Source organism: Phaethon aethereus (genome assembly GCF_964289735.1).
Source record: "Phaethon aethereus genome assembly, chromosome: 3".
In the NCBI taxonomy this organism is placed as follows: Eukaryota; Metazoa; Chordata; class Aves; order Phaethontiformes; family Phaethontidae; genus Phaethon; species Phaethon aethereus.
In genome coordinates this window covers 105,274,211-105,418,389 of record NC_138576.1, presented here as the reverse complement: position 1 = coordinate 105,418,389, position 144,179 = coordinate 105,274,211, and the positions used below count along the sequence as shown (strand labels likewise).

The 144,179-nt window shown below is 41.4% G+C and overlaps 2 protein-coding genes across 2 annotated transcripts; one reads left to right on the top strand and one right to left on the bottom strand.

Moving 5' to 3' along the window:
• Nucleotides 1-24,517: 24,517 nt before the first annotated feature.
• PTPN14 (protein tyrosine phosphatase non-receptor type 14) lies at nucleotides 24,518-95,579 on the top strand (the record flags this gene model as incomplete). Its single annotated transcript, XM_081998232.1, has 18 exons — nucleotides 24,518-24,691; nucleotides 32,357-32,526; nucleotides 57,800-57,897; nucleotides 60,126-60,193; nucleotides 63,045-63,115; nucleotides 64,862-64,949; nucleotides 67,448-67,536; nucleotides 69,199-69,286; nucleotides 69,979-70,061; nucleotides 72,362-72,419; nucleotides 75,790-75,868; nucleotides 77,505-78,994; nucleotides 81,711-81,854; nucleotides 82,893-83,111; nucleotides 87,051-87,179; nucleotides 88,124-88,358; nucleotides 90,539-90,702; nucleotides 95,451-95,579. The coding sequence occupies 18 exons, from the start codon at nucleotides 24,518-24,520 to the stop codon at nucleotides 95,577-95,579; spliced, it is 3,576 nt and encodes a 1,191-aa protein (XP_081854358.1).
• Nucleotides 95,580-102,961: 7,382 nt separating this feature from the next.
• On the bottom strand, nucleotides 102,962-134,271 carry SMYD2 (SET and MYND domain containing 2; the record flags this gene model as incomplete). The annotated part of the gene is given in 13 exon segments (XM_081998164.1): nucleotides 102,962-103,919; nucleotides 105,960-106,068; nucleotides 107,514-107,681; nucleotides 108,539-108,546; nucleotides 108,549-108,668; nucleotides 110,516-110,626; nucleotides 113,434-113,536; nucleotides 115,550-115,617; nucleotides 119,133-119,257; nucleotides 121,781-121,841; nucleotides 123,467-123,577; nucleotides 130,925-130,988; nucleotides 134,090-134,271. Coding segments are annotated over 13 exon segments (1,311 nt in total). The 3' UTR covers nucleotides 102,962-103,838.
• Between the last annotated feature and the right edge of the window lie 9,908 nt (nucleotides 134,272-144,179).

The window sequence follows — 144,179 nt, the reverse complement described above, 5'->3', positions numbered from 1 at the left end:
CTTGGCCTGCCTAGTATTTTAAAGGTTGGAGACAACAGGCGCTACTGAAATGGAAGAAACTTGCTTGATTTTTCCGTTATTTTTCTATTGTGCATTGATTGTCACTGTTGCTGTGCCTTCTGTATTTAAATTCTGCAACAGAGAGATCTTCTGGGTGCTATTTTTGTGGCTTTTGAGGTTGGCTTGAGTTGGTGAGACAGGGAGAGGACTACTAGGCACATGAGGCATTGCACAAGGTGCTTTAGTAACTGGAATTGTCTTCAGTATTTACTTTTAGAGAATTGCTTTTCTTGCCTCCTTTTTTTGCTGTTAAGTGTTATCAGTGTGTTGATTTTTCTATGCAAGTTCTGACATTCTGCCAGCCATAGGATCAGGCTCTCTGGTCCAAGCCAACCATATAGGCTGCTTGTTGCAATTTTTGGATCATCACTCAGACAGTTCTGAGGAAATCCGTTGTCTGGTGCTACCAGCCCAGCAGCTGCACAGGACTTCAAAGCTCTAGTCTGACACACTGGAGAAATAGTTTTCATTTACAAAAACTCTCCTGACAGTGCTTATTAGAGAATTTGGATGTTACGAACTTCTTTAGATAGATGATCTCCAGTAGTGATGGCTTCCTTTGAAGAGCCTCTTTGCTTGCCCCTCTGGTACAACAGTGGCAGCTATCTCAAAAGGAGGAGTCGGACAACTCTGTGATACCATCTGGACCAACTTGGGAATCAAAACTATTCTCTTTTAGAGAAGCACTGAAAAGAATTCCAAAACTTGAAGGCTGCCACATCTTGCTAACCAGATGCTCTACGAGTGCTGAATACATTGACACCTGCCAGTAATGGGGAAAACAATGAGATGTATGACTTGCTACTTTTTTTGAAATGTACTAAATTATAATGTCAGATCTACATCAAGTAGGTAGCACCACTGAATTTATGTTTTATATAGAAAAGTAGAATAATGACAATGCCTGCATTGTACTGGCTGAAGAAGAGAGCAGTAGAACATTAGTAGGAAAAAAGGATTCCCAAATCATCTTGGAAATTCCATTCCCTTAATTATTTTCTTTACAGACACAACTTGCAGCTTAGCTCATGATTGTTACAAGATTGAGAGTGCTTATGGCATCGCAGATCTCTCCTAATGATATTAATCCTAACCATGATAACTAATGATATTAATCCTCTGATGCAGATTTTCCACTACTATGATCATTTGTGCACAGTGCTTTGGAGACAGGGGAGAAAAAAATGTCAGCAGCAAGATGGTTACTTGAGGAAGATGCAAGTTAAACACCTGACATCTGATGAGTCACCCTCCAAGTATGTGTGATTGAATGATGGTTAACTGATTGCTGCAGTTGATTAAGACCAAATGTGTCTGAAATGTGAAACGCTTTATTTTTGAAATAAGAAGCGCCCTGCAAACACCCATAGTTTACAGACCTTACTGCAATATAACTGTCTGCAAAAAGCCCCACAGTTGTCCTCAGGAATAGGTTTGTGCATTAAGTAAGTGTTTGTTGTTGCCAAGCTAGTATTTCTAATGCTCTTAATGCACTTTTTAAACATGGCTGTTAATTGCTTTCTAATGATAATGAGCCTCGATGAGAATTGCTACACCTGGTTGTTTTCCGGTTGATCCGTTTTTAATGAAGCGACTTGCCCATTTAGAAGTTTCCACGCTGTCTTGACTTAAAACTGTATCCGGGCCCTGACTGTAAGAGCAAGATGGAAATGTACCAACTTTTTTTTTTTTTACAGTCCACATATTCAGCAAGGCAAAGAAAAGTTCAGTCTTCTGGCACAGACACTAAGCAGGTTAGACATTAGCATAATCCGTGGTGAGATACGTTCTGTAATGTACGTGTGTTGGGAAGACACAGGGTAGGGATTGAAGAAGCTTTGACCTATCTGATGCAATAGCTGAAAGCAGAGGTTGTTGTTCATCACGAAGTTTCATCTAGCTATATCAGCTTTTAAGAGAGAACAGAATGTCATCTAGTAAGCCTCAAACAACTGTTGTAAATAAGGAATCATTTCAAAATGTGATTATGGTTGTAATCCTGCAGGATGCAGGTTGGGCCTGGGCATTGACAAACAGGCCTGCTGAAGAGGCAGAAGGCCACTTTGCCTCCTGCAGCTGTGTTGTCACTGACCATTGGTTGGACAAGCAGCTGGTTATTCAAGTGCTTAAATATAGATTGAGGAGCTTAAGAGTAAATAGCTATTTAAACGATAGGTGTTTCTAGTACAATACTTAAGCCAAGATTTACTGTTGCAAAAGATATCTGAGCAAACAGTAATGATACTGTGGATTAAAAAAAAAAAAATGAAAATACAAATAGTGAAATTTTGTGCTGGATTCACTACAGTAACTCGTTGCTGGAATGTGAAACAGTAGTCCAAAATTAGTTAAAGTGTTTATAGACGGATTATTGAAATGATGAAGTTGTTTGGAATGTGGGGTTTTGAAACAACTAATCTAGGGCAGTGCTTATGTTTTGGTAGTTTTGTAGTTGCTTTTGTATCTTTTGAAGGAGTTATGACCATTGTTTCTGGTATTGTACAGACTTAGTGCACAAGCTTTTAGTACGTTACCATTGTTAGACTCGCATCTTGTTAAACAAACATAGATTGAAACAAATTCCATGCTGTAAAAACAACCGCATGCAAGCCAACTTCTTTGTGCATGTGGGTTATGTATCATTTCCCCTCAGGAGTTAACAACATACCTTGAACTCCACTTTTTAATTTGATTGAAAGAGAGAGCCTTGCACACAGAAGAATAAAAACTCTTGGACTCTAATCTCTTAATCTCCATAAAGTGCTTGAATGTTTAGCTTTGATAATATATGAAACAAATCTGGTGGTCCGTAACATTTCTGATGTGCATTCCCTTTTTTTTTTTTCAGCAAAAAGAAATCAAAGCAGACATAAAACAATGTATGACAGATGGGCTGGTGTTGGTAAGAGTTAGCCCTCAAGCGTGAAGAAATTCCATAGCTCTATCTCTGGCTTCTAATATGCTAGTGGAAAGTCATTTTGGTGGCCTGGTGATGATTCCTTTGCCGATGTAGCAGTTTTCCGGCCAGCGGGATCACCATGCACTTTGCAGGCTTCTGTGCTAGGCCTTTCGTTGCTAGAGGAGAGACTATCCAGGAGTAATGTCAAGAAATGGAACTTTTTGGCTAACAAGCTTTTGCGCTTGGAGGCGGATCATGTGGTGTCTTTCTCATGCTTGGGAACTGGTTGAGATTCAAAATTGGGCAACTGAAATGAGAAGATGCACACAGCGGTCCCAGCTCGTGCATTGCTCTTACAGTCAAAGAAACAGCTTTACAAAAATAATCTATGCAAGGGAGAGGAAGATCTTTCAACTGTTTCCTATATATATTTCCAAAGGGAGATAGTTCTTGGGGTCCTGCAGGATCCAAAATGGAAGTTACTTCCCTCCCACCTTCTTCCAGGTAAGCAGGAGAGAAGTGAGCCCTGTTTTTGGCACACACTCATAGGTGAGGTGATCTCCGAACATGTTGTAACTACTCTGCTATAATTAGTCCTAGTGCAAGGAGGTTCAGCTTCTGGTTTTTAAGTCTCTAGGGCTGGAAGAGTGGGGGTTTTTTGTTGTTGGTTGTTTTTTTAGTAGGTGCAGTGGTTTGATCTTTCCATTGTAAATATCTCATACAACTGGCATGTCCTGGTTGTCTAAATGTAGGCAAAATATACATGTTTTAGAAGCGCTTTTAGGTCTTAAGGTAGTTATTAGGGACAAGTGGTTCAATACAAAGATATTTTTCCAAGCTTTGCAATCTTACACTGGTATTTTAAAAAAAGAAAAAAGGGCTTCAGAGGATGATTGCCTGCCTGAAAAGTCTGCTCCAGAAATGCTTGTAGGACCTAATCGGAATAAGAAACAAAGAAAATACTGGCGTTATATGGTGTGTGTATTAGATTAACAGGAAACTGGACCATGGTTACCTTCACTTGTGTGTACTGAAAACAAACCAAACCCCACACCCACACTGTTGGTCTTAGTCTTTAAAGTTTTGTTGGCAAAGCTCTGCCTTTTAGGAGTGGGAAAACAAGTCATACCCACAATAGGCACAGTTACACTGGCAAAAAGCTCAGTGTAGTCTCTGCCAGTTGAATGAAATCCTTTGGCATAGGTATTTTATTCCATTCAAGGAAGAGGCGTGGATACCCCTTCCCTGCACCGCATCCCCTTTTCTCCAGCCCAGCGAAGCTGCGACTCCACTAGTGGGATTTACAGAGATAACACTCCCTTTTAAGGTGCAGTCCCTTTTAAGCATTGGTAAGCCATTAGAAGAAGCTGCCATCGTCTCAGATGTTAATTTGTTTCAGTAGATAAAGAGAAAAATGCTATCAGAGGAGATAGAGAGATCACTTGGGTGTAGAAATTGCATGAAAGGAGTAACCCACGTCCTGTCAGAAGTGCCAAAGCCTCTGATGAGATTCCTTGGGACTTGTCAGTCTTACTGCACTGACTTAACTTTCTCAGTGACAGGGTTTTGCCTGGAGGCAGCAGTAAACCATCAAAACATAACAAGATAACCTGGCATGACAGGGAGACGATCACAGGGATCTAGGTCTCCCAAGGCTGTGACTGGCTGATGTTAGCTATTACCAAGTGGAAGCTCCAGTTCTGGAGTGATTTTTAATTGTTTGGGTTTTTTCTCATTTAGAAAGAAAAAGTTGCATGGTTCTTGCACACCAACAACTGCTCACAGAAGATAAGAAATTGCAGCAGCCAAAGCTTTAGATTTATTGCTGTGGTCAACTTCCTGTTATTTTTAATAGGATACAGCCCCTCCACTTCTAAACCAGAGAGCTGTATCAAAGAGACTGTATCATGTTTCAAACCACTCTGGCTGTTGGGTCTTGAATACATGCTCGTGACCAGGGTTTGGGCTTCCTAAGTAATGTTTTATATCTGGTTTAACGTTTTTGTGTGTGTTCATGAACATGTTTCAGCTCCCTGTTACAGGGATTTTTAGGAGCCTTTGTTTGGTTTGTTTTAAAAGTTGTACTGTTTGAAAAGAAGAACTTGGGTCGAGGTTTGCTCAATGCAGACAGTTGGGGGGAAAAAAGGGCTACCTGACTGTCAGGGCACCTCTGGCCCGGTGCTCCAGCCTGGGTCACTGCGTGGGTCAGAAATTAGGGAATTCTTGGCTGACTGCTGGGAGAAAGGTTCAGCCATTTTGCACTGCTTGAGTGGCTGGAACAGGGGGAGGAAATCTGGCTGGTAAACTTTTAGCAGATAAAATTTGGGTTAAAAAGCAAGGTTTTAACAGAGGGAAATGAGTGTCATGTATCATTGTTTTCCCTTGATTAATTTTATTTGGATTCTTTTGGCTATTTTCATTAAAAAATATTTTGAACAGTATAAGTAGTCAAAATACCCCAATGTTCTCATGTGTGATAAAAATAAGGAAACAGAAAATTAAGCTGGGCTCTACAAAGAACCACACAGAGAGTTAGAGGAGAGAGGTCAGCTGGTCTGTATTTTATAAGGTCTTGGTAGGACTTTGACGTGGGTGTGTTAGTGCCTTGCATGGGATCCAGCATAAGTCGCTGAAATTGTGCAATGCAGTTTTAATTTGGCAAGCTAAATTCATAATTGTAATTGTTCTGTGGCTATTTCTAGACTTTATAGTAAATTTCAAAACTGCCCTTTGAAAAATGCTTTCTTGTTCTGTTTCCACTTGGACTTTCTACAGACCTTTTGTTTTTTCGTGGGCGTGGGTGGTTACTTTGTCCTCAGACCATCTACTTAAATGAAATTTATTGTAATGGCATATACTTTGATGTTTTTATTAATCAAGATAATTAAACTGCAAATCACATTGAACAATAGGTGCATCTCTGACTAATACTTTACCAAACTTCAGGACAGGGTATATATCTCCTGGGATTTAATGTTAGCAGCTTCTCAGGTTGGACAATAACTTTTCAGTATCCATCCTTAAAAAGCCATGAGCTTCATGATATCTTTGATATCATCATAATCAAATTATTTTTCTTCTCTCTGTCTTTCTGGATAAGATGTTTTTGCCTTCTATTAATAATATTGTCAACAAATAAACACAAGCATTTAAGATCATGCCAAGGTTACTGATTTGATTTCTTGTGATAGGTATTTGTGATTGGTACAAACCTGTGGGGAGTTCCTATGTACAGGAGTTGAGGAAGGAAAATAAACATAGTTTTGAAGCCCAAGTGACTTGGAAAGTTTAAATAGGATTCAGCACGCCTTGACGACTGGTAAATTTTTGTCTGCTGATTCTGGACAAGAGACAGAAACGCAAGTTCCGAAGGTGAGTTAGCAATTCTTCTTTTCATGGATCTAGTTAATAGTATATTTAAAGAATGAAAATGTTTCATAAATTGTGTAATACTACCTGAAGGTACATCCGGATTATAAAGCTTGTTCATAGTTGAAACTAGCTAACTCAGTTGCTAATTAGTTCGTAATTCTGAGGGACTGTATTCTGTTGACAGGAATAAATTTTGCTGGTAGTAGAGACTAGTGACTTTTACGGAGGAGAGCACTACTACCTTTAACAGCTTCTTCAGATAAATAGAAGAGCCTTTTCCTACCTTAGTTGTGGCACCAGTTTTCCAGCACTGATACTGCATTTGTAAGGACAGTCTGGCCTCCTGCTCCAGAACCCATAACATTACCGGGTTTTATCCACTTTCTCTTCTTAGATTTGTCGTTTCCTGGGATCTCTTCATACAGAAACAATGTGTCCTATAGTGAGCATAAATATTTTCCTTTAAAGGTTTCAATATGTTTATTTTGTTGCCTAAAACTAAAGTAGAAAATAAACTTTAAAATTCAAGCATGCATGATTTAGTTTTACAGTTAGGATAGGAAAGCATTTATACTTAGGATCCAAGATACTTTGAAACAGTGCATCTCCAATGATTTTCTGTAGCTTTGTGTCAACAGAAAATCATTCTCCACAGAAGCTTTTGTGTTGCCAATTATTTTTTAAAAATAGAGAGAATGCTGCTTTTGTATTTCAGAAAACTCTTTACTAGTAGTGTCCTATGTTTCCTGGCTAGTTTGCTTGCTCAAGCAGATCTGTTGGCTGCCTCTGGTGTTCTGGACCATCTACATTTATGTCCAGGTATTTGTTTTGAGAAATGTGACTTCCTTTTTTCTTAGAAAAGAAAAAATTTCAACTCTCTTGTTTGGTTTTTCAGTCTGTATTCCCTTTGGGGTGTTCGTAGTACATATCAGATGCTGGGTTTTACTCCTTTTTGGTTGCAAGAACTATAATATATAATGGTGTGTTTGCATGCAATAAAACTATCTGGATGCTTTCTGCTTCAGATTCTAGATATGAAAATCTCTCAGCTAAGTTTCTGAAGACTTCTGGCCAAATTCTGTAAGCTGAAGCCACAATGACTTTGGGAAAAAATGTGTATAAATCACATGCAGACGTTACTGTTCCTTTCATGGAGTCAAAATAATGTCAATCTCGGTGCTTACTAACATGACATAGCGCTTGAAAATGGCTGCAAAGACTCTGAAGGCATTATCCTTCTCAAAGTGTTTCCATTTTCGAAAAATTAGTTTATCAAGCTGGCAATAAGATGTGATGGCTTTGACTGTAGTCAGTCCATCTCAAATGCAGAGCCCACAGAAGCCTTGTTTTCCTCATGGGCACTTGCCCAACTCAGTCCTTACTATCTTCTGCTCATGTCATATACTGTCATAGTTCCTTTCCATATGACTTGTAATAACTATTTGTGTCTTACCATCTTTTTCCCTCCTGCTGGAGCAGGAGAATTGTTTGTCTTTCTAAAATTAGATATCCATGGATACATATAATATTTTTCTCTGTTTAAACTTGGCAGTTTAAATTGCGTATGGAAAAGAGAAGTGTGTTCCACTACAGGAAGACTGCATTCTGTATTCTTCATTTACAGGAGAATAAAATGTTAATGGAATATTTCACTCTTTGTTCTGTAGAAGGAAAACAGTACTTATAAAAGCAGGTTTATACTAATGTCTGTAGCCAGACTTTCCCTCTGTTTTCATTGTGCAGTATTCAGGGTATCACCCTATGATGGGGAGCTAACTATATATGGGATACTGCTAAGGCACATAATTTTAATATCACTTGAGAGTTTTTATGTCGTTCCTGTCTTGTTTCTCCAGCTGAAAGAGGGTGTGGCCTCACCCTCACAGTTAAGGCTACTCAACTGTGTAGACCATTCTTTAATGTAGGTCTTCTTGCCTGAACATCTCCCTTCAATTCTCGAGTTCCCAGACAATCTTGTCTTGTTTGTAATTTCTGAAGACTCCACAGGTAGCTGCAGTAGTGATATGAAATTATGTAGTACATTATTACTTTTATTGGCTATAAAAGTAGTCAGTTTTGTTTTCTAGAACCCCTTAAGATGCATAAAGACTGTTCCAAGGAAAAGCAAACTGAGAAATTGTGAGGCTATTTGATGTCTACAGTGGCAGGCAGTCTTGATTCCAGAATGGACTACTTCACCTTGTTAACTTTTTGAAACTACTTTAATATTTTTCTCATCTGTACACAAATATATCATTCTTACTTCTGTGAAGTACTAGGTGATTGCACTATGCTAATGCGAGCTTATTTTCATAGAGTGGTAGAATTGCTCTCTTCTGCTCTCTGAATAATAACCCACATAAATGAATTAGCCTGACTCTTGAAAATGGGGAATGAGTAGTTATGTTGGACCTCTGTACTGAAGGAGCTAAAAGATAAATTAGGTTTGAGGTGGTTTCTAGCTTTGTTTTTGATCAGTGGTATGAGTCCCAGATTTTTGTGCATTTTTTTTGTTTAGAACACAAGTTAGATGAGTTAAGGTTGCTTTTTACTAGTTCTTTACAAAAAAAGTAGATGGGCTTCGGCTGCAATGAAAAAAAAGTGCAGCCTGAATAGGCCAAGGAGTTTAGGAGAAGAGTCTCATCTTCTAAATTATGTATGTTACATGGAATTTATGCCACCCGCTGTGTTACTTCTTCAGAACACTTTTGAAACTTGTACAAATTGACCAACAGCTGGCAAGTTTTTTGCCCTTTCCTATCTGCACTGAAAAAATGTTTTCTCTATATTCTTTGCTTATCTTTGCCAACCTCTTTTCTTTTTCTCTCCATTCTTTCTCCACTTTATGCCAAAGTGATGATTTTTTTCCCCCTCTGCAAACAATACTTGCTCTAACTTTAAAATTTTATTTTTTCTCTCCTGTAAAGCTGAATACTTTCATACGTCAGGGTAAGGAGAGGGTGCTATATGAGTCTTACTAGCAGGCAAAACATCATTTAGCCCAGTGACCTGAAGAAGAATCCTGCAACGTGCACTTGGTCTTGTGGCTCTCCTAATTTATTTATTTTCATTGTGAAAACATGGTAGAAGATTTTGTACTGCCCTCATCACTGTCAGGAGCTATGTATCTGCCAGTGCATCCATCCTACCACCAGTTAAAGTGATTGGTTTACTTGAGTGTTTAGAGATAGTAATGAAGGATTTTGAAATTTGTGTGTCACGAATAGCTGGTGTCAGGATGCTACGTCTCCCAAGCTGGCACACGCTTGCTCCAGTAAGAACTGAAGATACCTGTCACTTTTGAGAGTTTAATTCACTGCAGGTTATTTATGATGCAGATGGGTTACTGCTTTCGATAGCCGTGAACAGCTAACGCTGTGTCCTGCTGGAGCTGATTTGTTCAGGTGGGATAACGTGGCTAGAAAGAGGATCAAATCCTTTCATAGCATGGTGTTTAATGGTCCCCTGTGACACTTTATTTGCAAATTAATGATGATTGGTTTCCTCTACCAGAACACCTGATGGAGTAGGAGGACTGCAACAAGAAACAGGGTTCTTGGACTGTCTTTTAGGTTTTCTGTCTGTGACCTTTTGGGATTCCCTGTCAGTCCTCTGTCTGGTTGGGTTGGGTGGTGGTTGGTGTTTTGGTTTTTGTTGTTGTTGGTTTGTGGGTTGTTTGTTTTTTTTTTTTTTTGTAATGTTTATGCTTGGATGGTTTGCAGTATTCTTTTTCCAGTTGAATTCTAGGCTTTGTGATTCTAATAGTTTCATATTATTTTTGGCATAAACTGTAGCATTAAGGGCCAGCTATATTTTACTCTGACAAGTTTATATATTGAAGTTTAGAAGGAAGACTGAAAAAATGTAGTAACTTGATTTTGGGGCATGTAATCAATGGTTGCAAATGAAAACTGATGTTATGAAATCCCATAAGGATATGACTGTGTTCCATCAAATCTTCTTGGCTCATGACTGAAGAGAAACACAAAGGTATACGAGTAGTCATTTAAATAGCCGGGTACAATAACAATAAATTCATTATTCATACAAGGATATCCTGAATTTGACATGCCAGTATATGACTTTGAACTTTAGTCTTACTTAGAAATGGAGGTTGTTTTGATGATAGCCCTTAAGAAGGATTCTCCTATTTATGCTATGTGAATGCCTGCGTTATATTTAGGCACTGAAAATACTTTTGGACTGAGTGTCCTGTATTCTGCAGTGAGGGGGAGTGGCTGGGGAAGATATGAGCTGTGCTTTCTTTCATGAGGATACTTAAAACTCTTTTCCAGTGATCCTGTTCCCTCTTAGAGAGTCAAGGCCGAACTCTGCTGCCTTCAGTCTCCCTCCCACAAGAGCAGGTTATAAACCCTCCTTAGACCGAGGTGCAGGACAGTGGTTTGTTCCGCAAATGTGGCCTTTATTTAGCTGAAAGGGAATACTTTAACTCTGTCATAACTGCGCTGAATATAGTTCCAAACCAAAGCAAGGGGACGTCACTTCTTCGTGATGTCTACCATGTGGTGCACTTGATTTTGTATTTTCTTCTTAAGTAGTTCCATTGTGAACTTGGAAGAGGAGATCTGAAGGTTGTTAGTCAAATTTTGTGTTGTCATCATAGTCTGTCGGTATCGAGAAGGGAAGAGCAGAGCTGGCGCTATCTGTGAGCTGATGCGCACTTCACGGGGATTGTCAACAAATTGTGGGAGTTTCTCATTCCTTACTCTTCGTGGTCTTTGTAATGGCTTTATCTGTCATTTCGTCCTGGCATCAGTTCTGTAAATAATTACACCGAGACCCTTTGGTCCTTAGTAACTCTTTCAAAAGCACAGCTAATCATTTTATAAAAAAGGCGGACTGGTTAATTCTTGGCAAGTTTGTCTCGGGGCCTTGTCTCTACAAATGGAAATGATGAACTTTAGCAGTAATAAACAGCTCGGATGGAATTGCAGCGCCGCAGTCGCTTGGCAGGGAGTGCTCCTCTTTCCCTTCCACTGACAGTGTTGCCTTGTATGCGGTAGGTGTTGCTGTAAGACAGCATCATGCGTGGTTTTGTCTGCTGCTTTTTTTTCATCACATACAGTAACTTACTATGCCATGATAATAGGAATTTGTATTACCACAGACTTGTCTCTATGGCAAATTGTTGAATAAAATGCACACCGGTATCCCATCGTGGTCTGCAGTTTGGTTTCTGTTCATCCTGTTGCCGTTCAGCGTTGGTTCTAGCAGGGCTGCGGTTGGAGGCGTGTCTCACTCCCACACCGCGCAGGTACAGGTTCATGGATTTCACAGGAGTAGTGGCCATACTTGACAGCCCTTTGGTAGGCATGAGTGTCTCCACAACTGTGGAGGACAGATTTTGCTTTTTTTTTTGTTTGTTTTTTGTTTAATGCAACCAGTACATCTATATGGCATTGCCTATTTCTGCAGTAGAACCAAGGATTATGAAATTTAATTTCCTTTTTCTTCAAAGTGGACATAAACGTAAGGTTTCTTGCTGTCCATCTCGTTGCTTGTGTGTTTGCTGTGCTGAATCATTTGGCTCCTTTAAGACATGAGCGTGATCTGTTGTCCATGTCCACATTAAGCTGCAGAGGAATGTGAATATCAAGCTTCAAGTTAAAGAAATGAGATGCTTCCAACTTGCTAACCAGAGACAGAATTACAGGAAGGGCTGTACCATGCGGGCTTTCTCCACTCATTTTATTTTTGTTCCTTGTTTCTTCTCTTGCTTCTCCCTGCGTTCCAGTTAATGCTGAGTGTAAAGGTTAGAAATAACTCATCTCCTTAAACTTCTGCAAGTCCAAGTATATGATACCAAACAAGAGAACATGGTATGTACAGGGAGATAGTTTCATCATTTATTATTTTACTCTTACCTTCTTCTGTTCTGGTGTTCAAGTTTTGTACTTAGAGATAAGAAAATAAACTTACACAATCTATATATAATATTTTTCTTCGCTTGCATTCAGTAACACTTCAATGGCCACTACAATGGATCAAAGGTCTATTTGTGCCACTTTGATATGCACATACAATAAATACACCTACCCGTGGTCATACAGAAGGTGTTTTGATTTTGTGCAAGCTGTGTTTAAATCTAGGTTTCTTTCATAAATTGTACAACTTAAATTTGGAATAACCTTACTGTTTTTCACATGAGAACTAAAAGTCGGGCTAACTTCTCTGTTTTAAATCTGAATTGCTTGTAAAGAACAGCAAAATAAGAAAATGTTCATGTTAGATGTTAATGTTTGTCTCCATTTTAATATACAAAGTCTATTTTGTGAGCTAGGGAGGGTCACAAGCTTACAAGTCAGTTTTGGCCTTTGTCGCTCCACTTGTATGCTAGAACGTTAACGTAAAAGTAGATTAATCTGAGCACGGAATAAAGCTGGTTTATTTTAAAGAAGAATCTCTTTTCAGCTTATGACCAAGTAAAAGTTTCTGCAATGCATTTTTTTCCCTCTGAAGTGTTACAAAGCAACTACCTTCTCTCATAGGGTCAGTTAATAAGAATTAGGCTTTAACCTTATTAAAAGCTGATAACCTCAAGTATGGTTCCAAATAAAGCTATCGTTGTATGTAAAGGGTGCGTATTTTGCCCAGCCTTATGGGGAAGGGCAGTAAAGCATTTATTGGAGCACTATTATGAAAGCTGAGTGAAGAATTTTAGAATTCAGTTCATTTAGAATTCAGAAACAGTTTTCAGAATTTTTTACAGTGGTTTTGTGTATAAAGATGTAACTTATATTTTACACTCCAAAGCTTATACAGTTTTACTAGCTTTCAGTGCAAAGCTGTTCTCTTGAGTAGAATTAATTACAAATAATATGTTAGAGGAAATAAGCAGCCAATCTAAACTTATCTATTATAGTACTGTTATAACTAAAAAAGAAAAATTACATTTTTGTATCAAGAAACAATATGGGATTACAGTTTGTACAATTCCTTCGTCTGTCAATGCAATTAGCAGCACTTACTGCAGTGCTGTGGAAGTGAATTCATAATTTTTTTCCTAAGCTCCTTAGAAAGTTTTTGAAAAACATACTAGTGCTGAAGGATTCATATAGATGGCTTGAGTAGTACTTGAGGTGTAAGGGTTAAAAATTACTAGTAAAATGCATGACATCTGTTGTTAATAATATCTCAGTTCCTATGTGCTATCCAGCTCCATGATAACCAGGTAATTGTTTTCAAATCATGTTTATCAATACGACCTGCAGCAGAGATGAAGAGCAACGCAGAGGGCTGCTCACGGAGAGGGGTCCCTTTGTAGCCTTGTAATTCTGAGACACTGGTCAAAGAAGTCAGTCGCTTCAAAGAGGGTCCCCCTGCCCCCCCCCCTTTAGCCATAAATCTTACTTCTAAGTATTTTGACTGTTTCAGGCTAGTGTTTAAGCCCACACAGTGGGCACTGGAAAATAATCCTTTAATACAGAAAGAAAAGTACCATGAGCTCATTTCCGGCAGCTATTCTGTATTTCAGATGAGGTGTTTTGCTGTCGAAACAAATGCAGTTATTCATAGACTGTGGCTGCATGACTTACATCAAGGCCTATATTCGGTAAAGATAACAGATTTACTTTCTTCATGCATGTGCCCACAATATAATCCTCCTTTGATAGAACTTGAAGGAATTTTTTCAGCATTTTGTGGCATCGATGTTTTAATGCATTGAGTAGTGGAGAGGCTTTTTTCCATGCAAGTTCAAAAGTTCATGTTATGATCTTGCATGAAATATCTACTTATGTAACTGTTGTGGGTTAGGATGTACAATGTACATGCTTTTTAAATTTTTTTTCCTCTCTGTCCCTCCTTCTCCCCTTCTCCTCCACCCCATCACACCTGGCTCTCATTGCTTATCTGCAAGCCACACTTGCTCCATTGCATTATCCCAGTTCATTATCTAATACCTGAATGGGATTAATTGAGCCTCTCTTGGGAAATGGACTGCTGCTCCAAATGCCAAGAAACTGGACAAAATTTTATTCTTACTGTAAGGCTGCAGGTGTGGGTCTTGCTTCACTTGGTGCCAGTCTGGTTACTGACATCAGTGGGGGCAGCACTGGATCTCATTCCCGTAAGGAAAAAGGCAGATTTGCAGTTTGGAGGGGCCACCACAGTGTTTGCATTTGATTTGTTGCAAGTTGAATGCTTCTTGCTGATCTTTTCCCTCTCCCCCAGTTGTACCTGTGATTCTTTGGGTTTTACAAGACAGATTTTTTTAAGAAAACATTTTCTTTCCTGGTGGGCCAAGGAATCCCAGTATGTTGGGACCTCCTTATGTTAAGTAGGTACCTTTTTGACTTTTGCAATCTTTAGGGTTAGAGGTAGTGTGATGCATTCTGGAAATCTGTAGTTATAACCCAAGTTTTCCCAGTTTCTGCTCGTTTGAAAGACTTTATGATCTTCAAAAAATATATATATTAAAGGAAGCGAAGGAGAATGGAAGATACACAAGCATGACCACTGCTTGAGTAGAAATTGTAGCAACTCGGTTGTATAAGCTGTATTGAAATCCGAAGAAAGGCAGGAGCAGAAATATCACACCTTTATTAAGTGCATAGGACCATGTTTGCCAGACCCACCTTCCCGGCGGGGTCTCGGCTGAAAGCAGAGAACACAGCTAGGCAGCTTCCTGTCTTCCTCAGGCACCGGAGCGCTGGCACCTGTGTAATGAGCTGCAGGCAGATCTTGCAGTCTCACAAGCGTTGTGCCTAATTTGCTGCTTAATCTCTGAGTGCTCTCTTGTCACCGTCCTGTTGCAAAATCCCAATACAGAAGTGAAGCTGCAGCCAGCTCTTGAAAAAAGCTATTTTTTTCATTAAAGCAGGAGAGGTGATGTTTGAACTTTTTTGTCTTTACTTTTAACAAACTTTTTATTCATCATTTGAAATTGTAGAACAACTGGCACCAGCTTGTGCTAGTGTCTGTTTAACTAGTGTGAATGTGCTGGGGTGTGTAATTTTGCTCCATATCTGGTTCAGTGATTTGCCTCTATTAGAGTTATTGCTTCTGCTCTTCATGTTATCCTGTGTTTAGAACTTTTATTTGCAGGTTTACTCATGTCTTTGTAACGTGAGAAAATAATGACAACCCACTGTAAGATTTTTTTCTGTGGTTTTTACTAAGCATATCCTTCACTGTTTTTATAATGGTTTTGTATGCCTATCAATAACTTAGCAGGAAATGTAATCTCCTCTAGTCACTACAGCTCCAGCAAGCCTCAAGGAGTTGAAAACGTTTGACAATGGTGACCAACTGAAAGAAAAAGTAAATGGTGCTGATACTATGTTGCTGCTGATTGTAGCCAGTGGGGTAAAATAGGAACAAAAAGTGAAGAATCCTGCCAAATCTTCTGAGAGGTTTTAAGGCACTTGGATATAATTGATTTTAAATAGCTGACCCTTACAATAACGGTTTTATTGATCTTTGATTGCTACAAAGTGTTCAGTAAAAATTTGGGATGCAGGACCTTGTGCTTTTGGTGCCTTTCCTGAAGAGTAGTACTTGGACCACAGGTGTAGTACCAGGTCTGAAAGAAGGATATGCTGAAATACCGAAACACTGGTCTCACTGTTCTTTTGAATGGTTTGTCCATGTAGAAAACATAAACCATTTAGATTTTTTTAAATATTAACCCCTCTTATGGACATACAATTACAGAATAAATTGCTTTCTTTTTTTGGGGAAAAAAAAAAGCCCATTGTGAATCAACTGGCTATTTTGGAGAAAGTCACTTTTTTTATAACATTTGCCATATTTACCATACAGGACGAATGGGAGTGTGTGCTGGGGAGTTCCCTTGCCTGCTGAGACCAGGAGCCTTTCTTGGGCTGTGATTTCACAAACTGCTTAGCTGACCTGACTGACTGCTGTCAATTAAGGCAGAATTGTTCCTCTTCTTCCTTCTCTGTGTGATTCTGGTCCCTTCCCTGCACCAGGTGAGCTACTAGTGCTGGGCTCCACTGTGAGCTATTTAAACTCACTAACCAAGCTGAAAAGGATCCTATTCTGTTCCTGAGCTGGGGAGGTGAAGTGGCTTAACCAGGAGAACGTCCCAGCAGATTTCCAGAGCTGGCATACGACAAGCTGCGGTGATGCACTCTGGAATTAAAGGGGCAAGGAGGGGAGGGAAAAAAAAAAAAGGGGGGGGGGGTGGGAAAAAAAGAAAAAAGCAGAGGACCTCCCTCCCATTCCTGGCAGTAGTGAGCTCTTAGGTGAGACTGCCTCATGTATGAAACTGCAGCCTTGGACAGGTGCCATCCAGGCACTGATCACTCTTGGCTGTGTCTAATTTGAGGTCTTGCAATAACATAGCCAAGGTGTGAGAAGGTTGTAAATGGTTAACTGCTATACCCTGTGGAGCTAAACTCTGCCATGGCAGAGAGGTGGAGCTGCTGCAGACAGCTGGCATGGACAGACAGGCAGTATTTTATACTCGGAAGGGAAAACTACTGGGGTCTGGCATTTTGTTTTGGTGTTTTTTGTGGGTTTTTTTAACTTTAGAGCACAAGTTCTACACGGTATACAGGAAAGTGGTAAAAACTCCAGCTTCGTTACTGATATTCTTGCGGATTAAAACTGACCGCAATGGCAACCCAAGTGTCATTTAGTTATGTTACTTTATGCAGATGTCACTCCTAACTTGAATGCATATGCTAACTCAGAATCCTTCATCAATAGTTGCATTATAGAGACCTGTTGGATTGTTGAGGGTATTCTGGAGCGATGAGAAAGGCAGTAGTGGATAAGGTGCTACTTTGCAGTTTGGGAAGTTCAGGTCATTTCTGCGATACAGACTGTCGGACACTGACTTGGTGAGATCCACAAAAATACTTGGTACTTGTGCACCTTGATGCAGAAGAGTAATTAGGTGTCTGCCTGATAGATTTGTAGCCATAAAATGCCATAGAACTGTTCTGTGGATGCATAAGAAAGGTGTTTTTACACAGGAAGAGTAATGCGTTAGCAGGGGAGGAGGGGATAACAAAGGGTGCGCCTGCTAACATTTATGCACTTCAGAGGCAGTGAGTACATACTCTTGCAGGTGTTGCAACAAAAGAGAAGAAGGAAAGGGTAGAATTTTAACTGGTCCAAACTGCAGTGATTCTTTTGACTTTATTTAAACCTCTCTAGACATTTTTTTTGGTCTACTTGAAAGCAGAACCCGACCCAAGTGAGCTACAGTGAAAACACATGACAAATTAGGTACAAAAAAAAATCTGTTACAGCAAAGGTGAATCTGACTGAAAATGGAAACTTTCCTGGGAAGGGGAAGCTGTGATGGAATTGGGAAAGTAGAAGTACTAACTTGATCATTGACCACTGTATATAGGTGTCTGGTGATGCACTGTAGTAGTAACAGTTGTCTGCTGCTTTGAACGTCCTAGAGAGTCCTTGGCATCTGTTCATGCACACAGGTATGGGATCTTTAGATGCTTACAGACTTAAAAGTTCTGCATAGGGTATTGTAATAGTTATAAAAATGAAAAAGTATAGTTTGACTCTTTTTCCAGAATGTAGAGGTGAGAATCTTACTGGTTTTATTACTATTTGGATTAGTGTAATAGTTAAATCTCCCCAAGAATTTTTAAAGGTTTAAATGCTTGGGGATGAGGTCGGTGTCTTGCCAGAGACTGTATAAACAAGTAGGTGACAACAGTGGCCTTGCAGGAGAAGGCTTGTATTATGTAAGAGTTAAAAACCCCTTTCATCTGTCCAGAGATGAATTTGTCTCCTGAGAGTTTATCAGGCTTTATGGGAATTCCACCCATAACTGGGTGGAATACAGATACCTTGTCAGGTACAGAAATACTCCTTGCCATGCTCTACCTGCATGAAACTCTCACATGAGAGCAATCAAGGGAGAGAAAGCTGCTCCACAGCAAGAGGTTTAGTCCTCTAGACAGAACTCAACTAGATGGAGATGGCTTGTGCCAGACGTCCTGTCTCCTGTACACTGTTATTTTTATTCTTCCCTAAAACTGTAGGCTCGCACACCACTTGCAGCTTACATCAAATGCTGCGGTCTCGCGCCCAGCCCAGGGTTACATACTTCTGTTAGGTGTGCTGCTGCTCCTGCAGTGCTAGGAATGCTGGAGGGGTGCCACGCGCTGTTGGTAAATACAGGCTGCAGTTTGACAGTAATTGCTCTCTTCCTGGAGTTTCAGAAATTATGTACAAAAGCAAATGAAGTTGAGAGAAAACATTCTACTTTAAGTGCATTTCGTATCAGATGCTTTTTTTTTTTTTTTACACCCCTTTGAATGTGGTACAGTTAAATATATGAAGTCTGTAATAGAGGAGCAAGTCACATACTTGGAAATGTCGTGAGACTTACCTTGGCCTTAATTATTTATAAGCCTTTCTTCTCTCCTGGCCTTTAAATAAATTTGAGGAAGCAGGAGAATGCCCTGTGCCTGGAGCAGCTCCCTTCACCACACAAAGCAGCTTCTGCCACACGGCCTCTTCCTCATGAAACAGCAGCTTCCCTTGCTCCCTTCAGTCTGTCATTTAAAGCTACTAACAGAAAAATCTGGCCCAACTGACTTTGGGAGACCAAAGGAAGAATTTTTCCTACTTCTGGCTTCTTTTGGTTTTAGCTTTGGAAAAGGAGAAAAATATTCATTTATTTGCTTTTTGTGTACTAGTGGTTTGACCTGGTTTCACTGTGATGTCTCGTAAAGAAAAAAAAAAATACCATTTTGGAAAGGCATAAATATCTGCATCAGCTAATTTAAACCCCTTAGGAGTTTTTTATATTTATACAGAAACTAACCACGTTTTCTTAAAAACCAGAAGCAATTCTGAATTAGATACCACAGTGTGAATCTGACCTAGTTCTTCATGCAGGACAGGCCAGTGAAGAAGGCTGGTTGCTAGTAGATAGTGTTACTGCTCCAGGTCATGATAAGCCTTTTTCTCCCTAAACCAATACAGCTGTGCCGTCTACGGCTTGAAGGTGTTTCAGTTTGGTGGCCAGCATTGTGCTTGGAAGAGGTTCTTGGTTTTATAAGAGACATGTTTTTTACTACCTCTGTGTATGTGAATAACAGTATTCTGTTGGTGAACGATGGGGGAGAGGTATCCCTTGAAACCTGTTTTGTACAGGGAAGAGGGTAATGGTTTTAAACTAAAAGAGGGTAGATTTATACTAGATACAAGAAAGAAATGTTTTGCAATGAGGGTGGTGAAACCCTGGCCCAGGTTGCCCAGAGAGGTGGTAGATGCCCCATTGCTGGAAACATTCCAGGTCAGGTTGGATGGGGCTCTGAGCAACCTGATCTAGTTGAAAATGTCCCTGCTCACTGCAGGGGGCTGGACTAGGTGACCTTAAAAGGTCCCTTCCAGCCCAAACTATTCTGTGATTCTATGATTTCTTGCAAGAATGCTCAATGATTTCTCCTCTCCCCACCCTTGCAAGTTGCTGTGGTGGTGGTGGGGAATCAAATACCCAAATACAGTTGGAGAGATTATACATCCATACCTGCTGCCTTTGCACAGGCAATGTGCTGGTAAGGCTTCCACGTGTAGTATTGAGTGGGATAAGTAAGCATGTCTTGAGCTGGGACATAGATGGTTTATATCAGGCTCCATCTTTAAGCTGCTTTCTAGTGAAAGCTGTTAAGAGAACTTACCTTGTGCTTGGAATGAGATCACGGGTTAAAGGTTGGTTTTTTTTTTATTCTGTGTCAAATCTGTTTTTATTCTTAATCCTCTTTTGCCACTTTCAGTCTTCCCTATGTTCCCAATAGCCACTGACTTTATCCATATGGATTTTTCAAGTAAGAAATAGAATTCCAATGTCTATGATAGCAAAGGAATTGGCTTGTTGTGCATTTTTTCTCTTGGTTACTAAAACCAGAGAATATTAAACTTTACTGCTGTTGTCAGTCCCTGTCAGAGCTCTGTGGTTGGTGGTCTCCAGCCCTGTCTCCTGCTGCCCCAGACTGGGCTCCCTGGGGGACCCTTGGACCTGGTTCAACCCTGGCCGAGCCTGGGGCTGTCAATGGACCCATTTCCAGCACCCAGCTCCACTGGTCCAGCACATCTACTGAAGGACAGTGCTCCAGTGCCCTGCTGGGGTCACCCTCGGCTCCCAGCTCGGCCCCCCTCATGGGGCAGCCCTGCTCCTGCTGCTCCCTGGCAATGCCTGTGCTGTTGTACTGCACTGTCCTCAGTGCACACCTGTCCTTAGCCAAAAGTCTTAGTCTCTCAGACTGCTACTTTCTGAGGTACTTGAGAATTTTAGTGCCAGGCTTTTGATTTTTAGACGGACCTTACTTCAGCTTCTGATTTTGAGGTTTTACTTTTGAATTGTTATTCATCACAGATATTACTGATGGCTCACTTAAAGATGAGTGGTTAGATGGACAGGTAAGTTGTTTGTGCTTCTGCAAAGCTTTTTTTTTTTTTTGTAGTTGTGGTTTCTGGGACATCGTTGGGGGACATTATTTTTTTTCTTTTATATGCCTACAAACTATGCACTTTAAACAAAGGGAATTTCCATTTAGCAGAACATTTAAATTCCCAAGTTTATGCTCCTACTAAAAACCTTGTTTATTTCGGCACGCTTGTTAGAGTAAGCTTCACTCGCGGAGAGCAATCGATACATAAATTTGAAGTATGACAGTGGGAAGGGGAAGAAAGAATCCAAAATAATCAAAACCTAGAACAACAAGAAAAGAGGAGAAATACCCAAGGGCTGTAAAGAGCTCAGTCTAGTTTCTTTCCAGAAAAATAAATCCTTAAATAGATGATGTCAGTTCAAAAGATGTCATGTCTGTCTCTTTCACACCTGAAACATTATTAAAAGAAACCCTTTTTTAAAAGCAGAATGAGTTCATGGTTATCTGATGAGCTTTTTAGAGGCTTGCTTTAGGTTTTTTATATTTTATTTTAATTGCAGTGAAAGTGTGATTTTGAGTTTGAGGAGAGTATGGTGAACACCTGCATAGTTTGATTAATTTGGTTAGGGATGTTACTGCTCCTTGGCAACCCTTTAACCAGGAAAGGAGATCCTGTAATGAAATAATCCTTCACTTGGAAGACCAAAACCTTTCTAACTCCAGTCTTCTCCTTTTTTTTTTAGTTAACTACAAGATAACTGTGAATAAAACTGGATGTTCCTGATGCTTTTAAGATTATACAAAGATAAAGATGCTAAATACACTGTTTCCTTTAGGAACCTGTAAGTGACCAGGGCCTTTGAGATCTTTGTCAGAGAGCTTACCAGAAGCTTTCTGAGTGTCAACTTAACAGAAAACCCAAGTGGAAGGTTGGTCAAACATCCAGTAGATGCGTAAACAGAAAAGTTAGCCATATGCATTGAATTGAGAATTAATAGATGTTACAGGTTGGACCAGTTGGAGCTGGTTTAAGCTGTCCCAGCTTCTCTATCCCAATTCATTCTTTAATTGGGAACTAATTTAAGTGTGACATTTTGTGTGAAAGAGCTGTCATTAGGCATTCATGTATATATAAGTGAAATGAAAAAGTAACCCAAACCCTGTTACACAAAGTGCATGTGTTAACCCATTTGTATGTCTGCGTCTTTAGAAAATTGTGCTGGCTGATTGCCCTTGGCAGAATTGAGGAAAAACTCCTTTTACTTTACTACTTCTTGAAGCATGGAGGAAATATTGGCCTTGTATACCTGAGCATATGACACAACGTAGAGCAATTCATTTGCAATCTGTGTGGACATTTCTGTTATATGGGAATTGGTGGGTTTATTCCAGAGTAGCGTGTTTGCACACAAGTCTTCTGGGATGCCTTATTCTGTGATACCTGTACTGTTCAATGTGCCTGGTGAGCAAGGGCAATCACTTTTTTTTTTCTTCCACTAACATAGATTTCATGTTTAGGCTACTATTAATTATGCAATAACTGTACAGAAGATGGCTTATGTTCTGCAGGGAAATGTGTGCAACTAACAGTAATGCAAGATAAGATTTTTTTTTTTTTTTTTTAAATTTAATTGGCTAGATAAAACTTCCCATGTGTCTGACTTGGAATAATCTGCAAAGCCAGAGACTGAACAAAAACGCTGTTCTTGATAAGACGTAGTCCTCCACACCCTTCCTTCTTTGCAATTTCCTTCCATTCTTCCTAGGTCTCAACTTCGTGCTGTAGTTTTGGATAGGTTGGTAGGCAAGGTAATTGCCAGATAGTTGGCTAAGGGTTAAAGCACTAGCCTGGTCCGTGTGTCTTAGTACATAGATCTGCTGCCATTCTCCTGAGTGGTGTTGGACAAGCTACCTAATGCTTGTTTCAGTTCCTCTTCTGTGAGTCATGGGTAACACTTCCCTGCCTCGTCAGGTTGTTGTGAGGGTGTATTCACGTGTCTTTGAAGGCTTCTGATGTTACAGTGATGCAAGGTGTAACAGCTCTCCTGCAATCATGTGAAAATAATACATTATGCCTGTACCCACAAAAGTTAGAAATGGGCAATTAAATTATGGCAGCTAATTTGCTAAGTTTGTTTGCACTTTAGTCAAATAGCACGTGCCCCTTCTCAAAGTCTCTAGGCCTTTCTCTGGTAAAGCTAGTTAGACTATAAGGGTAGTTGCACACCTAACCAGTGGGAGGTTTGCTTGTGGTTTTCTGTTTGTGTGGGGTTTTTTGTTTTGTTTTGTGTTGCTTTAAGCCCCAAATAAATGCCAAGATATACTGGCTTTGGAAAATACACTTTATCAAATATGTGATAGTTATGTTTCTAGTGTAATGATAATCATTGTGGTCAATCATTCTGCTTCTAATAATCTCCATAGCAACTATATTCAGTAAAAGTGAAAATGACTGATTCATGCAGATCTTTGCCAAATGAATACATGTGAGCAATGTACTGTCTGGTTGAAATGTCACATCCAGCTAAATGATTCATACTCTGCCGGCCATGCTTTCTGTTGCTTCTCTTAAGAAGCAAGGAAATGGGAGATAGTTTTTGTCTGCAGTACTATTTGCTAAGAGAAAGGGACTTTTAAATGCCAGCATTAGTGTCCCTCCATCTCTTTCTCGAGACTATTCAAACAAAACCAGGAAGGCTTTGTAGCAAGTAATTTGCTTTTTATTTCATTCTTCTCTGCATGTGGAAAGTGACATGTTAAAGTTGGTTAAGCCAGTGCGAATAGTTTGTTTTGGTTTCACTTGAACCTGCTCCTAACTAAACTTTTTTTTTTTAAAAAAAAGGTGGCTCTCGCAGATGAGGATCATAGCTTCTTAAATATCATTATTTCTGTATCTCTAGTTCTTCTGTCTATTTTGTATTTTGGCTTAACAGTTGCATGTGTCCCTGATAAATTTTGGGAGTAGTAATTAGAAACAACATCTAGAATATGTGTTCTTTTCCTCCCACTCGGTTTTATCCTGGTCTCTGACAGCTGCTCCTTGCAGTTACTCATTCCACCTGAAAGGGTGAAATGCAGAATTGCTTTGGAGCTGAAAGTGAGCAAAACGTCAGAGATGGCCTCAGAGGAGCCTTCTCTGAAATGGCTCGGATGCTTCTTGCCTTTCACATGCATACTTTAGGTTTGATTTTTCAGAGGTGCTGAGCGCCTGCATTTCCTGCTGACTGCAGCCAGGCTTTCTTCTTTCAAAATCACACCTCTTTTAAATGCCTCTATTCCTTAGCTTTTTAAGCTAGCTTTCAAAGCCGGCCTGAGGGCACCAAAACTTAACTTGAAGATTATGTTATAGACCCCTGTGGTGGGGGTAATGGTGGGAGAATTAGCACCTCTGGATGTGTGCCCTGTAGAGTTACTGTTTGTACTGAGCTTCTCAAAGAAAGGCTTTGCAATTAAATCTGTGCTTTAAATACAGCGCCAAAATAGAATTTTGAAAGATTTTTTGTGTAAGGTGTTCTTTTGGGAGATGTAGTAAGTGCCTGGCAATCCTGTGTGTGGAGGTGTTTATTTTATGGTTTTAAATGTGACTCTCTTCCTTTAAGCTTTTTTCTTTTCAGCTGATCTTTAGGAACATCTTATTTCACACTTAACTCTACTTACTGGTATGTATTTTCCAGGGATCCCTTGAAGCTTGCCCTGGGAATGGACAGCTACCTCCATTTCTGGAGGAGAGTAGTGCCAACTGAAGAAGCCTTCAAGGCAAGTCGACAAGTGTGCTGATAACTCTCAGAAGAGTACAGGGAAGGGGCGACCTTCCCAGCCAACAGCCATGCCTTTCGGGCTGAAACTGCGACGGACCAGGCGCTACAACGTCTTGAGCAAGAACTGCTTTGTGACACGGATCCGTCTGCTGGACAGCAATGTGATCGAGTGTACCCTCTCCGTGGAGAGCACGGGGCAGGAGTGCTTGGAAGCTGTCGCTCAGAGGCTGGAATTACGTGAGGTAAGAGTAACCCGGGAAAGACCATCTGTCACTGTATAATTTGACACATTTTTAGCTCAGGCAGTCTGTTCGTTTGAATCATGTTATTCTCAGAGCTGGCCAGATATGATCAGCAGCTGGAGCTTGGACAAACATATTCTGGTTGCATGAAAACTGAAGGCAGAACGGCACTCAGGGTTTTGTGCTGTTGCTCACTCATCATAGCTTTGAGAGCTCTTTGTAACACAGAGATGAAGTTTCTTCTTTTCTTAGAAAGCGATGGGTGTTACTTTCTGAACTGGGATACCAAAGGCCAAATTACAGTAACTTTTATCTGAACGTAACCCTGGTTTCATGAACACCGCTGGTTGAGTTGTGCCAGTGGGAAGGAGACTACTGGCTTTTAAATATCCACCTTCATAGAAATATATTCTTGTTACTTATATACTGAAAGAGGCAACAACTCTGTAACTAGCAGGAGCAACTAGTAACACAGTTTGAGGATGGTGGTTTTTTCCTTCCTTTTGTTTAACTGAAATACTTCACTTCTGAAACTCTTGAAAGGCTTCTTTTACATTCCCAGTCCTTCTGACAAGGCTGAAGAAACCCAGTCTTACTTTATTGAAGACTGAAATCCTTTATTTTCTACCTCTTACCTTAGAGTTCAGTGTTTATTTTAATAGTGTTGAGGCCTTTTTTAGAAATATCTCTCCAACGTACATGCCACAAATAAACTGTCTTTCTGTAGACTCCTTACACGTATACTGCATGCTTCTAGGCTTTTGCAAATCACAAGTTGAAAACCATTGCCTGGAAATTAAATTGCTGTGTTATCATCCGACTGTCCTGGCTGATGCTTTCTGTAAACACAGCTGGGAAATCTAATAATCTTGCAGTGTGTTCCATTTGTTGGTCCAGAGCCCTTTGTAATGGTGGCAGTAGGAAGGTAGCATACAAATAACTGGTGCAGATGAAAACTAAACAAATACTTCTTTTTCTACATCAGTAATGATAAAGAATGAGAGAAGAATCTTGCTCTGTGTGTGTGTGTGTCTGTAGAATAGGCAGCAAAATGTGCAGGCAGGAATAGGGCACAGATTCAGAATACATACAGCTACTTTTCATACTTGGGGTTTTTTTTCTGATGGATTTGAGTAGAATCATCTTCCCCCTTCCTTTCTAGAGATGAAGATTTCACAGTAATTACTTTTTTGTGTGTTTTTTTTCCTTTTTTTTTTTTTTCTTCTTTTTCTTTCTGTTGATGATGCCTTTGGGTGTCCTTACAGAGGGGTTAGGTCCTTCCCTTTTCTTCCAGTGCAGAAAGGAGTGAAATGAATGAAGTGATGCTCCTCGTATTCCTTGTGGGCTTATCTAGTTGGCGCAGCAGAAGTCTGGGGCCTAATGATTCTGTCTGGAGGTCCACCTGTGTTTGTGAACAATAGCTCCGTCAGTGGGTTAGCATTCTTTTCCACAAAGCATTTTCTGATTTCAGAACGTGTTTTGTTCCATTTTGGAACAAAGCCTGAAGTTTCAAAATTTTCCAGAGAAAAGAGATTGGACAGTAGAGTAGCATAGGAAGTTGTTTTGGTTAGTGTTCAGTTTCATAGGGGTTTTCTATTGCTTTTGGTTTTTTTTTCATTTTCAAAATTATTTGTGTCATGCAAAAAGAAATATGTCAGCACAAAAAGTTTGTGTTTCAAGATAAAAAATATTTTAACAACACAGAAGAGAATGCTTTGATGTTGTTGGAACACTTTTCCTTTCTTTCATCACCCTCCCCGCTTTTTTTTCCAAACAAAGTTTTGGCAACGTTGAACCGATTTTGTAAAGTTCACATTTCATCAGTACAGCATTTTTTGACAGAAGTTGTTTGGGTTTTTTTAATCTCTTTTTCTGATTGATTCTGGTACCATCCATTGCTGCTTTAAATGTTTAGGGGAGAAGAGAATTACTGACCTCTTTCAACTCTGAGAGGGTCTCCCTGTAACCTCTTTGTTCCTTTCATGAGGAATAACTGGAGCTATCAAGCTTGGAGGTGCCTGATGCTGGGTGCTGTCCTTTCCCTCAGACCCAAAATTCAATTCTTCTTCTACCCCTCTAGTCTTCTTGCCATGGTTTGTAGGGAAACAAGGCTGATGCAGTCATTTGGTGACTGTCCCCTTCCCTCTCTAGGCTTACCATCATTTTTTAACTCAGTGGCCAATCGAATTCTACAGAAGGGTCAAAAATACTTCGACAAAGCTCACATTTCTACAAGATTTGTGCAACTCAATAGCTGAGTAGAAGAGAGAAGCCCATTAAGTGTACTGAAGAGAAAATCCTTGCAGATGTCCATATTGGAGAGAGACTTTCTAAATTCCCCAAACGCAGCAAAAACATCAGTGGGAATATATCTTTTCTTAGAAATCCCAATCAGCAAACTATGAGGTACAAGTAAGGAGGAAACTAAGCTTCATTAAAAACCATGCTTACGAAACAGCACTAAAATCCTGTTTGTCTTCGCCATGCAGTCTCAGGTAAAAATATGTGCTCTTTTAAAAGTAAAGATCAACTTTTGTTTCACATTTTAGTTTGATCTTAAGTTTAAATAAATCCCAGGTGTACCCCAACTTTTACCCTTTGTGTTAGGAATATATCCATGTTTCACTCAAGTCAGTTTCTTAGAAATAGACAAAAAACTGTCCAAACGCACCCTGCTAAAAAGCAAAACTGTTTGAGATTATTGTATGTATTGTGAAGGACTGTCAATCATTATACCACACATGACTGAATGTGGATCATGCGTATTTCTGTTTGATCTCTGGGGAATGCAACTCCCTCCCTGACTGAGTCAGGGTTCAGGAACAGGTCAGTAGAAAGTGTAGCCATGTAACTACTGTAAAATCTGGTTTTATCCTTTTCAGCAAAGCTCTTGACAAAGCATCAGGTTGTCTTGTTGAACAGTTACCGGTTCCGATAAAATGAATTCTTATGCCAACATTTTCTAAAAAGTAAAGATGAGAAGAGGGGAGGAAGGGAAAAAGAGGAAAGACAAGGTCAGAAACGTAATTTTTTAATCTTGTATGTGCACAGATTGTAAAAAGGATTTTTTTCCACAATATAGTGGCATCTTTCTCTTCAAGTGAAACGAAATGAACCTGCTTGAAACAGCAGAGTAACGTGTACAAATCTGTTGTGAGACTTTATGTCTCTTTCTCCTTTTTGTTCTCCTTAATTCATTTTGTAAAGTAAGTTTAAAGGTGGAAAGTTCTGATGTATTGTAAGGTTGAGGGGTGTGGCGAGAAGGTTCTTTCCAACCAAAATTATTCTTCTGAGCTGAATTTCACGGTGGTACCTCCAGCACTACGGCGCTGCAAAACCCAAACCCAGGCAGGAGGATCATGGGCTGAGCACCGCAGGCGGACGCTGACCGCTGCGCAGGGGTGGCAGTTTGCTGCCATTCTGACCTTTTTTTTGTGCCTTAGGTGTTTCCTCCTTGTACAGCATGACTGAAAACCTGTGTTCAGCAGCCAGGTTGCCTTGAAGTTTGGCTTGGTTGCCAGTGAAGCTGGACGTTCAGGCAGTGCTTGGACAAGAGACCTTCTAGGAACAAATGGTGCCGTCCCCTCTGTGCGAGTGCCCCGGGATAGCAGCGCTTAATGGTTTTTGCCTGGAGGAGCTGGAACTCTGCCTCTTTCTCAAGGATAAATATTTAGTTGGCCGCTTAACGAGATGCTTTAATAAACACTGAGCCTGTATCATTGGATCCTTCCGAATGAGATTTGCTGGTTTAGCAAGTGTCTGTCATCTCCTGTTGTTGACAATTCTACTCTATTTGCCCGACATGAAGGCAGGGGTATCATGTCATCTTTTTTAAGATTTCTCAGTATAGGTTTTGTGTATCCAGTTTTACGACTCGCCGTATTTCAGGGATCGCCTTTTCACGTATTGTCATTGGGGCATACAGGTGTTCTGGTTCTTGTCTGCTGCTTTAGCAGAGGACTGCGATTCCTGGGGGAGTGTAAGCCGGTTTCCTTGTACCATGTATGAAGTCATGTGTGGTAGGTAAGGCAAATTTTAAAAACTTAAAGGAAGTTCATGTAAACTCTTTTCTAACAGCGCTTTTCATGTATTTGCAGTTTAGGCAGATAAAAAGCACTAGCAACTGAAGCTCTTTACAGAATGGACGTGTGTGCATACATTTAGCATTATGAGAAGCTTTCCTTCAGTGTGTATCACCAGTTTGTCAACTGTGGCTGGAAGAAGGATTTTTTTTTTTTTTTTAAGTGAAAGCATCATCCACTTTCTTTGCCACTTTGACTGCTAATGTACCTGCTAGAGCAGCCCTGTGTTACTTCAGAGCTTGCCGGGTGTAGGTGTAGGTATTTATTCCATGAAAACTGGGGCGAATGTGAGTGGTTCACTCTGTACAGATGGGCAAACAGACCAGCTTTTGGAATCAGCCTAGTTTTCAATCAGCTGCTTATAGAGAAAAAGATTCCATTTTTATATCCCCTCATCTAATTTGTGGGGTGTCTGTACTGTAAAAATATTTTATGAACTGGAGTGTCCATGTGCAATGACTCAGATTCTGTAAGGCCTTCTGGACAGTCATATGCCTGGTCATAGCATCCTGAACTTGCCAGTCCAGCCATTTCCAGTTCCATGTTCCTCCATTCCTGTTTGGGAATTGCTTATGTTCCTAGGAGAGAGAGTATCTTCAGGCATTCACAGTAGAGGCTGCAGAAGTCCTTCCCCACTGTTAAAAAAAGCTAGTATTTTCAAGAAGTAAGGTTCCTGGTGACAGGGAGCTTGATGTTCAGGTAACTGTGTCGGTTGTCTCTCCAAAGTGCATGCATTTGTGACTGGAGCTCTGCTCTACAGTCCCCGTACTTCATCTGCAATTGCTCAATCCTCTCCAGGTTGCTTTCCAGGAAAACAGTCATCTTTTAGTTGTGTGAAATGTACGCTGCCGTGGTCGGTCCACTGTATCTGCTGTAGTCTAGAAGCTTAAATACTGCATTCCCTTCACTTGTATTCCTTGGAAATGATTCAAGATTCTGGATTTCATACTTAAAGAGCCTTTCTACTGTAGCAAATCTAAATTTTAGTTGTCCCCCTGCCCCCACTCAAAGGGGAGGGGCTGTGCTCATTGGAGCTCTTTAATTGTAATACCCCTAATCCCTTGAATAACTCTTTTAGACTTCAGACTCCAAATCATCTTAGTTGCTAGACGTTTTACAAGTACTTGACATGGCAAATTTGGGTCCTAGGCAATGTGAATGTTTACTTTTTAAAGTAATATGGAAGATCTGTTTTCACAGCTCTGCACTGTTTCTTGTTGAGGTTGAGCTGCCCTGCAGTGATTTTTCAAGAGTTTGTGCGTTTAAGGATTTCCCTTATGAGGTAATAAAATCACTGTGCTTTTTTCTGCCTTCACATGAGTTCCTTTGCTGTCTCCACTGTCCCTCCTACCTTCATTTTAATCTAATTATTATCATGGTGAGCTAGTGAGAACTCTTTATCCAGTGATGACTACAGAAGGAGAGCAGACACGTATCAGTGAATTGGTTAGTGGTGTTTTAAGTTTATCTTATGGGAGATGCTGACTTCTTGATTTATTTGTGTCCTGGATTGATTGGTGTATTGAAGATGCCTTTAAAGTCTAGAAGGAAATACTACATTGATTCTCTTCAAAAAAAGAACTAGCTTGCTTCACTCTGTCAAACTGAGCTTAAAGAGAAAGGACTGAGCAGCGTTCAAGCTATACTGCAGGTTCATCAGGCTTAACTGAGGAATCAAGTTGAATTAGTTATCGCCTTAGTTAAATGCTAGTCTGGATGTTCTCCAAAGTTGAAAATATGTACGTAATGAGACCCTAAAGTAAATACACCTGCACTCCAATTCAGAGTTTTTGCATATGATTCTCTCTGGCATGCCCTCAGCTATAAAATAGTTGGAGCAGTGTTGCTCCTGCTGGCTTGTTGTCATTTCTAAGCATTTTAATTTTTCAGTATTGCATTAGTTGCCCTTGTGTTGTATGCTAAGTCATGGTATGTGCAATGGTTTTTAGAGAAGTATCCTTACCAAAGTGAAACAGGCCGTTGCTGGTGGCTTTTGCAAAGTGTGATAGTTGCAATTGGTCTGCTACTTTTGAAGAATTTTTTTTTAAAACCGTGAACGTCTGGGAAACAGAGTTGGTGAAATCTTGACGGTTGATTTATAGGCCAAACTTTTTGAATGTATTAAAAGTAATTGCAAATGAAAAATTTATAAAACAGCAAATAGGGGTTTTTCTATTCTTTGGCTCAAGTATCTTTATTTAAAATGTGGTGCTATTTATAAAGGATTGTAACTGCCTGTGGAAGGGGTGTTGCCCAGGTAAGTGAAGCTATAACAACAAAATAAGTATTTTATTTGTTTTAGGGTTAATCTAATCCAATGGAAACTACTGCAAAGTTTTCATTGAATAGGGAGTCAGTTGGATTAAACACCAAGAATGTTTACTGAAACAAAATGAGAAATACGCAGAAATAGTAACAATCCCACTTTCAGATACTAAATCTGCTTGGTGTCCACAAAAGTACCTCTCTCAGTTTTTTTTTTTTTTCATTCATTCCAGTGTAGTACAGAGTGGTATTTTATATTGAAGGCACTGCTGGAAATCTCCAGATATTCTCAGCTGAAATGCTGAAGAAAAAGTTTTTGATACAAATTTCACAATTAGGGCTACAGTCAGATTTCCAAGCAGCTGATGGATTAGCTCCTTTGCTAAATGTGATCGCTTTTTTTCGCCTTTTCTTCAGGTCTGTAGTTGTAGTACTTGCTGTTAATTATAGTATGCATTTGTCTGCAGTAGTAGATCAGTGTGTTCAATACAGTGATTTAAGGGCTTTTTGACAGAATCCTTCATGATGGATTACCTATTCCTTCAGCTGCTTATTACCAATTTGTAGTATTTGAAGCTCTGGTTCTGAACGTTGTTCCTTGTTAATTACTTTCACCAGCCACAGTCCCATGTGGCTTATACAGGAGGTACTACAGCCACTGAGATTTACACGGGATAGGAAATAGCTGAGGTTTTCAACCTCGTATTTATGTAAGAGCCTAGAGCAAGCAACTTGTGTGTGAGATGCACATTTTAAGTGTAATACTTGTCAATTAAAAACCTTGTGTGCATTTAAAAAAAAAAGTAAACCTGTTCCATATTGGGTAAACGGTTCTGGTATCGGTAGATACATTTTGGCATATGTGTGTGGGTTTCCATTCTTTTTTTATAGTTGGAGTCTTTGTCCTTTGCCTGCAGTGGGCCTGGTCCAAAGTCTCACGAAGCCTTTGTGCTTTGGTTCAGACTTCTTGTTTGCTGGCTGTTCACAAGGCACAGGTGTAAAAGAAAATGAAGACTCAGACACTTTCTGCAAATCATTTATGTCACCTGCGCCGTAATGTCAGATAGAGCTCTTCAATATGCATTTGGGAGAGATGGTAAGGGGCAGATAGCACTCCATGAAGTATATTATATTGCAGTATTAATTTGTCATTGTCTGCAAGAGTATCCTAAAAATAAAAAAAAAAAACAGAAAAAACCAAATTACTTTTGATTTTGCATATGGAAAAATATACACAATTCCATCTGTTCGTATTCTCATCTGTGCGTGTGATCTAGCTGGGAAAGGTAAACTGACACCATTTTGTTTCTTTATCTAGACACACTACTTCGGCCTTTGGTTTCTCAGCAAGAGCCAGCAAGCCCGCTGGGTTGAACTGGAAAAGCCTCTGAAGAAGCAGCTGGACAAATTTGCCAATGAGCCTTTGCTTTTCTTTGGGGTAATGTTCTATGTGCCCAGTGTTTCCCGACTGCAGCAGGAGGTAACAAGGTATGTGGTTTCCCTCTGTTCACACTGTTGTGATATAGCTGGGAGGGAACGGACAGTTGCTCTGTTTCTGGGAATCAATACTTGCTCAGGTATCATCTGGTTCTTTCCCTTCCTGATGATTGCCCAGATGGGAAAAAGTGAGAGAAGTCACCACTTGATTATATCTGTTTGAGAGGGGTGGGGGAAAGCAGTACTGGTGAATGATTAGACATGACCAATTGCAGGAACAAAAAGGGAATGGTAGATATATGTTTAAAAAACTGACATAAATTTTAAAAGGGACCATGGTGGCCATACTGTTTTTCTGCAACCTCCTACTGATTAAATGGTAGCCATAGGCAAGGGACCTCTATATACAGCTGTAGTTTATTGTTCTTACGTTTACCTGTGCTTTGCTGAAAGTGAACTTTGGCATCTTTTCTGGGTTTTTGCCCATCCCACTCCTGATTTTTCCCCTTATGCTTCACAAAAGGACTAAAATTGTTAAAGGGTATTAGTCCTTTAATTATGATCAGAGTGCACCTTTGCAAACAACTTCAGTGGGAATTACTCTTTTATTCAGAGCCCCGTGCTGCACTTGTAACAATGCAACTGTTTTCGGGGGCTATTCTTGTAAACCACATCACTGTGTGGTTTTTGCACATCTGTGCTGTATTTAAATAAAAAAAGAGAGGAAAAAAAAAAGCACCCACCTCACCCCAAAAGGGGTGGGCTTGTTTTCTTTTTAACCAAAATTATTTCATTTATCTAGTCTAGGGTAAAGTTGCATCAGCACAACTGGGGGTAAAGCCTGGAATAAGTGGGTGAGGGCTACAGGGTGGCAGAAGCCTCCCCACTGAAAAAAGTGTTCTGTTGCTGCAAACCTGAAATGCACCACGTGGTCGTCATGTCTAAAAATGTATAATTAGTGGAGAAAGAGTGGCTTTAATTCTAGAAGGTGTGCAAGATATGAAGCATTTTTTTATGTTGCAGGCTGTGTATTTTAAAGGATTTTTTTTAATGTTGGAGAATTGACTTTGGTAGGATGCAACAGATTTGATTCTTAAAATGACAGCTGTCAAGCAGTCCCTTGACTACAGTATATGCAGAATTCTTGCCAAACAGTGGGCTGAAAACATCACAAAACTTAAATTTCCCTGGGAATAGACTGAACAGCAGTGCTTGTCTCTGTGTGTTTCTGCTTTGTACACGTCGGGAGAGGGAAGGCTCATACCTTTTCCTTCAGAATTACTTAACATGCATTCAGAATGTCTGAAATGTTCTGTTGCTCACTTGTCAGCCCGATGCCGGCCTGGTTGTGCCTAGTTGTGTGCACGGAAGCGTCATAACTACTTGGATGCTATGATCTCTTCAAGCTGCAGCCTGCAGTGCTGATTGCTCATTCGTAGCTCACCTGCAGAGGTGTATTTACTCATTCTGCCCAGGTTGGTAATCACAAAACATTTCAGTGACAATTGAACTTCACAGCACTCTCAATTGGAGTGGCTGCTGAATTGTTTTTCTTTCTGAAGTGAGTGATAACATAAGCTGCAGTCTTATAAGTGCCTCTTACATTTCTTTAAATGGCTGGAGCAAAACCAGCAGCTTACTAATGGATCTCACATACAGAATAGCCTGTTAGGATATTTTTTTTTTTCTCGCTGTGGAGTTGCTTCACTGTAGATGATGTGATGGCAGCAAAGCTTCAACTGTGCTAGGTAGATGCAGTAAATCTCATGTTTGAAGCAATGAGTGGTGGGGACATTGGAAACAAATTTGTTCTGAAATAGTGGAGAAAGGCTTAGTCTGAAGTGTGATTAGGTGGGAAGATGGAGGGTTGTAAGGTTTTTTTGTTTGGGGTTTTTTTTTTTTCTTTGTTTGCTCTTGGTAAACTGCTTAAACATTTGTCTTGAATATGAGACTGGCTGCCTTGAGGATTAGGCTTGGTCATGATACGATTACCTGTGATGGTGAGGTAGGCACTAGGCTTGCCCACCCAGTGCCTATGTATTTGACCTATATTTACAAACAAATGATAAATCTGTCGTAAATACAAAACTTGTGATCAGACACTTCATCTGCTTCTGGGAAGCTGCAGAACCACCACAAACAAACCAACCCCAAAACAAAACCATCACCGAAGGCTGAAGCTGCAAACCTAGTGACAGCACTGCTTGCAGTGAACCTATTACCTTTGTAACGTTCTCTTGGTGGAAACATCTCCAGCCCTGAGCTTGCCTGGCCATCTTTAGAGCTTGAGGTGAAACCCATCTCTCAGTTTAGGCTTTTAGTTAATTGTAGACTTCAGAATTTCCAGGGTTGATTTTTTATCGTTTTCAAGGAATATTAGTCTTCTGAGAATACTTCAGCAAACACTTACATAATCCACAAGTATTCAAAAAACAAGGAATTGGTTTACTGAGATGGTTAACTCCGCCTTTGATCTGTAGGATTATAGACTTTGGCTTGATAGCTGGTTTTGAGAGATTTGTCCCAAATCAAATGTTCCTACCTGCTTTCAGTGACTGCAGCCCCCCGCCTCTCATGTGCTGTCATCGTGAAGAGGGAAAGTGATCCAAGGCTTTTAGGTTTTGTTGGCTGAGAGGAGCATTACTTCTGGGTCGGTCAGTGTCTCTAAGACAGTGTTCCTTAATAATTTTTATTTGAAAGACCAGCTGACTCTTCAAAACAATCTGTGGACCATTTTGTGTTCTGCTGTTGTTTGGTCATTGGGACCAACAGGAGGAATCCTTGTACAAATAAGACAATTTGTATTTAGGTGAAGCCATAATAATTTATCTCTAAAATTATAACTTCTTTACATTTTATCATTACTGTTGGAAGTCTAAAATGCTAATTATGCCTGCAGGCTCCTGGATTTTAGCTGCCTGCAGGTGTTGGTAGTGGTCAGGAGCTCTTCATGGTTTTGCTGGTAACTTCCTGTATTGTGCAAGCCAAATGTGAATGCAGAAATAAGGGTGAGTAACACTGCTCCAAGCGCAGTGGTGAATAGACTCTGTGGAAACCTGTGACATGCTGGGAGAGGAGTGAAATAGTAATCTAGTAAGAAGTCAGTGCTGTCCTTCAGAGGTACGATGTGGGAGTGTCAGTTGACTTGCTGAAGCTAAACACAAGTAGCAGTGCTAACCACAGAGTTGCAGAATGGTCAAGTTTGGAAGGTACTTCTGGAGATATCTGCTCAGAGCAGGGTCAACTAGACAAGATTGCTCTAGGACTTTGTCCCACTGGGTTTTGAATATCTCCATGTATGGAGAGACTCCACACCTTCTGGGAAAGCTGTTCCTGTGTTCAATCACCCTTGCAGTAAAGAAGGAGGTTCTATATTTAGAAAGAATGTCTTGTATTTCAGTTTGTGCCCAAATGACCTCATAATTTCAAAGGTGTGGATGCGTGTTGAGTGACTGGGTGGGGTGAATGGGTTACTTGGGTTGGCCATGTAACTGGTTACTGAGGACCTGTAGAGCTGCAGGCACCTGTCTTACAAACACAAGCACATCCATGACTTAATGTGAGATGCCTGTAGTCAATTTGTAAGAGGTATTTCTGATAGTATGAGAAAGAAGAGCCTGTGGGATCCTTGGGAAAGAAAATGAAAAGACAAATTTGTCAGAGCAGTTTGTTCAGCTAACAGCTCTTTGAAGTCAACCTCTGAGGCCTGCAAGAAAAGACAAAGCAAAGAGTACTCTGGGGGACACACTAATCATTTTAGTAGGTCAGATCTGACTCTGTGGCTTGTATGTGACTTTTTTATTTTTTATAAAATTGGTGGTTGCTTAAAGATGCAAACATCAGTGGTGTGGGGTTTTTTTCCTCCTCAAAGTTAAGTGGAGCATTGGGACATGGTAAGAAGTGCCAGCAGGACATCGTCAGTCTTGTTTGGTTAGTGATTTTGAGCACAAGTGGCAAGGCTTCTCAGGACAGCCATGTTTCTTGACCTGTGACAGAAGCTTCCTGTGGATGTCCTAGGGAAATGTACAGAAAGCCGACGACAGTTGTAGAGTACCTGTCTTCTCTTTCTGGTGATGGCAATGAAATCAACGGTACTGCTCTGCCTTCCTTTCAGTGTAACGGTGTTGTACTCTTGGCACTGGGCCTTCTCCTAGGAGAGCTATTTCCTATCCTCTAGTCCTCTTCTTTCCCTACTCTATCTACTGTTTCTTTTGTCTTGGGTTGAGGCTCCCATCTGTACATATCCCCTGAATTTAATCCCGTCTCCTCCAAGATCTCAGTGACTCCAGCATCTCCCTGCACCTCTAGTCCTGGCATTCTACCTGCACCCAGTCCCACAGACATTTTCCAGGGGGAATTATGAATTAAAGCCCCATGATAATTTCTTAAGGTGTCAGTAGGAGCTTCACTGTGTTGTAATTGCTGTGATTTAAAAATTTGTAGAAGAATTTGTGATAAACCAAAATAAAAATAAAATAACCAACCAAACAAAAAAAACCCTCTCCTGATGGCAGCTACAGCAGGAGCCATTTGGGTAGGAGTATGGGGGTTGGCACACCAGCAAAAGGCATTTTTCATGGAAGGCTACTTAGACAACCTCTTTTTAGTCATCCAGCTGTTCTCAGAGTGAGCAGCCATCACAGGTGGAGATACTGTGCATGCTTTTGGCGTATTTGAAACACCTGGGATCTGCATACTGTCTGATATAAAGCAGTCTTTGTGATGCTCTGTAGAGTAGATATTTGCATAGATTAGAAATATAAATCTGCCTTTCATTTTCTGGTAACTTGTCAGAGGGGAGGCATCCTTTCAACCATTTATTTAAAAAAAAAAAAAAGTCTTTGTACAGTGTCTAAAGTAAACAAGCTTGCTTTCACTGTGCTCTTGTTCCAAAAACAGAGAACCCACACACTCTTGTGGGTTTTCATTTCTGAAAATGTGGGTGCGATGCTGTTTTCTGCACAAGTATCAGACAATCCATGGCCCCTTTTTTTTTTTTTTTTTTTTTTTACAGTTCTAGGGGAAAAGTGAAGTGACAGTTGCTCCCCCACAGTATCTCTGTCTTCACACATGACACTGCTGTGCCTCCTGTGAGGAATGAAGGTGTGCTTTGGTCTGGTTTTCTCTTGTTCTTTCTGGAAGATGTGCTCTGTACCCAGTAATATCTGGTGGTGCTTGTGCTGTTGTAGATTGGGGCGTAATCCTGTGAAGCCAGAGCAGTTCCTAGCCCGGGTGCCACCAGTGGGACTGGGTCCCCGTGGTGCTCTGTACGGTAGGTCTGGTATGCACGACTGTGTAGGGAGGGACACGTTCCAGCATCTGCACTGTGCTGCATTGGGCTTTTGCCCCAAGTTTAGCTGTCAGCTCTGTATTTTCCCTCAAGAATGTGCGGTACAGCTTTCCTGTGAAAGAAAACACAAGAGTGTTTGGAATGGGATTGCTGCACCTGCAGAGTGTGGGAATGAATGTGTTTGCAGGTGGAAAATGAGAGCCTGTGGCTGCCAGGCCTCTTTTCTGGAGGGCCTGTGAAAAATCAGCCTCAAACTTCTCCTCCTTTAAGTGAACATTTATTTTCTCTGCTGTTTTGCAGCCTTACCCTTTTCTTCATCGTTTCTTGCAGCTGGTTTTTTTCCTGTTTGTCTTCTAAGGAAATACTTCTTCACAATTCCCCACCTTTCTCGTTCTTTATTTTTCTTCAAGTGTTAGTTGAAGAATTTTTAAACAGGCATTCTTCAAAAACATACAGACCTACAGACTCTTAGGACTATATGATTATTTTAAAACACATGAGGATAAAGTAGAGGAGAAATAATTAGTGTTTGACTGCTTCATATTTACGGGGAAAAATGTTCTACTTTTCTACCTTTTTTTTTTTTAATAAACTCTGGACCTTTTTTCCTTCCCCATTCTTAAATGTCTTGCCTACTTGAGCTTAGCTTTGCTTTTAGTCTGCTTTGCTTTACTTTGAACAAGCTCGAGTATCACATGCTCCGATGTTGCTAGCTTTTAATACAAGTACAATCGGCTGGAGTTTTGTACCAGTCACTGTGGTCTTCAGACGGTGCTTTTAATTGCTGTGTTAAGGCTGGATATAACATATCCTTCTGCACCAGGGTGGTTTTGTGGCAAGCTCGGTGATGTGGAACTCTTTTGGTTATTAAGGTTGTCAGATACATGAGGCTGCTTTGCTTTTCATGCTTGGTCACACCTGCAGCTTGTGGCTGCCTGAAAAGTCTCTGTGTGTACCTTTGAGTTCATGGTAGTTGATTTGAGCACTGTGATGATCTCATTGCCCAAAATGATTATTTTCCATATGACAGTGTGTCAGGAAAAAAACAGCGCGATGTGTACCATCTGATTTGCTCAGGACGACAGCCTTGACTGTGCTTGCCTCAAGTGATGGGCTGTGACAGGCTGTGTGGCCTTTCTTGTTAATATGCCTCTGGTAGACCTGTAGGATTTTTTTTTAATGCTGATGGTTCTTAAAAATTCAGCAACACTTGATTTTTTTTTTTTTTTTTAATGAAAGTACAGAGAAATATCATGCAGGATGGGAGAAGAAGAGAGATGTGTGATTAAGTTAGATGGGGCAACAAATGAGTGAGAACTGAGTGGTACATGGCAAGTGGGAAGGTGGAGTATTTAAAAAAACAAAAGGGCCAGAGTTTGGTGTCTCGCACCTGGACATTTAAGTCAGGTTTTAACTATTCAGTATTACTGGTGTAACTGAGTGGAAAAAAGTTTGGTTTTCAGGCAATGGAAGCCTTACTGCCTTGTCCAAATTTGTCTCTTCCCAATAACCTTCGTTATTTCATGTTTATGGTGTACTTTTTCCCAGCGCATGTTTTAAGAGCATGCCTGCTCTCTTGGAAAGATGGTACCCAGGAGCAGGCTGCGTAGCTTCCAGTTAAATAAATGCACCAGTTTCTCATTGCCCTCTTTTCTGGGAAATGTCATAACTGCTGTGTGTGTGCCAGTCAGCACCATGCTTACGGAGCAGCTCTGATCACACCGTGCGGGAAAGGCCATGACGTGTAGCCCTCTCTTGGCACTAGAAAGAGCTATGTGGCTTGCCCAGCTGGAAGGATGATGCATCTCTTCACTAAGAAGTGAGACCGTTCTCTTCAAACAAATATGGTATTAATGATCAGAACAGTCCCATGTTTTTAACTATTTCCTGTTAAAAAGCCTGTGTTGGTTCTCTCTGTTTCTTCTATTGGGCTGGATCCTTGCATAGCATAAACCACTATAGCTCCTTTCTTCTAACAGTAATTATATATATATATATTTTATATCATATTTCTGTTTTATGGAGAGCTATAGGTCAACACACTGTAATTTTAAATGATTCACATGAATTAAGACAATGATTTCTATACATGGAAGTCATATCAAATGAACAGAAAAGCACGGGATGTTCTGTCAGAACAGCAGGCCTTAGAAATGGAAGATAATTTCATTCCATGATTCCTGTCAAACCTTTTCTTCTCAGCTAAATGTTTTGGAGAGTCAAATTACTGGATAGTTTTTACAGGGGAATGGTGAGGAGCAACTGTGAAGTGGCATGGGGTGCCAACTGACCTATATGTGGCAGTACTAATTCTTTTTTAATTGAAGAACTAATATACAGTGCTGTAGGTAGGTGCTGTGTCATGAAACACAATAAAAGAAGAGTTAGGACAAGTACCAATGTAAATGTTTTATTAATGAGCATATTCATGAGACATTGTGGTGGGGTCCCCCAGAGGAAGCAGCAGGAACTCTGGAGCTGAAATTTTATAAATTGACAGAAGGCAAAGAAATTTCTGTTGTAACAGAATCCTATTTTGTTTTAGAATGCAGTTGCCAGCCCGCCTAACCTTACAGGTCCCAGGCCTGACCATGGTCCTGGTGCTGATCGTCTCTCATGAGTGCAACATGGTGGAAAATGATTCCACTATGTCTCCCAAGGCTGGGAGAAAGGCAAGCTCTGGGATTCCTTGCTAGTTTGAGGCAGTTGTGAACCCCCAGGCACCCCAACTCTCTTCTGTTGGACAAGACTGTGGATGGGTCCTGATGCAACTTGGTAGTGTCAACCTTTTCTATTTTTTCTTCCAGCTGCAGGAATTTGGGACTAAAGAGCAAGGCTTTCACCCTCCACAGCTACTGTCTAGGAGCTCACGTAGCCCAGGCAGGGGAGCAACTCTGGAACTGCTTACAAGCTGGATGAGTTTTAAGAGTCCTGGGTGGCCACCCAGGTTTAGACAGTCTGGCTTATTTGCATTTTGGTGCTCCTTTGATGGTTTTATTGTTTTGTTTTAATTATTAGACTTTTTTTAATATTAGTGGCTACTGCAGCATAAAAAAACACACATTAGGCTTGTAGCCTGTCTTGTTGTAAACAAGCTGATACCTAATTAGCTTTAATGTTGTTTTTAGAGGACAGCAACAACAAATAATGTGCAGTATTTGCTTGGGTCTTCTTGTGTTCATATTATTGCAGCATACATGTTGTTTTGCTTTTCAGTAATATTCTTGAGTTGGTTCTTTTTGGGTATGTATTTTAGTGGATGTTTAAACTTTGACTTAAAAATAAGAACTCCTTCAAGTCAGACCTAAGATTCAACATTAATTCCCTGTTTATAAAATAATTTGCTGAGGAGGGCAAACCCTTCTCCCAGCTGACTTTCTTCAGTGAATGGGGAGCTTGTTCTCTGTGTGTTGGTTATTGAAAGCTGAGCTCTTTGTGCCAGATATTTTAAGAAACTGTTGACGCCTAGATCTAATCTATTACATTATACTGTGCTTTTAGACCAGAAAGTGAATGTGTTTTCATGTGTGTGGTTGGGCAGTACATATGTAGCAATTCTAAAAAATAGTGTTGCATAACTATAAATACAGTGTGGGATACTTCAGCCTGCATTCTTGCTTTAGTGTGTTTTGAAGGCAGTGGCTGTGATGGTTAGAAATGTTGTAACAGAAATGTCTTGGCATTAGGCAGTATCACGTTTACATCTGATCATGAGGAAATAATACTTATTTCATGTTCTGGGGATTAGTCACGTGTTCTTACATATCGTTCTCTGATGGGAACTATTTGCATGTTCAATTTTAGTAGAACAGATATTTTTGCAGTACTCTAGACTTTCTACCGGGCCCTTTTAAATGTCAGCAAAAGTTACATTTTGAGCTTCTGCTCTTGTATGGTAAAGATCCACCTCCATGCTGGTGGAGACATTTGCACTTGGGGAAAAAGCACTTTGTACCTTCCTCTCCTGTCCACCTGGGCACATGTGCTATTGGAGACACTTGCTGAACCTGTACGTTGGTTGGGTTGCCTGAGCTTGCATTGGACACTGAGCAGCTCTTGCTAACTCCTGCTGGGGGGTGAGGAATGTGGATGGCTTTTACCATAGTTGGGGAACGAGAAATTATTCAAATTCTTTTGAAAAAATTCTGCACATGGGTAGAATGATGTAACAATTTTATTGTCCATGCTTGTGATTTTTATAGAGTATGTTAGGGTTTTCCTTAAACTTTGCAGCTTTTGAAATGAGGTAATGATATGAATTTCAGTCTGGGACTTGTTTGAGTTTTGTTTTGAACATCTAAAACTACATTGGTAACACAGCAAGGACATAAAGGCATGAGAGGTATGACTCCAAGTACTCTGTAACTTTCAAAAAACAGAAGGAAAAAGAGCACCTAGCTTTACCAAATAAAGAAGTATCATTCTAGCATGGCTTTGATGGGGATTGATTCATGGCCTGTGAAACATCGGAGATGACAATACATTAATCATCCATCCATTTCAGAAGTGCAGACAGAGTCAGATAGATAGAAAATGTAGGTATGTGCAGCAGGACAGAGGAGGAATCATATCTCGTGTTGGAAGGGACCCATAAGGATCATTGAGTCCAATCCCCTGCTCTGTGCAGGGCTACCTAAAACTAAGTGATATGACTAAGAGCGTTGTACAGATGCTCCTTGAACTCTTGACAGGCTTGGTGCCATGATCACTTCCCTGGGGACCCTGTTCCAGAGACCAACCACCCTCTCGGTAAAGAACCTTTCCCTGATGTCCAGCCTGAACTTCCCCTGACACAGCTTCATTCCATTTCCTCGTGTCCTGTTCCTGGTCACCAGAAGAAGCCACTGTTGATGATTAGGACACGGCTGCAAACCACCATGTTAAGGATGTGTCTTAAACTGCATAGGACAGTCATGATTGAACCTTAATTCTAGAAAGAAGAGCTGAAGTCCATGGAACTGTTTGAACCTGGTACTTAGGACATATTATGATCCTTAAAGAGAAGGAAATAAATGAAGCATTTTGAAACCTGCATTGGAGGTCGAACCAACTTCTCATGCAGGAGAGAGAGTCTTCCGTGTTACTGCAAGGAAACACAAACCTTTTGAGTGACTTGTATGTTTATTCTGTGATATCTGACAGTTGAAATGGTGCTGAGGCTAGAAATCTGGCCTTCTGTTTTCATCAGTGAAGAGCTGCGTGTTTGATGAGTCACATCTACCGCTTTTTGTTTGTCAGCCTGGGAGGAAGCTGTCCCCACTGCTCTTGGCGATAAACACTTGTGTTATTTGGACCACGGGGATAACCTGGAGCATCAGTTCTCTTCTGTTTAAATCCTGTCCTTCTTGGTCCTTGGCTTTCCTCTGTTAGATTTCCCAGTGCCACACACACACATATGGTTGTATATTCTTAGCTGTATTGTTAACAGTACCCATTTTGTGTGTGTTTATGGAAAACAGTCTGCTTGTATGATCTGAATGTGTCCCTGTCCTTGTTTTGTGTTTGTAGCAGGTTATCTTAAATAGTGCTGAAAAGTGATTTTTAAATCCTGCTGTAATTGGTAGTAGAACAGCCTCATGAAAAATGCACCTTACTTTCTGGAATGAAGTGGAAAGTTGAGTCCTGCTTGCTTTGAACTGCAGACTGTCTTAAGGTGAAAGAATGAGCATATGGATAGTAAGCTTCTGCTTACATAGCTGGAGGATTTGTCAGAAGAAGTTGTATTTAACAACATGGCCCAGCTAGATCTACGCACACTTGAAGACTCTGCACAAAACCTTCAGCTAAGGTACTTACTCTCAAGGACTGTCAGGCTTAAGATAGGATGTAGAGATAGAAAATGACAAACAAAAAATGGACTTTGTTTTATTAAAGTTTCATTTTTAAACAGAAATAATACTCTGTAGACTTGACAAGTTTAATGTTTCCTGATGGATGGGAGCATGCTGCCGTCACCACGATGGACAGGGGTCACCTTCTCTCTGCAGCAAAGACTGAGCTTTGGTCGGGAGGTTTCTGTAAACTTAGTGGAGAAGCTTCTGCTGTAGTGGCAGTTGTAATGACTCTCAACAGGATCAGCTTTGATGGGTTTTGTTCCCTGAAGGTTGTTGGTGTATTGTCATCTTCTTAAACCAGACACAGCTGAAAGCAAGGAGAGGGATTTTTTTCTTTCCTGTAAAACAGAATTGTTCCTTTCATTTAGACTTCATGGTGTTCTGCATTGAGTGAAGACTAAAGATAATTTAAACTAAATTAACTGTCACTAAACTTGGGCATGAAGTAGCTCTGTATTTCTTGGCGCACATAGGCCAAGAGTAAACTTCTTTAAAGCTAAGATAGCTTTTTAGAAATGTCTTCTCTCTTTGTTCCATTTACTGCTAGCATCAGGAAGAGCACTGAGAAAAGAGATTACAGTAGTTGGTGGGGTTTTCCTGTACCTTAAAGTCAAACAGCAGCAGAGACAGGAGGAACATAAAAAATTTGTAAGGATAATATTGTTTTCAGATGGGAATGCTACTATGTCCTGGAAAACTGGCAGTGTTTCAGGGCATCTGTTACATTGTCTTTTTGGTGTTTCCAGTGGTCTCAAACTGCATGGAAGGGCTTGATTCTGAGCTGCTAGGTGGTGGTAGCCACGTCTCCCATTGGGATTGGCCTCAGGTAAGAATATTTAGGGTCTGGAAGCACTCAGTGAGTGTGATAGTGGATGCAGTTCAGTTTTGCGGCTGTGTTGTTACATTACATCAGTATAAATGTTATATATACAGGCATCCCTCTGAACTGGTAGATTGCACAGAGCAGAGCACTTGGTTTGTAGCAGCATGGAAGAGACGTGAGAAGTAATTTGCTAGCCTAAAAATAGCCCATATTTTAAAACACTTTTATGAAAATAAACAAGCCTATGGAGTTCTAGTATCAAACAAGTGACATGCTGGTACTAGAGCTGTTTCCTTTTGCTTCCTTAATTGAGGAGAAGAAAGAGAAAAAGAAAATAAACTCTTGTTGCCCATAAACTAGAAAGAATACTTGCATAAAGTAGACGGTTTCAAAATAAAGGCCAAATGATGCTTGGTTACTTGTGAAAGAGGAACAGCTTACCATCCACTTCCTTGCCATTGCCCTACCAAGGCCCTGGCCAATTTTTCAGAGCTTGGTTCTGACCTCTTACATTAGGGTCTTATTAAGCAAAGCTTTTTTGGGAGAAGGCATTGTGCAGGCTCATGAATCTATTTGTCAAATTTTCAGGCAGAAGAAAGGAGAGAGTTATTTCAGCAAATACCTATTTCTAATTTCGCACTTGTGGCTAACAGTGAGGAATATGAAAGTTATTCTGAAAATTACTGAATACATAATGTCTGTTCTCTTCTTCTATGAAATTTTAGTATCATAGCTGTAGAGATAGTTGCTCTCATGGAGAGCTCTCCAGCTCTCCCTGGAAAAAAAAGATATTCTCTTCAATTTTTTGGTTTACAGGAGAAAGGATGAGTAAAGTAGAAAAATGGAAAACACTTGTCATCCCTAGCTGCTTGAGTCACGGAAGTGCCCATTAGCCTTTATGCATCTCCTCAAATGAAGATGAAAAGCATCATTACACTCTAATCTATGAACTGTGCCGCTCACTGCCTTTGTCATTTAGACTATTGCAAAGTGCTTGACTGCCTTTTTTTCCCCTTAAGGTGTAGTAGCAATGTATATCATTGCAGAATGAGGTTGCCCATTCATTAAGGAGTACTGTGTACACAGTGAATATTATGGTGTACCTCATAGATCGGTATGCTGCTGCTGACTTGTCTCCCGGTGTAGTTTAAGGCACTGTTTCTGACAGATGAATATGTTACCTAGATTGGAGCTGGTATTCTCCTGTTTATCTTCCCACGTGATGCAGTAGCAGTGACTAGCAGTTTCTCCTCAGGGAAGTGCAGACTGCTATGTGATATACTACTTAAAGTCTTCATGACACAGACCAATCCTACCTCAGCCATGTAGCTTCTCCTGTGAAGCCTCAAGAATGAAGGTGGCTCTACACTGCCTGTGTAACCGGTGAGGAGAAATGGGCATTTCCACAGCATGATTCAGGATTCCTCTGTTGTGCATCACTTTCTGCAGGTGATTCATTCTTTCTTTCCTACTGCATGTTTTAAAAAGGGAACTGTGGCTCACTGGTCTTCTGTTTAGAAGTCCCAGATAGATCTCTGAAATTTGGCTACAGCAGCAGAAAAAGGGGCAAGCTAGTAGTCGGAACCTGTGAGCAAACAGGCCTGTGCTTTTTGATTGGGGTTTCTAACTGCTTTTTAAATTTTGAGAATCCAATACGCAGTGGAACTCTTGATCACAGTAGTACTGCCAGTCTTCAATTAAATTTATTGAGTTTTGATGGTTGTATTGCAGGCTGGAGCAAACTTTTTCCCTTTCCTTATAGCTGAGACACAAACCACAAAATCTACTTCTAAACAGATCCTTTTTCAGGGAGCTGAATACAGTTAATATTTTTTGCCTTGCTGGCAGGATATAAAGCTAAAGGAGCTGCAATTGGATGTCAGTACAAGCCTGAAGTCTCTGAGTGAGTTTAAAAGAAGCATTTGTGTGGAGGCCCTTCTGCAGCTGAAAATCTCAACAAGAATTTGGCAGAAACCTCAGTGTCGGAAGATGGCAGATTCCTGTGCAGTGAGATGTTTACTGGTTCACTGTTTTATCTTTGGCAGCTGCTTTTGCACTTGATATCTTCAGCTGTTTTTGAAGCTTTTACAAAGAATAATTATTCATTTCATGAAAAGGATCTACTTCACCCACCCACCGGGCACTGATTCACATACTTCTCTGGCATCATCCTGTGGTTATCAGAGCTGTGTTCACTTTTGCAGGGTTGCGGTCACTGGGACGCTAGAACTTCCTGAGCCATGGTTTTATTGCACGATTTACTGATGCACGGGGTGACTGGTTTCAGCGATTCCTGTGAAAATGCTAGGGTCACCAAGCTCTTTGGGAGGTGGAAACAACCTGAGTTTTCCTGTTTTCTGCTGGCAGTGAGCGCTAGTGTAGGTGCTTCAACAATCTTTTCACAGAATACGGGCTCTTGTACTGACAGCCTATAGATAAGTGGCAACTTCGTTGTGTCACGTCTCAAGCAGTGTTTTCTTATTACCAGGGAGGATTACTGTAAAAGGCAGCCGCGAATGGACTGGATTTTAGCTCCCTACAAGGCAAAATTCCACTAAATCAATAGAGCTTTCTCAGATGTTGGTTATGTGAGCTTGGGATACTACCTAAAGGTTTTACTGATTGGGGTTTTTTAATGAGTTCCATAAATTCATGAACAAGGGTTCACTGCAGGCTACTGGAGCATTTTTATTTTTTTCTTTTTAAGCACAGCTTAAGCACACATTCTGTAAGTTTGAACGTGTTCACTTGCTCTTCGAATAAAGTAACACCTGAATATACTTGAATGCTGCTCTGCATGCACAAACCGATCGTTTTGTGATGTGCTTCTGGATGCTTACATGTGCATACCAGTTGTTCACTGGTACATGTGTTCACTCTATTCAACTTCCGCGTCAGTGCGCAGCGGTACATTTACCCAGAAAAGGCTGGTGGACTTCTGTCATTCCAGAGTTTAGAGCTCTACTGGAGGAGAATATTGAAAATATATATTGAAAAATGAGGCAGGGTTTATAGGGGGGGTACAATATGTTTTATTACTGCAACTGGCATAACGGAGGTGGGAAGCATGGGGCAATCAGAACTCTTCATGTTTGTTTTGTGTCCAAAGAATAGTTTAGAGCTATGCCTGTACTTCACCCAATTTTAAAAAAGAGTTATCTATTTATTTTGAGTGTTGCAGAGTATGAGCTAGAGTATACATATGTTCTAGTTAACTCACCACATTTTTTTAGCATGATATTCTAACCTGCTTGGCCATTAACCTGGCTGGCTACCAGGAGAATTTTCAAACGGTTGACTCATATTGCTTCCATATGTAACTTAAACCACCTTTTCCCACAGTGGAGACAGCTTGAAGGTTAGCTGCGTTTTCTTTTCAGGGCAGGGAACAGCATATTTTGAACTGAGTCAACATATACGAGTAAAGGAAGTAAATCTAAGCTATTATTAACTTTCTGGGGTCTAATCTCATTTTTGCTGAAATCTTTCCTGATTCCAAATCAGGAAAGACCAACAGGGTTTCTTGTGCTCCTCATCCCCATGAGGTTTAGTAGTCTTCAGCATACGCAGCCATGGCTCGTTTTTTCATTTTTGCATCTTTGTGAGGATGGATCTTCACAGCTGCTATTTCTTTTGTGCCATCTAAGGATTCGGGGGTATGAGTTGCTCTCTGTGCATGGTACCTGATGTTTTAAGGATCTGACTAAGTGGGAAATGACACATCAGCTGCATGCCATGTCATATTATCAAGCACCTATATATAGGTGGAGCCTGTATATGGTTGGAGCTCCTATTCATAGTTGGAGCCCATGTTTTATGTCGTGCTGCACAGGAGGGGTGATGGCTAGTAGAACTTCTCTGCAAAGTGATCCAGAGCGGTGGTCTGTGGTGTTGTCCCTCTGATTTTGCTGTCGAGCCAGATGGTGGCTTTGCACGTGAAAGCCCTGGCAACTCGCAGGGCCCCACACCAGGGTCACAGCTGCCTATGGGGCCCACACAGCCCAGGGTGAGGAGAAGGAGCCTCGGGACCCTGCATGGAAATGGGGGAGACTGCGCTAGTGGGAAGGTGGAGGTGGAGGGCAGCAGTTATGTGAGACCTTGTGGGTTTGCACTCGGAAAAAAACCCTGTTGAATGCTGATACTCTTTTCTTGCAGACTGCACAAAAAAAAATGAAGGCAATTTAGCAAGAGGGATTTTTTCTCATAGGCTTTGATATCCATTTGACCTGTGGACCCTACTGATGGAGAGATGATCTGTATTTAGTTCCAGTGTTACCACCATTATGGGAAGTTGCATCCTTCCTCGGGCCCCTATTTTCTCACTGTGATTTTTTTTTTTTTTTTTTTTAAGGCAATAGGGTGGGAGAATGAGAATACTGATTTTCCTCTACAGCATTTAAGATCTTTGTATGAAAGGCAGTATGTGGCATTGCTGCAGTTCACCTACCTGACTCAGTTCTACTTTTTTTTTTAATGATCAAAAATAATAAAAAATAAAGTCACCTGTATTGTAACCTTTGCATCTCTGTAACCAAATGCAAGTGTTTTGTTCAGTTCAGGACACATGCGCGCATAGCTGAGCACGCATTTAAGCTGACCGTGTATTTAAGCTTAACTATATGAGTAGTCTGAAGTCGACAGGACTGTCATATTGAAGAATAGCACTTTTAGCATGCGCTTAAAACCCAAACCAGATGGATACGTGGCATTTTTCAAAGATGTGTGGCTAACGAACTCCTCACTCCCAAATGTTTTATTACAATGTTTCAATGTAATATTTCTGCTTGTGTTGAATGTTGGTTTTCAACTGACAACACTAATATACCGATTTCTTATTATATGATTATGATTGTTTTGTTTTACTTTTGCAATCCCACTCCAGCCTTCATAAGGATGAATGCTATGCCGGTGTCACCAGGGCCTGGCTTTGCTGGACTCCAGCTTGCAGAGACCTAAGGTAGCCTTTGCTGAGAGAGGGGGCTCAGAAGACAAGAGAATATGGCTTCCTCATTTTTTTACTCTGAAAAGCATGTTGGAGTTTTGTGCTGTATAATTCTTTAGGTATTTGGATTAACTCTGATAAAATTATAGGTGGTTGTAAGGGAGTTTATTGTCCTTATAAATTGTAGTGGGGCTCCCTGTAATTTGTTATAATTAATTCAAGAGTTCAAGGGCAGAAAATCAGGATCAGGTTGTGGCATGCCTTCCTTTCTTGCTGAAGCATGCCATTACTGGCCTTTTTATTTAGGGTTTAACTTTGCGTTTGTGGGTTTATTTGAAGTTGAAGAATCCAAAAAGTATAATACACCCTTAACAAAAAGTACAAGTACAGCGAGTGGACCTGTTGTGGTTGGGGGGTTCCTTTTTAAATATAGAGAAATTGGTGGATACTGTAAAGCTGCATCTGCTGGCTAAGCCTCTCGCGGAAGGAGCACGTGTTTTGGAAGGCTTGTGTCATGTCTGCAGGCCACAACAAGGCCTGGGTGCATGTCCGTGCTTGTGGCCCGTCAGCAATGGCAGGAAAAGCAAAACATTCGCAGAACACTTCTTTACAATTCAAGCTCAGTCCTTTGCTGCCAACGAGAATGCTGAACGTGATGCTCTTGTCTTGTGTCTAACTGCTATGGGTTTCACTAGCCATCCATGTAACGCTGGACACCAGAGAGCCACAGCACTCTGATACCAGGCTATACTGGAAGCAGCTGCTTGTATGTGAGAGGTTATAAAGTGTGCATTACCTTCCTAAACAGTCCCACGTCCGTTTGCAATACATATATTCTTTCCTTCATTGAATGCTCTGTTTTGCTGCAGAGATTTGACTTCATTGACTGATTCACACCAGAAGAAAAGCTTGTTGATCCTAAAATGCTCATTCTTTGCCTTTGCATTCTTTGGACCTTAACTTTCGGAAGACGTTGGCCTTTGGTAGGGACTTCACTGGTCAGCAGTGGTGGCTTACCTTCCATTGTGTGCCTCATTGCGGCTCGTTAGAGCAAGCCAGTCAGCAAGGCTGTGTATTAGTTGTCCTTATGCTCACGAATTGCTTATCAAAACAAATGGAAAGTGATCATCATTGTGAAATTAGGCTGTTTTAGCCAAATCCCCTTTTCTCCCTTTCAGCTATAAACTGTTGCTTTTGAAGAGAGAGATTGAGTGATGGTAGGGGGTAGATGATAAGAAACTGTGTTTTGATCTGCCCTCCTTTTTAGTCCATCATTTTTCAGAAAATGATGCTAACCCAGCATTGTTCTATCCCATTAGGAAGGGGAAGAGGAATGACACCAATCTTTCCATGCATTTCATTTATTTTGTTTGTAGTTCCAGTCATGTTTTCCATCCAGCTGCTGGAGGAAACCAGGAACAACCTCATTTCTCAGTTACCTGAAGCTAACCTTGACCTACCTTACAAGGTTGTTATGATCAAGGAGTGCCTACCCTAGGAACAGCTATGACTGTGTTTCTACTATTGGCATTGATAGTTTGAGCTTCGGAAGGAATTTCTTCCTGCATGTGTGACAAATGCTCTTTCATCTCTTTCCCTTTTTTCTCTGGCAAGTCTGCTGATCTTTCTGAAGGTCTGTGACAGGGTGTGGTAGACTTGCTCTCAGTAATACCCTTCCAAAAATATTACTCTTTAGTTGTGAAGCACAGTCGTTGCTTTTTATATACTACCACAAATCCCAGATAAATGGCTATTGTCTAGTACTGCAAAACATCAGACTTTCGGTGGGAGAGCAGTTGATGAAATTCCAGAGGAACAAGCTGGAGATGTTCTGTTTATCAACAATATCTAAGTTTTTTACAATGGCAAAGACAAAGGCTTTAGCATTGCATTACTGACAATGACATCATCAATGTATGTACCTCTTTTTTTTTTTAAAGTGCCTTTAGATTAAGATGTGCTGATTGAATCCTTGCATGCAAAATGTGTTTCAGCATGCTCAAGCCCAGAAATCATAACACCATCTTTGCCAATATACTGAGTGTTGTATCTGAAAAGATCAGTTTTGTCTGCCTGCCTGCCTGCCTTTCTTGCCATATAAAATGCAGACCAGGTTTGCAGTCAGTAGTTTTGTTGCAGTATATAGAGTGAAATAAGAAGCATCCATTAAGTAGTACTCTGGATTAAGACTTGGGAACAAAACCTAGTTCTCCCAAATCTGCCTTGGTTTCCTGCCCAAGTTTAGATGAATAACTTCATCAGCCATGTGCCTCAGATACTCTATTTATAAAATTAGGCTAATGATCATTAAGACTATTTAAAGCATGTTTTTCTCAGAAAAGCAACCAGTAAGAGTTAAGTATTGTTGTGATTGTCTCAAATATGTAATAAATAAATAAAAATAACCTTTTGGTCATTATCAATTAGTTCTTTTGCTTGCCCATGGAATAGCTGAGTCATTGACTCATCTAACTCGAAGACTGAGAAAATATGAAAGACCCTGTGTTTAAAATAAAAAATGGGATTCTCTTTAAAACATAGCGTATAGGTATCTGTGGAAACCTGTTGCTAAATAGTATCAAAGCCAAGAGCATGGCAGATTTTAAGGTGTGAGATGAACAATAGACACATAAATATCAAAGCTAATGCTTAAAATAATTTTAGTAAATGATAAAAGGCCTCTGTTCTGGAGAAACTGCTTCTCCTGTGGGCAGATTATTGCATAAGTGTACATTGCAGCGTCTCTGCTCAGAAGTATATTACCATACTGAGATAAACCCAAATGAGCTGAGTCGGACTGTTGTTGTGATTCAATGAGACTTTTATTGTGTTCCTAATTTTAGAATATCATACTGTGCTTTAATTGCAATTTTTTTTTTTTTTTGAAGTTGGAAAGAGCTGAAGGTCTTGAGCTAAACAACTTGTGGGCCAATCTGTTTCTCCTTAGAGTCTTAAAGACTTCTCATTTTGGAGATATGAAACGGTAAAGCAGTTCTCTTTTTCTCCAGAGAAGTTAAACTACATAGCTATGCAGTTATCCAATAGATAGGCTTGATGCCAAAAAGGTACCTAATGAGTTATAAAAAAGTTAGTCATGCCAGTAATTGCATCATTAGAAGTGATTTTAAAGGAATTGTACCTCTTGGGTAACTAATACATGTTTTGTATTGCTTCGTGTATTTTCAGATACACTCAAGGTAAGTATTTATTGATATTGAAACTGTAATGTATTTATTCATACAGGCTTGAAATTTCCAGAAAAATACAGTGATGGATTTTAAAAAAACAAAAACAAAAAAAATTTTTTTAAGTGTTTCCTGCTACACTAGAGATAATGTGTGTACCCCAAACCCTTCCTGTCCCTGATGTACAAAGAAGGAAAGTAAAAGCGGGGAAAAATAACAAGAATCCAGACTTATCACAGTACAGCATTCAAACAGTATTAATCCTTACTATCTCAATCCTGTCACCTTGTTGTATAAACATACAGATCTATGTCTGTGTATGAAATACATATTTAGATTGTAAATCCCTGGGGCGATAACCATTTTTTGTTCTGTTCTCATACATTTCCAAGCAGGGTTGGATGCTACTTTATTACTAAGGCTACCAGGTCTGATAACGTTGAGTAATTATTAATGAAGTATTTGCCTTGTGGTTCTTTGTGGAAGTCACTAGTAGGCAAATTGTAAAGATGCAGTGCACCAGTGCAATTACTCTGCAAAGCTAAGCTATATGCTTACTTTTGTAAACCATCCTTTAATTTCTCTACAAAGATCTCACTTCCAGTGTTGATCAGGCCAGGTTCTGTGTGGCTTGTGGTATCTGAAGAACTGGTTGTCGAAGAGAACAAGTAATTAGTAAAATTGAGTTATTTTCTGCATATATAAAACAACAACAGAGGCTGTACATCAGATAAACAGTGGTGATGGAAGGGTACAGTGAATTCAGTGACACTATACAAACACCCAGTTTCTTTTTTGAAGTGTCAGGAGAACAAACATGAATCACAATCTTGAGAGGTCCATGTAAAATTGTATGGGCAAATGGAGTTCCTCTACGTTTACACAGCTGTAGCCAAGTCTGAATCTGGGTGTTGCTATTAAATTTCAAACCAGTACCCTTATGTCCGGCTTACTAATACAATTTGGGGGGGGGGGGGGTTCCCCTCTGATGTAGTATGGATTGTGAAAATGCAGATGTTGATTCTGGAGTTCAGATGTTGTCTCATAGTTGTCCAGTTGCAGCTTCATAAAAAGCATGCTTTTTGATGCAATAGATGCAAATATACTTTTAATGTTTTCTGTGTTGGCTAAATAGAGTTGTGGGAAATGATATCCTTATAATTACGGCTTTGTTCAGACTTGTTGTCCACTCCCATTCCCCTTGGAATTAGCTACAGGCTGGCAAACTGTAGTAGCCTTTATTACATTGAATATACAACGGCTCTGCTAAAAATATTTAACCCAAAAGGAGTAACCAAGGTGAGAGATTTCAGCTCTCAGCCCACTTGGCTCTGGTGGTGTCTCTTCTGCCCTGCACTCCCCTGCTATGCCAGACTGGCTCTGTGATTAAAGCTTTGCAAACCTTAATTTTTAATTTCTTGACTCTTATTATTTGGGGGTGCAGATTGCAAACTTCTCTTGCGTGCAGTTTCCATATGCTTTCCCAGCTAAACCACCTAATAGGAGGCTTATGAAATGCATGTTTTTATCTGCTGTTCTGGAACAGCTTTCCTCAGTGAATCTATAGCCGAATCATTTTTTAAAAGTTTGATTTCCCTCAAATTATAGATCTACTTTTGCAATCCAAGCGAACAAAGAGCAGTCTCAGCTAGCATAGTGCCGTAATAACAGCATTTAACGTAATTTCACATGGAGGAGCCTCAAATCCTTGACAGAATATGGGCCAATTTCTCCTCTCCGTTGGCTGGGCAGAGAGCCTGACCACAGTTTTGCAGCACGGCTGAGCCACGAACCTGTGGCTGGTGGAGCTATTAGAGCCTTCTGGCAGAGCTTCCTCCAGGGTATGCTCCTCCTCTTCCTTGAGAGTGGAATTAGCCACTCCATTGCGTGCCTCGGGAAAGGAGATGTCCCAGGTCGTGCCTTACGCAGCCACAATGAAAGGAGCTGTCTGGGGACGCCTTAGGACGGCGACCCTTGTTGCTCTCAGTCCAGGGGTGAAGGTGAAGCTGGTACAAACCGTAGGCTTCTGCCTCAATCTTCTTCAGTTTATCCTGGCACCCTATTGAAAGAGGTGTCAGAGCCATAGCAGTGATTGCTTTTTAGTGCGCTTGCCTGTGAAAGGTGACAACTTTCTCTGTGAGACTTTTTCCCTGATGGATGCACTAGTTAATGTCAGAGAGCTAATTATACACGTGTTAAACTCTTACTGCATGTCAATCTGCAATACATAATGAATCCTAAACTTTTATTCTGCTACAGTGTTAGTAAATGCAATGTTGTACCATAATATTGTAGAATATTCCTGATAAGATTTGTAAATGTCACCTGTGTCTGACATTCAGGGTGAAACACCTGTAAATAGGCATCTTTCTTGTCAAGTGGGTGCTGACTGCTGTCTTAAACAATTTTTCTGAAGTATTGGCAACTAAAACTGCAACTAAAACCCCATACCACTTTTTTTTTTTTTTTAAAGTCTTGATCGTAATATTTGATGCTACCGTAACTGCATTGACGTATTTTGGTGATGCTTACCTACATAATCCTTTCTATGGTTTATCTATAGCGTAGTCGGCACTGTGGTTGAAATTATGGCTCCACTAAAGCTGGTGACACTCTTGACTCCTTTAGAGCTAGGATGTCACTGCAAGATTATTACATTGTTTTGACTTTCATGTCAGTCTCATTGACTTTTCAGTCTCTTAACTTTCTGTTTCTTTTAACTATAGCTCTGACTTTAAGGCAGATGTGGATTTTACTTTTCTTCTGTTAGACTAGAATGTGTAACTCAGGCGTATATATGTAGCATTGACATAAAGAGCCTGCTTTGGGATTACGAATCATAAAGACCAGATTCAGCAAACACTTGCTCACCTGAATACTTGATAAAGCAGCTTATGTCGAGCTTGTATGAAAGCATGTGTATTTTCAGAATTGGGATTTAGTCATTGCAAAGAAGTGGAAACAAGCTGATTTGTCTCTTGGACCGAGCAAGTGTGAAACCTGGGGCTGAAGCACAGGGCTCAAGCTGAGAAGCCGTATGCTTTTTATACTGCCTCTCTCAATCAAACTTCAAAATCCCCTGAAGTTTTAATCTTCATTAGGCTATGTGAAAGCCAAATCTAAGCATTTTAAATGAGATTATATTTTTTTCTGTTTGAAAATGTTCTGCCTTTTGGGGGGGGGAGAAGGGGGAAGAGGAACCTAAAACCAGTAGCCCAACAATTACCTTTTAAGTGCACGTAAAAACGATGAACTCCAAAGGGAGCTTCTCAGATGTGAAGAATATGTGCATAGGCCTTCCCTGAGAGGATTTCTCTGCCCTGCAGTTTTTGCAGGCTCTAAACACCCTGCTGCCTTGACAGTGCAGGTCTGGTCAGAGCGTTGGTGCTGTCTAGTGGCAAGTTACTGCATCTCACATCGCTGATGGAAGAGTTAACTGAAGAAAAAAGTAAAATGCTGCATTTGATTAGTAGCCATCAAGGCATGGCTTGTGTTATGCTGGTTTTGAAGCACGTAGATATTTTCTAACGCCTCCACACAGAATTAAAGGGTAATACTTGCGAGTACAGTTAAAGCAGTGCAGTCCCTGTCACATGGGTGATGTTAACGGTAGCCCTCCTTTCCAGTTGGGACTGGGAAGGTGACTTACACTCTAAAACAAGACCAGAGTTTCTTTGCTATTCCCACAGGTTCAAAGGTAAGGTCAGATGTGGTGTGCTGGTTGAAGACGAGTCCAGTTAGGAGTTTACTGCCCCAGTCTTTCTGACCGCTCTTTGCTGTCCGCCTTGCGGAGGTTGCAGTCTCCGAGACTGGCTGGCATGCCTACATACCATTTCTTTCTAACACAGTTTATCTCAAGCAATTATTTTTTAAATCCGTGCCATTTTAAGCGGATGCCCTTTGTATTAGGGGGGTGAGCAGGCACGCAGCTGAAGGGAGCAGTAACTTCATAACCTGGTTCTGCTGCAGCCAGACTGGCATGTCTGGTCACAGCCTGAGAGACCCTTTTGTTGGGTTTTGGGGTTTCCTAACTTGGTCACCCAGGTGCACCAGTTACTATGAGCAGGTCTGGGGTGGGGTGCGTGAGGCTGAGTGCACGCACGGACTGTGGCTACACTGGTACAGCACCTCTGCCTTTGGGCTCGGACCTAGTGGAGAGCTGCACGTCGGCTGAGGAGGAATTGCGTTGTATCTCAGTTGGGACAGTTTACGTACGCCTGCGCCAGAAGTTTAAGCTAATGGAAGCGAAATCATTATATCGCTGTAACTTAACTGTATTTGATTATTGGCACATGGGTGATCGATACGACGTCCTTGCAATTGTGGCTCTAATTTCTTAAGCTGCCTGTCTGGCCCCTGCCTGGTTTTACTGCCCGTGCCATACAGGTAGCTCGAGGGAATATGCATTGGTGCCTGCAGAATAATAAGTTGTGGCCTGTTAACAAAGCTGTCTCCACTTGACTTTAGCCTGATACGCCAGAGGGACTGATACATATCCCTGCTGCTGTGGCCAGGACTGATACATATCCCATGTGCTGTGGGTCTGGTCCAGTTCAGTGGATGGGAGGGATGCACGGATGGGGACAGTAACTTCTTAAGCTTTTTGTGGAAAGCTTCTTGTTTGTCTTAATCCACCCTATTGCAAATGTAAGGTGAAATGTGTGAGTTCTGCTGCTGTGGTTAAAACTAACATAGTTTGTCTTGTGATTAGTTACTGCAGATCAGCAAGTGCATGATATTAGAACCTGGTTTTGCTTGATTTGTGCGTCTAAGTCATCCTTACAGATGAGAGATGCCCATTTAAAAAAAACTTTTATATGGGCCATAGTTAAAGTTATGTCAGTAGGCCAAAGTATATTGCTGAAATGCTGTTTCTTCTATCAAAATGGTGACACGGGAGCAAAAACAATAGAAGAAATATTGAGCAGCCTCTTTTTGTGATTGCATGGTCTTCGGTAACCTCTACAAAATTTATGGAGGAGGTAATCCCAGTAGATGTCCCTCTTCTGTGTGGTCTAGGGAACACAAATTAGAAGTCTTTATTTTCCTTTTCCTCCACCTGGATGCACTACGCATGTAGAGATCATATTGATTTGTTTTGGTAATGTGGAACTTCTGAAGCCGGGTAGACTGCTGTTTAACAGCCTAACCCGTTTGTGGTGAGTTTTCCTTGCTTTCAGCAGCCTTTTGTTCTGTAGGAAATGTACAAACGTACAGATACTCTAATTTGTGCTCTTCCTTTCTTTGTAGATATCAGTATTACCTACAAGTGAAAAAGGATGTTCTTGATGGCCAATTACTTTCTTCATTGGAGCAGGGAATTCGGCTAGCTGGTTTGGCAGTGCAAGGTAAGATGATGTGATCTGATAGCCTTTTTCCAACATTGGCTTTTTTGGTTTGTTCTATATGTTGACCGAGTGCTAACTAAGGCCTTGTATGACTCCTACTCACAACAGCTGGGTTTTCTATTGATTTGAAAGTGCATAGGTGGACTGCCGCTGATGAAACACTCACACCCTCAGGGAGGGAATGATGGACCACATCACAGTGTTCAACTTTCCTATTTCTAAAACCTATGTAAGTGAGTCTGCACAAAACTCCAGTTCTTCCAACCCCAACCACGGAGTACTTTGCAGTAATGAATTTGCTTCACGTTCTCTGGTTTGAAATGCAATTACATCAAAGAGCATAGCAGCAGCTTTAATTTTGCCTTTAATTAAAAACTCATTTTGCTGTATAGTGCTATCTGAAGTATGAAAGAACACATGAGCATAATTGTTATGTGAGTTATAAATTAATAATAAACTACTTCTTACAATGTGATTTTTACTCTGAGCCTCCTAAGGACAGCAATAAAAGTGGGATCATGTAAGGCATATGGGCAGAGCAAGAAGCCCTGTATTTGGAGAAGGTGTTTCAGTCTATCCACGACTGACGGTGAGAACCTAAGGTAGAGTTTTAGCAGTCATGCTCTGGGCATGTCCTCTGATGAGAGGGAAGGGGGAAGTTTATACATAAATAGCAAACGTGAAGATCAGACTCTTGAAAATTGAAGGTTCAATGGAGAGTAATGCTAATACGATCTTTCTTAGGACAGTAGAAATTCCATTTTAATATCTTATTTCTTGGTTATAAAATTGAAGAAAAAATGTTTCCTGTCAAATCTTGAAATGTTTTACTGATAAAGGAAAATACATGTATAGGAGTCTGTGCTGAATCTTGCAATTTAAGTAAAAGAAGTTTTTCCCAGTGTGTAAGTTAAATAGATACTCAGTATGTTTCACTGTCCTGTGTTTTTGGAGCTCTCTGCTAAATTTGATAGTGAGTCAGTCTTTGTAATCAGTTTGAAGTAATGTCTTTTATTCTGTTTTTTCTACATAATCTATTATATTTCAAAGACCGTTGCATCAGAATGCTGCACCTAATCTTGTTTGCTTTGTTCCTGACCTTGTATTACTCCCTTTGTCCTTTGCATGTGATGCAACCGAAGATGTATGAAATACTTACTTCTTTTAAGCTTACAGACTGTTTCATGTCCATTTTTATTTCTTTCTGTTTATGTTAAAACATAACTCTGAGGTGAAAACAAAATGAAACTGCATTTTTGGCATCCTGCAATACGTGAAATTGTCTAGAAGCTTTGAAAGAATGTTTAGATAATATGATTTATGGTGGGGATTTCCAACTACTATAATATGAGAATCTTGTAGATGGCGTTTGATCCAGTTGAATTAATATAAAATAAAAACCTCCTGGCAAGATATTCTTTTGATATAAGCTGTTGTGTATTTAACAGATAGATAAATATAGGCTTTGTTTTGTATTTTTTAACGTAGTTTAGCCTTTAGGAAGCATTTTCAGAACTCCACAGTTTCAAGGACATTTAGGCTAGAATCCTCAGCCTGACGTGAGTGAATGTGAGCATAGAGATGAGTACCTCTTAAAGAGATGTAGAAAAGCAAGTAGAAAGGTGTGGGCCAACCAGTTAAACTGATACAAGTACCTGTACTGTTATATTGGCTGCAGAAGGATAAGAACTTGCTCCCACCCACCCATGTTGGTTGTTGACAATTTTTAATAGAATTGGTTGGTGGATTTTTAACCTCCTAGGCTGTAAAGTTAAGCATCTTTTGTACAATTGTAGCAGAGGTAGGGTTTTTTGGTTGGTTGGTTGGGTTTTTTTGCCTGGTCAGGGTTGGAAACTTTGGAGAAGGAAAAGTGTGCACCATTTCTAAAGAGGCTGATTAATTCCAGCCCAGTTAGATGGTGGTATTAGTTCATGAAGGCTACAGAAAAAGAAACTCCTGCACTCCTGATGGTTAAGCATTGCAAATGGTCATAATATTAGGGATCAAAAGAGAGAAATTATTTGTTGGCTGTTATTTGATCTCTGGTAATAACACTATTATTTTCAGACCTCCATGTTAAAAGCCGAAGTACAAGCAGAAATCTTTGTGCTGGGTTGTGGCTTCAGAGAGGACTCGCCCACTTGAAATTAAGCATCTGTGCAAAGGTTGAGTGTGGTCTTAACATGTGTGGAAAGTGCTAACATGAGTAATTGTGTTGTTTTTTCCAGCGGATTTTGGAGACTATAATCAGTTTGAATCTCATGACTTCCTCCGAGAATACGTCTTGTTTCCTATGGTGAGTTCCTTATGCCCCTCTTTTGTGGTCTTTTATGAGTAATTTCTCCATGCCTCAGAGATGGCTTTGTTGATAAAAGAGTAAAAGCACCAGCACTGAACTACTAATAGTGGAAATAAACTTTGCTCCTCAAAACCTGCAATATACTTGATTGTATCTGAATTAATATATGCTATGGAAATTTAGCTCTTTTTCAGTTCCCATTAAACCTCCACTAGGAATGGGTGTCAACAAAAGAAATGTACTTTTGAATCAAAAAAGAATTTGCAGATGTTTAAAAACGTGTATATTAGCAGTACTACAGTATTAGTAACATGGCATAACAAGGGGATATGAGGGCTGCAGATACAGTAAATGTTGCATCACAGGACAAATCACACAGCCTTTCCTCGAGATGGTGAATTTACATCAACTGACTGTTAGACTGAAGTGAAGCATGAATCGGGTCTTCTCAAAATGTTCTCCAGGGACTGTGGTGTAAATTTGTTTTAAATTTACATTGGAAACTAGCAAATAATGTGAATGGTGAGGGCAGTGTTTTAGGTCACTGACAAGTGCCAAGCACTTGCAATACATGACGTTGAGCCTCTCTAGGAGGATGTATTAGAGGAAAAAAAAAAAAAAATCCTGCTGAGGTTAAAGCTGGCTTTATCTTAGAATGAACAAGCCCACCAGCATGAGTCTTGAGCATAAGCTTCATAAAATGTAAAAGATCATGGAATGCTTTCTAACTGGGAAAAAAATTTGGAAGTAGGGTGGGGTTCCCATGCCCTGAGTGTAGCTGCCTAGAAGTTAAGGGATCTGGTTTCCCTCTGCAATTAGTGGAGCGGTAGAGGGAGAATGATTCATCTCACTGTAATTTGGAGGCTTGAGAAAGGCACTTCCAGAAGCATTTCATCCCATTTACCAGCACTCTTTGCACAGGAACTGCAGCAGACAGTCCATTCTCAAATCCAAAAAGGTGACAGCTGCACAGTGTCTTGAAGTGAAAGTGCAATTTTGAGCTGGTAGAAAGAGTTCAATGCCACCTGAAAAAGAGAGTCAGCAGGAGGAAGGGGAATTAATGAATCTGTAGACATCTGATTATGCTTTGTATAGCTAGAATGTGGCTTCAGTATTGACCTTTCACTAAGAAACTTCTGTTAGCTTGACTAGTGGAGCAGGATTTCTTTGGTAAGCCACCTTCATCTCTTGAGAAGTTATTGATAATCTTGCGTGTTAGTTGGTGGCTTATGAAGTTGTGTACGATAGCCTAAGTGGGAAAGAAGATGGCTGCAAATATAGACAGAAAAATGCATTGTCAAGCTGTCACTTTGTAAATTATTGAACTTCTGTGAAGTTCTTTCAATATACTGATATTATTTTTCTATTCAGAAAAAAAAGAGGAGGGTTTAGGCCTCTAGATGAGCTTTCAGGTGGTTAATTTCTATGTGGTTCAGCAGTTTACTCTTCGGGCTCATCTCCTAGAACCTCCATTTTTGAGTCAGCTGCCTACATGGTGGTGTGGTCAGCTTTCTTCAGTTTTGCATGTGCTCACTTTGTGGTATCATGCCTTTTATCCATGCTACTATGCTAAATTTAACAAGATCAGCAAAGTGTCTGCTTCCTACAGTCCTCAGAAGCCTACTCTTAAATCAACTGTTTCCCTAGACATTTCTTTAACTACTTGTCTTTGCTCTTCTGGGGGAGAGTGGATAACGTAATAGTAAATATTTCACTGCAACTTCAGTGACAGCTGCTAAGTGCTGCAGATATAAACTAGACCTGAAGCAAGTGGGAGGGTTTGAGTGAATCTCGGGCATAGAAAGAGCCTCCGACGAGAACGTTGCTATAAATTCATTAGTGAAGTGAGCTGGTGGATGAGGGAGGGGCAGCTACATTTGTACTGTTTGATCTTGTGAGGCTCCAATGTGTGTCAAATGGCATTTCTTCAGCAGTGAAAAGAACAAAGTTGTGTACACAGCACACCTCACAGGTGTGTAGCTGTGCACAGGCATGTACCATGCCATTTTTCATTAGCACGCTACCACTTTCACATTTTTTTGTGGCAGAAGCAAATACCAGAGGGAGGGCCCCACTGAGCAAGAAACAGGCGGTGTATTTAAGTACATTACATGCAGCCTTAAGGCTTTTTAAAACAAAAATAAGAACTTTGAGGTTTTGCAAGAAAGTCTTTCAGCTTCCTGGTTTTTTGCCTTGAATTTATGAGCAGACTTCCTTTATTAACTTGCTCCCAATTACTTCAGAATTGTTTCTACCACACATTATTAAATTTGCAGAAGACAAAAATTTCTGTTCAGAAATGGTGTTGCAAGCATAATGTACATTTTAGTACAAATTTGAAGAGGTAGCAAAACTTTCAATCCCTTTTAACCTGGGAAGGGATTACCTGTAGATTGCAGGACAGCGGATACCCATGACGTCATTTTCCATGGTCTATGCATTATTCTGAAATTTTTGGCTGTTTTGAAAGATATATATTAATTTGTAGTCTTCCAACTGTTTTTAAAGACTTGTTTGGTCCATATCCAGGAAAAGATCCCTTATCTCTGCTCTATATTCTGCTCTCTATTTTGGAATAATAAGCAACTTACCCTTTTTTTAACAGTACCTTTTTACCCTCCCTCAAAAAGATATTTAAAAAATCACACTTGTATTCTCCGTGCACATTTCCAGCATCCTGTGCTCTGAATTTTCAATGCAGTTGGTGATAGCTTCTCCCTCTGTAACTACCTGGAAGAGAGTGAACAGGAAACAATCCTGAAACATCTGCTGTCATAATTCGTGTCTTGCATTTTGTCGTGTCTCTCTTTGGATGACTAGGTTTTGATGTTGCTTCATATTCTTACAGGATTGGACCCAGGATGAAGCTGTCTTGGAGGAGCTGACTCAAAAGGTTGCTCAGGAGCACCGAACTCACAGGTGAGCTTGACATGTTAAGGTTCAGATTTTTTTTTATTGTCATCATCCTCTTAGTACTTCCCTTCCTCCCTATGCTTTTCTGGCAGGGATAAACCAGCCTACCTTCGTGTTACTATTATGCTATGTCTTGCCGGATTTTTAATTAGTCTATTACAAAAGATTATCTGCCACTGGTGAACACAAAATGGCCAAGGAACTTAATCCCGAATAAACGAGCATTCGCACCATAAGATTTGATGAGCGTGTGTAGCACTACTTAAGGCGCTGTGTAGTAGACTCCTTTTGCTTCTTGGTTTCATTTAAATCCTGATGGTGAAAGGCCCTGTGACTTGGTCGAGGGTGGTCCGAGGGTCTGTCCAAGGGTTTTCTCTCATTCAATAGAGAGAGGGATACACACGCTCTCAATGTAGTGGAAATGAAAATAACAGGAGTTGGGTTTTAAGTCTCGTTGTGGAAAAGATAACAATATGATTTTACTAATTAATGAGCTAGGAGTGTATGTATTAGCGCTTCAGTATAAATACCTGCTTTGTAAGCAGGCTTCTTTTGCGTCGTCTAGGTGTTTTGGTAGTGGAAGCAATCAAACCTCTAGAATTCTGTTCTTAGAAAAATGGCAGTCCCTACACATCATTGGCAAAATCCTTCGTGTTATATAATTTGCATTTGCATTTTATGCTTTATTACATGAAATGCAATAGGAATATTATGTGCAGCACTCCCCTATGACAGAAAATGGTTGTAAAGGGGAAAATACCAATTTCTGAGTCTAAGGCCATTCTCAGTCTGAGTTTCAATGGAAGCTGGGCCCTTTGATGCAACCAAAGGGTTAGCTTCCAAGCTGGCCATGAACAGGCCTGGTTCTGTTCTTCTCTCTCTGCCATGGGCTACTTGTGTGATCTTGGTTACCTCACAGACTTGAAAGGAAAGGTTTCCCTCCCCTGCTGTGCTCTTTAGTGCTATTTCTGCAACACACAAAGAACAAATACTTATCCTCACTTCAGCAGGTAAATCACATCCCACCTCCTTTCTCTCCCTCTTTCTTGCAAGTATTTGTCTGATTCCTCTATTTCTGTTTGTAAGCTCTGCTAAGGAAAAGCAAAGAGGCAAAACACTAACAGTGGCCTTCTTTTGGAGCAAACTGCAATCTATTCTGACCTGCTTTTGAGAACTGAAATCTGTCTGAATTCCTGAGCTGTGACAGGAGCATGTATAGACATGTGTGTAAAAGTTTTCAGCTGGTTTATTCTTTATTATGAAAGAGAATCTGCTCAACACTTGGATTTAGCGCCTGTGTTTTTGAACAGCCAACTTGAAAATATGGATCTTTCCTTTTAAGTCATTTTAAGAAACTTCAGTGGATTTGTATACTATTTATGCGAATTAGGACCCATGTGGCTCAAATTGGCCATCCAAAACTAGACACAACCTGATGCAATGGTTTGATGCTTTAATAAAGCCCAGAAAACATTTGATGTGTGCACAAGAAACTGAGTAATATGATCAGTTAAGTTTGTTCCTCCTGTAATTTGAATAGTGCTTTGTACCTTACCTTAGTAACATTTAGTAAAATTCTTCCCCCTGCTGATTATGATCCTAATGTTGAAAGTTATTTTTGTGTTGTGCATTTCTAGGTAGCATCTCCAAAGTGTCTTCTAAAGTGGTTTGTGAATTTCCCTTTTTTTCACTAGTCTTCATTGTGTGCACATAGTATTGACCATTTGCTGCCTTTTCTTACTCTAATTGCAGCGGCATTACAGCAGCAGAGGCTGAGCTAATGTACATCAATGAAGTGGAACGCCTTGATGGGTTTGGGCAGGAGATTTTCCCTGTGAAGGTATGTTAGTGTATATTATAAAGGAACTTCTGAATCAAAGCATGCAGAAGTCTGCAGCCGCTTTTAGGACGCATCCAAGTCGTGGCTGTCCAAAGGAGGCACGACTTGTTTCACTCTTCTGGAGGGTGAAATGGCTGCTGGTAGTTTGAACGGACACTGCAGCATGAGGGTGTCGTAGGCGTGTAGTGTTACTTCTCTTCCACCAGAATCCTTTTCACGGAAGAGGTTGCTATGCCAGGGCCTGCTCTGGGAAGCAGACTTCCCAGCTTGGGAAGCTGAGATGCTCCTTGCTTTTCTTTGAGCGCTGTCTGAGGGAGAGCGGCTGAGGCAGATGAACCTCAGCTCTGGTTGTCTTTAACAGAATACGAAGATAAGACCTTTTCATGTCTTTCTCAGTTGCTATTTACCAAGCATTGGCTTTACCTTTCCTTAGTTTCTTACATGTGCATACAGGTCCTCCACACACTGAGGGGAGGTTTCAAGATTTATTTTGCATTTGTAGTCACTTTCCCTTCGCTGGCAGCCCCTTTCTGCCGTGGATGGTCTGTCTGGCCTTGTGGAGCACATGCCACCGTGATGATAATGTGTTGAGAAACTGAAAACCGCTGTTACCAACACATCCCATTTCTCTTTGCTAACCAACCCAGCCACCATAAGTGGTGGACTGCTAGCAATTTTTCTGCTAGTTAGAGATGACTTGGAATTTAAAACCAAACCAAATAAACAAAACCTCGCACCAAAAAAAAAAAAACCTTTTTGCTGAAGTCAAAATCGATCCTTTGGCCAACCTCAAAGTTGGCCTGAAGGGGAGAAGCTGAATAGCAAAAAAACCTCCTACCCAACAATAAAAATTATGGAATGTTTATTGTGAATGAATGAAATTAATGTTTTCCTCAAATTAATTCAGATTAATGCTGCATGCTGCTGCAAAGGATTTCTGTGTTGGAATTGTCATTAGATATTATTGCATGTCAATAAGATAAGTGTGAACAGTGGACTGAGTGCTCTGCAAAGCTGCAGGAGGGTGTTATCCATGTGTCAAAGAGCAGCGTGCCAGCCTGGTAGACAAATAGAACTGCATTCAAAGGGAACAATGAAAGATTTCTCTCTTGTTCCTGTTGGAAAATGCCGTTAGAAATACATTTTCTGTATAGATATTTGTGTGTATACACACGGACACACGTATATTTATGTGTGTACAAATACATACATTTTCCCCAATGTTTTCCCAATCTCTTTGCTTTCTAAAGCTGCCTCTGGGACAAGGCAGAGGAATGTGTGGTCCTCTAATCAGACTAAACTGAAGACTGTCAGGCGTAGGACCTCTGCTGACTTGTACGTGTGGAAGAATGCTGGCATATGCGGCACTGAGAATCAGTGCATAAGCTGAGGCTTGAAAATTGGCATCCATCATTTGTTTGCAGAAGGCCCAGCACTTTGTAGTTAGAAATAGGTGCAGATACTCCATTGTTGCCTTCCAGGGATCAAGTACAGCAAGGCCAGAAGAACAGCTGTAATCTGATCTATTAAAATGCAGAGGCGCCTGATGGTTTCTAGAATTTGCTCATGCGTAGTGCATTAACTTCTCTCATACCCTTTCTTCTAGCAATTCTTTTTAACCACATTCTTTGCGTTAGCATGATTTTTATTTACCACTTTAAAGTGTGAATCAATTACTATATATGCAGCTGAGGGGGAGTTGTTTTGGGTGATAAATGTAAAAAAACCCTCTTTGTCAACAGCATTAAGCTTTTGTAGCAAAAAAGAACAAGTATTTTTAAGAAAACAACTGATGGCAAAATGGAACAGGAGCACATGGTTTTCAAACAGGAGCCTGCAAAGGGACATGGGTAGGCACAAAAACAATAGAACTTCTGAAAAACAATGCAAGAACAGTGGACATTGTGGTGCATGTGGCTGAATATTTAGCCCAATAATTGAAAAACAGTGGAGGATGTATCTGTATAGAAATACAAGTACTTTTTAGGGTGGTGTGCTGTGAACTTCTACACAGAGTATTTAAAGGAGGAAGCGTGAAGGGTATGGCTTTTGAGAGGGGTTCCATCCCCAGGTGTGGTTTTCTGAAATCTCTACATGTTTTAATAGATGACTGGAGAAATATTGTGAATGTGAAAGAGGACTATCGCTTTTGGTAGTTGTACAGGCTCTAGATAGCTGTAATCACAATGATAGGGAATGTGGGGTTTTATACAATGAATGCCAGTTTGTGGTGTGCATGTTCTTTGATAGAGGAGAACCTTGGGCTCGTTTAGTCTTCGTCCATTCTCGCTAATCAACAGAAATGAACCCAGTTAAGTGCCAGCTGCTTTGAAATAATGAAAATCAGAGTCCGATCAAGCAGCAAAATATAGGTTAGTCCAGGGTTAGTCCTGTATTCATCCTGAAGAAGGGCTTCTATCTGGTAGTTCAGCATGCATTCGTATGCATGTATTGGCCAGTTTCTTTATTAAACTAAATATATTATCCTTTCTCTGCAGGATAATCATGGAAATGACATACACCTCGGTATTTTCTTCATGGGAATCTTCATAAAAAACAGAATTGGAAGGACAACTGTGATTTATAGGTAAAAACTAGGGTCTTCTGTATTTAAAGTGAGTTTCTTTTTAGAGCTCCATGTGTGGCATTTTTTCCTTACTTACATATGGGACTTCAGTAGTGCCAATCCTCTAAGGAGTAGTCACCTCGCTGTTTTCAGGATTGCCCTCTTGGCCATAAGAGATGTGATAAAAAATAATTTCTGATGTCTGTGAATGGGTTTGACAGCAAGAAAGACGTAGTTGTCTGTCATGTATCTTGTTCTACTTACAAGGCTTTGATCCCTTTTCTTTTCTTGCCTTTATGTCTGCTTCTTTGATGCTTCTGAATGCAAATCTGTTAAACCTCACGGTTGGCAGCCTGGGCACTCAACATTTCTGAAAATCTGGTTGCCATATTTAGGTGCTCCACTGAAAAAAACCTGAACCTTCTCATTCTGTAATTTTGAAAATCCTGGCTGTGTCACTTGTTTATTTGTTCTGCTGTTTATTTTTGTTATTAAGAATCACTTAAGCCTTTCCATTAACTTTCTGTCCTGGGTTTTGTTACTTCTTATAAAAGTTTGTTCTGTGTGAAAATGTTGCTAGAAATCTCCATGATTCCAGAGGGGCTAGGGTTTCACTCATTCCTCTTTGCTACTCTTCTGGTGGGTATTTCCATTACTGTCAGTGTTAACTTGAAGTGGATTTTTACTAGTCCCTGTTATTAGAATAGGAACGTTTTGTGCATGCAAAAAATTGTGTTTTATGGGGAGCACTAATTTTTAGTCAGTAGCTAAGGCTTGTATCAGACATAGCTGGAATGTTGCGGGATTTTGCCTTAAAAGGGCTTTCAGTGGTCATCTTCCAAAACGTTAGGGATCCCTTTTCCACATAGCTGATGTTTTGCCTATTTAATTTTGAGAAGAAATTAGATAACCCTTTAATTGTGCCAGGTGACAAAAGCAAGAAGTTTCTCTACATTTAGAAGTAATAGTTGGTGCTGGGATCCTTACTCTTTGGAAATATGCACTTCAAGCATCCTGCCATGACATGAAGAGGAATGCATGCTACAAACAGAACAAACAAGTCCTTTCCATCCCCATGGATTGCATGCAATGTACGCAAATGTCTGTCAGCTATTTGTAAGAAGATTATAACTCTGATCTTGGATAACCTGACAATTACGTGGGGGGAAAAAAAAAAGATTGCAAACATAAAACCGGAGTATTAACATGGTATGCACAGCCTGCATAACCATGTTGTCAACTTAACCTTCTTTAGGAAGCATTGGCACTGGAGGATTGTTGGAAGCAGCATTTGGAGAGGAATGGCACTATTAAAAAAAATTAATAAATTCTATTACATGTGGCTAAAATCAATCAATTCAGAAATGCCACAGTTCAGTATAATGTTTATCATTAATGTATTTTCAGTGTATCTTCTATTGTGAGTCTTCAAATTGGTGTTTTTAAAGAGAGCTTTTAACTCTCCTGCTTTGGGTTAAGAGCTGAATGTCTGTTTCTCCTTTAATCAGAGCATGACTTCCTTATTTTCCTGACCATGTTTTTTCACCAAACAGCTACTGAAAAGCTTTCCCATAAAATGAGACTAATGTTGACTAAAGGATTCTTAATGTGTTTGTGAAATATTTGAATGTATATGTTGGCAAACTCTACTGCTTTTTTTTTTTTTTTTTTTTAACTTTACAGGTGGAATGACATTGGGAATATAGCACACAACAAGTCTTCGATTGTTCTGGAGTTGATCAACAAAGAAGAGAATGTGCTCTTTCACACAGTAAGAAAAAGATCTAATCAGTGTCATCAAGAAAGTTGCTTATATAGAAAATAAACTTTTAAAATTCCACTTTCCCAAAGGGGCTCGCTCACCATAAGCCCTGCCCCGCAAAGTTGACTTTTTGCTTTATGCAGAGAGTGAAATTAACTTCATTTAGCTACCAATATTGGTATTCTCTTCCAAGCATCTCAAAGGACACTATGCTGGGAAGTCTGCAAAAAAAATGAAGTGCTTGTTGGATGAAGCATCCGCAGTGCCACACTATCTTTCACGCTGGCATAAATATAGCAGCATAAGCAGTTGCATGCACATACTGGAACTCACAGGGCTGCAGTGCTGTTCTGTGCTATTTAAAATCACTCCACATCTCCCTGAACCAAGGCTGGTGTAGAAACTGGACCAGCAAGCTTGAGCCACTTTTTGTTGTTGTTGTCCCTCCTCTCCTCCCACTGTGACTTAGCAGTGAAGTGGCAGCATGTAAAGGCATGCCACTGTATTTCAGTAATTCAATGCCTTGAATGCTCTTGAGGGCAGTAGACGTGTTCTTGGCAGCCAGATTCTGTACATGATGGACCTTACCAAGCGTTACTGCAATTGGATTTTTAAAACTCTTCTTTGTTGCTTCTTGCTAAGAATAACAAAATGATTGGTTATGTATATACTTTTTTCCCTATTTTTTCTTGTGTTTAAAGGATGATCTTGAAAATGCCAAATATATTTCACGGCTGTTTGCAGCAAGACACAAGTTTTACAAACAGAACAAAATTTGCACAGAGTGAGTACTCTTTCTTCAGAGTTGTTCTCTGACACCCTACTTTGGAATTGCTCTGAGTTTTGCTGTGTCTGGTTTTGTTTGTTTTTTCTAGTCACTTGTGTCGGTTACTCTTTTCCCCTTTCCCTTTTTTTTTCTTGTTTTCTTTTAACCACCAGCAAGAACAGACAATTGAGAATGAAATTTCATTCTGAGCCTTGTGAGGCTCAATGCTCTCCAAGTAGACAAATCTGACAGTCTTCAGTTGAAACCCTTGGTCTCTGCTGTTCATAATGCAGTATAAACTGGAGTGAAAGGTGACATACATTAACATGCCAAAATGTGAATTGCAGTAGCTTTTTGAAGATGTGCTACCCATCTAGCAGTTAAGGTCAGTGGAAAACACAGGCTGTCATCTGCTAATTTGGGCAGTGTAATTTATCTGCTGCTTATGTGCATCAAACAAGGGAGGACACCTGGGAATGTTAACCTGTTTAGCCATACTAGCACGACACAGCAGAGACTGTAAATCTGAACCCAGAGTCTCCTTTAGGCTTTACTTTGAGCACTTACAAGGAACTGGCCTTGGGCTAGTCCTTCCACACAGGTGAATTCATCCTTAACTGAAGGAGGAATTCATGAGGCTTTAGTTGTAAGTCAAACGTCAGTTCATTAATTGTGTATGTTTCAGTTATACCAGTGCAGCAATTTTGGTTTAAGATAAACTTTGCTTTGAGAAGTGTAGAATTTTGAGAAATTTTCATGATGTGCAGGTTTTGTGTAGCAATGAGAACAAGAATCCCTTGCAAAACTTCCAGCTTATTTTTTAGCTTCATATCTGAAGATACATGAAGAAGTTCATCTCTATCAACAGCTCTAGTTAGAGCTGGACATCCCATCTGTTCGGCTGGGTAATGCCATCTGTTGGAAAATAAAGCCAAAATGATGAAGGGAAGATTGGAAGGTCTAGCTTTCTGGTATTACGTATGCACACGTTTATTAACATACGATGACTTAAGAGTATTGGAGAGACCAATGAGGTGAACTGCATAGAGTGATCTTTTCACTTACAGAAAAGAGATGATGTTCAAATTTCAGATGGCGCTTACAGTTCTTGGGAGGTGAGTGGAAGCCCAGAAAAGACATTTCTTAGTGGCATATAATGCATTTAAGTAGTCCAATACTAAATTTAATGGTTTCAGAGGAATTGAGTTCAAAGGAAGCTCCTGATTGTCTCCCCTGTGACAGCTGAGAAAGAAAACAAAGTACCGTAGTCTGTCATCTTGGAGTATTTCCCCTTTGGAGCTGTTTATTGGGGTCAACAGAGATGACTGTTCTGTTACAGGTCACAATCCAGACTGCAGAAGCAATAGCTTTTGATCGTGTTTATTTCTAAACATTGAACCATAAGTATGTGGGTACCATGAACTGCATGTATGTAGCAGCTTCAGATACAACTTACAAGTATTTGGGCTGACGAAGATGGGGAACGTCATGACGCCACTGAGTGAAATAACTGGAGTTTAAATGTATTTTTGCCATTAGAACTGCTCTTCTTACCACAGTCTCATGTGGTATCAGCTTCTGTGTTAGAGGCACAGATATTGATGACAGCATAGGCCAATGTGTGTTTTCTCGCCAAATAATTTTCCTGCCCTCTGTGTTAAAATGATAGTTGTTTGTTTTCCTGTGTGCATTTCCTCTAATCGCACATAACATCATTCACCAGATCAGAAACTGTAAGAGGACAAATTCCACCTTTCCTCTCTTCACGTAAGCACTATATTTCTGCCTCCTTCAACTTGTTTCTTTCCCTTCCTCCTTTGCCCCCCCACTCCTTGTTCCTTTCGCTGCACCTCGCTACTCTAACATTGTATGTGGCTCTGCTAGTATTATCTAACCAGTTGCTTTTTCCCCCCCTCCTGATCTGTGCGCATTGCTTTGGAGTGATTGCTATGAATTTCATAAAATTGTCATTGTTTTAATGTTCACCTTAAGTCACCTCAGACTGTGCCTGTGTGCCATGTACAGTTTTTATTGCTTAAGAGACTCGTTTGATTCATTTTTTTTAAACCAGAGTTTTTTTTCTTGTGTTTCCAAGTAAGCCAAATAGGATAATGAACAGAAGGCATGTATATTTTGGAACTGGAATACTTCCTGTATTTAGAGAAGAACCTGAATTATTTTCATGTATTCATTTTTTTTTTTATTTCATTAATGAGCAATACTTACACATTCTTCATCTCTTCTTTTCCCCATTCATTCTTGAATCAGAATTAAAATACTGTAGTTTCTAGTATTTCTCTTTACTTTTTCTTCCGCAGGCAATCAAGTTCTCCTCCCCCTATCCGACGACGGCCCACTTGGAGTAGGTCATCCTTGGTACGTGCCATGGTGGGATCTTTAAGAATCTCTATACCACTTCTAAATGGGATGGGGCATTGTGTAAGATGGAATACTTTCTAAATTTCAAATAAGCACATCAACTCATTTCTTGTAGGCAATATGATTGGAATGAGTTTCGAGGGTGTGGCTGCCGAGGTTGACTAATTTAACTGGATAATATCACCACTCAGTATTAAAAATTACAGTCTTCAAGGCATTATATTTCTAGTTCCCCTGCAGAAACTGTGCATCTTTTCTACTGGATTGAGGTTATTTTGATATGTAGAGAAAATAATCCTCTAGAAAGAATTTGAAGTGTCTTGTGCTGTATAGATCAAAACCTAGTAATTATATGATTTTACAGCTTCTCATTTCATGTTTCTTCCATTCCTCAGGTTTTGGATATAGTCTACTTATAATTCACCAACTTCTTGGGTTAAGAGTATTTCTGTGTGAAGTTACTGTGATTTAAAGTAGAACTATTATAATCACTACAGGATTGCGATTCAGAGTTTTTCTTAAACTGTATTTGTTTCCATTTAACTCATCTCCATAAATACAATAAATTTGACAAAACTGGGTAACTCTTTCCTGAAATCTTTACCCAAAAAGTCTGTGGGAGTTGTCTTTTTCCCAGTCAGTTCTAAGGACACTTTTTTGGATCCAATTTTAACATCTGTTATGTTAAAATGTCAGTATGTCAGTATTTCTTACAGTAATTCAGAAGCTGTTAAATAAGAGTAACACAGCACTGCTGATTCCTTAGACAGAGGGCAATATTATCTGTGTGCAGGTTGCCAATTTTCCTCTCTGATATAGGTTATACCTATAGGTAATACCTGCTTTATAGACCTTCCCAGAGTGATAACTCCGTTAGCCTATTGCTGCATGATAGAAAGCTAATGTCTTCGTGACATATCCCCACGGTGTGGTTATAGCTTGTGAAAATGTTCCAAAATTAAGCTTAAGCAGGTACTGATATTAGGATAGCGTCATCTTCACAGATTGCGGTACAGGCTGTTTTGCTGTGTGCCTGTATATGGTCCATTTGATCTAAAAGTTGCATTCTGTGTTTCCCAGCCATTGGCAGGAAAGCTGTTGTAGCTGGCTCCCGATTTCTTTGTCCTTTCATTCTTAGCGTGTTTCTAAGGTGTCACGGTGCAATACACAGGCTGTTTATTATGTTCTCTGAGGCATATTTACAGCATTTTTGGTGTCTGCTAGTTTGGTCCCTGGAGATGACTATGAAAAACTGAAGGTGAAGAAATGAAATGTGCTTTGCATTCCTATGCGATGGCCTCCGATATATCACAGGGGGAAAAATAGAGCTGACTTCTATATTAGATGTGAAAAATGGAAATCTACTTTTTCAAAGGAAAAACAAATCCTGCTGCCTCTGTTTTGAACATAAGCATGCCACAAGTTTTAAAAAAAATCCCAAAGTCTCAGGAAGATCAAGAGGAGGAATGTGTGCTCATCAATTAAAAAGTGAACTGGGCTGCTGACAATTCATGTTGAACTTCCAACTGCTTTTTTCGTAACTGTTTTCTTAACTTGTTGGAACAGTTATTTTTGGGGAGGAAAAAAACCCTAAAACCTTCCTGACTGTTGTCTGCACTGTGCATACCTTTATACACCTACCTATTCATTTGTCTTGTATGGTAATAAATCAGTAGGCATAAATGGGAAGTGAAGTGGAATCTTTGGGGTGAGGCTCTGCCACTTCACTAAGGAACATGTTCATTACTTTCAGATTAAGACCCTTCATATGGTTTTGGCCTCACTGGCATATATTTTAACTACTATTACTTTAAAGCCATTTTATGCTTTTTCTTTTTCCTGTCAGGCCACCCAGGGATGCTGGTTTTCCAGCAAAACCTCCTCAGTGTAGGAGATCTTAGTATGATGATATGTTTAATAATCTGATTTAAAAAAAAAAAAACACCAACCACAAACCCAGGTGATTCTTAATTTGGATATTGATGTTCTGCAGAGCTGAAGCTTCTGCTGTTTCATCAGAAGAGGCAGATGGGCTTTCAAAAAAAACCAGAAAAAGAATAATCATCCCTAATTTCTTGCAGATACCTTCCATAACATCTATCACAAAGAAAACTGTCTGCTCCAGATGTATACATTCCCAGTGGAAGTCACTGCTCCTTCCTTGCACTTTTTCTCTGCCCCCCATTTGTTAGGCTTTCCAACATCTTGGTTTGTTCCAGACTAAGCTCCGCTACTGAGGCTGTCAGCAGCAGGCTCCTTTGCACAGGTTGCTCAGGGAGAGTAGGGCTTTATGCCCTTGGAAATAATTGTTATAGCAGAAATATTTCCTGTCATCTTCCGGCTCTGGCTTAACTCAGCCATTTTGTATGCAAGCGTTTATGTGTGTGCTCAGTTTCTTTGATTCTCATTCCTTCTCCCCATTTACATGGAAAATGTAAATTTAACCCCCTCCCCACCCCCTCTTCAGTAGCTAACTTGCGTGGTGCTCAATTTGTGCATGTGTGTGCAAAGGTAAATTATTTGGGGTTTCTTTTTTGCCTTGGGCAGCCACAGTATTCCTTAATAGTTTGAACTACTTGAATCAGCCTAGATGAAAAACCCTTATTCTGCTGTTAAGGGAGAAATATTCACGAGACAAGAGTGTCTTCCTTCTCTTCCTGCTTACTTTGCATATCAAAGTACTTTTTCATAAACTTTGCTCAGTGACACCACAGGACATTACAGTGCAGGCAGTAAAATGTGATTGCAAAACGCATCGGTTTACCAGTGGACAAAGCTGGTGAATACGGCGTCAGCTGTGATTTATTTTGCTGCAAATGATCCTGCTGATTTAATGCTGAATTGCCCCGTGATACTTGTTCTGTTAAAAAGCTTGTTGCAGTGCAAATTGTTAGAGGAAGGCTCCAATTCATTATCTAGGGAATCTGATGTTCATGTAATTTGCAGAGTTACTTTAAGTCTATATGTGCTCCTATTGCTTGTATAACAGTGTTCTTGAATTTATTCCATCGGCTACTTTTGTCCTGATTAGGTGTTCGTTTTGTTTTAATTCTTCAAGGGTAAGGGCTTTTAATAAACTTTTCAAAAGTTCTAAGTGAGCTGGGAGTCTGGATGTCGTTTTCTGAAGTGGTTGATCTTAAAGGAGTCTTAACTGGTCAGCTTTGGGCTCTGTAACAAAATTTAGCTAACAATATCCAAAACGTTCGTCTCTGTTCTATTAAGAAATACCAAGCCATGTGTCTTTGGCTGGGTAAGAAAGAGCATTATTCAGTGGAAAGGGCATAGAACCGTTTTTTCCTGTTTCAGCTGCAAAAATTGTAGCAAGTGAAGTTTCTAATGCTTTTTTTTCCTTGTACTTTTATTTCAGCCAAGACAGCATCCATTTATACTGCCTCCTATGCATGTCCAGTGTGGCGAACACTACACTGAAACACATAATTCACAAGGTACTTAAAGCATATATTTTTTCCTTTAAGGGACTTAAATTTTATGTGTATGCAAAGAAGCTCCTAACCCTTATGTCTATATTTCTAATGCCGTCATGGTCAAATGGGAGTTGCTGTTGGAGGAGAGCTAGCAGTTTTATAGTTAATGTTGCAGTAAGCTTCTGTTTAAAGTCCATTTTCAGTTTTCAAATTTCTCTACAATATCTGTGCATGATTATATGGACCTTAGACTTGGTATTCCAGTTCAGTGAGCTGAAAAAATAATTTCTAAAGGAAGTGTGATGGCTGTACTCAAAGGCAGTGCCAGCTGGGGCCAGGGAGAAAAATGGAGTGAGGGAAAAGGAGACAGAAAATATCTTTTACGGTAGGAGAAATCATAGTGTCCTGGTCATGAAACTGTACACTTAGGTGATCTTTTCTGCTGGTTTTTCACCAACATCTGCGGGCACTGTTAGCCTTACAGAGGTAAGGAGGGTTAACTATTTTTACCTCTGTGTTTGATGAATAAATTCTCTAAGAGGTTGTACCAGGTTACTTTGATCAAGGCTTGGAATGGAGCCCAGCCCCTAAACACCTCGAGTCTCACACCCGTAACCACACCACCTTTTGGAATACACGTAGCCAGGTCTATTAGGCTACGTTCTTTGCAGTTCATGAGAGGTACAGTTGAAGTGCTCTCATTGGCAGAGGAGCTCTTAGTCATACCTGATAGTGCTTTAAGAGTTGTGGTGATCTGACTAATTTTAAGGTAGAATTTGGTAAGTTTTGAAAGGAGCCATTCAGTATAGTTCCTGGCATACAGTAGAAAATTTGACTTAATGGCTACTACTGTTTTACTGTGAAGCTGAGGCTCTGAAGGAGATATTCTCGAATTTAGAAGAATTGTAAAGTTCCCTCAGTTTTACCACAGGCTTCTCTCTTTTGTTGAACAACTAGCTGATTTCAGAGTTTTGGGAGCTGCTACTCTTTTCTTACAAGATTTTCAACATGGACAGTCTTGCAGTAAAGTTGTGATCCAGCACATCATCTTTACCTTCTTGATTCCCTCTCAAGTATCCTTTGCTGAAGTATTTAATATTCTCTAGCACCTCTGTAGGGTGGGGTTTTTTTCTTCCCCCCCCCCCCCCGAGTCTTGATCACCCTGCTGCGTTAGACTTCCTCAAAACTGTTGGTTGGTCTGAAATAGGATTTCCAATTCCGCAGTCCTCTGCTACTTTGAATCACAGACAACAGTCCATCAACAGAAAAGATGAGAATTTTTAGGGTTACCACAGCCTAGCAGCACTGGATTTTTAAGGTGGTAGCAGCAGTGAATCCTTCCAGGGCGCTGTCAGAGATGCGCCTTTATTCTTCCTTGCCACCCCAGGCAAAAACACTTCCTCTCTTTCCCCTTTCATGTCTCCCACAAGGATCTGAACTACCATATTTTGCTAACTGTTGGGAGTGTTTACAGGAGTAGCTTTGTTTTAGTTCTATTTCAATGACCCAAGGGTGCTCCCAAGACCGAATGTTCCCCGCAGTTACACACTAAGCTGTCTCTATAATCTTTGGTGCAGACTGCATTTGAAGTTTTGTTAACATTGAGTGAGTCCTCGTATGTTAAATTTGTCGATGTCTTTATCTCTGCTCTACACAGATAGCATTTTCCATGGAAATGAAGAAACTTTCTACTGTAGGTCTCAGACCAGTTTGGACAGGTGTCCAATGGACTTCAGCTACTTGAATGGTAATGGACCCAATGGGAGCGTATGCAGTGCCCACAGCATGAACTCCCTCAATCGCTCACAGAACTTCATTCAGGCATCTCCAATGTCCTCAAATCTGAGCATCCCTGGAAGTGACATCATGAGAGCAGACTATATCCCCAGCCACAGACATAGTGCAATCATAGTACCATCTTACCGGCCAACTCCAGATTATGAAACTGTCATGAGGCAAATGAAGAGAGGGGTGATCCAGATGGATAGCCAAAGTCAGTCTTTGAGGAATCTCAATATTGGGAACACACATGCTTATAACCAGCCAGAAGACCTAGTTTACAGTCAGCCTGAGATTCGAGAGAGACATCCTTACACGATCGCATACGGGCCCCAGGGTGGCAGCTATAACAAGCCTGTTGCCCCGTCTGACCAAATGAACCCTAATAATGCTGTGCAAAATAAGACAGCAGCCAGTGCCATATCCCACACTGTCAGCACACCAGAACTGGCTAACATGCAGCTGCAGAGCAGCCAGAATTACAACACCGCTCACATGCTAAAGAACTATCTCTTCAGACCCCCACCTCCATACCCGCGCCCGCGTCCTGCCACTAGCACGCCAGACCTTGCAAGCCACCGGCACAAGTATGTCAGCGGGAGCAGTCCTGACTTGGTGACTCGCAAAGTCCAGCTCTCAGTAAAGACCTTCCAAGAGGACAGCTCGCCGGTCGTCCGTCAGTCGCTGCAGGAGGTCAGCGAGCCCCTCATGGCAGTGAAGCATCACGCGGCTGTGAACAAGCGCCATAGTTTGGAGGTCATCAGCAATATGGTACGTGGTATAGAAGCTATGGCATTAAAAACTTTAAACGCGCCTCTGCCGCGCAGGAACACTTTGCGGGAGCAGGTGCAGCCAGAAGAGTCGGTTCAGATGGGGCACGAAGTTCAGCAAGTTCCTCATTATCATCACAAAAAGACATTCTCTGATGCCACGATGCTGATACACAGCAGTGAAAGCGAAGAGGAAGAAGACACCCCAGAATCTGTGTCACGGATAACAGCCCTCCGTGAGAACATGGAGTACAGTGCTCAGCTGCAAGCTGCCTTGGCTAGAATACCAAATAAACCTCCTCCAGAGTATCCTGGGCCTCGTAAAAGTGTCAGCAACGGAGCTCTGAGGCAGGACCATGTTAGCATTTCTGTGGCTGTAGCGAGGGCCAAGGCCATGAGGCCAGGGCCTTCCAAAGCCATTAGTGTCTCTCGAACTGATCAAATGGCAATAAACGGGTCTTCGCTCGGGCCCTCCATCTCGGAGCCTGACCTCACGAGCGTGAAGGAGCGGGTCAAGAAAGAACCTGTCAAGGAAAGGCCCGTGTCTGAAATGTTTTCTATTGAGGACAGCATTATAGAAAGAGAAATCATGATACGGGTAAGTGCCTTCCTCTGTTGCAGTGGCTTCTTGGAAATTAGTAACCATACAGGTCAGCTTCCACACCAGAAAACTGTTGGATCCGCTAACTGGGGGGAACACATGGGTGGGAATATGTTGATTTGCTTAAAGTTAGGAAATGTGGTATTAAGTGCCACATACAGTTTGGTTTTGTGGCTCTGTATGGCTGATCCCATGCACTGGGCTTGTCTGCTTCCTGCACTGTGGTCGTTCGGCTGCTGGCCAGACCCGCGCCTGGTCCAGCTGATGATGCCACCACGCTGGCAGCAGTGGCCGGCCCGAGCCGGGTGGCAGAGCACGCAGCCGGGTGACGAGGAGGCTTGACCGCAAAGCTCCCGTCAATGCCTGGTGCCCTTCTGCCCGCGCAGCTCTCTAGCCCCCACGGATCTGAGGTCAGGGTGAGCCTGAAATGCGGCTGCCGAGGCAGGTGGGAGATTGTGTTTCGGCGCTAGCATTTTGCTCTTTTTTTGCAGGGATGTCAAGTGAAGTATCATGTAATACATAGCATGATGGAAACTCTTTGAGTTTTTCAAATGATCGCTTTGATTTCCTTTCCTGCCACTTTATATAACACAGTTTTATTGGAGTAAAACACTGCTAGCTGTAGAATATAAATTGCGGGTTTTGCCAATAACTAAATGAGTGACCAGATATCTAATTACAGAGGCAGCAGATACAGTGTGGCTGAGGGTCTGGATTGTTGGGGTTTTTTAAAATGTACTCAAGTGTGAGAAATAGGGTCCTTTTAAACTTGCAATGAATTTAGAATAAAAAGTATTTAAAGGCTTCAGTGCCACTGTAAGCAACGGCAGAAATGCGAGGGATGCTTACCATGTAGTGACTTATGTATGTGCTTGATTTAACGCTCCAGGGAGTGCAACTGCAGTCACAGAAAGCGAAGTGTGTGCGTAGTTCTTTTTTTTTCAGATTGAGGTCTGACAGAAAAACAATTCCTGAAACAAATTAATGAAACAAAATAATGAAATTAATGGACCAGAAAGAAGAGAGTTTGTCATGTACTAGGTCAGTAACTAGTTGGATTTAAATACTACTGTATTTAAAAAGAAATTTTTTAAAGATGTGCGTAGTGCTTCTTGTTCACTGGTGGTCCTTACACTGATGTAATGGTTAGGAATCAAACTTGGGCCACGAAGTTATAGCGTAGAGACTGAATTTACTCTTTGCAGAATCTTCAACTTATAAACGTAAAATAGATACTTGACTATAAAACATAATCTTTTCATAAACGAATACTGTAGACATTGGTGTAACAACAAGCATATATATGCTCTTTTGATCTTCTGAGGAAAAGAAAATATATTGAGAAGCAGGAACCCAAATGATTTTAGGATGGAAGTGAAGGTGAGAAGAGAGCTTAGACATGTTGTTTCAGTACTCTTCCTCTGAATTATCATTCGGATCAACCTTTGGTCAAAAGGTGCTTTGTTGTTGTTGTTGTTTAGCAAGTAAAGAGGTGGTCTTAGCATTAAGCTTTTAAGGTGGTTTCAGCCTACATCAGCAGGCTTAACACATGCAGACCTTCCTTTTGTCATAGGAGTCACGTGTTATATTAATGGTAATTTGATGATCTTGATCTTTGAAACACAGACTCTTTTATTTTATCTTGCAAGTAGTAATAATAATAAAAATCCCCAAACCAAGAAAACATACTTGCATTTTCCTGCATTCTGAAAGGATGAAAAGAAAGCAGAGTGGGTTTGGATTTTTGTTTTGCCTTTTTTGTCTGTTTTTTGTACTTAGTGCTCTGGAGGAACCCAGTAGTGAGGAAAAAGCTCACAGGCTTTTGAAAAATCAAGCCTTTTACATATATCTGAGGGCATTCAGGTTCAGTAGTGTGTTTCTAGGAGCTGAGCTTGGCCTGTGTGGTGACCACAGCTTCTATATGCATGTTAAGAACCAGGCTTCACTTGTGCTCATCTCTCCTTTCAAATCCATCAGAAAGAACTGTTAAGAAAATGGAATAAAATATTCCTGATTTGGGTACTTCTGGAGATGGTCTGTCATCTTTTTTTGATGTTTCAGCTCCCAGTGGCATAAGGAGGGCAGCAGGATGAATTTAAAATTCGTAATATGATGCATGAATACGATGAACAATATCCTTCCCTGGCTGCTGTTACGTTCAGTTTCTGGGATATGAGCTCAGTTTTTAGTGCAAAATATATCGTGGGTGCTATTTGAATCGCCATAATAGCTGAGTGCATCAGAAGACCTCTCATTTTAAGTATGACCATCACAGAAGGGAAACAATGGCCTGAGTTTTACTGTTTGTTGTAATAGATTGAAATGATTGCTTTTTAAAAGATGCCCCAGGTATCTTGGCTATGGTAGCGCTACTTTAACGTAACAGGGTGATGCTTTGTATGTCCTACATTCGGAATAATGTTTGCAGAAAAATGCTTGAGATTGTATTTGTATGTCCTTTGATGGCATGTAAACTGCATTATATGCTGGGATTGCTTCTTTGAAATTAAAATTCTGTGCTCATGTAGGAGCAGGCCTTTGAGGAATAACAGGAAGAATAGAGGTTGTATTTGAATTTACGATGCTAATGGTGATCATCTGCATTCCTTGGCCAGAGAGTTGCAGATTTTGGAGATTAAAAAAACATTCCAGCATTTTACTGGCATTATAAATAATCACACAGAGATGAAAACGTGCCTTTTCTTGCCAAAAGAATCTAGAAAAGCAGAAGATGGCAGGCCTGGAGGCCCAGAAGAGGCCCTTGATGTTGGCAGCACTGAACGGACTCTCAGTTGCTAGGGTTCCAGTGCCGGAGGACAGCCAGGATGAAGTCGCCAAGGTGCCAATGGATGAGAGGGTAAGATGGAGGCGCATGAAATGTTACTCATTCCCTTTGTTCCCAGCAGCATGAAGTTTCTAAAATACTAAAATTTGATTTAAAATGTGAAAAAATTCCTCTTAAAAGTTTTCGGAGCCATTAATGGAAAAGGTCTGTGGGGCTAACACTGGTGTGTCTTTGGATGCTGGCAAAGTGTTAAATGTCTTGAACATTTACTGAAGTCAGTGAAAATTGAGGCTGTTCACAGTTTCACGTGACCATACAATGTCATACAAGATCAAGCTGTAAATCTAACGTTTTGCACATTTTTCAGTTGATCAGGCAGTCTTCCTACAGTGATCATCCACAGATACCATCTTTCATGTTCTGATATAACTAAGGAGTTCAGTTAATGCCTCTAATGGGATTAAATTTAAAAAAAAATGTTGTTTGCCCCCTGATGTTAGCACATGCGGGTGTATGCACGTATATGGCATTTCGGAAATTAAAATCGGTTGTTGTCATTAAGATTTGAGAGACATATTTGCAAAGAATCTTTCTGGGTTTCTGGATGGAAATTTGCAGCCTTATGTGGTCTGGTGCGCAGCTGACAAACCTTAACCTCTGCCTGCACATGTATAGGGTTGTGTTCAACCACAGAAATTGCATACTTGCAAGTTAGGAAATATTTTGAAAATGTGGACCGCTTCACACTTCTTATAGTATGATCTTCTTCCTAAAAAGATAAATTTAAAATATTTTCACAAGTATCTACTGTGGTGAAATCGCATACAAATTCATATTGAACTGGGATTGTGTTTAGCATGGTTTTGCTTTTTATGGCCTCAGTCTTAAAATGTGGAGTTGGAATGTAAAAACATAAAATTTTCTTGCAGTTTCATTCAGTAGAAATAAGAGTATGTCGTGATCCCTCAGGTAACTACAACTGAAAAAAGAAGCAAGTGAGAGAATGCTATGGCTAAATATTGCTATTCAGAGAACAGATGGATGGGTCTAGTGGTAAATGCTCTTCCAGGAAGAATTAATGGGTTGGTGTTCCTTTCTGTTAAATCTTAGTGCAAAATCTTGAAGAGGAAGTTGGAAGAGGGGATGGTGTTTACAGAATACGAGCAGATTCCAAAGAAAAAGGCAGATGGGATCTTCACCACTGCTGCCTTGCCTGAAAACACTGAGCGCAACCGCATCAGGGAGGTTGTTCCTTATGAGGAGAACCGAGTAGAGCTGGTGCCAACCAAAGAAAATAACACAGGCTACATCAATGCTTCACACATAAAGGTAAAAGCTTTCTTGAACTTTGCTTTGCAAGTGAAGGTATGTTAAAGCTTTGTTTGCGTTTCTGGATGTGCATCAGCATTTTTTGTAACTCTGGATCTTCTTAGATAACTTAGATAACTTAGAATGCATTGTTGTACTTTTGTGTTAGCATAGGCATCTCTAAAGTCCTCCATCATCAACTAACGTGCATGAAGTTGATTTAATTGCGAAGAGACTGGGAAGTCATTTTAGAGAGGCATCCTTACTTTTTGATGCCCATGTCTGCCAGCTGGCTGTGGAATGTCACTATTGGTTAATGTGGAAAGAGATGCCATGTTTCTTAGACCTCATAAAAATGCCTTAGATCAGCCCCGGTACCTGCAGTGTAATACGGTTGTCATGACCCTGCACGTGTTCTGATTTATCAGTCCCAGTAGCCTTGCAGGCCACTGGGGACTACAACTCCTCATGCAGAATGAGTCCCTGCAATTGATTGGTGCAGCCTGAAAGAAATACTGCACCAGGTTTGACTGAAATATTTTTTCCATTTACTAGCATATAGGATACGCTTTTTGCAAATCAGGGATGTTGCTCCATGTATGCAGTTCCATGTCCAAAAAAAAGGGGTGTAGTTATGAGTAATGCATGTTCACATAGATGCTGCAACTATATATGTAAAAAACATATTTCTTCCTTTTATGATGAGAGTTGAGTGATTTTAAAAGATTTTTTTTTTTTTCAAGTATGTGTTGATAAAGAGAATGCCTTACTAATGAGATCCCTGTGTCTCTGATTGGGTATTGCATTGAACTTCAATGTTTCAAAATAAGTTTTTATCAAGAAACTTCAGATTTCTTGTTAATTCAGTGTAGGAGTAATTTAAGATATGATCTGATTGTTACAAACGTGGCCAGTTTTAACAATGAACTATCCTGCAGTGGCTGCAGATGCTTGCTTTTCTTTAAGCTTCCAGTACTATTTGCAAAGGCCTTTGTAGGCTTTTACTCTACCTTGAGAGAAGTAAGATCACTCCTCTCCTTCAGATGACAGACTCTCTTGTTGTCAGAGGGCTGTCTGCTTTTTCTCATTGTCAAAATCCAGATTAAAAAGAAATAATTCACAAATATTAATTTAACGGGATGTTTTATTTATTATTTTCCTGGAGTAAAAGCCTTTTTAAAGTTTAAAGAGACTTGCTGGTCTCCTTGGCTGTGATTTACAGTGTTAAATCCTGTTGATTCAAAGCAATTTCTGAACCGGGATCCTGGCAGTTTCTCACTTTTCTGCATAGCCTCGTAGGTAGCAGATACTGAGTTTTTGCATAATCAGACATTTCTATGATGATGGATTCCTGAGCCCAAAATTTTTCATCAACTTTGTAGGAGGCCAAAAAAAACAACAAAAAAAAGAGATTCCTAACATAAATTACGCACACAAAGCAGCACCAGCCAGAAAAGAATTTTCCCTGGCTAGTTTTGAGTCCACGTTTTACCTTGTGTGTCCCTGTTGGACACGCACGCATCTCACATTCATAGAGCACCCAGGAACACGCACAAATGTTTTAGCGGATGATAGTGGTCCTTGCCAGTGTTTTCCTCTCGCACTCATAGCAGCGCATACAGAAGCCAAGCAGATGTGCTTTTGCTTAGAAGGTGAAATCGCATCTGTGGAATTTACCTCAGTAGCACTGTGTGTGTGTTTGTAGCCCAATATTCAATTTTTAATATCCTGCAGTTAGGGCATTCAAATGCTGTTAAACATTCCAGGCATCCATTCCCTTCAGACTATTTATGGTCCTTTCATATCACGTGCCAGGAGGCTGGATACTTGGACCAGAAGTCAGTAGACAAAGAAAACTCCTATATCATCCTGATAAGATCCATGCCTGGAGGATTCCAGCTCCCACTGCTCAGTCTGCGAGCCCCACAGTTTTGCAGTATTTCTCCGCTTATTTACCATTGACCTTCGCTCTTAAGATACGAAGATCGTCATCTATACCAGAGACAAAAATCGTAATTAAGTTTATGGATTAAGCTAAAAAAGTTCTTGAGACCACTTCATCTGACTGTTTGGGTGAGGTCAGTATTAACTTTAAAAGCTTAGTAAAACTACACCAGCACTCACGACTGCAGGTGAGCATGCAAGCACAAGACCAGTCCAAGTGTAAAATGCCAGTTAACGCTGTGCTGTTTATAGTCATTCCCACCTAGTACAAGAACTTGAGGAGTCTACCTGCATTGGCTTTGCAGATTTTAACCATCATTCAAAGAGGAGAATGCTGCATAATATGAAATAAGAAAATAAGCTGATGTACAGGGTTGAAAACAGTTTTCAAGGCAGTGAAAAATTTGTTATCGTACAAACACTATGCTAGCTACAGGTATAAAAACCCAAGCATCTCAATTTAATGAACAGCTGTTTGAATAACAAATAAATTGATTCTGTTTCTGAAAATGTATACAAAGACCTGTACCTCAAATGTAGTATATGGTTAAACCTGTCAGAGTTATTGATTGCTCCTTGTAGGGTTATCTGCCAGCACCTTGATATTTATGGACGTGTCAGTATTTCTGCTGTAAATCTTCTTCTCCGAGATTTATAACTTTGTTGTGAGAAGTGGCTCTGGGCTAATACATAGAATTGGGAGGTCTTAGCCTGAGAAGGAAAAAAAATTAACTTTCCAAAGTAATTAGTTCATCTGGTTTTCCTTTTTGCTAGTAAGCATATTTTCAAATGATATCTAGTAGCTCTAGAAGTGGTTTGGCTTTTTACCTGAAATGTTGGAAAAAACAGGGTTTTTCGTAAAACTTTCCTGATGTATAGCAAATAATCTGTCATAAAAATAATTTTTTATACACAAGTGATTTTTTTTTTTTTTTTAACTGCCTAAGTCTGAAGACCTGCCTCAGGTAAACGAAGCAGTGTTTTACACTTACCTTGGTTAACTCCAAGGTAATGCTGGGTCTGTTCAGGGCACTACATAATTTATAGTGTGTAAATCTGTGTTAGTGCTATAAAAATAATTTCATTATGCATTGTCATGCAAATACACAAATATTTCTATAAGATGTGGTTGGTAATCCAGTTGTGTATTGGGAAATAGATTTACATGACTACAGCTTTATATAATTTTAAATTTCATATGGCATTTGAAAGCCAGTTAATGTGCTGGATTTGCTTCCTAGTAGTTTGCCGCTTCTGAACTGAAAAACCCAAGATGAGTGAGGAAGAGTAACTTGAAATGAAGCCTGTCTTGATCTCATCACTAGCTGGCAACGGGCCTGTCCGAGCTCTGTGTTATGTACAGTGTGTGGGCATAACTGCATCCTCTGGGGACAGCTTGGCCACATCTTTAACAGTGATCAGTGTATCAAGAGTCTCTCTAAGAAACTATTTTTTGCCTGAGTGGAAAATAATTGAGGGAGGTCCTAAACAGCAGAGGCCTTTAGCTTTTGTCGTGCAAAATGTCATTTGCATTCAGCCTTTCTACACTACTGTGTGTTAGTTTGCAGCAATGCAATGCCTTTTTAATGCATATAGACACTTCCTCTGGTGCTCGGTTTTTCTTTCATCATGGTCTGTCACCAAGCCCAGGGAAGTCAGTCAGCTGCTTATTTGTATTTAAGCTGTATCAGAAATGGGGCCTCAAAAAAAAAAAAATTTTTTTTTTTTTCATCTGTATGATCCAGATGCAATGGCAAGAAAAATGGATGACATTTTGGTCAAAGCTTTATGTTTATGGGCATCAAGAAAGGACTTGGAAGCACCAAAGATTGTGTTTTGTCAGATTTGCTCTTATCAAAAGGATGATTCTTGTTCAAAATTTTGAACAAAGCAGAAGAACAAAGAAGGAAAGGTTTCATTATGGTCTCTTTTGTTTGAAGGGCAGTTCTGGCACAGACACTGCTGAGGATTTGGGCACTGACTGTGTTTTTTTTATTTTTTTTTCCTTACTCCCAGGTTACTGTAGGTGGAGAGGAGTGGCACTATATTGCTACCCAAGGGCCTCTGCCACACACATGCCACGACTTCTGGCAAATGGTGTGGGAACAGGGGGTGAATGTTATAGCCATGGTCACAGCTGAAGAGGTACGTAAAATCACGGAATACAGTTCTTTGTGATGTGAGCAAATCTCCTGTTATCATCACTTCCCACTCCAGTAACCTGTTTTTTCTATCAACAACCCTTTTTCCTCTTGCTCTGTTTGAACGTGTGCCTGTACTGCTGTGATACTGTGCTGTGTAACTTTCTGATACTCAGTTTGGCAAGTACTAAAGTGAAACAAGCAGAACCTCCCCTTCCCCCTGCTTCACTTCAGTTTGGCCAAACCAAACAAAGATGTTTCCATTGGAATGTGAGAGCGCTGAACTGCTCCTGGTAAAAATGACACAGACTTCCACCCCGTCCAAGGCCAGTTCTGCATACTGTCACTCTTATCAGCTGAAAAGAGACCAGAAGCTGTTGTTTCCGTAGAAGTGACCATGTAAAAAAGAAAAAAAATAATCTTTTTATTCTTATGCCAGGCAAAACAGTTACTTCTGTTGTAATCCAAGAACTATGTGCTATGTTATAAAAACTGGCACACGTCGCTGACTAACACTGCATTCAGCTTTATGCCTGGTTGCTTTTAGCAAACACAGGGAGTGCCATAGCACTTCAAGTCACTGTCCAGTTCCCAAGGCTGATCAACAACAGATACTTAGAAGTTGCTCTTGAAGTTGAAGAGAACCTCCTTCCATTTAAAGGAGAGGCTTCCCCAGGAGGAGAATATTTACTGAGGTGTTGTAGGCAGTAGCTGGCTTTCGGCACGAGACAAGAGTTAGTTCTTCAAGCATTTTTACACTTAGAAATACTATACGGATGAGAGTTTTAAGTTTTAATGGATATTTTCTTTACTTTGTGGGATGCACCTTTCTCTTCCAGTAATTTGAAGAAAGAATACTTGGCTTATCTGCAGAGTTTTGTGCTCTCTGTTTGTACAGAATTATAATTGCAGGAACTAATGGCTTACTCTTTGGTTGTTGTTATTAAGGAGGGAGGAAGAAGTAAGAGTCATCGGTATTGGCCTAAACTGGGCTCTAAGCACAGCTCAGCCACTTACGGGAAGTTCAAGGTGACGACTAAGTTCCGCACAGACTCCGGCTGCTATGCAACTACTGGTTTGAAGGTCAAGCATCTTCTCTCTGGACAAGAGAGGACAGTGTGGCATTTGCAGTATACTGACTGGCCAGACCACGGGTGTCCAGAAGAAGTCCAAGGCTTTTTATGTAAGATTTCTTTAACTTGCATGATAAAATATATCAAGGAAAAGGTTGCTCACAGTGGATTCAGTTCACTGCACCTAGTTACAGCTGGGATTGCCATGAAATGGTTATTGCTGTGGCATACAAAGGCCTCAACTAGGTTGTACTTTGCTGCAATTTGGAGAAGAAAGTTCGATTCAAGAGGTAGGAGCTAAGGTGATTGAGGATTTTGGCCCTGAAAGACCTGATGTAACAGGAGGAAAAATCAGTGGCAATGCTAAAGACTCAGGAAATTTTAAATGATAGGATACCTCTGCTGGCTGATCTGTCAGTATAAGTTATCGCCACTTCCCAGCTACCTAATGAGTGTAGGAGATATTAGACTGCACACAAATGTGATTAGAGAGGTCTGGGCGAGTGAGGTCTGGTTAGTGAAATACGGCACAACTCCCCCAGTTTCACAGGAGGCCCTCATTGCTGACAGCCAGCATTTAGTAGTCCAGAGGCATTGGACTTCTTGCACAAGAGCAGAGGGCTCCATCCCATATGCAGTAAGCCTGAACTCATTGCCACTCTTCTAAGTACATGTAGCCAGGCGATGCTAAGGGCCTTCCCAATTAAATATGGTCCTGGTTCATGCATTTCTGAAAATACAGTCATTATATTTATCTGTAATGAGTTAATAACTCTTCCTACTTCTTACCAAGTAATAAACGCTACCATATTAAGTAATAGGAATTCAACCATTATTTAATTAAAGCCACATCTCTGGCACTACAGCAGAGCATGATGCAGAGATCTTTAAGTTACCACTCAAGGAGTCTGTACCAGGTGTACTGATGTGCTGGAGATGCTGCCCTCTTAGTTCCTGAAAGCTTTGCAGCTGCAGCAGCATAGCTCTGTTGCAGCTAAGTCCTCTCTCACCGGCAAGGTCCGTTAGTTCCACTTCAGTCTTGACATAGCTACAGTCCTTTAGTGATTCACTCTCCTCTGCATGGTATAAGCTTGTTGTAAGTAACATGTCCTCCTTTTCCCAGTTCTGTCACTAGGGCAGAAAATGAAAATGACATTTCAGCTTTGGCAAAGGAGGGCCATGGGATCTGCCTTCAAGGCAAAGCTATTGCTCAGTTCGTATTTTTGTTTCATACTTCGTTTCTCCTACCAACCCCTGTAGCTGTGGCTGGGCACGGCAGCAGCTGGAACCAGATTGTCCCCGTTTCCTCTGTCCCATTGTTTGCCACCACGTACAGTCCCATTTCCCTGTGTGCATTAAAATGCAGCTTTTCTGATGCTGGTAGGGCTCCAGCCACAGCCTGCCTGTGTCGAAAGGACTGCTCAGGCTGCAGTGCCATGACACCAAGAGTCAGGACGGGAGAGTTCAGCTCAGATCTCCCCTCCCACTCTGACTGGTGGGAAGAAAAGGGTCTAAGTTAGGCATCTGGAGATACCCTTCTGGGTGAGGTCCAACGTCTTTGTCGTGCATCTGGACTATGCTGGAGTGATGTTTAGAGGTCAGAGTTGGAGTTGTAGTTTATGGTGTGTTCAATCAGCTGAGCTTCCAGTATGTAAGGTTCACTGTGTGGTTTGACAGTAGAATGCATTGAACAACACTAGGACAGCCACACAAGACCATGGTTCCCGAGTCATGCACTTTCTAGAAGTGGCTTCAGGGAAAACAAAAACAGTGACCTCCCAGAAGGGCTCGTAGCTGTTGAGAAACAAACCCTGAGCAGAGAGGTGGGTGAGAGTCTGTCTCGCTCTAGAGGGGAGAAGGGAGGAAGGGTGAAACAGGGCAGATGGATGCTCGCTTCCCATCTGATATTGGCTTTGACAGGTGGTAGTTTCAATGGGACTTAGCTGTTGTTTTGATCCCAGCCTGTTAATAGCAGGAATTGCTGTAAGTATTGTCTAGAATCATCTGCTTAGGGGACCTGGAGATTTGCAGAGGGGAAAACAGAATTTAATTTTTTAAAAGAATTATTTAATTTAAAAGAGCAGACTCCCAAGCAATAATTGACACCCAGCTGGTACTTGCTGGATTCAGTGCAGTTCAGTGCACCCTGGCCAAAAATAATTAGTATGTTGTAAAAAATTTAACTTACTGCCACGTTGACCAAGAATGACTTTTCCATATTCTTTTTTTCCTCAGTTTTTACATTTAGACATATACATGTTTTTAACCTTGCCTGCATTTTATCTTGCAGCTTACTTGGAGGAGATACAGTCAGTGCGTCGCCATACGAACAGCGTGTTGGACAGCAGCAACAACTGCAACCCTCCCATCGTGGTTCACTGCAGCGCAGGGGTAGGAAGGACCGGAGTGGTTATCCTTACAGAACTGATGATTGGGTGCTTGGAGCATAACGAAGTAAGTCAGCTTCTTTCAAGACAAACCCTGAGCTCATGCCTTGACTAACTAGCTACATTTCTGAGGTTAAAATTAAAAGGCATCGAAGTGCTTTCTTCCTATTACCTTTGTGAGACAAGGGCCTTACGTGCAACAGGCAGAGATTTCCCATGACAGGTTACTTGTTGTAGTTTTCCTTTGAGTTGATATTACGCGTTTGTTTTATTAGTACTGTTTTAATACATTCAAAATTAGGGCTTTTTTCCCTCTAAAGAATTTAGTCTAATCCATACCTGTATTTACAGTCTAGAGACAGTGTGTTTACAAGAACTACCTGAGAGAGGCTAGAGAATAATGTCAGCTTCCTTGCTCTTTTAACTGAAGTTTTCTGCTCTCTAAATTCACTCCTTGGACTCCCTCCTCCTTCTTGTATTGTCTCTAATCTCATCTGGAACGAAACTTAACTGTGTCTTCAGAAAAAGGTGTGTGTATGTTGGGGAACAGGGCTTTAGGAATTGCAGCCAATATTACAAGACTGGTAATACACCAGCAGAGTAACCATGTGTAGCAACTTGCTTTTCATCCGTGTCCTGTGTCACTGGGGAGCTGTCCAGGAAGAACATCACATCTTGAATAACAATGTGCCGCACAATTTCAACATGACAGCTGTTGAAACTGGGGATTTCTGTTGCCAAAGAAACTGCTCAAAGACCAAAACCTCTAGCAGAGATAAGAATGCAGCAAGAGTGACAAATATAGACATATATCATCTGCCCCTCCCATTAATCATCCACTGGATGAGTTGCTTGATATTCAGGGAAGACTGGATGTACGCAGCTGAAATGCTCACCTACATTCTGTGTTACCACGGAGGAATTAGAGATTGGAGCCATTCTGTGCAAGGCACTGTGCAGAGTGCAGCTTTCTGGCTCTTTCAAAAATGTGAGTCCTTTAAGCAGGCAAGTACCAAGTGCACTTTGCTCTTCATCACCATTTTTAAAAAACTTGATGCAAGAGGTAAATTTTTGTTCTCTACCTTGTTACCCCCTTCCAGCACCTTGTCGTTCTGTACTTACAAGATCACCTAGAGATCCTGGGCTCAGTTCAGCTGAGATGAACCTCCTCCAGCTCTGGTTGGCCCTCACTAGAGGTGAAGCTGTCCTGTAGATCTGTGTCACAATTTACACTTTTTTCGTTTCCTTTTTGTTTGGGGCTGGGGGAGGAGGGGGAAGAAAGAGCTGGTCCAGACAGCAAGGTCCCACAGGTATGTGCTTTGGAACTCCTGCAGCCTTCCTGTGCTGTTCAGTAACTGCTCCTCTGTGGGGCACCAGCTCTGACTCTTGAGCCTGCTCGACTTCCTCCCTTATGCATTGGCATCTGGAAGCGACTGCTTCAGTTGTTCACACAGCAGCCATGAAATCTCTGCGTGCCAGAGGAAACCTGGGCAGTTACGAGAGCCATAGCTGACTCGCTTGTGAGCATCAGTGTAGCTGTGTCTGCTTTATAGTAACCCCTGCACGCTAATGGTGTGCCAGGAACAAACACGAACAGTTGTGCCACATGGTCTGGCCACCGCAGTTCGTCTGCAGTTTACAGAAGTCACCTCTCTGGCAAAGAGTAGCTGAGTAGCAAGTGATCATAAAGGCAGTACCTCAACATCTGAGCACGGGGCTGAGCCTTGGTGTTCAGAAGAATTCTCATCAACTTCACTAGGAGCTGATGGTAGCGCTCAATAATAGGGGATTTCTCTGATGTCCCGTAATTAAAGCATTCTTTTGTCTTGATTAATGGTGAAAATCATTATTAATATTAAAGATGGTTTTCCTTAAGGGCTTTGTTGCTCTAGATTGTACTAAGTTGATATTTTTGGTTCCTTAAAACCTAATTAAAAAAAAGATTAAAAATCAGAACAGCATGTTTTCAGTTTGTGACAGATACTGCATTCTGCACAGAGTGGGTTCCTTTTCACGCAGCAGTTTTACTGGTTTATTTTGAAGTAGGATTAATTTTTGTGTGTGTGTGAAATAAAATGACTTATTGCTTAAAATGCTTTAGTCTTATGAATTGCTTCATTTCCTCAACAGTGTCCGAGTAAAGTATATGTATTAACATTTTAGTGGTGAAGGAAAAAAGGGGAGAGAGGTTGAAAATCCTGATACAGACCGTCTTGGAACGTCTGCAGCAGTGCTGGAACTAAAACCAGAACTCTTGAGTCTGAGGTTTCAGGTTTAGGTAAAAAGCCATGTTTAATCAAATTCTATACAGCTTCAGTCACTGTGGCTTCTGGGCAATTGCTGGTTGAGTCTAAGGCTGTGTATCTCATTGCAGGGATACAGTTTCAGTAACTTGCTGTTTAGTAAATAATATGTCACCTCATTACATCCTTACTGCTGTAGACACGTAGAACAAGGAAGTAATTGAGATCCTGCTCTACCAACTTCTACTTTGGACTCGGCACTGGGACATTAACTCGTGATTGCAGCTGCAGTGCATTTTCATAGGGGAGATCTTTTAGTTTGGGAGTCAGAAATGAGCAGCATTTTTGTTTGTTGTTTTTGCAAATGCCTCCTTAGCAAAGCATTATGTGTCTGTTTTTGACATGTCTTTTGTGATGAAGGTGAGTTTGAAGATTCTGCTTACCTGGAGCAAAATGCCAAGCTGACTACAAATAGTCAAATAGGCAGGATAGGTTTTTCTTTAATTTCTGAGATAAGTCAAAGCCTAATCAGTTTTGAGGAGGTGCATGGATCACTGTGTGCCCCGTAAAAATCAAGGAGCTGTCAAGCACCAAACTGCAGAGGGAGGAACGTGGGGTGCAGGCCTGCGTTTTTGTTGCCGTTGCTCAGGTGAGATCAGGTTCCGCATGACTCTGCCCAGCAAGGACTGCGTGGTTTTCAGAAGCGTCCGAGTCCATGAAGAGGCCTTCTCCGAGTTATCAAGTTAACTGGAAAGCGCTTACATTTTCATTTGCGCCCACTTGAAAATAATACGACATTACTCATCACAAAGCTTTATGCTTGTCGACTCTCTAGAGATGTCCTTTTATAACAGCTTCTTGGGGTATGTGGCAGAATATTTAGCCTTGCTTTCAGAAAGTGATAGCCTATGAGTTAGGGCTTGTTTACATGGAATGGAGATTCTGAGTTATATATATATGGACAGAAATAGACATGTAGCATGACTTCTATTTTAAACTTTCCAGAAAACTTACAGTGTGCATGGGAGTGGACTCCATGCTCAGTTGCACCTCCAAGGGTTAGCAGCAATCTTCATTTGTTTCTCTGTCCATCTGTCCAGGCATTGTGCGTGTAACATTTCCCATCGTAGCCAAAGGACTTGCGAAGCTCTTTTTTGTGTTTCTGGAGCGGCAAACTGACATTACAAAGTGCAGTTTGTGTTGCCTGATAGAGTAACTGTTCTTCGGTTTTATATCTTGAGCTGCTTACGAGCTTCCTCTAAAGGAGCCTGCATCTTAGTGCTTGCATTTACTGCTGCCATAGAAAATCTGTATCCCTTATCTTGGGTCATATTACGCGCTCTTTAAATTTGAGCCTGGCAGGCTGAGCTTCATGGCTCAATGACTTCTGAAGAGCTCCTCATGTACTTGTTGTAACAGATAAAACGCAGTAACATCATAGGACTTTTGCTCCCTAAATGCCGGAGATAGGATGGCAACACCTAATGAAATATGCAGTGGTTTCTAACACTTTACCTCATGGGCCTCTGTTTCACACAACTCATTTGTTTTTTAAATCAGACGATTGTAGGGTGCCCCAGTGTGCTCGATGGGGTTAGGGATGTATTTTCACAGTGGATCTCCTGATCTGTCCCCATTTACTGTGCTTTAGTTCCTGTTGCAGAGCATTTTCAGGGCACACGAGTGAATTTTTTGGATCATACTAAGCTGGAAGATGCCTTGGAGAACACCTGCTAGTAGACATTCAGTAGATAGCAACAGACCAATGCTAGCCCGAAGTCTACCAAACGTGTAGTGGATGCTGGGTCCTCGTTTGACTTTACAAATGACTTGGCTGTGAGAAGTCAGGCGTCACAGTTTCTGGATCTTTTGGTGACAGCGAGTTCCCTTCCCTTTTATTGGAAGGAACAGTATATTTGCCTGCACTTTTAATTTTGTCCAAGGAACCTTTGTTCTTATGATCCTGATGCCTGCTTGCCATTTGAAAAATCTCTCAGATCCGCCCTCTGTGAATAAGTTTGACCATGGATCAGAGCGCAGCATGCAAGTGGCCACACAGGCTGTTTAGCTGTGGTAGAGTCTGAACTGAGCTATGTGATCTTGGCTGTTTAAGTTTTGTACTAGACCTTCCTGATATATCTAGCCTTTAACCTGAGATAATACGATATATTGGGTTTATTTTACTGTGTTGAAAATAGGTATGTTGAAGCAGAAAAAGCTCCAAAGAGAAGAAGCCCTTTATTATGTGTTCAGTTGATGATCCGCTGAGAGGTAATCGGTGGTACACAACTGGAAGACAAGTCTTGGTCATCTGCCCATTTGCATCAGTCCAGAAATTGCCATTAAGCTTTAGTGGGGAAAGCACTGGATGCACAGTAGCCTGTCTATAGTACTGTAGTACTCCTTGAAATGAAAGTTGATGGAAAAAAAATTGTAGTATTTCACTACAGTTGGTTACAATTCATTATATTCTATAACTACAATACAGTTCCCTGCGTCAGATAACATATTTGAGACAATGATTGTTTGATTTAATGAACCTACGTTCTTACGCCTTTTTTTCCTTTTACAGAAAGTGGACGTTCCTGTGATGCTGAGACACCTGCGGGAGCAAAGAATGTTTATGATCCAGACCATAGCCCAGTACAAGTTTGTCTATCAAGTGCTCATCCAGTTCCTGCAAAACTCCAGACTTATTTAATCTTTTCGAACACCGCAGACCCAGCTTTGTGGATCTGATGAACAAGGGGAACTGCCTTGACAACACTGCGTGCATATATTGCACTTCTGAAAGTTGTCTTGAAAGTAAGGAATGATTGTTCTTTACTAGAGGCTCCCATGGATTATTTTATACAAGATATAATTTATTTTTCTTGGAATAACTTGTGAATTACTTTAATAACTTGTAAAACTTATAGTGACCTTCAAATTGAACCACATTTGACATGACTGGTCTGCATTGTAACATGTCCATAAGGAAAGCAATCCTTTGTAAAGGTAGTTTACTGGCTTTTATTTTGCTACACAAGCTTCTGAAATGAGCAGTTATTTGGCAGTGGGCTTTTTCACATGTAAGAACATTTTGGACCCAGATATGTGGCTTCCATGGTAAAAACACGACCTGCTACATGTCATCTACAGCTCTGTATGAGTGGAAGCCAAGGGAACACAGTCCTGGAGCAGGGAGACCCAAGCCTCTGCACATGCAGCAGGGCATGTTACAGAGGGCTCAAACACAGGACGTTGTGAGGGCAGAGAGTTTTGGGTGCTAAACTGTTCAAATTCCACAAAAATTATGGTTTTAGGTTAGTCCTTGAAAAAAGCAACACTGGATCTTTTAAATGAGGCCTTTGCTACTGTCTGCAGCCCTTGAAGGGATTCCTAAGAGTTGAAGCAGTGCAGGGTGAAGTGCGGTGACCCAGAGCAGGCTGAAGTCAGCAAATGTGTCTTTCCGGTAACTGTGGTGGACTGGGTGGAACAGCAGAGGAATTTCAACTAAATGCAGCTGCAAAAAACACTCAAATCTAGCACCTTCTTATGAACTATACTGAAAGTTTTATTGCCTTGAGGCTCACCTCTTGTGGAAAAAGAACCTCACTTCAGTTAGACATCTCCAGTTGCCTTAGTTTCACGTGTGAACTCTTCAGCACTGTAATAATTTTCCTTTCTAGTCATTTGAACTTTGTCAAAATGATCAATGTGGTCTTTCCTCCACTTTGTCAAAATGATCAATGTGGTCTTTCCTCCATACCTGAGATCTCCAAATAGTGACCCTTGAGAGCTTGAGCTCAGAGTCTGCCTTGATTCTTCCCCCATCACTGTCTTGTGCTTTATGAACATATAGAGCAGTCTTCCTTTTGGTATTGGCAAACCTCATTTTGTTAGGGTGTTTCTTGTATTGAAGTGCACAGATCATCTCTCTTCTCTGTCTGGTCTTTTTGGATTCTTCCTCCTATTTATTACTATTTTACCCTGGTAGTGTTCAGGGATTCTAGTTAGGATTAGGAGGATGTTGTAGAACTGCATAAAGGAGAAACACTCCTTGCCTGAAGTTTACAATCAGAACAGAAAAGGGAAACAAACCTCCTCCACTGCTTTACTAGGGCACAGATTCTTAACTGGCTTGCCCTAGGCCAACAATGAAATCTATGACAGAGCTAAGAAAAAAATCCACGTCTCCTATAAATATCTCAGCAGTTAGACCTGTCCTTCTCGCTCTTCCTCATCCTCTGTCCCTCAGCACTGGCTAGCTGTTTTGCACAACTTAGTGCCTATCCCTTTCTGCAAACTCTTTATTTCACTGGAGTAAATCACATTAGGAATTACCTTGCAGTGTGTGCATGGTAGCATTTACTTACAGTTCTTTAGAAGTGATAACAACTGCACTTTCAAAAGAAAAAAAAAAAAAAAAATCTTTATCAAGTTGTGGTGGGACTCCCACAGCTATTTCTGGTGTAAGAGATGGAAAGTTCCTGCACGGCGGTTGCTCCCCTCCTCACACCGACTCCTCCTTCCCCTCTCTGCATGCTGCCACCTTCCTGTGGGCAGTCCAGCCCTGCCTCCACTTGGCATTCCTGTCGGATCTCGAGAGAATGGATCAGGCTGGAGAGGAGCCCTGGAGGTTTCTGGTCGCAGGCCTGCTCACCCCACGGCTAACTTTAAAGTTGGGTAGGCTTGCCCGGGGCCACATCCAGTTTCAGAAGTCTCCAAAGGTGGAGATCTTGTAGCCTCTTCGGGCGCGCGACGCAATGCAGTTACTCTGTCGTGGCAAAATTATCTTTCTTGGTATCCCTTTCCCAGGTAAACGTCATCTTTTAGTCCCATCGCTGCTGTTCTGTTGCATCCCCACCTCTGAACCCCTGGGCAATGGACAAAGGCCTAAGCCTACAAACGCTCTCGGCTTCAGCACTAAAGGGACCTACACACCTACCTTTCCCTAAAATCAGTGGGAGCTTAAGCTAAGGCTTTGTACCAGAATGTTTCTTAAATGTATTTATTGGTACTCTGCAATACAGGCCTAACGAGGTGACAAGGATCCTGATGGAGACTTCTAGCTACCAACAAATGGTAAGGAGTTATTTAGCTGTAGTATCTTGACCGTGTTCCTTTTAGGGATCAGTTGAGTTTTCAGTCAACTTCAGTTTTCCTCTAATTTCTTCTGCCAATGCCAACGTATCTCTTGTTAAACTAGCAGCAACCATTTAAAGTCTTTTCAGCAGCATCTGCATGATAATTGCACAGAGCTGCTTTAAATCTGGGAAACAAGCCAAGGAATAAACCTTGAAGCAAAGTGTATTAAATTAGTTATCTTGTTATAGCTTTCTGAATAATTTCCTAATGATGAATTAAGTTTGAACTCGGAGCTGTCAAGTCCCATTGCTCCACTTGGATGTGAGAAGTAGAAAATCAGGAGGGGAAAGAATCTGTTCCTATGGCTCTTCCTATTCAGCTCTTCTTGGATGAAATATATACTCCCATTTCTGCAGTTAGCACAGGGAAGTTATTGTGCAAGAGAACGTAACAAGCTGCGTTTGAAAGGAAGCAAGTGTTTTTTATGCAGTAGACTTAGAAAAATATTAGTTACAAAAAGGTATCAAAAATCCCTTCCAAATTAAGTCAGTGCCTATTAATGAGCCAAATAAGTGGCCATGTAGTAAACAGTCATTTCCAATTAACTCCTAATGTGGCTGGTATGGTAGATAGAGGCCAATGTGACTCGCTTTTTCCCTTTCATTGTCAAAGAATGGTAATTTTAAACTTTTCCTTTCATCTGACTGCAATGTATTTTTTCCTGCTAGATTTTATCTTGACTAGATCTGCTAATATCATAAGTGAATTGGGCTGGTGCATGTCTTCAGAGGTTCTTTTCCACCCTAGCTACAACCAAACCTCAGCATGCCAATGTTTTACGACTGAAATGCGATACAGTTTTGTAGGGGAAAACCTGAACCTTCTGACTTTGAACCTGTTGTTGTTTTATCAGGCCTAAATTGCTTGGGCAGTATTTCCTAACCTTTAGGGAGCGACAGGAAAATGCATTTTGCATCCAATTGTATTAGTCATAGCAGGAATGAACGCATGAGACTTAAAGCAACAGTACTGTTTAGTTTCTGTCCTGCAGGCCTTTACAGCAGCATCCGTAAGTGGAAAAGGACAGTGTGGAGCTGCTGTATGTTGTGTTTCATGTTTTTTTTTAACATGAAAGCATGACAAGGGGTAGGTTCTAGGAGACCAGCTTCATCCATTTGGAGTGAAGTCTGGATTGAAAATCTCACAAAGATGCATCAGTGGCGAATGAATGGAGCTGCACTTCAAAAAGTTTGATGCAAGCAGTCTTCTCCCCAGGTGCCCCCGTTGCAGTCTGGCACCTTTAGCCTCCACTTCCTGACTCTGAGAGAACGTGGTGTGGATGAGTAAGTAAGTCTGACTTGGGAATCCGTTGTGTATCTTCTTCCTTTTTTGTGCACTCTTCATCTGTATTTAACACCTTTTTTTTTTTTCTTTAAACTCTTACCAATGATAGTACTGAGGTTGCTGGCATCAGATTTTTGGTTAAAGTCACAGTCCTTTCATAGCATTTCATGCCTACCGTTGTCTGATCAGGGATGGGAGGGATGACAGCCGAGTTCTGACACTGCTCAGTGCTGTTTCCATCCTCCAGAGGCTGTGCTGGAGGATGGTGGGCATGAGCTGTTCAGGTCCTGCTTGTTCCAGCTCCTCCCCAGGCCTGCTTTGGCACCTCTTGTCCTTGATTACCCGAGGAAAGATGAAGCTTGTTCCCACAAACTTTCTCCTAGCTAGGGACCCTAAATGCTCAGCCTTATCAGAAATACCTTCTCCCTAAGCTAGTTTCAGCTGGCAGGAGATGCGTCTGTGAGAACTTATTTGACTTATTGCTAATGCAGTCCTTTATACTGAAGGACATTTCTATGCCACTTATTTAAATCAGTTGCCTCAGCTACAAATATTATTAAATATTTGCATGATTTCAATTTTTTAAATTGCTTTCTTGTAAACAGACAGAAATGCAAATGGCAAAACATAGGTTGGAAAAGAATGAGTAAGTCTCAGTGCTTCAATAGCGATGGTCATTTTAAGCTAATACATTATTTTTTTGATCCAGTACCTGCTCTGTCTGTGTAGCCCACAAGTGACTCTGAAATAAATGCTGATGGACAGTCTCGTACTTGGGTACAGCTCACAAATCTATGGGGAAAATTCAGCAGCTACTGCCCATGGTACATTCTCAACAGCTGACTTCCCACCGGTCCCCTGGGAGGAGATGATGACAGAATTGGCTGTTGTCAGTCTTGCTAACAGGTCATGAACTGCGTGCTCAGAAAGGGGAAGCATCAGTACGGCTGGTGTCTGCTGTAGCATCTCTCGTGCATCACTGAGAGAGGTCAGAGTTAAATTTTGCTGCATGTCTCTCTGGAAAAGAATGCTTTACATCCAGAGAGCTAGAGTGGCACCCACTGCATGAAGTAAAGGGATGCACCATAGCAAAGGAGCAAATACCAGAACTGAGCTGGAAAGGGAAGCACTGGATAAAAACATCGTTTGGCCACCCCTCTACAACAATGGATATAAAAATGCTGATGTATAGTCCAAGTCAGAGTGAGTTTGGAGGTGAGTTTTGGTGCCAACTAGAGAAAGGTTTCAAGTTCAAAACCCTGAAGGCAATTGTCCCCAGCTCGTTCTTAACCTTCTAAAGTGGTTTTCTTGCAGAATCTGGTGCTCTGGGGACTACAGCTGCCATGCAAGGCCTTAGAGAGGAGGGCATTATGCATGCAGCTGCATGCAGCCTTGGCGTGCAGGGACTGTGATTTGAGGAAGGGAACAGCTGGCTCCTTGGGCAAATGACAGAAGGTGGAGGTCTTAACCATAGATAAACTACTGTTACATTGTGAAAGAAAACATTTAGTGCACAGTTCAAAAGTAGCAGTGTTCATATAAATATTTAAAGTAAATACATTTTGTCAGTGTTCTTAAAGTATCTTAGACTACAACTCCCATGGTTCCTCTTGGCCATTTTTCGGCTGGCCTTTCTGTGACGTTCTGTTGCCTATGCTTTATGTGCACCCTGAGCAGCAGCTTCCCCCATGCAACAGCAAGCAGGACTTGGCCTTTGGAGGGTGAACTGGAAGTCAGCGGTAAAGCAGCAGCTTTCACTGAAGAACCCCAGCGCTATTTAACATCAAGGAAAAACTAATACTTCAGCTGATCCCTGAAATGAATGTACTGCTTAATAGTTTTACTCTTCCAAATCACCTGGGTAAGGACTCGGTGTTTTGGACACTCAGCTCCAGCTATTTCAGAGGCAGTGTTCCCTGATGAGGCAGGAATAAAAGAGGAAGGCTTCCCACAAACTACTTCTATGGCAGGTTGGAGGTCACACTCTGTTGTGGACAGTGGCTGGTAGTTGACACGTAAGGAAGAAATATGAATGTCTCTGGAAGAGGGTGCTCAGCCCCTCCAGTACCCCTGGCAACCAGTCCTTTAGGGGCTTCTTGAGGCAAAAGTTGTATCCTGCTCACTGTGCTTCATAACTACTGATGGCTCCATCTTCCGTGAACCACATTACCTTTTCTACAGAAACCATTTAGTCCTCTGGTCTTCACAATGTCCTGTGGTGGTGAGTTGCACAACTTAAGTTTTATGTTATGTCTACAACAACCTCCTTTTTGGGTATGTTAAGTGAAAGTATTTTCTTGCTGCTACTTGGTCTTTAAAAGAAAACAAATCTTTAGTGCCAGAAACACTGTTAATAGGATGTTTATCCTGTTGAGATTGCTCCATATGGAAAACATGTTTTTCCTCATTAGTAAAGTACCTTTCTTCGGCTATTTTGCAAAGGAGAAAAGTTTACACATGCAGATGACTGTAATATTCCCATATATAATTGTGTGAGACATGTTAAATGAAATAACATGTTTAAGTAAGTTTTATGTCACTGAATTTTAATGTCCTGTTTTACTTCAGTATTTTGATGCTTCCTGGTTTATTTGTTCTGTAACTCTGTACATGACAGTTTAGCACAAAACAGTGATCTGAATCTTACCACCTCATTGTATGTACACATTTTGTAGAGAAATGAGGCATTGGTTACATGCCCCCCACCTCCCTCCTGTTAGGGATGAATGGCAGAACTATTCTATGCTGTTGAAAGCCTTTTAAAAAAATCTATGCATGCTATTTTATATTCTAATGTATTATTCATATCAGTACATAAGCTTATGGCTTGTCAGTTTTATCTTGTGTATAGAACTGATTACTTTTGACAGTATTTTTGCACTGTTTCTTTTCTTTCTCTTTTTATAAAGTTCCACTCAGCATTAATTGACTGCAATAATTTTTTACCCCTTTCACTGCCTTTGTGTAAATAGTTTCTTACATGCTTTTGCAAATACAAGAATGTCTTCAGTCACTAAAGTTTTTTGGTAAGGCTGTCCTTCATATTCACAGTATACAATAAACCTTTTTTTTTTTTTTCCCAAGGAAAAGTATGCTTGTGTTCTTTCCTGTACCAGCTTAAGGTTTTGTATTTGCAGCTACCATGCTCACGTTTGTTTCCCACGAAGGGGGCAAGGTTCCTACCGGTGCGCATGCTAGGCTGCTGCCATGCTTTACTGTTGAAGTGTAGTCTGGGCTCTGGCCTGAAGGTGCCAGTTTCCCTGGATGAGGGTTTACTTGACAAGATAAAGTTAGGATAAAAATAGTCAGCTGGTGCCCTCTTCCTAGGCTTGGCTGTAGGTAAGTGGCCATGGCTTTCTGAAATCCTAAGATCCGGTGCAGTTTTACATGCAACAGCCACTGGCTAGAGCGCGGTGAAAGCTGCTGACAAAACGAGCTGAAAAACGCTTGCTCTCTAGCAGTCTTATCTTCAGAGCAGCCCTTGCTTACAAGAAAGAAAATATGACGAAGTTCTTAATGGTGATGTGTTCTCTTGCTCACTGTACTTTACTTTATAAGCTATGAAAGCAGTAAGGAATGGTCACATAGTTTTACTTTTTACATATTTCAGTTTTGGTGCTGCAAGTACACAGCCACACTCTCCCTCCTCTTCCTCCCCCATCCTTAAAAGCAATCACCTGCCATTGATCTAAAGGGAGGAAAAAAAAAAACTTCCAGTCTTATATATGGGCAGAGAAAGGCTACAGCTACAGTTCTTGTTCCTCTATTAAAAGTAACTGCTAACATAGTGTTAATCCCCTGGAGGCAAAGGCTATAAAGGAAACACAAGCTCTCCTCTGCAATAACTCCCCTTTAACGTGTAACGGGGATTAAAAAGCCAGAAGGTGCTGCACAGTTCAAGGCTTGTGCGAGCCTTTGAGCGTTCTCCGTACAAGAGATGCTGAGCTCTACGTCCTTCCCATGATGAATGCCCAGCTGCCAGGAGCAGGAGTGGGCCCACAGGTTAACTGGCTGAGGGAACAGTGGGGGCTTTCCTGCACAATGTGCAGAAATTCATCACCCTGTTTCCCCTTTCTCTCAGCTAAGCCACTGCAAACAAAAATGATTTGAGGAATTGAATATTAAACCACAACAAAAAAAGAATACCCCTTTTGCTAATTCATTTGTCAGGCAAAAGTAAATGTCACAAAACTATTGCACCCATGTAAGCGTACAAGGGGAATCAAGAGGGGTCAAGACCACTTTATTTACCTTTCACAAATAAGATACACATTAAAATCTGTAAAGAAAAAAATGGCCATTTTTTGCACATAAGCTGTCAAAAAAGGCATAACCTTTAATAAACCATGGATGCTTCCTTGAAAAAAAAAAAAGGCATTGTAGACATGTGGAAGCTAGGAACATTGTGCAAGGCCTAAGTGTGTTTGTCATTCCAATTATAGGACAGAACTGTGTTCATACTCTACCGCTTTTCAAAGCGCTCCTGAAGGTTTCCATAACAAGGCTTTTTAAATAAAGGTTTGAAGGATTGCATAGATTCAAAGGCTCAGTGGTCCTCTAATTCCTTTTTGATCTCTGAAATGTATGGATGATCTTTCCCATGTGCTACTTCCATGATGGCAATTGCCTATGAAAAGAAAAAAAATATTCACACAATTGATTCATATTTAACACCAGGCTATAAATACTCTCTTTAGAGGTTTGAAACAGTCTGACACCTCTAGCTACTTTTTGTCCCCTTGTAGTCATAAACCCAGTAGGAAATAAAATGAAATTCAAAACTAAGTAATAAAGGTTTTACATGTGGAGAATACATCTTTCATCTTAAAGGATCCCAAAGCACCTTTCAAAATTATATTCCTGACAAAACTACTTTGAATGCAACCAGCTCCAGGACAGAAAACTGCACATGGGGTAGGTAATATTCTGGCAGAGGACTTAACCAGCTCTATTCCTACCAATTTGTCCTTCAGCTGTCAGAGTGACGAGCAGGCCTGTTGCAGAAGTTACCTTAAGGCACTTCAGACTTGATTCTGTAAACCCTCCACCGGGTCCAGGGTTACCGCTGCTTTACGAAGGAAGCAGTTGCTTACGCAACTACCGCGATCTTGTCAGAGTTGGACAGATGCTGCAATGCGCGACTCCCGGCCGTTTCACCTACAGCCTGCTCAGGTCCTAAGAGCGAACGTTTGAGGCAATCAAACCCACTGGCTCGCACTTTCCTGCCACTATCCACACTGCATCGCAGAGTGGGCCTAGAGGCAAGATCTCCACTTGAGAAAAGGATAGCGGTGGCCCCCACTGGGTGTAATAAAAGGCAGCAGTAGAAAGGAGCAAGTTCAGAATACAGCTGAGAATACCTAAAGATCACGCTGCTAAGATAAAGCAAGGAATTGCAGCATCCTAGCCATGACAGCATTTAGTCATTTTCTCCTCGGGAAACCTTTATGGAATTATCCTCTTATATTTGTTAAGTCAGTACAAGAAGAGCCTTTGGTTCCACCTCAGCAGCAGTGAGAAATGACTCCGTCCCCCCCTCCTGCCCACAAGAAGAAAGGAGCGCCTTCCGGAGGAGCTGCTTGCAAACTGACAGAGAACAATGGCTTTGTTTTGCCACTAAATCCCAAACGTCAGGGGCTGGGATAACTTTGGGCAGTTCCTGCAGGCAGCTTTTGGAAGTGAGTCATTAGAAAATGTTTGTGTTAGGAAGCTAACTACGCCAACAAATCTACCTACAGTTCCCAACCCCCCATCCCATGTTCCTACTGGTGCAAATCCCAGTTTTAGTCAAAGCTTTAACACCACAGCGAAGGAAAACCTACGCTAATTTTAAACTCTGTAACAGTTCAATTTTAGAGCATATATTCTTGTAGTATCTTTCACCATGGCTGGATGGCTGTTACTGCTGGCTAAAAACTTGCCAGCATCTAAAAAGGAAGGAAAAAAATAATCGTGACATTCCCCATCAAGTCATTTTATGCTACAGTAGTCACTGATGCTTAAGAAACTAAAAATAAACTTCTGTCCAACAACAACAGGGGGAGAAAAATCAAGAAAGATGGTTCAGGCTAACAAAAAACCAATTGAAGAATAAAAAACCAAAGAATAAGGAACAGACTAATAAAAAGGGGTGAAGACAAATGTAAAACCAAATGCTGCATTTGCCAATTTCAGCATTACCATACGTATTGAATTCCCTTCAGCTATTTAAAAATCAATTGGTTCCAGAACAAATAACCACCAAAAGCATGCCTAGTTTAACTTGGATATAGGAATCACAGACTTCAGTGAAACACTATGTGCCTTTTCTAAGAGCCAAGCATTTTTTCTGTCCTTACCTAGCAAGTGAGGAGAAGTCAGTCTGCTTCATTTACAGTAGTACAGCTCTAGCTTGGTGAAGAATGCAGAGCAAATGTTTAAGCATAATGCTCACTCCAGCTGCTGCAGTAGAAGTCCACCATGAAAAGGTAAGACCCCTTGTATGAGAGAACAGACCTATACTGCATCTTCAGAAAAATCAAGACTGAGCCAAAAAACCAGTAACCAAATATATTAACACATGGTGCATTTCCTACCAAGCCAGGCTTACTGACAGAGAAGCATAGAGTGTTTCAATGATCCCATGCCTGAACTGGTATTATTAATGAAGAAACCAGGAAATAAATACCCTCTTCAGGGCTTTAACTCCAGCTGTTCTGTTCTCCAGTGCCATATAGAGTCTCCCTAATTTCAGCCACATGGAGGCAACATTCAGTGAGTAGGAGGGATAATGTTTACTGCAAGAGAGAAAAAAAAAAATCAGTTTTAACAAACCTGGCAGTTTCACAGCATTTTCCCAGCCCCTGTCCCCCTCTCAGGGGGTAAGAAGCTGCCTCTCGTTGCCCCGTCCATTCACCACTCATCCCCTCTGCCATGACTGCCAAGAGTCAGTGCCAATTGTGTCTGGGACGGGGACGCCTGTCACTTGGGAATTGAACTGAAACTACCATATGCCTCTGAACAGCTGTCAGATGGCAACGACTTTCTGCCACTAGTTTTAATCTAGCCAGCTACAGAAAGAGACCACATTGTTTTTGGAGTTTTTGGAGCCACCCTACACCCGCAGAAGTAACTGCTTGTGCCACAATAGTCGGTCTGTAATGGAAAGCGAGGGGCCCTCATTCTGTGCTCGCACACACTGAGCTAGCAGAGTCCGGTTCAGCAGAGCTGACCTGGAATGCCAGGCTCGGAGCCAGAGGAGCTGGGCAAGTCCCAGGGAAGATAAATAGTACTGAGCCCCCAGGGGGGGAATGTTGGCTCCTTCTTTGTATCGCTGCTCTCTGCCAAGTGATCTGTGACTTTATGTTGGCATCTGCTCCAAAGGGAGATCTTTACTTGCGCTCCCCCCAGCTGGCAAGACAGCCACGTCTCAAGATGAGAATCTGCTCGGGAGATTCATGGCAGGATCAGACACCGCGCATAACTGGCTGGCTCTAATGAACAAGATCACTACTGTAAAAACACAGGAAAATTTAATCGGAGGGAGTATTAATTTTTTCCTGCAGAGGCTGCATGCCGCCATGCCCCACATGGGGCTTCAGCCTGCACGTTCTCCCACGCCTCCAGCTCTAGGGCAGCGGAGATCAGGGACGCCAGGGCACCCAAGGCCTCGGGTGCAGGAGCCGAGCTCGGCTCCAGCTCCCTCTGCTGCTCAGCCCCAGCCCTGGGGCAGGGCTCTGCTCTGCTGCGACCGCGGCCGCCGAGCTACTGCGGAGAGAAAGGACTGGGAGAGGGCGGGAGGCTGACAGCGGCTGCGGGCTTTGCCTCCATTACCTTATACAAAATACTGACTGCAGATGCGATTCAAAGCTCTGCTTTAGTAAAGTATTAGGATATTGAAAAAAACACAGTATTTCTCTAGCTAAGCAGAAATAGCTAGCGTGTGCTAGTTCAGCACACAGTGCTGGTGTGCTAGTTCAGACTTGAGAACTCAAAGCAAGGACTTCAGAGTAACCTTCTGCTATATATTGCAGACCGCACTTTGACAGTAACAAAATCTGTCCCAGCATTTAAACATTCCTTTTTGAGTACTGATGTCATGGGTAGCATGTTCATACAATACATACTAAGAGAAGTGATCTCTGCCCAAACTTGTCTTAATTATTCAGATTACTGAACTAGAGCACTAATAAAAAAAAAAAAACCACAAACAAACCCAAAACCAAATGCATCTCATATTTACCTGTACGGTCTGATCAATTTTTGCCCATAACGCAGTGCACCTTCCCAGTCCTGCACATAGAGACAGACACCCATGGCCTGGTACATCATATGCAACATATAAACATTACTGTCTTCAAACACTGCACCCATCTTGTCCAGGCTGAGTTCACAGATCTCCAGTAATTCACTGGGAGGTATGAAGAAGTCAAGGAACCCAATAAATAGATGGCCTCTCATTAGACAACTACCTGGTAATGCCAAAGAAGAATTGACTTAAATTTGTTCAGAATGGTTCTGAGACATCCTCTTTTCTCTCAAATGGCATCAAAGCATCTATGCTACAACCCCAGAGCTACTCTAAGAGGTATTTATTATTATTAAATATAATATTTATTAAAAGTATTTGTTATTAAAGCATCCATGCTGCAACCCCGGAACTACTGGGAGACGTTCTATATGCAGAGGTATTCTGCACATGAGATTACTCCCCCTCCCACTCAGATATTCTACAAAACTAGCTCTCAGATTTAAAAGCCAACAAAAAAAAAGCAGCTTTTCTAAACCACCACAACAGCAATGTGTCAGAAGAAGGGGGAGTGAAATTCCCCACGCGGTGGGTCCTGAATCAGGCGCTGAGATAGCCTGGTCTGCTTCTGGCTCGGTGAGCCTTGCATTTTTGCCTGCACCGCACCACTGTTACAACAGGCAGGCTCGTGACCACCAGCAGTAGCTGCAGCCTCACACGCAGTCTCTCAAAACCAGGCAGTATTACAGCGGACGCACACAGCCACACACCTACGCTCACTCTAGTCTCTGGCTTGTTGTGTGGAGACAGCCATACGCTGCACTCTTAGAGACTGAGCGCTGCCCAGGAAGGAACAAACACAGGGTCTCACAATCCCAAAACACCCGCAATGTTAAACTGCCCCTTGTCACCAGGGACAACTCTTCAGACACAAAGAGGACAGAGGTAAGTTTAACTTCCAATGCTCATAGTATTTCTCCCACTGGTCTTTCAGTATTTCAGTGGAGTCAGGGTAAGACGAAGGATATATTTGTAGTGTTTGGCTCGCCTGAATTCCTCAATCACGTTCCTGGCATATTTGATCATGTCCCGTACTGTCTCTGCTGATGGAGGATCATTCAGCTTGCGGATTTCCAGTTTCTCTTTATCCTGAAGGAAACACAATGGATGTTATAAATGCAGGTTCCAAGCCCTACAAATAAAGGTGCACCTGCCACACAAAATTACTCTAATAAAAAGACACAGATGGGAACTTAAGCTTTTCAAAGAATGTAAAAACAAAGGTAGAATGTGCACCTGCAATTTTTCTCTAAAGCCTTGGCTGGGAATCCTAGAATCCCCCATGCCTTCTAGTTCATCGGCCATTGTCTACTTCCATGAAGTCCCCTTCTTTTGAAACATCCAAGAGCTTTTCAATTTTGTGATGAAAGCAGTTTTACATAGGAAATGTCACTGCTTCCGAGAGATTAGGGATTAAAACAAATTTAGTTTTAAGGCTAGAAAAGCCCAAATACTTTATAGGCCTACCACCAAGTGACAGCTCAGTGGAAAACGTGATGATATTAAATACAGAAAAGGATCTTTCTTATCTACAGACAAAACCACATTTCCACATATGTTGTTATTTCTGCTGGACCAGCTCCACTTTCTCGTATCTCTCTATCTAACTTACTACATCATGAAGAGTCAGCTGAAATCTGGAGACAATCTTTTGCTGTTTAAGCCTCACATTGTTGCTAGATTTCTTTTTCCTTTATTATTTCATCTGCCAGCTGAGGGGGCTATAGGGGACTCTTTCCAAATCTGAAGGAGGCTGAGTGACAGGTGATTCCAAGAGTAGCGTGTTATTGGAAATCACAGATGAAATCCTGGCTTCGTTAAACTCAGTGGCAAAATCGTGAAGGTAACTGTGGGGAAAAACACAACTACAGTATCAAGACAATGGCCTCAAACAAGAATATTGCGTACTCTTGTAACTTTTTTCCCAAAGATTACAGCCTCTAGAGGAAGGAGATGGTTGTCTGGTCAGTTTGGGAAGCAGCTCTTAAAAGGACACCTTTGTGAAGATGGGGGAAAAAATTATCTGGAATTTAAGGATCAGATTATGCCAGCCAGACTGATCTTGGCTGGAATAACAGATGAGCCACACAAAGCTCAATTCTCCCAGGACCTCCAGTAAAGGAGGTTGAAAATGGCTGCACAGGCACAGTTGTTTCGGTATCTGTTGGGCTTGGGTACTTTTTCCCCCCCATCTTAAATGCTTTTCTTCAAAATAACTTAACACCTTGTTTTAAGGAACACTGTCTGGATGTGTGCCTTTGTCCTTTGGAGGGCACCAGGTGATGTCTAATGAACATCAATCTGGCCTGCACATCACAGGAGTCTGTGACCTAGGACCACCCTGCCTGTGAGAAGACCGATATGACACCATTGCAGGAAAGCCCATCTCGCAGGTTCTGTTGGGTCTCCAGTCCATCCAGCAATGTCATACAACATCACCTAGAATTGGCTGAGATGTCCCAACCGGGAACTGCAGCAGAACTCTGTCCCAGAACAGGACCCCAGAAACGCCCCAAGCAATATTCATTCACTGGGAGTTGGTAGAAAAGATGCTGTTACAACAACAACAACAAAAAACCAAAACCACAAACAAACACCAAAAAAAAAAAAAAAAAAAAAAAAGAGAGAAGAGTTCTGAGCTAAATTCTTTTGGTCAGGTAGCGCAGACATAGTATAATTAACTACTTTCAACGAAGTTTTCATCTTTGCTTTGTAGCTCAACTTTTAATAGACCTTTACCAGGAAATTTCCTGCTGTGTCATGATTACAGTGGAAAGAATGAGTATCAGAAAGTCTCCTAGACAGAAAAACAAAACCACCCCCCCTCCCTATTATCCTACTTTCCAAAATCTAGTTAAACCAGACAGAATATTACATCTAAGGACCTGGGTGGGTGCTTTGACAGTCAGAAGCATATTTCACCCTAATTTTATTACCTTTTCTTTTGTAACGCACTCCCTGCAATCACAATTAAAGAAATACGAGTCTCTTAACCGGTCATTTCTGTCTTCTGTGGGATACAACAGGTCAATATAGCTGGTAAAAACCTATATGGTACAAACACAGCAGTCAGTGAAGAGCAGTGTAACTACATATTTATCACTACTAGTTCTGGTATATGTAGTATGATGACTACATATTCTTGCGACTTGTGGATCCCAGCAGACTCTTCATCTGCCTGTTCCCTCACATTCCAAGTGTCTCTGCAGCATCAGGAGTTGCCATTTGTGAATGCAACCTGACAGAGAAGTGTTTCCTTTCCTGTTGGAAATTATGGAATTTCCCCTCAAACATTACCCTGGCTTAAATCCAGGACAGCAAGATTCAGGTGTGGATAAGAACACTAACACAGCATAAATCTCAGGCTCCTGTCAAACTACAGAGAGATGCCTATTTTTCAGAAGTAAAACAATGATTTCAGGTGTCCAGCCTAGGATAAATTACAGTGGCCTGGTTTTTGGAGGCTGGAATCTCAAATTTTTCGTTCTGAAAATCTACGAAAATTGGGGCAACAGCAGTCACTAGCAGCTTTAGAAACTTAGGACAAGACCTTTAGATCTCTGAAGAGCAGCCCAGTGCTCCAGTTCTAGGAGAATGAATCTCAGATTTACTTTAGCAGCAGTATTTTAAAGCAAAGAAAACCTGCTTTTGAACAGTTTAAAGGCCCTTCACACACACTATTCTTAAGTTTTCTTCTACTTCAATAGTCTTCAGAAAAGAACCCCTGCAAAGAGCTTTAATGCTCTGTTTTTAAAATGAGATCTCCCCCAAGAAGCATTTCACATGCACAGCGCAGTTCATCATTTTGCAGACCAAGGAACAGCTTTAGTTCCATTTCCTCATTTATAGTTATTTGAAGTGTTTTGCCCCATCTTTATGCTTAAGGTTTCTTTCTTCTTTAAAGTAAAATGTACATGTCATTTCATACAGTACATGTTCTTCTTCTGTGTGATCTCCCACTTTCCCTCACACTCCTCTCCTCCCTTCCCTATTTTCAAAGCCATGCAAAATGCAGGAACTGCATTTACAGCAAAAACTTTAAAAATGTTCTGATGCAATGGCTACATTGAACCTGAAGATGGAGACACAGGCCATAAGATCACACAGAGCCCAAGCCAAACCACAAGCTCACATTTATAAAATTCTAAGTGACACAAAAGCAAATGTGCAAAAGTCACGAGGTCCTGGAGAACTTAAGACACAACTCAATCAAAAGAAGATGCCAAGCAAGGTAAATACTCCACACCTCTACCTCCCACAGTAAGCCCTCCCCAAAAATGCTGAAAATGTCCAGGATTCCACAGTAAAATTGCAAAACCAGGATCAGTCCTTGTCTATTACCACAATGCATTTGCAGTGACTGCCGATATCACAGAAAAATCATCGTTAATAAATGGCATAAAAAGAAGTTTTATGGAGGGACACTCTGAAGCGGGTCAGACGTGGGCTACAAAAATGATCAGAGGTGGAACAGGCTGAGAGAGTTGGGGTGGTTCAGCCTGGTGAAGAGAAGGCTCCGGGAAGACCTTACTGCAGCCTTCCAGTACTTAAAGAGGGCTTATAAGAAAGATGGGGACAGACTTTTTAGCAGAGTCTGTAGTGATAGCACAAGGGGTAACGGCTTTAAACTAAAAGAGGGTGGATTCAGACTAGGAAGAAATAAGGAAAACATTTTTCACAATGAGGGTGGTGAAAGACTGGCACAGGTTGCTCAGAGAGATGGTAGATGCCCCATCCCTGGAAACATTCAAGATCAGGTTGGACAGGGATCTGAGCAACCTGACCTAGTTGAAGATGTCCCTGCTCACTGCAGGGGGTTGGACTAGATGATCTTAAAGGTCCCTTCCAACCCAAAGATTCTATAATTCTAAGTTGCTCATATGAGTCATTTGCCCTTGGCTTCAGCATCTAAACTTGCTTTGTTCACAATAGTAAACAGCTATAAACCACAAAAATAACCTGTCTCCCCTTCTTCAAAACTGGTATCACATCAGAAAGCAGCAGGAGTTATCAAAATCAAATCTGAACTTATTTTGATCACCATTAACCTAGCCCGCTAAATTAACATTAACAAATGAGCCATTGAAACTCTATGCAAACTCCATCCCCAGAGAGAATGTTGCACACCTTCACCCCCTTTGGGTATTTGTTTAACTCTGTTTAACATTTTTTTTTCTTTTTTTCAAGCAAAACACAGCTCTGCTGCTGAAGACTCCCTGTCAAGTTCATTATTTCATTGAGAAAGTTTTAAGGTAAACCCAGAGCCTTACTCAATTTCACAGAATTTTATCCGCCACTCTTCAGCTTCACTCCACCTAAAAACATACTCTTGTTCTTCTGTGACTTCCCAGCAAATGCCGCTGAGGTGATATGACAGAGTCCCATGGTTTGTGGCTTCTCAGTCCAAACAGAAGTCAGAGGATTTATCTGTACCCTGTTTACCTTGTTTATTCGGTCTTAAATTACAATACGTTACTGTTATACTGGGAACTACTGTAGCAGTAATAATTTGCTTTGATCTTGGAATTTCAAAGCACCAGCCAAACATCAGTAAACTCAGCCTCATTTTACAGATGGGTAAACCAAGAGAGAGGCTGGCAGATACGCAGTGACTGCTGCAGGTGCCCTTCCCTTGTTTTAGCACAAAACAGCATACTGCCTCAGAGAATCACTTCAGTCCTCCAGAGCCACCCCAACTTTTCCAAAGCAACACCTTACACTTCTCTGAGAAACAAGAGATCATTCCTCCGTATGATTAAATTGTCATCTAATTGAAATGAACCCTGAAAAGCAGAATGGATCCTACTTCTAAGGATGCATGCATACAGAGCACATTCAAACACAGTGCATTTACCTCTTCTCCAGGCTCAATCTCTTTAACAGCTCTGACTTCAGCCAGGGTCCCCTTGTAAGTTACAATCACATTTGGGCAACAGCTATGGTTCATCAGTGCAACACTGTAAAAGTAGAAAAGTAAACCTTTTCCCCTACCACTACCAAAAGCAACAGGCAAAAAGTTAAGCATGACTTCAGAAAACAAGTCAGTCTGAAAGATTGAGTCTCCGTAAGCTCTTTCTATTCTGAGACTTAACATGAAGGTAACCTTGGGAAAATCTGTTGTACTCTTATTTATTCTAATGATATGGAGAACGGCTGTGCTAATGAATCAGTACAATTTTTAAATCCTGTTATTGCAGGGAAAGGCCAGTTATTATCTTCCCATCCCATAGTGCTACAGGACAACTGACAGGGGTGTTCATATAGCTTAACTATCAACATCCTATTTAAGTACCTATGATAGACAGACTACTTTCCTCAGGACAAAGAAAGAGAAACGTATTTAACCTAAAGGAAACAAGCAATTACAGGAAAACAAAAATGCATTACAACTTAAGACGGGCATTAATATTTTAGCTGGATTCTGTGCAAATGTAAACAGCCTCCATCTTTCAAGTGGGAGGGAAGAGATCTCTGCCTGTTACACAAGCACACGACTTGCACAAAAACCTGGACTGCTAGAGAAAAGTACTCCCCCTTACTACCAAGCTTGGAGAAAGTGCCATTTGCTACTTATTTGAGATTAAATGTATAATTTTAATTCTTTCTCTTCCAATCTAGCAAAATAATAATTGTGTCTTCAGTCTTTTTAGCTCACAGGCATAACTATTAAGTAGGAAAGATCTGGCTCTGGCATGATGAGCATTTATAAACAAAGGATGGTGTTGGACATGTTTCAGAATCATTAAGGTTGGAAAAGACCTTTAAGATCATCACGTCCAACCATCAACCCAACACCACCATGCCCACTAAACCGATATCCCAAGTGCCACATCTACACGTATATTTGAACACTTCCAGTGATGGTGACTCCACCACCTCCCTGGGCAGCCTGGTCCAATGCTTGACCACTCTCTCCGTAAAGAAATTTCTCCTAATATCTAGTCTAAACCTCCCCTGGAAGTTTCCAGAACATTCTGGTTTAATACTGTCCTCTCCCCACGATGACTCCGATCCTGGACATTTCAAGGCCTTAATTTCCAATCTGTAGATCAGGAATATGGACTTCAGACAGACCTGCCTGAAGAAGGAGAATCTGTGAAGCAAGGACTATGTACTACTGTCTGTATGCAGCATTTAGCAAGATCCAGTCCTGCTTTAATTGGGCATCTGTAAGTTTCAGATTACTTTTGACATAGATAAGCTACTAGTAATCCATGCCTCACAAGGAAGTCAACCTAAGCAGACAGTGATAATACTTTCAGTACACGGTTTGCCAAAAACAGGGGAAGAAAATACCCTTTGCTACAAAATTAAGTGGGAAAGACAGACTTAAATGGAAGAAATGTTCCTCAGCCTTAAAGAGAGCTGTACCACCTGTACCCCATCCACAAACTGAAGTTTACACATAACATCTGCAGTTTATTTGTAAAGCTAAAAAGCTTGTAAATATCTTTTCCACTGTCACAGCAACATAAAGCGCCGCAGTTTTTAGAACATCTGAGGAGGCTGAAAGAAGTTATGAAAGGGATTTACTGTTTGCCAAGGAACAAAGGTAGAAGGGGTGCTGTTCAGAGAACAGCAGGTGAAGGATTATACCCAGCCAAAACAGAAAGTTGTGAATAGAGCAAGTCACCTGCCATCTTTTTCATTTTGCTTTGATCATTACATGATGTCCCTGTCCAGAACCTGCTTGCCAAGGAAGTAATTGTTTCCTACCAACCTACATATAGTTCACAATCTAAGCTTCAAAACAAATTACAAGTACAATTTAACCAAAATTACCAGATTTTAAAGAAAAACTGCTGCAAATCATTTGCCACATTTTATTAGCCAATTAAAGATATTTAAAACAAGACAAATTGTTTATTTAAATTTCTTTCAGTAGAGATCTACTTCCATAGATGTGCAAGAACCTTTGTTTGTTTTTAAATAAGTTAATTTTGTTTTTAAAAATCTTAAAGTTAACCTACTCAGGAAATATGGCTGATCCCAAATGAGAGAGTTCTTCATCTTCAATTGTGAAGCCATTACAGTTAACCTGAGGAAAAAGTGAAAGAGAACAGATCAGCTTCTGGTCAGCTAAGTACTCCACACTCACATGTCACATTCTCATACTTCAAAGTCAATTGCAGTAATTTACTTACAATTTTCTTTCCACCACACCAGTACTCACAGGGAGCTACATGACATCTCAACAAATGAAGTGAGGACAAAGTCCCCATCCAAAGGGATGTGCAAGACACTAAAGAACTGACAGTCCAACACTTGCACCTGCTCAGGACACATCATCTAGCACAAGACCATTGCAAACACGAAACAAAGCCTGACACTGGCAGAGCAAAGAGACTTCATTTGGCCATGACAAGTAAAGGGCCGAAGCAGAGCTACACACGCAAGGCACAGTGCGGAGATGAACAGCAAACTCAGCCGGGCTGGGGCAGTACAGAGCTTTGATGCAGCGTACGTTACAGAGACCTGCCACAATGTCATCTGTCATCAAGGGCTGTACATATCAGCTGCAGCTAAAGCACATATAAAGAACAACAAAGACAGTGAGAAAGACTTGAACCTAATAAAGACATAGAGTAGGAGGGGACAGAAAAAGGACAGAGTATAAGAGGAAGCGTATTCCTAATTTAAACAGACAGAGGACCACAAAAGCTTGTTCACAAATCTTTCTTCTAGAATAGATTCAGGCAGGTTTTAAAACCTCCTCCCTCTTTATTCTCACTAAACTCAAGGGAACCTTACAGGAGTTTCAGCGTTGTTTCATGTGGTTTGTGTGACTTAAGTGACCAAAATACACCTCAATCAAGTAATTTATTCCGCTTTCACCGCGAGTCACATACATGCCAACACAAAGAGAATCCTCTCCACATTCACCAGCATCTCCCTACAATCATCAAAATGTTCACAGAAGCACCAGTAAAGCACTAAAACAACTACTATCATGTGGCTAAGACCAGATGAAGCTACAACAGGCACAGGAGCAGTCAATCATGTACAGTGTATTTGTTCTGGAAAGGTAAGAGTTGATGACAAATGCTACCCACAATGATACGCCTCACAATCAGATTGGATTTTAGAAATACAAAAATACTTCCCAAAGCCACTTCTCAGGTATGAACTACTCAGGATGAGTTCACGATTAAGGAAAGTGTCCTGTTTATCTGGTTCACTCACCAGTATCTTTGCTTGATCTTTATCCTACTATTTTTAACAAGGTAAAATCCAAAGGCTCCCTGTCTCTCAAGATGACCATGCTACTGCACTAGCCAATGTATGAGCATACCTGAACCAAAACCAAAATGTAATTGCTGAATACAAAAACAATAGAAGGAAAAGATTATACCAACAGCAAGTAAGAACATAAGGCTGCAAAGGCTGACGTGAAGAACAGCTTGATGGTTCTGAATCACAGAGAAATATTTAAAAATATGTAGTGAGTTATCATCAACTCCTCTCCACTAAGCCAGAGACAACCCACTTCTTGAATGCATCATACCAGAAATGGCACAAGAGGAAGAATCTGAAGGGGTGAGATACCACTGGTTTCACCAGATGAATGCATGACTAAAAAAGGCAACATGGGGTGGGTAAAGAGACAACAGCGAAAAAAACAGAGCTCTAGGTTGTTCCCAATGGTGGAAAAGAGAATGTGCAAAGAGAGGCACAAAAATTCTAAAAGGTCTTCAAGGAAAGGATGAGATGCTGGAACTTGAGACGAGAGAAACTGTTTGAAGAGTGTGACAAGGTGAGACTGCAGAGGAAGAGTGCCAGACTCAAGAGCTACGTTCACAGGGACAAAAGAGAATAGAATGATACCAACAGCTGGGGAAGAGAGCAGTGAAAGGCAAGAATGGTTTGGACAAAAATCTTTGCTCCACTCAAAAGGACCAATTACAACTTAGCTGTGTTGAGTAAGAAACATCAGACAAAGCCCACAAAAAGCAGTGAGCAAGGAGTCAGAGGTATCCAAGTCCCAAATGACTGCCCTGAGACACAGGGAGAAAGAATGCCAAATGCAGGAGCAAAGTAGACAACATGAGGCCAGAGAAAGCATTGAAGCAAAACAAAGGAGCAGCAGCATGTCCATACTATTGTTTTAGGTCAAGTTAACTAATTATAGGAAACATGTTCATACTTATCTCCCCTTGTTCTAGAAAGATTTATGCTGGGGCTAAAACCTCAAAAGGTTGTGTCCTATAAAACACTTCTGAGGAGCATCCAGATGGCCTTTGGAATTTTTAGTCAAAAGATTGCAATGTCCACAGTGGCATAGTTGCTTGATGATCAGGATGAGCTTAAGGTGACACTTAAGGGTGACATCAGACATCTACAGAGAAGACTGGGTGGAAAATCAGATCTGGGAGACAGCAGTTTACAAAAGCCAGTTACAGTATCATGATCTGGTAGAGCTGGTCCAGGACAAGGCATGAAGCAAAAGTCATTATAGCCAAAATAATATAATCTTTGGGGATTCTGTCTATATTCTAACAAAAATATTCAGAAACATCACAAGCAACTGGATGTATTGATGTCTTTAAAGTGTCCATATGACAAATATAAATTGTAAAGTGTTCAAAACAGAAAAAAACTTTCTACTGAAGGGAAATGTGTAATTAGAAACAGCACAATGGTTGATGAGCAGATGCCAAACATGCTAAAGAATCATTCCCCTAGAGAATAACAATACCTCTGTATTAAAGAAATAGTTACTGTGTCTCCTTGTTGGTAGATGCCCAGCTCTACCAACCAGGACATTGCCATCTCAGCTTTTATCACAGCAGTCAACATTTGCCCCCATCTCAAAAAAATTAAACTTTTTAGTCAGGTATTTGTTTAAAACCAGCTTATTTTGAAGTACAGGACGAAAAAGAAGAAAACGGATCTTTCCGTATTCCACTGGTGTGTTATTCCATCCACTACAATATATACAATTTAGATACATATGAAAAGGAGGTGAGAAAAAGAGGTGACATCTCAGAAGTTATCTAACAAGACATCCTGTCTTTCCTTCATCTCTCCAGACAACCAAACTACCTGACTGCATTTAAAAGCCACACACGAGATAAAAGTTTCAGACTGCTCTTTCTACTTCTCTGAAGTTTACTCCCTGTGAAGGTCAAACACAATGATGACCTGACCAGCAAGGATTTCCACAGGTTTGAAGCTCGAATGAAGGATTTTGCCTCTGCAGGGTCTCAGACCAGCAGCCTTCTGTGCAAGTCCAACAACAGCTGCACTATGCTTGGCCCACAAGAAGCCTAACTTTGACAAGGTCTTATACAGGTTGTTTCCCCTTTTCTTCAGTGTTTGAGAAGCGCCTCATAGAAAGTCTGCAGACAAGAGTCTTTCCCCTCACTACTGAAATGAGGCATGTCCAGCCACTTCTGCTCAAGGAAGTGGATCTTCTGCATCAAGAACACTCAGCTCTCCCCAAGATAAGCAAAGAGATACTATTTCCATTGCCGTTAACATTTCTCCCCTTTCACAAAGGCTAAACTCCTACAGGACCATCCACCTAAGCAGGCTGTGCTCTAGCCAACTTACTTGTGCAAAGAGAACTACAAGGGCAGCATTGTCAGGGTACTCCAAGTGCTTTGAGTAAAAGTGATGAAGAGCAGCAATGTCGTTCTGAATCAGCTCTCTCTTTTCATTGTCTAGTTTGTCAAGGTCTGTGAACAAAGAATACATTCCATTTCAGTAACAGGAACACTCCCCTGTGAACTGCAGCTAGACTTAGGTTAGAACAGGCCCAAACATAAACAGAAACCCTTCAAGGAACAGCTACTTGGAAGTACTGCAAGAAGCATCAGTTCTTCCATAAACGTAATGCTGCTTCTGCGAAAGCCACATGTGCACTACAAGAACATGCAGGGTTAAAAAGCATTTTCTAACATCTTTACATTAGCATGTATTTGGACACAAATTTTCCTTTCTTGGGAGAAGGGTTACAGTGTTTAAAGTGCATTTGTTAACCCTAGAAAACAGACCAGCCAGCCCTGGCCCTCTAGAAGCCCATCAACTGTGGGTAGCTATCCTCAACTGTCTAACACAATCTTATGAGCTACGTGGTCTTATCTACTGTGGTATGAAGTCGCACTCAACATCACACTTCTTAAAACATGCTTTATATAGTGAAACTTCCTCATATGGACCTAATCATCGGTACAAACCAGCCCAGATTTCTGCTAAGGAAGGCTGCTCATCCCTGCTTTTAAAATGCATGGGGTCTTTCTCAGCACAGAGGCCCTATTTGTCACCACATGTAATAGAGATCTAACAAAGGTTGTCAACAACACTGGGGCTAGTCACCAGGATTCCCTTTGCAGCAAGAGGAGGATAACATGAGGGTGCCCAGGAGTGCAATCCACCTGACCTATTGCCGGCACTTGCATCAGGAGGAAACAAACAGTGACTGAGAATGCTCGTGTCTCCATGGGCTGGCCAGTGACTGTCAACAGAAGTGTGTTTAACCTGCAGATATCAGAGGATAATAGGTGACAGCAGGAACATCAGTAGAAATGTCCTGGCACACCTGCCAAGTATATTCCCTTATGGGTTTGTTCAGAGATTGACCCTCAGGCCCATGGCAGAGTCTAACCAAAGCTGTGGCCACTGAACCTTTTACTGCCTGGTCCATGCAGAGCAAGCTAGATGATCGACCATATACTCCTGGTCCTTGCTCTCTCCTCAAGAGCAGAGTATTGGCAGGTTTTTTCCTAATCCTCTCTCTCACAGTGGCTGTGTCACCAGCTCACTCGTGCTTTATGAGAGCCAGCAACTCATCGGCTTCCCATCTCCAACTCAAAATAACAGTGGAGAGAAAAACATGCAGGAAGAGAAAAGGCTGCACAACAGTGGAAGCAGGGGGAAATGATTTGTAAGAACAGACGTGAATGACAGGAGAGTCACAAAAAATACTGAAATGGGACAATTTCATGAGAATTAAGACAAATAGGAAATAAGAAATTTTCATGTTCAAACTGACAGTAAGGTGCCTTTTCCCCTCCTGTGCAGGGCGTTGCAAAGCGTAAAGCAACTGCTCAACATAGCAAAGGTGCACTAAAAGATGAGAGTCAACAAGGCAGAAGGAACAGGGGTTCTTACTAACAAAACCAGAAACAGAACAAGGACTCCTAGAGGACAAGGGGACATTGCAACAGAAAAAACATTTCAGCCTTTTAGCTCCCTAATTAACAAATTATTGAAGACAAGCTGCAATGCAGAAGAATACACAGAAATTACTTCAGCACTTACCCATCCTCCTCAACCTCAATCCTACTAACCTACCTGTAAAAATTACCCTCACCTTAGGCAAAGTCAAATGTTGGCATTTTTCCCCCTTATTTCCCCAGTTGTCCAAACAGCTGACAGGAGCTTTTGTTCAGGAAGCAAATAAGACTGTAACCTTCCTGTGCTTGGTTACTCTGCTACCTCAAGTCCCAGCAATCACTGCACTGATTCAGCATTTTAGAAAGGACTTTGGAAGCCATCAGAGTAAGAAATGTGAATACACAAACCTATTGTCTCCTTGTGCATTACCCCCAGCAACAAGAAACAACAGATCAGTGAAAACTATGCCAGGATCATTACTAGTCCCCAGTTGCTCAATTTCTAACTCCAGCTCACCGGACGCAAACAGTAGCCTTCCAGTTAAAAGCAAGCCATTGCCTCATCTCCTTCCTTGGATTATTTTTGAGCATTTAGGACATGGAATTTCAACACAATCATATATAACATGTCAGATTTGACTGGCAGTGACAGATACCGAAGCACAGTCCAGAGGGTTCTGCAATTAGCCCCTTAGTCACTGTCACCATCAAGCAACTGTACTGTCTCTGATTTTATGCCTCCTGGTAACAAATACCAGCGATTTTAATTTTACAACATTACAATTCTCAAAAGACACTAGAGTACCAGAAAAGCCATGAGATGGATGTATGCTACATAATTAATTCTGTCTAGGTTTTCACCCTTGTTTCAAAGCCCCCATGAGTGACCAAGGAAAAAAAAAAAAAGAAAGAAAGAAGAGCACTGCATTTTCAAAAAATGAGAAGACACAACTCTCTTTGTTTACTCCCTTCCTCCAACAGGAGCAGGATGCTCTGAAAGGTTTTGATGGAGGAGGGCCAGGGAGAAGCAAATCATGAATATAGATAACTGCCTCTATTTACCTGCAAGCCTTTTTTACTTACGTGATTCAAACTCTTTTACAGCAAGCAGCTTCTCCGACTGTGTTCTTTCAGGGTGAGTTTTCTAGCAATAAGGGGAAAAAAATAATGAGAAAATATTTTAATGTTTTAAGTTGGTAGTTTTTTCTACTCGTTTATAAGCTGGAAATCCTACCTGTAAAACAACCCCAAATCCCCACTGTATGGAATTTATAGAAGCTGATGAACAGCAATGAGTTAAATTGACGGCCCTTAGTAAAGCCATAGAAATGTTCTCTCTGCACCAAATAGGGTGGCCAAAGATTAACTCCTATCAAATTTATACACATAAACTGAACAGTATTTTAAATATGTCATTTGCTTTGTTCTAGACACCCAGAAAGCTGCTAACAATAGCAAGCAGGCAGGAGACAGGCTTCGCTTTGAGGAAAGTGAATAAACTGACTGTTGACAGAGTTCAAAAGCAATGCTCCATTGTTGGCCTAAGGCCACTTCTTTGTAATCTTGGCCATTAAATATGGCTTTGCAGGTGGCCCAGCAGCTGAGGTTCAGGGACTATGGTTTGCATATTTAGCTTTTATATGACATGTAGGGTTCTCCCCCCTCCCTGTAAGCAATAAAAGCACAGATTTATTCCAATGACTTTTTGTCATTAAACATTCTATTTTGTTTGTGGATCACCACTAAACCACGCTTTAATTAAGTCACACACACATACATTCACACATGCGCATCTACACACACAGCAAGTATGCCAGCTACCTTCCCAGCAGGCCACCAAAATCCTCACTACATACAGTATCCAGGTTGCCCTTGTCACATAAGCAGACCTCAATCACACAAATGTGCTTCAAAGAGGATTTGTTTTTGCAGAGAGTTTAGAGGTCTACAAAGATACACAGCGTAATAACCTTGAAACTCCTGAATCCTGTCCCCTCCCCGTAAGCACTTGTGTCATCCTCAGTATCCATATAGTTAGGGAACACTGAAATGGAGGTTGACATTGCAATCTTATTTCCTTATTAATAACATTCTTTTTCTCCAGAGACCAAGGGCCTGAGATTCCTCTCTCAACTTCTGTGTTTCACCAGTTAACGCCAGTAATCGCAAACATTTATACCTGAATACCTCAGAGGTTGTTCCTGACTCACAAACGTACTGAGAGTTATATACTACACAATGCTACGTAGATATAGCTGTGCAAAAAATAGCACAATAGGCAACTGCCTCAAAGACGTCAGTGCCCGCAGACAGATAACACTAGGAGCACTCCTCAGAATTTAACCACATATACCAAGTCTCATTCTTCTTTCTCTTCACCAACGTGGCCTTGGTGCTAGCCCACACATGTAACTAAGGGCTCCAACCTACCAGAATGGAGGCTGAAACACCATGCACATTGTGACACTATTCAGTAAACTTTTCCAGACTCTGTTCAACAGTACGTTGGCCATAAGTTACAGCGACACAGCTTAAGACCTCACTAGCCTTTTGCCATCTTCCCACAAAAGTCTCCAGCTGGACTATAGTGGCCCTGACACTGCTACAATGGTCTGACTGTCAGTGCATTCAGCTGCTAATGCTTCTGTACACAGGAAGCTAGTATGCATGTGCTTTGCAGGGACAGTCACTGTCGGTCAATTTTCATTTTCCTGCCTTCCCTGGCACCCAGAATAGGAACATACCTCCCAAGTATAGCCTCCTGCTCACCTGTTTGGCAAGGATCCTTGCCGTTAGCCTCACGGTCTCAGAGGGATTCCAGTTCTGCCCAAAAGCACACATGGCAGAACACTCTAGCTTGTGCATTGGCCAATCTTCCTTCTGAAAATGTAGAACAATATTAAAAAAAAAAAAAAAGGCATAAAGATAAAGTGATGCAAAAGAGGATGCAGCAAGTCCTGCCAGATCCTAGAGGTCAAGTGAAATGTGTTTCCTTTAAAAAAATAAGATGACGCTCACTAAATCTGAACAAAAGCTTGAGTCACATTTAAGGGGTACAGCTATCCTGCTTTTTTCAAACAAATTCACAAGGGATGAGTTAAGGTCAGAACATCTTCATCTGTTCAATGGAAAAAAAATAAAATGACGAAGAAGCAAACAGACAACATGATTTATAAATCACCAGTTCTTATTGTTCAGATCAAGCACGTGAGGACAGGGTAGGTCTGAGCTTCATGGCTTTATTGGGTTCATTTCCATTTAATACCTTGGCCCCTCATTATGAGACAACCCTGGTGTAATCAGGAGTAATGTGTCTGAAGTCAATGGATTCACAATCACTGTAAGAATCTGTGTGTGTAAGGTCAAAACCAGACCTACTGAACAGAATTATCACATTTTTTTCCTTAAATGTTGTAGAATAAGAGTACAACTAGGCAATGAAAACACACTAATAAAGACAAACGCATTTCAGTTAAGGATGTATAGCATATCCCTAGCTCAACATACAATAACACTTGGAGCGATGGCACAAGCCACTTGCTTTTGGCACTCTACACATTTCCTCCAAAGCAACAGAAACTTCGAAAAAGATGGGCACATAGAGCCTGGCATGAGCTGTCCTCAGACTGCATCAAATTTTATTTTATTTATTTATTCAGACGTGGAAATATTCTTTGAGTAATGCAGTTATTTATTTCTGTATCTCATCCCAGACATACATTTATAGCACTGTGTTAGAACAGACCTGTAGATCTCTGCCTGTGTAGGGAGCATCAAGTTTTGTTTTCAGACCAGATTTAAACTGGTGGAAAATGGTAGCAGAGGAAAGAAATCACAACAAATCCCACAAATTTATAATTGATTCAAAGTGAAAACTTGAAAACCTTTTTGCAGTCTCCAGAAAGTTCTTAAATCCCCTGTGATTCACTCCAGTATCACAGACCCTGTGTAAACCCACTCAAACACAATTTAAAAATAATTTAAAAAAAAAAATCAATATAGCCCAGAGTGACTGAGCGGCAGAAACAGAAGAAACACAGTTTCCCTCAGCTGCCTAACCACTGATGGCAAGAGCCATCTGAGACACCCTAGGCTATCTAAAGCATCCACACAGGACCAGTAGATATGATACAGGTCTACTGGGAGATGTATTCCTTGTGGGAGCTACAGCTGGAGGCGACATAGGACAACTCAAGGCACCTCCAACAGCCAGCTGAATCAGGACCCCCAGTGTCTCCTGCCTCTACTTATTTACAGGTTTTGCAGATCAAAACAAAAGCCAAGATCACTAATTTCAGAGTTAGAACACCAAAAATTCTTCCACTGAAAATGTCCATTTTAATTTCCCTAGGCATGGACAGCTTTAATAGTTTATTTTATTAGGGAAAAAAAGGTGAACACCTGCCCCAGTCTCCTTCATGTAGGATTTCAAGTAGTGCAACACTGCAAGGGTATTCAACCCCTCACAATGTCAACTTCATTGTCCTTGATATCTCAGTATGGTACGTCCAAAAAAACCTAGGTACAGGCTGCTTGAAATAAGCTCCAGTGTAAACGTTCTAAGAGGAAGCAGCAATACAGATCAGGAGAACCAAAATAGTATATTACACTGTAATCATGTCATGTGAAATTACACTCTCAACTCTCCCACAGCTGTCACACTACAAAATGCATCCCCCAGCAGGCCTGTTTCCAATGTATGCCCCAAGACCTTTTTCTGGAAAATTCCTGATAGCCTTTGCTTAGGAATCCACATGCTAAGGGCTAAGAAGAGAGACAGAGGGAGACCTCATCTCTCACCCCTTCTTGCACACTCACGACATCCACCAACTTCAGCGTGATTGCTGGGTATGAAAGAAGCGAAGGCACAGAACACGAAGTTTTGTAGGACCCACACCCATACACAGCAGTTGAACAAACAGGAGAGATTACCCAATAAAACAAAAAAAAAAAATCAAAATGCAAAGGCATGTGCCTGTCTCAAAGCAGTGTTTTTTAAAAATCCGTCTGTTCCCTTTATTTTTCACACATTGTTAATTAAAATCTTTCCCCAGGCAGATTCATACTGAGTTATATGAACCAGTAGGGAGGTTAAAGGGACACGATATGGCCGAATTGTGCAAAATGAGATAAAAGCCTGAAACACCGCAAGAAGAGAGAGTATTGGGAGGGATGGAAACACTGTGACAGCAGCTTGCCCTGCGATCACAGCAGGACTGTATTTTGCATTCTTTTCCACATTTTTCTCTAAGTAGTTTGAATTATAACAGGTAGTATTGTACTAGTTGAATCCTTAATGCCACATTAATTATATGTTCTTCCTACTTTCATTACATCCACAGTATTTTTCCCTTCATTTAGGAGTGAGTGACAACATTTTTGGAAGGGAAGTTCTTTAAAGCTTATGCTTTTCACATCAAAGCATGGAAACAATCTTCCCCACCAAGTTCTTCAAAATGATTCCACCATCCAGAATCACTGGATTAATTCCCAGAACACTGTCATATAGCTCAGCATAAAAAAACCCACCCAAACAACAAAACGTAATACTCAAAAAAAATAAGACTCAAGTCCAAATCTCCTTCTTCAAATGGACTTTTTCAACGGGATGTAAAATTTCGGTTGTATTTCACTTGATCAAAAAGAAACACACACAAATACCAGACAGAAATGCTGGGCAAGCCAGCGTAAGAGTTAAGCCCACTTCTTTCAAAGCTTAAGGTCCAATTATGCTCAAATGCCACCCAACTCTTCAATCAAATTTCAGTGAGGCAACTTCTATTGTCTGATATTATTCCGTAAAAGTTCTCCAATACAGTCCTTCACCAAGTAGTGAAGGCAAGAGTTTTACACACCTTCACAGCCATCCTTCCCTACCATCACCTACCGAATGCTGGACCGTAGAGAGTATTTGACTTCCATGGGTTAATGTTCAAAGGGTTCATAGGAAACATTTATCAAAGATTACATGGAGAAAGTTTTTGGATAGATAGGGGGACAGACACTTCCCCAAGGCAATCTTAAGCAGGGTCAGTGTCAGATTCCTCTTGTGAAGAATCATTACAGCAAGAATTTCATATTTTTTCTACAGCTCACCAAAGAGCAGTGCACAACTTCTACAAGGTTCCATTTAAAACACATCTGTTTGATGCTAATTCCAGGTCTACAACTACATTTTGACGCTTACTAGCTGGCTAAAAAAAAAATACATGTTTCCCTTACTAGAGAAATATCAACTACAGCACTCTTTAACATGACATATTTTGTTCAAAATATATTTCAAATATGGACTGTCATGACAAAAACATCTTTCTGCACTTTGTCTAGCTGATCTCCACTCTGTCTGGGATAAATAATAGCTATGTGTAATAACAGAAAGAGAAGCTCCAGTAGCTGGTTCAAGTTCACCAGCTCCACAATTGCAACCACATAACCCTCTTAAAACATTTCTCTTCAGAGTGGTTCAGCAGCTAATTTCTGAGGAAAAAAAAAGAGCGCAGGTCTCCTGCTGTTTGACTAAAATTATTATAATTTAAGAAGTCAAGACCTGAACAGCTGCAGATGGGGCCTGAAAGCCACTACTATAATAACAGGCCTGTGGTTCGAGAAGGCAATAGTGGAGAGCAGAACAGTATGAATCAGCTGGAAATCACAAACCCTTCTAGAAGGAGAACTGGGTTAGGGGCTGGGAAAAGAAAGACGCAGCAAACCCAAGCTAGATCCCCCCAACCCACAAGACATTCAAGGCAGCAAGGACAGGCAGTGAAGTCAACTTCCTCTCTCACATGCCCCGCATCTGAGACTGAACCTACCCTGATGGAACAGCCAGCTTAATATAGGTCAAACTTGAAGTTATCGATCTTAAAAGCAAAACAATAGACCAAAACAGGCAAAAGACATATGTTAGCACTAAGTGAACTGTGCCAGGGCCAGCGTGCACGCATATGTGTGTGTATAGAGAGTGCCATAACCAAATGAGCCACTACGTCACTGCAAGACTTTGTCTTACCCTGGGTTCAGTCCCTCACACTACAGTGTGACACCACCTTCCCCAGCAACCAGGGCAAAGGAATTATACTGCAAAGCAGGATGTGGTCAACGCACCAAACGCCTGGCCGGATGTCAGGAGATGCACTCTACCATTTGGGGGATCTTCAGCAACTGAATGTATCTTCATGTATCCACACTTCATTTGCAACAGAAATGCCACAAAGGCTGCTGTGAGGCCTCATTCATTAAATGCTTGGAAAGTATTTTAAGAACTTCAAAACAGGATATGATATGGCTCAACAGAGTGTGAAATACACGCAGCGTCACTAACTTTACTTTCAAAAACCACATTATGCTGCAAGAGGGGAAAAAAAGATCTCATTCAACAGAAACACACTAGAGAGAGGAAGACGTCTGCAGTTACAAAATCCGTAATTCTAAAAAAGACATCCCAAAAAGTTGTTTCCTGCTGCACACTTTGGTACCTTTCTCTTGTCTCCTTCTAACTCATCTCTCCCCACCACTAGAAGTAATTCCTATGAATTGTGATATAGCACGTCTTTAAGTAAGAAAAGAGTAAGCTCAAAAAATTTGGTTTTCTATCCCATACAGTATACTTCATGCGACAAACAGCTGTCAAACTGAATTCTATTGAGTAACAAGGCACTAATGAACATATGAAATCGTACCATGTCCTTGTTGAGCACATGTAATTGTTAGCCAAATGGAGCAAAGAAAACATGGATTTACAGAGAAAATTAACTTCGAAAAATAAAAACCAAATGAACAATGCCATCACAATTCTCAAGTACAGCCCTGCCTTTTTATCAGTGTTGCATGAAGAAGTCTCACATACATGGAGGCAAAAGGGACACATTTACTGTATATCCCAATGTTACAAGTTCAGTATCAAGGCACAACTGTCCTTTTTGGATTTGACAAAGAATTGCTGAACTGCTGAAAAATGCCTTTGAACAAGACAGGGATGAAGATGCAGTGCAGATGGTCTGTGCAGCATGTATAGTCAGTGGAGACTGGTTTCTAGAGAATATTATGCTTGAAGGTAACTTTGAAAGAATGTCAAAGAATTCAATCTCAGACACATCCATAAATTTCATCCAACTGACTCAGAAGGGCCCAAAACATTGAAGATAATGTTATATCAACTAGGAGGGAGTCAAAAGCCGTACGCAATAAGAATGAAGTGCTAGTACCTGTCCTTGTCCTACTACTGTCTAGATATCAAAATATCTAAGAAAATGCCTTTATAACTAAAGCATCCTACTACACACCAACAGGTAGAAACGATTTTAATTCATTAACTGATCAGATAGAAGGCTTCTACTCAGCATTATCTCCTGCAGTCTTAAGGACACTCAGTTTGAGCAGTTCAGTTTTTTATTCTTGGAATATGCCCCACTAGAGAAAGAATAGTCAAGAATATTCTGACCACCAAAAAAAAAAACCCAACAAATTAAGGAAGCAACACAGGTAACAAGACTTTACCCAGGGAAAAGAGAGAAAAATACCTCCTTGTTCTTAAATATAAAAGTATAAACTTTGTCAAGGCTAGAAATCAGGACACTGAGGGACGGACTTGGAAGTAAAAGCAAAGGACCGTGGATCAGTTCTACTGCTTCTACCGTGATATCTACTTGCTGTTTTTCCTGGCACAAATCACTGAGCTTTCCTACTTCAGTAAATCTTGTTTACCCGCTTCATTAAACCATTGTGAATTTCATATGTTAAGAGAAGAAATTCACAATCTCACATAAAAAGCACTAGACAGCCAATAAGTTCCTTTGTTTAAGTATTTCCTTCCCTCATCTAGTTAAAAGCTTCCTAAGAAATAATGTCATATGGAAACACTTCTAACAAATAAGCATTTCTCATCAACGAATCGTGGGTTTTCTCTACACTGTCTTTAAAATTCATACAGATTTCTCTCAAGAGCCTTAAGGATGCTCATACAGTAAGTGTTCTCCTTCTTCCCAGCAACTGCTGGCCATCAGTCTTTCAATATTCTGTGAACTATTGCAAATTTTGTAAAAATATGATTTAAGCATTTTGAGTCCTCCTGGTGCTTCAAAACTAAAAGGCCATTTGATTCACCCACATTTCACTAAGACGCTGTGGGAAAGCAGGAATCCGGGGAGGGAACAGAAGGAAAACTAAGGGGAATCCAGGCTCGCTTTGCAACTTGCACAATGTGAGAATAAGACATCCTTGAAACAAAAGTGGTAGCCATCTCCAAAGTACTTGGGAACTGAACAGCACAAACCACAACATCTCCGTCCAGATAATGACAATGGAGAATACTTTGCAAGCAATCCACGCACTCAATAACACACTACCATGTAGGAGGTTTGGATTACTTATAGCTAACATGTAGTTGCATGCCAGACCTTTGCCGACTCAAATCTTTCACAAGCACTGTTCCACGCTCTGTGCCCAGCACCACAGATCTTACATAGCTTACATGAGCATAACTAGCAATCCAGCTGAGTTTTTCCATGCGTAAACTGGGTAATTCTTCCATATCAAGTTTGACAGCCCACAAAGGCTAGACAGTAGTTCTGGCAAAAATTATTTTCCTGAAAGGTACTTATTCTAGTTTTAAGTCAAAATGGAATTAAAACTGCATGCAAATATTCTGGATGTCTTTACATTGCTCTACTTTAGACTATGTTTATATTCTATTTTCAGGGGCTTTTAAAAAACAAAATGTACAAAAAGAATAAAAGCCAGAATGAGTTAGGGAGAAAGCATGGTAGGTTTTAAATGGTGATGACTACTGTCAGCTGTGGCCACCCAAAATATTTGCAAAGATTCTAAAAAAAAAAAAAAAATCCAACAAAAACCCCTTAGGATAGCTATTTAGCGATTTGATTTTTCCATTAGACACAGACTCTCTTACCAGTTTAGTGAGCTAATGTTAGATTATCTGGTTTGTGCTTAAAGAAAGAAGTAATACAGACGTAATTAGTGGGCTGACAGGCAGCCCTAATCAAAGTCTCTGTGGTACCGAGCCCTGGAGCTACTGATCTTGAAAGACTCATGCAGACCATGTCCAAATCCTGTAATTGTCCAATGCACAACTCCATGGTCAGCATCTGTGGGATGCTGAAGCTGACTGGACTACTGTTAACCATAGCTACAATTAGAGACTATCAATGCCACACAAACAAAAAACGGAGTTCAGCAACGCCCGCCCCTTTCCCACCACAATTACCATACCTGACAGTCCACATCACAGTAAAAGGCCTGTTTACATCTTCCACACTTGGACAATCCTTCTTTCCTTAAAAAGAAAACAGAAGTTATTCTAATCTATAAACCTGAATGAAATACGAATGTATCCTGTATCACTTTTTGCACAATATTTTGCATTTCACAATGAAAACTGTATTTTAATTCAGAACACTGCAACTACAGCTTGAATCCCATCTTCCGATACCAGACACTATTTCTATTTGTTTACAGTTTCAAAAGCAAGTTTTTCCTAAAAACTGTTATTATGCAACAGCACGCTGCTGTTCTGATAAATTGATGGGTTTGGAAACATGTTATTCTATGCTGTTTGACAGACATTGTTATTTTTTTGCCACTGTATGATGCACACTGATAGCTAACTTTTCCTTGTCCTCCAAACTTCCCAATTGCTGTGTATACTTGCTCAGCAATATTAACCCTCTGCTTCTCCTCTGCCAGTTCCATTGCTTCTCTGTCTGGTTACCGAAAGCATGACCGCTGTTTTGTGAGTAACAGCCTCCCAATACCAAGAAAACGTGTTGCATTATTAAATACAGTTTGATCTCCTGTCACCACATAGTCTCTTACTGTCCTGCTAGCTTCTGCTCTAATATCTGCGTATTCTAAGGTGACCTAAGACTCACGCTCTCCTTTTTTTACATTTGTATATATCCCAACACAGGGAACTGCCAAAAGGAAGGTCCTTTTCTGCTTCAAGGTGCATGTGTTGTAGCAGATCCTATCAAAAATAGAGCATGTGTTACCCAACATGTGATATTTTGGTGTGACAGCAATAGAGATCTCTCAGCAGGGCTGAATACTTTAAAATGTCTACACACCCTCCCCAGTATAAGTTGCAAAAAAATTGTCTTAAACTGAGGTAAGTTCACTGGAGTAAAACAAGGGTGAGTGTCCTTGCACAATATGATAGCATGCAGCACTTCAGAGGTCACTGGCATTCGGAGTCTGTAAAGCATAGCAAGTCTTGACATCCTCGGACTGTTATTGCAGAGTAGAAGACGCAACGTGAGTGAGTCAGGCTAACATCATGACTCTGCTTGCTGGCCGTATGTGCCTCAAGCGCAGCTGCGTATTTAAAGTAACAAATACTATCAGATGCAAATACCACATTCTAGTCTCATTCTGCCCATTTTACTACAACAGTTTTACAACCACTTAGCATTTTCTCTTCTCAAGACTAGCGCTGAGCCCACAGCCTTCCTCCTAATGCTCTTCGTGAGTTCAGCAAGCACAGTTCCAAATCTAGTGCTAATGCAATGGGGCACAGACACAAAGTACATTTCTGAGCACTGGCAGATCAAGTTACATCACGGAGGTACCTTTCCTCTTAGTGGAACATCATCACTCTGGCATGAAATAGGTTTCAGACTACCCCACTGTAACTGCTATGGTACTGCATTCAGAATATTCCTTGATCACCGTGCTCTTCCAGAGCTCCATGGGAGAAGCTTCTGTGGAGAACACGCAGCATTTAAATAGGCTGCTCCTGGAGATGATCTTTAAAAGCCATTCCTTGAGATAACTATTAACTCTACAATACTACTTTGTATCAATAGAGCATGAAAAGTATTCCTTGGTCCTTTTACAGAGAGAAATCTTCGGGATGTGATAAACAAAACCAGCCAGGGTTTTTTGCACAAGGGAATTTGTGGTTAGGCACAAGAGAAAAGAAAAAAACAAAAAACTTAGAGGCTAGGAAAAGCCACCGGTATGGAGAGGAAAAAATCACCTCAGCTCTACAGTTCTTCAAATTAATGGAACTCGCTTCACTGACTTCATTAGGAAGTGTATTAGGTGCTCATATGCAAAGAGAGGGGTGAATAAAGTACGTCATGTAAGTAGATAATGTAATGGGGAAAGAAAAAGCACCAGGTGAAGTGAAAAGACAAGAAAATGAAAAGCATAAGTGAGTTAAGATGACAGAACATGAGATGAAAAGACCTACTAGAGTGTAATAATTATATTCTTCAGTCTGCCTATGCTAGCAACACTTACGTATTGATAAAAACAGTAAAAGTACAACAGTTGCTTTCCTTTACTGAGGCAAACACTAGCATCTGCTCCAAGTTATAACCAGGTAAGCCCTGTGATTCTTCAGCAAGCTGCCAGAAGTCGGGCAAATACTACACCTTTTAAAAATATGGTGTGACATGCTGCAGTGTCACGTCCATGCCTAACTTTCTAACGATAACCCTAAACTGCCTTTCCCCCGCCCCCCCGCAGCAGCTGACATTGAGATGTTGATGGCAACCACTGGAATACCCCCAGCAGGTCAAACCGCCTCTCCGCACAGGTGAGGCGGGCAGCTGCGGAGCCCCCAGAAAACTCCAGCATCCCGCAAGCCTGCCAGGGCCAGGAGCCACGAAAGGCACGGCGGCAGGCGCCTCTCAATTCACCACCCCACTGTAACGAACCCCTCGTGCTGCCTGGGCTTTCCCTTGGTGAAAGTAATTTGCCAGAAGACTAAGGTTTTGGACAGAGAAGCAGAAATATACAGTTATTTCTGTATATTTCGTTACAGATACAGATATATTCTATTAATATAGATTCCACTGGCACCATGAAAATGCAAAACGTGAAATAGGCAAGTGCAGACCCTTTCTCCCTTGTCAAAACTTCATTAAAATCAGCGGATATTACGTTACTACAAAACTAGGCGGCTCGATCGAACCCCCCGGGAGAGCGAGGTTACACGCGTGGCTACGTGACTGCCGGAGCACGCGAAGAGCGCAACTTTTTTCTCTTTCTTTCTTTTCCCTGAACAGTTAAAAGCAAGGGAAGCCGGTTCTGAGGTAGAAGTTTCCTCACGGCGCTGCCGCCAGAGACCCACGGGCCGAGGAGGAGGGAAGTTTTGCCAAGAAAGGCCGCCGGAGCCCCCAGCGCACCCGCTGCGGGGCACGGCTGCCATGTCCAGCGCTCGCGGGGCCGCCGAGAGCGCCCGCTCGCCGAGCAACGGCCGGCGCGCCGCTGACTGACGCGGCCACGGCCGGGGGACGCGGGTGGGCCGACCCGCCGCTGGCGCGGGGCGGGCCGCCGCCGGCCGAACCGCGAGAAGCCGCCCCGGGGCCGGCCCCGCCGCTGCCCGCCGAGCCGCCCCGCCGGCCAGCCCTAGGCCTCCCCCGGCCCTACCTGGCGAAGCAGCCGTCGCAGTGGCTGCCGCGCTCGCTGACGGTCAGGACGGAGGTGTAGGCCGGGCAGCTGAAAAGCAGCTCCCCCACGGCGTAGCGCCGCCGCGCCCGCAGCCCCCGGCCCTTGCCGGCGCTGACGAACCTCTCCAGGCCGCCCGGCTGCGGCGCCGCCTCCGAGCGCATCCCGCCGCCGGGAAGGGAAGGGGCGCCGCGGGAGGCCTCCGCCGCGCTCCCCTCCCGGCCCCCGTACGCCGGCAGCGGGCGCCCGGGGAGGCCGCGGCCGGGGCCCGCCGGGTCCTAGCGCGCTGCGGGGCACCGCAGGGCCGCTTGCCGCCTGCCCCTGCCTGCCGAGCTACGCGGGGAGCGCCTCCTTCGGGCGGCAGGGGATTAGCCGGCGGTGACCGGGTAGGGCGGCCGGCCGGCGGCTGCGCACCCGGGAAGTCGTCCTTCCGCAAACCTTCGAAACCCTTCCGTCCTTCGAAACCCTGCCCGGCGGGCGTGCTGGGGGACCTGTCTGGCCCACGGCCCCCTCAACCTACCCGCCGTGGGCTGGCATCATGGAGGGGGTTGCCCATGCATCGCTCCACTCACAGACGCGGTGGAAACCCTCTCCAAGACTCAGCCTCGACCCAGACTTCAAGCATCGGCTGCATCCGGGAAGGGGCTCGCCCCACCACCACCACCACAGCCCCTATCTAGAGCAGCAGCGAAGCCTCCCAAAACAACGCGCTTCAGTCATGAAGTCATGAGCCGTTTTGCAGTTCAGGTCACAGGAGGCTTCAGTTGTCACGGCCTGCTTTGTGACTAGAGCAGAGACCCCTGTGTGACCCATTTCTCCAGTGGTGTGAGGATGCAAGGCCACTGACGATGGTGCGGTGGTCGGGAGATCCCAAAACAGAAAGGGAAGGGGCCTTGGGAGGCAGCCGGCCCAGCCCTGCTGCAGCTGGGCCAGCTTGGGAGTCAGGGCGGGGCCTCGGCCAGCCCAGCGGTCTAGTGCGGGGCTGCTAGATGCCAGATTTGGGTTACAGCTCAGAGGCTGGAAAGCTAACCATCCTCTCCTAGTATTTTAAGATAACATGCGGTAGTCTGAGCCAAAAAAATCCCATGGAATGAAAAATTGTCATAAGGGATAGGCTTTTCTGTGTAACAAATCAGTCAGCAAAGAAACAACAAGAAGTCTGACAGTGACAGCCGTATTGTAAACACAACAAAACCTCCAACAGCAAGAAAATACTGGATTTACGCAAAGTAAGAATTCCAATCTTAGAATTATTAAGAATAAATCTATTACTAAAATCCAAATGCAACCCAAGGGAAACCAATAAAGCTGTCTGTACTAAGAAAAGCGCTACAGCTTTGTGCCCAAGTACTTGGCATATAATTATCAGCCGTACAACACCCTGGTATAGCACTAAGAGAATATTCCTTTCAGGAATAAAAGTGAATGAAAATATATTTGGTGCCACTTGTAGTTCATGAGCAGTGTGAGATTGATGTAAGCATCCAAAGGTTGTAATCTCTGCTATTAATATCTGTGTATTTAGATTTATGTTGAATTATTTGTACAGCAAATCATTGGTAAGCTCCTTTTTGACTAAACACACACACAGCTCAAAATTTCCACAAGGAAATAAGTCAGTGAAGTGGAAAGAAAAGTAGTACAGTGAAGAAGCAAACTTGAAATAAGAAATTTGCTTGCAAAAGTGCTTTGAAAATGTAGCTAAATAAAACAAAAATTGATCCTGTAGGATCCAAATGAAAGGACTAGATTTTAACCTTATTAACAGTGCAGTATGTAACAGGGCTATTTATTTTGCTAAAGCTATTCTTGTGTTGCTGAGCCGAGAATCTAGTCCTAAACCGAAACAGCAGCAGTAGTGTGTCACTATTCAATATTATTCCAACCCAGCCTATTTCTCTGGATAATTTCAACTACATAGAAGTAGAAACACCAAAATAACAGTAGAGAAAATAAGCATGCAAAATTCAATTTGCAAAAAATATAATGTATCCCATACCGTCTTATTGCAGACACAAGGCAACAGCCACAACACAGGTGAAAAGCAACACTGAGGTACAAGGAATTTTCCCCAGCATCGTGGATGTCTGTCAGGCTGGGTGCTAGTCTTCCTCTGCTGTTGGCACCCAAACGAACCACTTCAGAGCTACCTCAGCACACCACCTGGGCTGCAGCACAGGTGTATCTGCATCTGCCCTAACCCCACCACATTTTCAGCTGTGAAGCACTTCCACAGCTGCATAAGCTCAACTAACTGTGCGGTGACCCCGAGAATCAGAATTTGGAAGTACTCTAGTATAAAGGAAATCATGCAATACCCCCAACCTCCACCTGATCTGAAGCTGGATCCCACCACGGCACAGTCCCGCAGGGACAAACAATGCCATGTGCTGGCAACAGGTCCATCGACAGCACCAGGGCCCCCCGGGGAGCCCCAGCTGGGGCAGCTGAAGACAAGGTGCAAAGGTTGTGGGTGGGGGTCCCCAGGAAGGCTGGCCAAGGAAATGAAGGCCTATTTGTGCCCTCAGAGCCCTGAGAATAAACTATTCTATGTGACTAATGTATTTTCCATCCAGTTGCACATCTTTAACGTCTTTGGAGTTCTCGTTCATCGTAACATGATGAAACTAACGGAGCCACGGCGAAAATAATGTATCTTTCTGGACCAACATTATCTGAATTGGTTAAAACTTCACCTTTTTACAAGGAGAGAGTGAGCAATGAAAATAGGTTCAGTCACATCACCCTTTACCACTGAGCTAAATGTTAATCATGACCCACTGCAGATCTATGGACAGCAGGGGTGGAATTAGTGTATCCAGTTAGAATAATAAAAGCAGCATCTAATTGACTAACCAAGTACTGCATCTTGCCAGTGAGGACTGCCATTTACTCTTTGTATCCCAGTGCAGGATAGATCGTGGATGTCTAGCTCAAAGGTCGGGACTCTTAATTACAGGCATTTCTGCAACTAAGTATACTTAAAAATAGTAATCGATAATGTATTTTTTTTATGAATGAATTAGCAGTAACTGGGAAACTGCCCTTATGTTCAATCCAGTTTGATTAATTGATGGGTCAATTATAGATAGGCGAATAGAGCCATAGCTCTTAAAAACATTTACTCTGACTGCTTATACTGCACAGGCTATTGAATTCCTTGAGCTAATTCCTGCTCAAAGTAGACCAAAACTTTTAGAAAACAGCCAGTCTTGATTTTAAAATGTCCTTAATAAGTGGTTTTACCAAAAACCTACTAAGCACATATGCTTTATTTCTACCCTTAATATGCCCAGTTGCCTTTTCAGCTACTGGATCTTGTTATAACATTATACGCTATTTTGAAAAGTTCTCAGTTTTTTTCTCTCTACATTAGTACTTGTAGACATTGGTAAAATTAAATGATTCAGTATTTGCTTCCCAAGTCTGAAAACACAGCATGATATACTCCAGGAGTGAAATCCTGGTCACGCTGAAGTCAATGACAAATTCCTACTTTCTTTAATGAAGTCAGGATTTAATTTCTGTTTCGAACAATCTTCTGTCCAAATAAAAGAGGTCTAACAACCCATGCACATTATCAGATAACTTCTAAACAATACCTTGTGCCAGGTCATAGGCTTCTCTAAAATCATCTAGGTTCACCGATGAGAAGCTCGTGAGGAGGTTTCTTTTCTGGGGAACCAGCTGGGATGATGGCAAACGTTATCACACTCCTGTTCCACATTATCACCCTTGTTGAACAGCTGACAATTTGATTATGCCTCAGGTAATGAGGAAAATTTTGAATTTCAGTAGCTCTCTTTTTTAATAAACAGTCATTTAGTTTTAAAAACAAAAATAATAATTTACTAAATAGGCTTTATTCCACCCTGAAAAACGTAGCTTTCCAAGAGATAATGTGTGAATTTATCCACAAGAGTGAAATTCAGCACCGTCCTGCAGCCCCATTCAAACCCTCCAGGAGAAATACAACCAGCTGCCTGCATAGCGTTTAGCTTACTTTGGATGTTTTCAAGAAATAAAACTGGTTTGATAAGTTATTAATGAAAATAGTTTTGTAACCTCTTTGTTAGCATATTTATCCCATCCCCTTTTTTCTATATTTATACAAAACCTGTAAATAAAACATACTCTTTTGCATCTCCCTCTTTTATCTGTGTTTTCATACCATGTTCATCAGGTAATCTGAATGTGGGTTTTCATGAATCAGTTTGAATGCCTAAATAAATATTGTTTATTGCAAAACACAGACTTGCTAATCAATTTATGAAGATTCTCAAGGCTTTCACCATATAAATATGCATGCAGTTGCTGAATAAATAGCCAACACGAGGGAGTTTCATCAAGTAACCAGAAGAGGACTGGAGCGCTCTCACTCCTCCTACAACCGAGGAGTCTGTACCCTGCAGGATGTGTTGAGGACTTGGCAGGATTGGGTGATGAAATGATATTTTACTAAATTATACCTTATATCTGTGGAGACTTGTACTTTTTACTTCCTCTGCCTTTTTTTGACTTCTGTTTTAAATATGAAAGATGATAGCTCATGAAAGGATGTGAAGTTGGGTATAGGTTTAAGAAAGTCACAGAACAAAGTGTCATGCCTGCTCTTTGAATATCTTAAAATTAAGATGTCTTTAGAAGCAGAGCTGTTCACCTTCGCTCAGAACCCTGGAGCTGCTCTATGGAAAACCGTGTGCGTTTGACAGGAAAAGATCCATCCCTGTTAGTCACTTTTAGTTAGGCTTAATCACTTAATCTTCCAGAAACGGTACCACCGAAGCGTGGACTGTATTGCGCAGGAACGGCTGCGTGCCCTGTGCCCAAAGCTGTCTTTTTGTGTTATGTGTCACCACAGACTCTAGCCAGAAAGGTTCTGAACTTGGAAAGGGAGTGGGGAGTCACTTGCTAAGACACAGGGCCCTGAGCAAACTTGGGGGAGGAGCTAGGAATAAACAATAAAATCAGCTACAGGGTAGGTACAAGGAACAATCATAGGCCAGCAGCCTGTGGGGAGAGAAAGGTCAAAGGAAACCATATATAACCTTTTCTATATTTAATGCAATTATTTCCAGAGAGATCTGGTTTACTAACCTTGTCTTTTTTGTCTTCCCCCCCCCCCCAAAAAAAAACCCCAAAAAACTATTGGTACCATCAGCTGCTTTCAGCTGGCCGGTGCAGGTACTGACAACAGGATAGCTGGGGCAGCTGGAAGGACGTCCCGCGCTGAGGTCCAGGTAACAGCTCAGTGTAAGCTGGTTTAATAGCCTTTGTGGGCAGATCTCACAGCTCACCCTGAATTCTGTCCTGCTGTGGCTAGGCAGCTGCTTCTGGTATCCTGGCAATTTTTGGGTAGTTTGGGTTCAGAGAATTGCACCTTTTCAGCAGGTGAGTGCAAGTTTATATTAATTCTTTGCAAACCAGACATTAAGTGTGAAGGTAAAAACTCAGCAGCAGTTGGGAAATGCTGCCTTTCAAAGAGGAAAAGTGCAGTTAATGACTTTTAGGAAATAACCTGCAAGGTGGGAGTTCAGGGATGACAGTGAGCTCAGAATTCAGCACGGTGTGCCACGGTGTGTCTCTCGGGCTGGTGTGCTCCCAGCCCTGGGAGGGCCCTGGGGTTGACATCCTCATGTTATCTTCCACATCTATGCCACGGATTGTTGACGTGTTGACAGTATTGACATTGCCAGTGCTTATACACAGACAAAAACACTCTAGAGATGCCCTGGCTCTGATAGTCGGGCTGTTCCCAGCCAAAGAGGGCTGGTGGAAATGGAAAAGCCGGGCAACCCCATGGAGGTTTCTGTCTCTTCTCTTTAGAGACGTTTGTGACAGTAAAAGACCCAGAGACCTAGAAAGAGGTTCCCCCCCCTTTTTTTTTTTAATGAAGGGAACAAACTCTTCTCCACTGTCACCCATCAAATACTTCCTGCAACTTTCTAAGTATTAACATCCCTACTGCAAGTATTTACAGGGGAGAGTGCAGATCTAGAAGTGAAGACTCAAGTTTCTGCCTAATGTATGGGAGTGATTTGTCTGGATTAAATATATTTTAATCCACTCCTTCAAAGTTTACAAGCATTTCTAGTATGTCATTATAGAAAGCCTGTACACAAATTTCCAAAGACAAAAAGTGACAGCAGCACAAATGTGGTTTCAGGAACATATCATGATGACAGAACCGGATGACTGTGGGGAACAGGCAAGGGCAGCTGTTAGGTGTGAATGTGACACTCAACACTCAGATGCTTGCAGTTCACAATTTGCTTTTATCAGAATCAGCAACCTCACAACTGCCATTCTGTGTTAACTCCAGCCTGCCCCTGGCAGACCTGCATTAACCTTTGCTTATGGAGCCACGGCAGGACTCAAGCAAATAAAAAAATATAACATGTCAGATTCTCCACTGGTGTAAATCAGCATCTCTCCACTGACTTTGGAGGAACGGCACCTGCTCGTTCAAGCTGAAGATCTTACCCGGTGCCACCGTAGCATCATTAAGTTGTCACATTCTTCCCCTGCCTCTCCTTTTGTCATCTGGCTGCAACTTTCCTGCGTTGAAGACTAGAGAAATGTCTTTGATCCTCTGATAACTCCTTGAGGCTCCCTGATAATTGGCCAGGATGTCTCCTGAGTTATCCAGGGTCATTTTATCTGCCCTTTTACTTGGAGAGGGATTACAGGCAAGAGAAAAGTCTTGGAGCCTTCACAGATGCAGACGACCTACACGAGCGCTGCCGTGTGTAGTAGGTCAGGCACCCCTCCCGGCATGAGGGACACCCCGTCGCCACCGGGCTGTGCTTTACCTGTCCTGCTACTGATGTGGAAACAGAAACCCTTCAGGGAGACCTGGGCAAGGTCAAAGCAAAACTGTGTACCTCTTCTGTCCCAGCTCACTGGGGGTGCTGGAAAAGGAAAGTGGGTGAGCTGCTTTTCTGCTGATGGAGGTATTTACACACTATAATCAAGCACTCTCTCCAGATTCTCTAAAGTTCTCCCGGTAAAGTGTTTTCTTCCGTTCTAACAATGATTTTTGCAGCTATTTTCCAAACCTCTGATTTTTTTCAGCTTCATCAAACATATGATCACTGAAACTGTGTGGCATTTCAGTGGGTACACCAATGCTGTATGAAGATGTAACATCACATCTATATACATATTGGTTGCTTTTCTATTTATGTGTGTGAAGATTGCATTAACAGTACAATCAACAGTAATTTATATTTAACTCAGCAACAAAAATGCTCAAGTGCCAGGCGTAAGACTGACCCCTTTCCAGCCTTGCTAAAAATATCTTTATTCAGCGATGACTTCCCAGTGATAACTCATTTTTGATATTTGCTGCTTAATAAGACCACTGTTCTGCTAGTGGGTATTTCACTAAGACTGCAGAACATGATTTTTTAAAATCAGAATGTTTTGCAAAATTAAATGGCTTACAAATGTCTCAGTATCTTGCACTGACACAGTTACCTTTTCAGCCAAATTGGTAATCTAATCAGGTTTTTCTGACAAGACCTGTTTTCCATAAAACCATGCTGACTGGCATTAATTACTTCCTGTCCTTTCATTCTTTATGAGTTGAATCCCATATTTGATTATTTTGCTCCCCCTTCACCTCCTCTCCAGTTTGATGTTAGGTTAGCTGGCTTATATTTACCAAGGTCATCGTGTTCATCCTTGCTGCATACTGGCAAAACATCAGTCTTCTTCCAGTCTTCTGGAATTTCTGTATTATTTCAAGACCCATTAAAAATTAATGTGTGGAAGGAAGAGTCTCCTCCACCAACTATTTGAGATTCCTCAGGTGCAAGTTATCTGGGCCTGATGAATTACAGGTTTTTATCACAAGTAGATATTTAACATCCTATTTGGTTACTAATGGACTGAAAAAGGCTTCAGCTGCCTGGTACGATACTGCTGTCATCCTACTTTTTCCAAACTGAGGAGAGACGTGTTTATTGAATATGGCTTTCTTGATTATTAATGATTTTACCACATTCATCTAGTAACTGGATAATTCCACTGCTGGGATTTCTTCTGTGCATAATGTACTTCAAGTACTCTTTTTTTTTTTTTTTTTTTTTGCTTATGCTGGATATAAGCAGAAAAAGCTTCAATTTTCTGTGTGTTGTAATTCCCCTTTTTCTTCTTTTTGCTGTAAGCCACTATTCTTTCTTCTAGTCTCTGCCCCATACAAAATGAAGTAATGGCTGAGAGGAGAGAGAAGGGGAAGGAAAGAGTTCAGTCTTCTGCTATCCTCAGGTGTCTCTAATTATAACTAATATTGTTCTTACCTTCTTCTTGTCCCAGTTTAACTTCATGAACGATTTGGCTGCACCCAGTGCTCTAAAAAGCATTGATTAAATGGCTTCTGGAAACCAAAGAGCCTTCCTTTAAGTATGCTCCAGGTAGAAAGAGTAGGAGTGATACCAGATTCCTCTTATTCCCCTTTCTGGTGTTCCCTAGTGACCGAGGGGCCCATCCATCTTTCAGCAGGCTAATTCACGTCCACGTACTTGGTGGTTTCTCTCTCAACCACCTCTTCTGTGACTGCTTCTCTACATGGAGGGGAGCTGAGAATACATAGACTTTTACTGAGAGAAGAACCACCGTCCATCATCAGGTGACAAGCGCTTTCATTTCAGAAGAAGAAATCTGGTCCAGCAGAGTACTATTGGTAAGCCACCCTGCGCCGAGGCACATCACACCAGCGGCAGCTGGAAGGCCTCCTGATGTGTTTATATAGAAATGCAGTGCTCTCCCAGCTTTGCATTTGGTACCAGAGCGAGCTGCAGGTACAGAGTACATGTGAAAATTAAGCCAAACGTGGAGTGTTTTTATTACCGTTAATAACTTGGGGAATTCTCTTTCCTTGCAAGAATCTTTTTTTAGTGGTGGTTTTGCTTGTTTGGGATCCTTTTTGCTTAGCAGGGGAGAAAAGAAAAATGTAGTCAAAGCCTGGGAGTTTTGCTTTGAATGAAAGTAGCCTATTATTAAAACCCAATCTATTTTTTAGGTTAATAGGAAGATAGCTATCGGGCCAGGTACTATGTTACCCGTAGTGAAATCGTTATTTCCAAGGAAGTTGCACCTCAGCCACGTGCTTGGGAGCTAAACTGTGTTTGGGAGCCATGTTGTTAGCTGCTGGCAGAGTCTTCACTGCTGCTAGGAGAGGAGCTGGGGTGCAGCCCTGGTCCCAGGGCCGAGGGGCTCAGCCCCGCTCCCCTCGGCACTGCTGGCCCCATTGCTCCTCGCAGCTGGCTGGCTGTCCCCCCTGCGCCATCGCCTCGGGTGGGCTCACCTTTGGGCCTGGGGCGGGCAGCCTTGGCCCGAGGGGAGCACTCTTCATTTCTGTATACGAAGGAACGTGGCCCCTCGGCTGCAGCCCCTTCGCACCATTTCCACGGAACGGAACGCTGCGAGCCCAAGGGTACGGCACAAGGGCGTTTTGGGGGGCTTGAATGTTATGGGGATGGGGAAGGGAGATAACACGATGCAGTCTTGTCCGTACTGCTTTTGGGAACGCTTTCTGGAGCAAACTGTCTGCCAAACTGCCAGAACACTGTTTTGGGGATGTGCTTGGCGCAGTCCAGGACAGAGCCAGAGAATAAGCTATCGGTGTGAATCAATCGGGGATTTCAGGTGTTTAGCACTGTGGAGATCTACGCTATAAATGTATTTTTATATTCAGAACAAGTACAGTTTGGATAAATGTTTGCTGCTGCTTTGCCCGTTATCAGTGCGGACTGGCTTTCAGAGTTAAGAAAATGGCAATAATAATAATGACAAAACGAGGGGAACTTTTACCTGCGAGCAGTGACAGCCCCGCTGGTTTATGTGACCGAGAAGTATGTGGCACAGGGTAAATGGACTGCAGGGCCCAGGCATAGAGAGGCACCACTGTAGCGGATATGGTTGACCAGATGGAAAAGCAAACGTTCTTTAAGGCAAGAATTTGAAAAATCCCGATACATAACAGAGAAAATTAGGCTGTTCAGCAACAGATCTGGCTAATATAGCTGGGTTTAGATCCACCCAAAGATTCGGTGCAAATATGAAATGA